This window comes from Chionomys nivalis, chromosome 10, assembly GCF_950005125.1.
Source record: "Chionomys nivalis chromosome 10, mChiNiv1.1, whole genome shotgun sequence".
Lineage (NCBI taxonomy): Eukaryota > Metazoa > Chordata > Mammalia > Rodentia > Cricetidae > Chionomys > Chionomys nivalis.
In genome coordinates, this window is record NC_080095.1 from 40,028,145 (window position 1) to 40,164,378 (window position 136,234).

At 49.2% G+C, this 136,234-nt stretch overlaps 3 protein-coding genes across 3 annotated transcripts; 2 read left to right on the top strand and 1 right to left on the bottom strand.

Moving 5' to 3' along the window:
* Positions 1 to 3,033: 3,033 nt before the first annotated feature.
* On the top strand, positions 3,034 to 88,944 carry Ltbp2 (latent transforming growth factor beta binding protein 2). The gene is given in 36 exon segments (XM_057782605.1): positions 3,034 to 3,750; positions 10,828 to 10,898; positions 25,768 to 26,014; positions 44,256 to 44,446; positions 45,376 to 45,546; positions 45,981 to 46,187; positions 46,855 to 47,141; positions 47,685 to 47,787; positions 57,863 to 57,937; positions 60,650 to 60,772; positions 63,590 to 63,754; positions 64,016 to 64,231; positions 64,944 to 64,963; positions 66,118 to 66,157; positions 66,881 to 66,994; positions 68,835 to 68,963; positions 69,678 to 69,803; positions 73,963 to 74,082; positions 77,213 to 77,332; positions 78,310 to 78,432; positions 78,653 to 78,778; positions 79,311 to 79,436; positions 80,563 to 80,685; positions 80,785 to 80,910; positions 81,147 to 81,269; positions 81,881 to 82,012; positions 82,358 to 82,483; positions 83,015 to 83,158; positions 83,809 to 84,000; positions 84,260 to 84,343; positions 85,141 to 85,269; positions 85,513 to 85,650; positions 85,730 to 85,897; positions 86,142 to 86,423; positions 87,217 to 87,366; positions 87,699 to 88,944. Coding segments are annotated over 36 exon segments (5,451 nt in total). The 5' UTR covers positions 3,034 to 3,268; the 3' UTR covers positions 87,851 to 88,944.
* Positions 88,945 to 99,025: 10,081 nt separating this feature from the next.
* On the bottom strand, positions 99,026 to 101,213 carry Isca2 (iron-sulfur cluster assembly 2). The gene is made up of 4 exons (XM_057783434.1): positions 101,110 to 101,213; positions 100,813 to 100,915; positions 100,582 to 100,697; positions 99,026 to 100,170 (listed from the first exon to the last, which is right to left on the bottom strand). Exons 1-4 carry the CDS (start codon positions 101,178 to 101,180, stop codon positions 99,996 to 99,998), a joined length of 465 nt encoding a protein of 154 aa, XP_057639417.1. The 5' UTR covers positions 101,181 to 101,213; the 3' UTR covers positions 99,026 to 99,995.
* A 342-nt stretch (positions 101,214 to 101,555) lies between these two features.
* Positions 101,556 to 119,451, top strand: Npc2 (NPC intracellular cholesterol transporter 2). Its single transcript, XM_057782749.1, has 4 exons — positions 101,556 to 101,712; positions 108,877 to 108,984; positions 115,111 to 115,283; positions 118,716 to 119,451. The coding sequence occupies exons 1-4, from the start codon at positions 101,631 to 101,633 to the stop codon at positions 118,800 to 118,802; spliced, it is 450 nt and encodes a 149-aa protein (XP_057638732.1). The 5' UTR covers positions 101,556 to 101,630; the 3' UTR covers positions 118,803 to 119,451.
* Positions 119,452 to 136,234: the final 16,783 nt, after the last annotated feature.

The following is a 136,234-nucleotide window of genomic DNA, read 5'->3' on the forward strand; positions in this document are numbered from 1 at the left end:
GAGAGAGAGAGAGAGAGAGAGAGAGAGAGAGAGAGAGAGAGAGAGAGAGAAAATGCCCGCATAGAACAGGGCATTCTAAAGAGAAGTACAGGATACCTTTAAGTAGAGCAGGTTTGTACAAACTACCTTGACTCTTGTCTATCGAGCAAAGGGTACAGTTAGTCCCTGGGGAGAGAACACACTGGCTACCTTTGTAGACAGGGTTGAGGTTTCCCTGAGGACACCCTAATGGAAACTGAGCGAAGGGAGGCATCACCTGCCAGAAGAGGAGACCACTGTAACTCCTCCCAGCTGTCCTTCCTCTGGGACCTGGACAATCGCTGGCGGTTACAGGCACTTCCCTGTGCCAAGGCACAGCACAAAGTTCTTGGGAGACCCCAGCATCCATCTTTAGTATCTGAGCAAGTACATATATGACGAGACTCTTGTGAAGTTGCCGATGAAGAATCGTGGCTGTGAGGCTAGGGTGGTCTCCATGGTGGGGAAGTAAGTGGCCTCCTTACCACTGCTTGGCCTGGCAGGCACTGGAGTGTCTCTTGGGCAAGGGATCCAGCATCTTCAGGAGGTTGGTTAGAGACTAATGGCCTATGACAGTGCAGGGTGGAAGCCCCGCCCACCACCACATGTATGTAAAGAGCTGACCAATGCTTGAGCACCTACCGAACATGACTCTTGCTCTTCCTCTGACACTTCCTGTGGAAGCTTGACCCAGCAGAACCAGTGGAAAACAGATCCCGCCCCATCTCCCCACCTCTGACTCCCCGCTATAGGGCCTGCAGGTGGAGAAGCAGAGAGAGGAAGAGGATTAAATTGGATATGATATTGATTAAATCGAATGAGCCTTTGACCTGAACAAGAGCAGGCTCTTTAGTGTCTAAAAGTTGATCTCAGTGACAGACTGTTCTTGTATCCTATAGGAATGGGCAAAGCCAAGGACCGTGTGTCAGAGGTGTGTCAGGACCAGAGAAGCATGGGCTGAAGAGGTCACTCAGAGATGAAGAGCACTTGCTGCTCTTCCAGAGGACCAGAGTTCAGTTCCCAGAGCCGCATCAGGTGGCTCCAGCTCCAGGGAACCCCATACTCCAGGCCTTCAATGGCCTCTGTACACATGTGCACACGCTCATATGTAGACACACACAGCTACATATCTTATGTGGTGAGAGGCAGAGGTATGGCTGACCGTCCTCCAAAGAACCAGCTGCGCAAGTCACCAGAGAGTAAGATAATTTCAGCTCGGTAGAGCTATGCTGATCGAGCAGGGTGATGTGAGTGAGGCAGTGGGGACTTGGGGGTGCAAGGGCTGTTCTAGACTAGGGGTTCAGGGATGTTACAGTTTGGTATTCACGTTTCTCCCCAGAGGAGATGTGTCCATGGCTTGATGACTAGTTTGTAACACTGTTGGGAGGGGAGTGACCTTGGAGAGGCGGAGAGCAGGGGAAGGAAGTTAGATCATTGGGGACATGCTTTCCAAGGGACAGCGGGGACCTTGGCCCCCTGTTTCTCTCTTTGCTTCCAGGCTGCCATGAGGTTCCCCTCTTCCTTTGCCTTCCTTCAGCACCGGCCCGAAAGCAATAGAATCAATGAGCTGAGGGCAGAAAACATGAGCAGAAAGAAACAATTTCTCTTTGTAAGGGGCGAACCTTGGGGGAAGCTGAGTGGCACACAGGGCCACTCTAGCGGGTGATATTTGCACCAGGAGGTGAAATGAAGATCCTATCCTGACCTCTGGGAGGTGAACACTCGAGGGGAGGGAAGTGGGCACCATGGTGGACTGTGGAGAAGGCCAGTGCAGAGGCTGTGGACCGTATACTGAGCAAGAATAAGCTCACCTAGGCCAGAGAGCCAGCCAGGCATGGAGAGTTCTGTAGGCCGATGTCAAGTACTGAGGCTTTCTTCTCCAACGAAGTATTCCTCGGCTTTTGGAAGGGAAAGGCTGGTATGGGAAGTTGTCAGGGGTGCGCCCCACCCGCGCACTTTTACTCTGCCTCCCTAAGAGATAGTAGGCTGTGAAAACATTTCCAGGAAAGCCTTATTTGCCCCAGCCAAAGGCCTTCAGGCTTTGGGGCAGGAGACATGGGTGAGAAAGATGGCCGATTTGAAAAGGTGCTCAAATGGGAGGCAACCGACATCCCTGTACCCTTCAATACAAGATGTAAGAACCAGGCCTGTCAGGGACCAATCAGAGGTTCATCTAGTCTCCGTAGGGGAATCGCCCCCCCCCCCCCCCGAATGAGGGGCTGTGACAGGAGTCCAGGGAGTGGGCCATGAGCCCACAGGCCATAGGCCTGCTTATTTCCCTCTTTGGCAATGCCCTTCTTTGGTGACCTTATTCAGGAGTCTCCATGTCTAAATACCTCTTCCAGCGGCAGCCATCCTCACCACAGGTCCAGGCCAAGCCTTGACGCTCCAGGAAGCTGATTAAGATCAAGGAGCTGAAGCCGCTGGCAGAGCGTGCCCGACTGCTAAGCGTGCGGCTAGCTCCACTAGGGGGCGCGCACCCCTAGTTGACCTTCCCCATAGGTGTCCGGCTCCTGGCTGCTGCCCCAGGGACACCTGCATTCTCGCCTAGCGCCCCCAGCGGCCAGGGGCGGAAGCGACGGGACCAGGCGCGCATGCCTCAGACTCTGTCCCCATTACTCCGGTCTGGGTACCTTCCCAGCCTTCTTCAGGCCTGAAAAGCAGCCTTGTTCCAAATCTGAGTCCGTGAGGTCAGGAGCAGGAAATACATTCAGGACAGGTGGACAATTTGAGCTTGCTCAAGACAGGAGATCAGCGGCTCAGGTGCACTTGTCCAGGCAGACATACATGGTCCTTCCAGTCCCCGGGTCTGCCCTGCGTCACCCGCAGCTCCTCACGGGTTAATCCCCTCGCCGCCCGCTCGCTTCTCGGTGCCAAAGTGGGTGTTGCTGGAATTCCTGTCTCCCGTAATAAGGGGGCCGAGCTGTCCCTCCAAGGAGGGGGCATGGCGTGGATAAAAGAGACGAAAAAGCAGAGGGCGGTTTCCAAAAATAAAACCCTCCGGTTCCCCTTCAGACGGCTGCAGTGCGGGGAGCGGGCGTGGAGGTGCAGTGGACTCAGGTTCAGTGCGCAGCCCAGGCAGCTCACGCCATACAGTCCTTGTCGGGGAACTCCCTGGCCCCCAGTCGGCTCCTTCAGAGCCCCCCTAGACGGGTGGGGCAAGCCGCCAGGCAAGTCCACGGAGCGAACGATAGAGAGCATCTCCCCGCGAGGTCTCCGGTGCCCGCAGCTCCGCAGCCTCTCTGGCGCCATGAGGGCTCCGATCACCGCCCGCTGCTCCGGACGCATCCTGAGGATGCGTTGGAGGAGCTTTTTGCCATTTGTTCTGGCTCTCTTGATGGGGACAGGTCATGCCCAAAGGGATTCCGTGGGGAGATACGAACCAGCTAGCAGGGATGTGAATCGGTTGTGGCGCCCCGTGGGCAGCCACCCCGTAGCGGCTGCAGCCAAGGTGTACAGTCTATTTCGGGAGCCTGATGCTCCGGTGTCTGGCTTGTCGCCCTCGGAGTGGAACCAGCCGGGCCAGCGGGGCCCCAGGAGGCCCGCTGAGGCGGAGGCCGAGGCCAGGAGGCCATCCCGTGCCCAACAGCTGCGTCGAGTCCAGCCACCTGTCCAGACCCGAAGAAGCAGTCTCCGGGGCCAGCCGCATCCAGCAGCCCGGGCTGCGCCTTCTGTCGCGCGCCCGGTGACCCCGCAGCGACCCGCGGCTGCACGGCAAGGGCGGCTCACCGGGTGAGCACTGGAGAGGGGATGGGGGGGGGGAGTAAGGGATGCGTGCGGCAGGAAGGGGGGGATGTCGGACGGTCATGCCACCACTGGCGTTAGAAAACTGTGCCCCTTTGTCCTCAGTACTGTAGAGAAACCGCTCCGAGGTTCCAAAGCCGGGGCTCGGAACCAGCTTTCAAAAAGTTTTGGGGAAAAAAAATAAATCTACTATCCTTTCCCTTGGACACCAGCTCGTCCGGAACCCCGACGTTAAATTCTTGTGCGTTTCTAGCTCATTCTGTGCTGGGCTAATCAGCTCCGTGACAGGCAACATTGCCAAGATCGGCCGTTGGGGAGCAAGCAGTTGGGTGGGCGCTCTGGGTTCTGGAGGCCCAGAGAAGGTTAAACTGGCTCAGGGAGCCCAGTAGGTGGAGGATTTGGGCGGGGAAATGGGGACACCAGGGCGCGAAGACAGATGCTTCTCCAGGAAGGGGCTGACAGAGAGCCGGCGCGCCAAGACAAGTGTATGGTCCGGGCTCAGGGGCTGCTGGGACTCGCAGAGGGCTTAGGCATGGGCTTAGGCGTTCTTTGGAGGGAAAGGCCGCCCCGACGCTGTGTGAGGGACTGGGTCTATGTGCCAGTGAGTCTCTGTGTCAGCACTATTTGTACACTTTTTAATGTACAAGTCTCTCTCCAACTCTTCAAATAATTATTTTGTACCACCCACTTGCCGCGGATCTTGGACTCTATTACCACAGAAGGAGGCTCCCCCCTCCTCCGCCCCAACAACACCCTGCCCAGAATTACAATGGTCGGGGATCTTACCTGAGGATCCAGGTGTTTCTGGAATGAAGGCACCGGTAGCCTGGCAGTGCCGGACTGGGCAGGGTGTCATTGGTAAGGCTAGGAGGGGCTTTGGCAGCCATTGGCTTGAGCCTGATTTACCTGTTGGTTTTAGTCCCAGGTAGCAAGCAGTCCGGATGCTTGGGCCCCTAGTTCCACTCCGGGGAGTTTCTGCTTCCTGGACCTTGCACACACTGTTCTCCTTGGATGCAGCGCTCTTTCTCTATACTTCTGCAGAATTCACCGGGTCTCGTCCCTTCTCTGCCCTCACCTACGCTTCCTTAGAGCCCCCATTTATACATTTCTATTTCTGCGTATGTGTTCACTTCTACGGGTTCTATAAAAGCAGGGTTGTGTTCCCAGCAGATCAGCGCCTGCACATAGCTGGCCTTCCCTGAGTGTAAATGGACTGACTCCCTTGCTGCCTTTCGGAGGCCTAGCCCAAAGTCTGCAGGGCACAGATCTGCATGCTGCCAAGTGGCTCCCTTCAAGGAGAGTTAATGGGACATCTGCCCTGTTTCCGCTTTCTCCACTCTCCTGACTTGTGCCAGCAACTGCCTGATTACATATTGCTGAGCCTGGGAAAGGAGGCGGGGACCCACAGAATCCAACGCCGAGATACTTAAAATCATGAACAGTACGTGCTGGTGAGCGCCTTTCTAAAAGCACTGGAAGGGTTTGCTAAGTGCAATGGAGCAGTACAATGTAGTGGAGAGGCTCAGAGAAGAGACACTGTGACCTGGGACCCCTGGGGGTCAGTAGAAAACATGAGGAAGGAGATGGCCAGAGTGACACCTGTAGATGGCATGTCAGACTGGCTTAACACTGCCTTAGAAGAAGGCTTTTCACCGTTAGCATTTGCTCAGGGTATAGGAAACTCAGGGGCTTAGGCTAGGGATGACATTTGGGCTGTCATAGGGAAGTTTTTACTGTAGGCATTATGGGTGAGTGTGTTTGTGTGTGTGTGTGGGGTGCGTGTGTGTTGGAAAGTTGCTGTTAGAAGTCATAAAGTTAAGCAAAGCAGATTGTCACCAAGACAAAGCTGGTGGATGGGCACAGGTATGTAAGCAGCTAGGTGCCACCTACAGGCACCTGCTGTATCCACAGACACACACCTGTGCTGGAGTTGGCTCCTCAGTTTTGTCTCCTGCACATTTAGTAGATAATGAGTTCTTTTGGAATACCATTCAACCCCTGGGGAGGGGCTGAATGACAAAATTATTTCTTAACTTCCTCAATCCATGTCCGTTCTGGCCATTGTGTAAAAGTCAGAGCAGGAACCAAGTGCCATCTACTGGTGGAATGTAGAACTGCACACCATCGCTCCTTGAGACTTTTTTTTTTTAACTCCTTCAATATGCTCTATGCTGGACCCTGGGGGTATAACAGTGGACAAGACAGATAAACCCTGTCCTTATGGAATTTTTGATGTAGTGGGTATTTTTTAAAAAATGTGTTATAATCCAACAAAAAATGGAGTACAGACCTAAACAGAGAACGCTCAACAGAGGAATCTAAAATGGCTGAAAGACACTTAAGGAAATGTTCAACATCCTTAGTCATCAGAGAAATGCAAATCAAAACAGCTCTGAGATTCCATCTTATACCTGTAAGAATGGCCAAAATCAAAAACACTGATGACAACTTATGCTGGAGAGGTGTAACATGAGGGCATGCTTGTTGCCCTGGCCACCCAGATAGCTTAGCACCGAAATAATCACACAGAAACTGTATTCATTAAAACACTGCTTGGCCCAATAGCTCAGGCTTCTTATTAACTCTTATAACTTATATTAGTCCATTATTCTAGTATATGTTAGCCACATGGCTCAGTACCTTTTTCAGCGGGGCAGGTCACATCCTGCTTCTTCAGTGTCTGGGTAGGACTCGGGGGAAATGGGCTTCCTCCTTCCCAGAATACTTCTGTTCTCATTGCCCCACCTCTACTTCCTGTCTGGTTGTCCTGCCTATACTTCCTGCCTGGCTACTGGCCAATCAATGTTTATTTAAAACATAATTGTCAGAATACAGAATTGTCCCACACCAGAGAGGTTGTGAGGAAAAGGGAACACTCCTGCATTGCTGGTGGGAATGCAAGCTGGTATAGGCCCTTTGGATGTCAGTGTGGCAATTTCTCAGAAAATTAAGAAACAACCTTCCTCAGGACCCAGTAATACCACTTTTGGGTATATATCCAAAGGATGCTCAATTGTGCCACAAGGACATGTGCTCAACTATGTTTATAGCAGCTTTGTTTGTCATAGCCAGAACCTAGAAACAACCTAAATGCCCCTCGACCGAAGAATGGATAAGAAAAATGTGGTACATTTACACAATGGAGTACTACACAGCAGAAAAAAATAAAGACAGCTTGAATTTTACAGGAAAATGGATGGAGCTAGAAAACATTATTTTGAGTGAGGTAACCCAGACACAGAAAGACAATTATCACATGTACTCACTCATAGGTGGTTTTCAAACATAAAGCAAAGAAAGCCAGCCTACAAACCACAATCCCAGAGAACTTAGACAACAATGCGGACACTAAGAGAGACTTACATAGATCTAATCTACATGGGAAGTAGAAAGTAGAAAAAGACAAGATCTCCTGAGTAAATTGGGAGCATGGGGACCTTGGGGAAGTATTGAAGGGGAGAGGGGAGAGGCAGGGAGGGGAGCAAAGAAAAATGTAGAGCTCAATAAATATCAATAAAAATATGTGCTAGACACTGTGCTAAATGTCTGCGGTACAGTGGTGAGCAGTCTACAGGAGACTCACTAAGCCGTTGTTTCCCAGTGCTCAGTGCTTTTTGGACCAGCCTCATAGTAGATCATCTTTGTATTTCCTCCATATTCTCTTATTTTATCTTCTTCCACCAAGTGGGTTCCAGGGCTTGAACTCAGGTTGTCAGGCTTGACAGCAAGTGCTTCGACCCAGTGAGCCATCTTGCCAGCTTTTTATTCCTCAATATATTATTAAAGTAACAGAATTCCATGTTATATATTTTGAAGTAAATTATGAAGTTTTAGATGAATACTAAAAGACATTAAAATAACAGAACTCACAAGTTATTTTATTTTTAGTTTTTTAACTTAAATTTCCTCTATAAATTTGCCTCCCTCTTTCTGCAGTTAAATTTGGATTTAAATAGTTCCAGTGTGTGCTTCATACGATTACAGCCGATGTAACTATCCATAAAATACACAGTATTTAAACTTAGATAAATGATAGCATATTGTATTCTCCTACAATGTTTTTCCTTCCTCATTAGCCTTTTGAGACCTAACTATGATAATATACAGCTCAAGTTTATTCATTTTAACTGTTGTATATTGTTCCTTTGTCTAAATATACCACAGTTTATTTATCTATCCTCCTGTTTCTGGATGTTTAGATGAATTACATTTTTTTGCCATTACAAACAGAGCCTGACTCATTTTTCTGCATAAATAAATCCATAATTAAAAGAAAACTTTATATCATTATTGCAAGTTAAAAACAGTACTATTTGCAAAAAGAGAAAATAAATGTAGGAAAATTTGAAATAAAAAAAAGAAGCTTTCCAGTTTTGGTCAGGCACCAGCTGTTGTTCTGGAAGCTGAATCCCGAGGCTTCTGCTCTCTACGGAGAAGTGGACTGGCTGTGTCTAGGGACAGGATCCAGCTTGAGGACCTAGATGGAGACCTGCTCCCTGCCTAAGTAGGTTAGGAAAATCATGGAACAGGAAATCACTTCCTTGCCGTGGGAGTCAGTAATGCTAAGTTTCCTGGTCATAGAAACCTAACATCCTCTTTCCTACCCTTGGCATTGCTCAGGCCACTTCCGAGGGAGCTCTGGACCGGGTGACTGTGACTAAAAGAAGTATTTAATGTATACCATGTGTTAGGCACTGTGTCAGCCTGCAGAGGAAAGAACCTTTGAGAACAGAGGTGGACCCTAGTGGCATGAGCCACCGCTACTAAATGATGACAGTGAGAGCCAGACACTTGTCAGAGGAGCCTCATACAGGGGGATAATCACCTCCAAACGGCTCTCCTGGTTGGACCTGTGAGATTCTCGCAGATGTCCAGTGAGTATCTGAACCTCCTTTCAGTACCCTCCCAGGGCCATCCCGTTCCTGCTGCTGACGGCCTTTGATTCCGACCAGTCTCTCCTTTGGTTCTGACATCCCTCTGCTCCTCTGTAGGCTGGCAAGGCAGACCTGACTGCTGACCTCCTACTCTTAGCTGTGAAGCCATCCTGAGAGCATCTGGGGTGATGCGTGGCTCAGGGGGCCTCTTGGCAGGATTTGTTCCCAGCCAAGTAGACTCCTTGGTTTGTCCTGGGTTCCCACAGGCGCTGGTTTTTTAGAAAACTCCCAGGGCACACAGCCTGTTTTCTCTCAAAGACCTCCCAGGCCGCAAAGATGCTTGTCACTACTTCCAAATAAGTGGACTGTTTTCCGCTTCTACCTGGGTCTATACCGGAAAGCCCTAGGTCTGGGAGCGGGGTAGGGGGCGGGGCAACTCTCCTTGGGGCCCAGAGGCTTCGGCCTTGATTGGGAGGAGAGCCTTGTGGAACCAGGACCGTTCTGGAAGAGGTAGCCAGCACGACAATGCTCTTGGCCAGCGGGACATTCTGAAAGCTCCCTGGGAGGCCGTGCCCCACAACATTGGGCCCAAGGGCCAGGAATGGGCTCAGCCTTTGCAGTCTTTAGGAATTTATTTTGAATTCTTTGTATTACTCTCACAACCGCACAAGCTTTGGGGTCCACTCAAATGTCAAACAATTTCCTAAGCAGCACCAGATGCTTGTCATCTTGGCCCCAAGGATCCCAGGAATGACCACCCACTCCAGCCTTTGGCGCCCCAGCCTCTCCCTCCCACTCAACCCTGGCTTATTTCTGCTCCTTATACTGGGCCCAGGGAGTCAGAGTCAGCTTCACCTGTCCTGTCCAAAGAAATCTTCCCTGGGGCACTCCCTCTTGGGGGCGTTTCCCTTGTCTGGGGGCACTCCCTCTTGGGGGCGTTTCCCTTGTCTGGGGCACTCCCTCTTGGGGGCGTTTCCCTTGTCTGGGGGCACTCCCTCTTGGGGGCGTTTCCCTTGTCTGGGGGCACTCCCTCTTGGGGGCGTTTCCCTTGTCTGGGGGCACTCCCTCTTGGGGGCGTTTCCCTTGTCTGGGGGCACTCCCTCTTGGGGGCGTTTCCCTTGTGTGGTTATGGCGGATCTGCAGATGGAGATCTTGGGCTGGAGAATCTTCTGGTACTGGTGGCTCTCACCAGACTCCTGATGCCAACGTTTGCACAAGTGGAGTGAGTGTCCCACCAGGACCCAAAGTTAAGGTCTCATGAAGGTTTCAGGGCCAGGTGTATCCCCCATACACTACGTTCCATTGTCGTTCCTGAGTGAAAACTGCTGGTTGGACAGAGGTGGCTTCATTACGTCCCTTCTCCTACCAGCTATCACGCTGGGAGTCTTTCTTAAACAGTGACTCAAGAGCGCTGTTTCTTTAGTCTCCCTCTTAGCCGTCAGTCTGATCGCATATGGAGCTGCCCAGGTCTCTACTCCTCCTGGTTTGGATTCGTGGGACGGTGACAAGCATCCATAACCTCAAGACTGTTGATATACGACTTCCTTGTCAGCACTGGCAGGCACAGAGCACAGTGTGTGGCTTTTGGTGAGAAGCATTGCCGACTTGGAGCCTGGTTTAGAATTCGACCAACTCAGAGGTTTTGGTTTTGGTGTTCTGGATAGAACCCAGGGCCTCCAACCCGACTAGGCAAGCTCTCTCTCGAACCGAGTTACCCACTAGCCTGCCAGGCTAGATTTGAACTGGGCTCTGGTACTTGACGATCACATGGCTTTGGCAAATGATTGAATCTCTCTGGACTTGTTTAACTTGTCCTTGTTACTGTGTGTGTGCGTGTGTGTGTTGATTGTTTGAGATGAGGTGTTGCCCAGTCCTGTCAGGGTACCACCATGCCCTGCTCTGTATTGACTTCTGGGTACTGGGTTCTAGACACCTCTTCTCACCCATCAGTCACTCAGCAAGGCAGGTATTTTCTCCATTGCGCAGATGGAGAGACTGAGGCTTCCCAGAGGTATACAGGGAATGGCAGGGGCAAGATGCAACTTTGGTCTTTGGCACGCCATAGTGGTCGTGGAATGGGGACAGTCTTCCCAGCCTCTAACTACTCCTCCAAGTCCTGCCTAAAGGGGGCTGTGTGAAAAGTCCCGGCTCTGAGCATCCTTGTGTTAACTTTGCTCTGGCGACTCCACAGGAGAAATGTCTGCGGGGGACAGTGCTGCCCAGGATGGACGACATCAAACAGCACCAACCACTGTATCAAACGTGAGTATCTCCTGTCCCATCCACCTGTCTTGCTCTTGAGGTGGAGCTGGATGAGAACTCCAGGACATGGAGCAGACAGGTCTTCCTTGGCTTCCTTTTGAGGATGCAGCGGGTCTTCAGAGTGGAGGCGGTGTGTAGTAGAAGGGAGACTTAGAGTTTCCAGACGGAAACTTGCTCAAAGCAGATTCCCACTCACGTTTTAAACTTCCTACATTTCCTTCTTCTGGCCCCCATGTTTGTGGTCTGCAGAAAATACCTCTGTCGGGAGAGGGGCACCATTCTCAGTGTGGGCTGTGGGAAGCCACCTCTGCCCTGACCCCTGGCCCACAATCCTGGCCTATCAGGCAGATCTGGTACTAGGATGATCAAAAAAGGTTCTGAGTTGGTTTTCAGAACAGCCTTCTCTCAGATTACTCTGAAACCTGCCAAGCTGTCTTAAATGTTGAGAAAGAAAGAAATCCTCTTAGTTATGTGGAGACCAAGGATGGAGGCAGGAAGAGTCAGAACTTCTAGGCCGACCCTTCACTCAAGGGTGGGAGAGCCATGACCCATGCCGCCATTAATGTCAGAGGCAGTGGCAAGAGCCAATACTTTTACAGCATCCATTTTACACAAACTGTGCTGAACCTTCCCCCTTGGTAGATGAGGAAACAAGTCAGGCGGTGGCAGAAGTAGAATGGAGCTCGGATAACTCCTGACTCCAGGGAGCGACTTATGCCCTGCTGCCAGGTACCTGCCCTGGGCCTCCCTCTGCATCAGAGCGCAGGGGAGGATAGTGTAGTCCCTGGGGACTCTGGGCGATGTCTGAAGTTCAAGGTGGGAGAAGGAGATTGATACGTTCCAGAGAGCTCAGTCTATGCAGGCAGCCTTTGGCTGGTAGTTTGAGGCTCGGGTTGACTGGAACAGGCAGCCTCATGGGGAGTGAGCTTCTGCCCAGATGCCTGAGGGGTCTGGGCCTGGTCGCACTCAAACCCTGCAGACCTACAGGCTGTTTCTAACTCACTTGTGATTTTCCAGTATTTTTCTTTGCCAAACTATAGTTTCAACACTGGGAACTTGAGGTTGGGTGAGTGCAGAGTGTCTAGGACCAAGCGTGTGTGCACTCTCGTGTCTCAGAGGGTGTTGCTGGAGGATGTGTAGGGACCCGTACCCCCATTATTTCTCCATCCAGCTTGGTTAGGCCACACACACACTCCCAAACCTGTCCTCTAACTCTCGGACCAGGCTATAGGCTGGCAGCTCTTCCCGACTTGAAGAGGGCTTCCCGCTGAAGAGCTGTGTGGTAATTAGTTGGTCCCTATGTTGTTTGCTTGTTGCTATTTTGCTGCTAATGAGCCTAATAAAAACCACGTGAGCGACGGGGTGTTGGCCCTGGACAACCGGGCCCAGGGCTGTGTAGAATGTAGCGCTCTTAACTCCCAACCCTGACAGCTGGCTCTGTACTTCCCCAGGAGCTCCTTATTGCCCCCTCCCATCTATGCAGCTGCCCTTAGGGATGGGGAGAGGCCATGCCAGAGAATGTTCAAGATTCTGTACTAGCAATTTCGTCCACATGGGGTGACTTCCAGGCAGGTGAGAGATGAGAGAAGAAAAGAAGGAGTGTCTGACATAACCCCATTTCAGTTTTGGACCCCAAACCATGTGGAGAACTTGGATTCTTTTCTGGCTCCCCAGATATATTATATATAGATATAGATATATAGATATAGATATAATGTATCAAGAACTCAATTTATTCTCTGTGTTTAGAAGTGCTGGTCCTGGCTCAACTGCCACCTCTTCCTGGCCCCTCTCTTCACTCACAGAAGCAATCCTAAGTCCTAACACACTATGCCACCACTCCGGCTAGTCTGTTCCCTTCTCCCAGAGTCATTGGAATCTCGGGGCTGCTGTGTCTCTGGCTACCACATTGCTGCGTCCCCAGTTCCTCTCTCTACCTTGGTGGGGTCTGGAATTGGGCCACCGTTTCCTCCCTTGGTTTTGGTATCTGCCTTTTTTCTGTGGCCTTGCCAGTTTTGCATGATTCATGTGTTTACGTGTCTGTGGAGGCAGCTGGCTGAGGGCAAAGGCAGCAGGATGTGAGGTGACTGTCCTGTTTACCGCTGCTGGTTTGAGGAGAGTCTTTGGTTTTCTCACACTAGCTCATCTCTGTCTACACACAACTGGGGAAGAGGCTCAGAGCCTGCCCCAGCTTTCCTATCTTGACTTGAATACACAGGGTCTGGGGCTGCTCTGGGGAGGACCCTACAGTGACTGAAGAGGGGCCCATCTCTAGACCCCAACTCTTGTAATAAGGTTCAAGGTTAAGAGTCTATGCTTTAGATTCTGGTATCAGGTCTAAGGAGATGGATGTTCAAACCCTAGTGTTAGATCCTTGGGTAAGTCACCAGGTTCCTTTCTAGTTGAGTCTTAGTCACACAGTGTATGACAACTTACACAGGCTTGTCTTTGGCATTAACAGCAATACAATCTATAATTCTCACAGTATGCCAGGTCACCATAAGTCCTTTATATTCCCAGGGTTGTTTTTTTTTTTTGTGTGTGTGTGTGTGTGTGTTAATTTTATTTGTTTATTATGTACACAGTGTATCCCTGCAGCCAGAAGAGGGCACCAAATCTCATTGCAAATGGTTGTGAGCCTCCATGTGGTTGCTGGGAATTGAACTCAGGACCTTTGGAAGAGCAGGCAGAGCTCTTAACCACTGAGCCATCTTATTCCTGGTTTTTCATTTGTTTGTTGAGACAGAGTTTCTCTGTGTAGCCTTAGCTGTCCTTGGCTGTCCTGGAACTCTCTCTATAGACCAGGCAGGTTTCAAACTCACAGAGATTTGTATAAGCCTGCATTTTATTTTATTTTATTTTTTTGGTTTTTCGAGACAGGGTTTCTCTGTGGCTTTGGAGCCTGTCCTGGAACTAGCTCTTGTAGACCAGGCTGGTCTCGAACTCACAGAGATCCGCCTACCTCTGCCTCCCAAGTGCTGGGATTAAAGGCATGCGCCGCCACCACCGCCCGGCTAAGCCTGCATTTTAATACAATGACTCTTGAGGCTGGCTTGGATCCCCACCCCCGCGTATGCAGATGAACCTGGACAGTTGTCCAAACCAGGGAGTGGGGGTTCAGCAGTCTCCAGCTCTTACCCCCATTCTTTCTGCTAAGTGAGCAGCTGTGCAGACAGCCCAGCGCATGGCTAGACATATGGTGTTTGGAACAGTCAGCAGAGCCTATGCTAGAGACCCGCTTGGTGGGTGTGTGACTCTGGACAAGCTGCTCAGACTGTGTCTCAGTGTCCTCTTCTGAGCTCTGCGACAAACAATAACTGCTCCCTTCCAGAGTTGTAAGGAACAAATGAAGTAACTTAGGTCAAACATTTCATTCATGGTCTGTTGTATTCTCTAGGTTCTTGACACGGAGCTGTCATTTTGGCTTTGATTTCTGAGGACAGGGGTTATCTCGCTGTCCCCAGCATGGTGTACCTCTGTGTGGCACAATGCCTTTCCCGGGCTAAGGTGACACATCCCTTTCTGTTTTCAAACTTCTGTCCGCTCTCCCAGACACTCTCCCTGCTGCTCAGGGGACCTGGCGCTGGAGGTCTGGTGTGCATTTGCTCCCAACTTCTTGGTCTGAAGCCTCTGCATTGTGTGATAGGCACTGGGACACTATTCCTTCTGGTTCTTATTCCAGTTCTACAAGGATCCTCTTTCTCTTTTTCTGGGTTCTACTTGGCTTCCCTCAGGGTGCTCGTCTGATTCCACCCATCTCACACCTGCAGAAGACTCACACGTGAGGACAGCTACACAGAAGTCGTTAGGGACTGGTGGAGAGGAAGATGGGAGGAGACAAAAGATATCATGGGAACTCAGTGGAGACCCAAGTAGGAAGAAATACACAGCCCCCGGATGATGTCATGTAGGGTACTTTACTCTTCGTGGCGAGTATGTATTTCCCGTGAGGCTTTTTGTATTATGAGATGTCCTCAGCCAGGAGCTTCCCGAAGTCAGGCGCTGGCTCCCTCTGCACCCACTATTGTCCTCCGCATGCACGCCGCTGACTGCAGCTTCTGTACCTGCTACTAAATGACAGGTTTGCCAGGACTTTTCCAGCCCTCCTCTTTTCTTTCTGGCTGCACTGCCCCCTGGAGCGGTCTGCTTTCTCATAGATGTAGACAATGTCTTGGTGCCACTAGCCCATGTGTATAGACACTCCCAGCCAGACTTCTCTCTTGGTCCCAGGCTCCTGAGTCTGCTGCCTATTCAGTGTCTGTCGTGGTTGCCTCCCTGACATCCCAACCCCGCTTTGTGCAAATGAGCTCATGCATTCTCTCCCCCGAGTCAGTTTTTGCTCCCGTTTGAAATGGCATCCCAGACAGCTAGGGGCACATGGGCCACTTTCTTGCTCTTGCTCGTCATCATTCCTTGCCACACCCTGCTTGTCTTCACTTCTCAAGTCCTGTGTGGACTGTGCATGCCTCACTACGATGCCTTCCAGGTCTTGGGTGTCCGCGGTGATCCACTCTGGATGTCTGCAGAAGTCTGCTGGCTGCTCCTTCCGTTATCCCTGAATGCATCAGCTGGCCTTCTGCTCTGGGGGTCCCTAAGCCAGAGTCCCTTCCAGCCTGGCTCTTAGCCCTTACCCTGTCTCGCTCACAGCATCTAGCCTGGCTGCTGGGACCGTGCCTCCTCTCCTCCAGAGCAAATGCTGCTCTCTGCCTGTGTGCCTGGCCTCTGGTCACCAGACTCCGCACCATGCTCCCCTCCTCAGAGGGGCTCACTGCCTGTGTGCCTGGCCTTGGGCCTCACCAGACTCTGCACCATGCTCCCCTCCTCAGAGGGGCAGCCTCCAGCCACCCTGCTCAGACTCGCTCCTCATCAGTCTTGGTTTTCTCTGGACCTTGGCCCCTTAACTGTTGCCTCCATGTCTTCACATCCTGGTTTCCGGTCTTCCATCCCTTTGTTATGTGTTTTCTGATACCCTTCTGGTAAATGTGGAGGTTCCATGAAGGAACGGACAGAGTTTATCTTCTTCATCACTCTGTGCAGCCATAAATATTGGATGCACAGATGCAGAGCCACACTCTAGATAAGGACACAGTCTGCCAGCGGGAGTGGCTCCTGCCTTCATGTGGTTAGGATTCAGACAGTCCATGATGGCAAGGTGGCACTTTCCTCTATGCTCTGCCCTGGGCTGGGGGTACGAAGGGTGGATGGCTACATGTCAGCCATAGCGCTGTCTTCTATGCCCTTGATACTGCCCTCCAGGAAGAGGCGCATCACAGGCTTGCCCCTGATAGTGCCTGTCCTGTTCCTCCTTGCTGGGGACCCCTGCTGGAACTAGAACCACCAAAACCCTGGCCTCTCACAACCAAGTCAAAGTTGCAGGGTGGATATGCCATGAAGTCTCCTTCCTTGTGCCTGCCGTGGCTGGTGGGAATTGGGGCTGCTTTCTGCCCCAGTCCCTGATCCTCAGCCTCCAAGTGGCCTAACATCTCAGCATTTGTTAAAGCAATTAACAGGGCAGTCTAGGCCTAGAGGCTGGGGCCAAAGTCTGACTCACACCTTCCCTTCCTCCCCTCAGACCGCCAAACAGTAGAGGCCCACTTGGCCTGCCAGACAGCGTCTGCAGAGAGTGTGCAAAGGGCCAAAAATGGCATCTTTCTCTCATTAGAGACTTTTATGTGAATACAACTGCTATTTTGGAGCCGGGCGCTTGGCGGGTCTGAGCCCCAGTGCTGTTTGCCGCAGTTCGGAGAGCAGTGAGCAGTGGCCCCGCACAGCTGTGGTGGGATTGGGGCAAGGCCATGGGTTCTGGGGCCCTGACTTCTCCATAGCCTGGAGGCCCAGGCCCAAGGTTCTGACAGGTAATGCCCTCCTCATGGGGCTTCGGTGGAAAGAATGAGTCCACAGAGGGTTCTGAGGGTCTCTGCCTTTAGGGCCAAAGTGTTGCCCTTATAAACACATCCTAAAGGGGAGGCACCCATGGAGGGTCTGGGACAAGTGGTGTGCGTAGTTGGAAACAGTCAGATCTGTAAAGGGTTAGGCCGAGAAAGAGTCACAGAGTAGGGGACAGGTTGTTAGGTCCCTGCAGGCAGAATATAGGACAATCAGGGAGCTTGGTAGGGGTGGGGTATCTTAAAGCCAACGCCTCACCTCACAGACTGTAGAGAGAAAAGGACGGTGTCTTTGGGACCCAGAAGAAAGAAATAGTGGCAAAAACTTAAAGAAGGGCCGGGCGGTGGTGGCGCACGCCTTTAATCCCAGCACTCGGGAGGCAGAGACAGGCGGATCTCTGTGAGTTCGAGACCAGCCTGGTCTACAAGAGCTAGTTCCAGGACAGACTCCAAAACCACAGAGAAACCCTGTCTCAAAAAACCAAAAAAAAAACAAAAAAAAAAAAACAAAAAAAAAAAAAACAAAAAAAAAAACTTAAAGAAGGGGCCGTCTGTCTGTACTGCGGTACTTCCTTCTGCACACTCGCCTAGGCCTGGCTGACGGGAACGGGGCATGGCTAAGAAATTCAAAAGCCATCCGGCCCCTACCAATTGCTGTTTTTTAGCTTTGTGGGTTGACTACTAGAATTTTGGGCGTGATGGAACTGTTCTATATTTTGCTGTCCAATATGGTCACCACAAGCCACATGTGACTAGTAAACACTTGAATGTGGCAAATGAGAATGAGGAATTGAGTTTTAAATTTTATGACATCTCCATCTAACCCATTTACACTTAAATAACCACAAACAACTTTCTGCTGCCGTGTTGGAGGGCAGTTCTAGAAAGCGCAGCTGGTGTCCTCTGCCAGGATCTGTAGAGAGCAGATCAGCAGCTTGCTTCCGGAGCAAGACTAAGCACGGAACTAAGCGTCTCAGAGAGACGAGAAGTGCCACAGCCACACAGCCGGGGTGGCTGAGCTGGCTCAGACCATATCCTTCTAGCCCGGGCCCCCTACCTCCTGACCGGTCTACTAACAAGCAGATGATCTTCATGGATCTGAAACAGGGAGGGTAGCATCTGTTTACACAGTGGACGCTATTTCTAGAACCTTCTTCCCCAAGGCCTTCCCATTCTGACTTTGGTCTCCTCTCAAAAGCATGTTTTGTGTGGAAAGTCGGAGTATACCTTTTGCTCAACTTTTGGAGCTGAGTGAAGGTAGTCGGGGTGCACCCAAAGAGGTGAGGGTGTCTGGGAATAGTGTTTTCATCCGTTTCTTGCTTTCAGAGCAGTTTCGGGAGTTTTTGTTTCTTTCTATCTTTTGACATCCTGCTGACTGTGTACGGCTGAACTCTCCACATACCTAATGTTCAGTGAAGAAGAGTGCCAGGGGAGGGTGGAGAAGGCAGGGTTCCAGAAGAGTCCAAATTATGAATGGATGGAGAACAGCATAGCCTCTGGCTACACAGGGGTGCTGTCCTCCAATAAGGAGAGGCTAGCTGTGCCCAGAGGACTGACAGAGACTCTACAGTGCTGTGCTATAATTTTCCAGCAATAATCAACCAAAGATCCGTTAGAGCCTAAAACACCCACTGAGTTAATTTCTTAAACGCAAAGTGTAATCTCTCTTCAATAAGAAAAATAGGATGTTTAAGCTGGGTATAAAAGTTCACCTCTAGACAGTGGTGGCGCACGCCTTTAATTCCAGCACTCGGGAGGCAGACTCAGGCAGATCTCTGTGAGTTTGAGGCCAGCCTGGTCTAGAGAGTGAGTTCCAGGACAGCCAGAGCTACACAGAGAAACCCTGTCTGGGGAAGAAAAAGTCCACCAAGCTTGGAGTTTCTCTCTTCAGATGGCACAGCCTGTTGGAGCTGTCCTTCCTCCAGTGCCTTGTTTTGGTACCTTAGAAAGTCCCTGCTATGAGCAATTCTGAGATGGCCAGTTTGCTTTTGTTACATTTTTAATTGTTTTTATTAAGCTATATATTTTTCTTTGCTTCCCTCACTTCCTTCCCCCCTCTTCTCCTTCCCTTTTTCATGATCCACATGCTCCCAATTTACTCAGGAGATCTTGTCCTTTTCTACTTCCTATGTAGATTAGATCTATATATGTCTCTCTTAGGACCCTCTTTATTGTCTAGGTTCTCTGGGGTTGTGAATTGTGGGATGGTTTTTCTTTGCTTTATGTCTAAAAGCCAGCTTATGAGTGAGTACATATGATATCTGTCTTTCTGAGTCTGTTTATGTTTATGAGTATGTTTACTGTGTAGTATTCCATTGTGTAAATGTGCCACATTTTCCTTATCTATTCTTTGGTCAAGGGGCATTTAGGTTGTTTCCAGGTTCTGGCTATGACAAACAATGCTGCTATGACCATAGTTGAGCACATGTCCTTGTGGTACAATTGAGACTCCTTTGGTTATATACCCAAAAGTGGTATTGCTGGGTCTTGAGGAAGGTTGTTTCCTAATTTGCCGAGAAAGCTTTTGATACATTTTGAGATCTGTGCTCATTTGTTTCCATGGGTCTCCTTTAAACACAGTCATTCTTGCTCCTTCTCACACTGTCACTAGATTTCATGCAGCACTACAATATCAAGAAACAAAACAAAACAAAAGAAACAAACCACCTGCACGATGGTTTCGCTAGTAAAGGCACCTGCCGCATGGGCCTAATGGCCTGATTGACACCAGAACCCAAATAAAGGTAGAGGAGTAAACTGGCCCTGCAGAGTTGCCCTTTGACCTCCATGCTTGCACCCCTTCTGTACCACAGATACACACACATGAACATAAATAAAAGCAAGAGAGCCCGTGTACAGAGACCAGCTTTTCAGGGTTCCCAAGTGGAGGGAACTGAGCGAATTTAAAAACAACGGCCATATGCAGCCAAACACCATTTTAGGGGCTGGAGCAATGACTTGAGGACAATAAAATGTGTAACACGAGGACCAGAGTTCAGTCCTCAGCACCCACACAAATGCAGGATGGCCATGACAACCTGTATGTAGTCCCGTGAGTCAGGCACATGGGAAGAAACTGGCTAGCTAGCCTAGCCAAATGGTGAACTCTAGGTTTGAGTGGAAAACCCTGCTTCAGTCTCAGGTGGACGCTTCCTAGCATCTAGCTTCACTCTAACCAGCTGAGCTATAGGCTCTGGCCAGCATAGCACTTGCCCCATGGACCTGTGTGACCTTTCTGTAAAGTGTACTTGAGACTTTTTCTACCACATCCCAGACCCCGTGAGTGCTCTGAGAATACTCATCAGCGCAGAAGCATGAGCTGGCACACATCTCCCCTTATAATTTGAAACGGACCATGTGGCTTTAGAAGGGTCAAGGAAGACACCCATTGCCCACCTCTGGCCTCCATGCACACACATGTACATAGTACCAGTACACACTTGTGCACCCACCCACATGTTAACACATGTATACACACCAAAAGAAAGTTTAAAAGGGCATTTAACACAAGGAAAAAAAAAGAGAAAAAACTTTCAGAATTTTCTTTTTCTTAGGCAATTGGAGCCACCATTGTGAGCCTTTTAGGGGTGCCTTTGTAGGGAAGAAAAGAGGATAGCATGATCCAGTCCTATAAGGACTGGCTCAGAACAAACCAGTAATGGAAACCATACAAGCCAGGCCTCTAGGAAGCCAGTGAGAGCTGGTTCAAACCTCAGACCCTCCCAACAGGGAAGGAAAGTTGCCTCAGCAAACTGGGCAAGGTCACTTTCCCATGAGGGTGTTTATCTATCAACACAGCTGGCTGGTCTGGAAGTCTTAAGACTTTTATTTATGATGATACAATAGACAGAGAAAATGATAGATCCAGTTTTTCTCCTGACCACTCACTCATTCCCTGTGAGCTGTTCATTAGACCAACTGAAGTCCTCCCTGAGAATGGGATTCCTGGTTGAGAAAAGACCTGAAAGTGTCAGGACCCCACTTCGGAGGGGTGGAGAGATGTGAAGCTACCTTTGGGGGGCTAGACAGATGGCTCAGCTCTTAAGAGCACTGAGTGCTCTTCCAGAGGATCCAGGCTCAATTCCCAGCATCCACATGGCAGTTCACCGCTGTCTGTAACTCCAGTTCCAAGGGATCTGATGCCCTTACCCAAACATAAAGACAAAACACCAATGCACATAAAATAAAAAAAGAACAATTTTTTTTAAGCTGCCTTTGAGGCAAGCATCACTTGCTCAGAGGTGGGAGTTGCATGTCCCTCCTCTCATGCACGCCACGTTTGGGGTCTCTGCTGGGTGAGAGGTGTGAGTTCATGTGATCTCTCCAATCCTAAAAGAAAACCAGGCTCTGTATGTGCCCAGGGCACATCTGCCTTCCTCAGTGTTTGCCTGCTAAGCTGTTCTCAGGAGACAGTGTCTGTGGCCGAGGTGGTGGTGACAGGGGCCCGGGCAGGAGGTCAGGTGGGTAGCTAGTTATATCTGGGCAGACAAAATTATGTCTAGGCATTGGCTAAAATCTTGGGGTGGTAGTTTGTGTCTTGGAAATGGACACAAAGTCTCTGGAATTATCTGCTCAATGGGGACCAGGGACCTGTTAGAGAGGGACATGAGGGCACCGAGGAAGACACCATGGCCTTTGGGTCTAGTTCATGGTTAGACTCCTTCAGCTGTCTTCTTGCTCCCCCCCTTACCACCTACAGACTGGGTAGCCTGGCCCTTGAATATCCCTGCTGGCAGACTTTCCCATGTTCTCATCTTTAGAATGGCTGGTCAGCATCTCTTACTCCAGGAAACTTTCCTGTCCTGGGACTTTTTACTCTTTTGGCTTTTTGAGGGGCACACCACTCAGCTCCCAAATAAATCACACATGGAGGCTTATTCTTAATTAGAAATGCCCAGTCTTAGCTTGCCTTATTTCTTGCCAGCTTTTCGTAAATTATTCCATCTACCTTTTGCCTCTGGGCTTTTTACCTTTTCTTACTTCTGTGTATCTGACTTTCACTCTTACTCCATGGCTGGCTGGCTGGCTGGCTGAGTGGCTGGGTGGCTGGCCCAGGATGTCCTCCTCCTCTTTTTCTCTCTTTGTGCCTTTTGAGCCTTGTTTTGCCTTCTATTTATACTCTTTGCCTGCCAGCCCCGCCTATCCTTGCTCCTGCCTCTCTATTGGCCTTTCAGCTCTTTCTTAGACCATTAGGTGTTTTAGACAGGCACAGTAACACAGCTTCACAGAGTTGAACAAAAGTCACACACCTGAAAATAACATCCCCAAACATTTTCCTTAACTATCACTCCAACCAGCCTGAGTTAGAGCTCTGGCCAACCCAACACTGGCCCCATGGACCTGTGTGTCCTTTCTCTATAATTGTCCTCAAGACTTTTTAAATCACAGCTTAGACCCTGTGAGTGCCCTAAGAATATTCATCAAAACAGATGAATGAGCTGCCACACATCTTCCCTCATAATTAGAAATTTACCATGTGGCCTTCTTTAGAAGGGCAAATGGGCCTAAAGCCTCCATTGTGTATCAGGGCCAACCTGGGATGGGCAGCTTCCCTGGGACTGGGCTTACAATGGCCCCTTTGGTGCATAATTTAAAGCCAACACATTCTTTTTGTCTCATCATCAGCTCTAAGCCAGGGCTCAGAGGTTGTAGGAGAAAAAGATCTACATAAGTCATTCTGGGAGTTGGCAGGCAAGAGTAAAGATGGGCTATTTAGTCAAAGATTCGAATACTGGCTCCATTATCTGCTAGCTGACCCTAGGCGAGTCTCTTAACCCCTTTGACTTTCATGGGCATTATGGGTAAAGTAGGACTCATAATCATACCTGCTGCAGAGGGTTGTAGAGAGGATTAAATGAGATTCTATATGCATGGTATATTGTCAGCACCCACTGGGGAGTGACTGCCAGCGTGAAGAAGACGGCTGTGCTATTGTATGCTAGGAGCTGAAGATGACTGCACTCCTAAGGGCTAACTGTATAGGTGGGGATACTGAGACACAACACAAAAACCATCATTGTTTGGGCTCAGTCAGGGCCATGCCGAGGAAGCGCTTTTGCTTTTTCTTCAAAAGAGGAGGCAGCCGCTGGAAGATGTATCCTCAGGGATGGGGAGGTGACTTTAAGGGAATAGTAGCTCTTGGGCAAGTGGCCAAGTTAGGAAGCCAGAAAGCAAGCTCAGCTGGTGTGGGTTGACTTAGAGTCTTGAAGGCGGGAGTTAGGAGGTCATCAATGCTAGTGTGTATCTGTACGTTAAAGAAACATAAGGTTCCCAAAGGGGAGATGGCCTGGGCTAGAATTTTGGAGAGTCTGTTAGCCAGAGTTCTCTAGAAGAGCAGAACCAATAGAATGAATATGTATTAAAAGGACTTGTTAAATTAGCTTGTATGAGACTGTCTGGGTAGGCTAACAAGAGCTGCTTTCACACTGGAAAGACTGACAGCCCAGCAGCTGCTCAGTCCACAAGGCTGAGTGCCTCAGTGGTCTCCATTCAGTGGTGATGGTCTGGAGGATTCTGGAGAATCTCTGGTCTTCAGTCCGCACCAGGCTCTGATTCTCTTGAAGAATGGAAGCAGCATCTCAAGACAAAACAGGGTAGATGAACCTACAAGTAAGACAACAGGAATGCAAGCAGGCAAAAGGCAAAGCTTCCCCCTTGGCCTCCTTAGAGCTAGCTGCCATTGGATGATGCCACCCACATTTCAGGTCTTCTCACTTCAGATAACTCGAGCCAGAAAATGTCTCACAAATGTGCTCAGTAGCTTATCTCCCTCCGACCCAGGAGGAGACTTACGTAGCTGGTAGCAGCAGATCCAGTCAAGATGACACCCAAAACTTACCACTTCAGAGTTGCCTCTAAACTGGTCTGTTTTGTTGGAATGTGGAATTCCTTTCAGAGAGATTTCTTGTGAACCCCTCCCCTGAGGCATGTGGTCTGAGTAGTGCATGGTACATCTGATGGTTCCCAAAAATGTACTTAACATAACTGAGGCGACAAGGTCTCTGTTTCCTCCGTAACCTTGAATGACCTTGCTTACTCGCTTTTCCCCACCAGCCAGTAGCCTCCATGGGTCCTTGGTGCCTTCCCCAACATGCTCCGTTCTTTCTAGCCTCCAGGACTTTGTGCTTGCCTCTGGAAGTCTGCTCAAATCTTTCCAGTCCACTCCCTACTGCTCCCTCTTCGGTGACGTGTGGGATGACCTCTCCCGGATGGCCTGGAACACTGTGTCACCCTTCTGTCTGCCTGACGCTGCCACGCTGTTCTTCTTTAGCTTCCTGCTTCTCCCTCACTGGATTACAAACCCCACGTGAAAGATGACTTTAGTTTTCACGGTGGAGCCCTTAGCAGAGCTCAGCAACTGCTTCCTGAGTGAATGAAGGCAGGCAGAGGAGACCTTGTTTTAGAATACTCAGAATGACCTGGACCATGGAGTCACACCTGTCCTCCAGGGAGGTCGTGGGAGAGAGAGGCCTGGCTTTCCATCCCAATGTGAACCTCTGCAGAGGATTCCGGGTAGCTGCAGATCGTTGGCTTTGTCTCTGGCCTTTGTAAGGAGGGAAAGGCCAGACTTAGCATAGTGGCTCTCGACCTTCCTAATGCTGCAAGCCTTTACGCTGTGGTGACCCCCAACTATAAAATTGGTTTCTTTGCTACTTCATAACTATAATTTTGCTGCTGTTGTGAGTCATAATGTAAAGATCTGACATGCAGGGTGCTCTTAGGTCGCTCCTGTGAAAGGGTCGTTTGACCCACAGGTTGAGAACCAGTTTACAGGACGACACCCAGTTTCAGCCTCCCTCCTGTCTCCAGGCTGGATTAGGACTCACTGGGCCGAATCATCCCAGTGCCCCAAACAGGTTTCTACCTCACTAAGTCACAGATTGAGGGCAGGGCTCACAGAGGATACAGACAGGTTGGGAGTGGTGTCTTAGAGGCCCTTAGATTCTCCCGGCCTCTACAGCCCACCCTCGTGATTCACCAGAAAACAGGCTCAGTGAGTTCAGATTACATAGCTCATACGTGACAGCCAGGAGGCAAGCAAACAGCAATCAACTGGCTCTTAGGCTAATGCCTGACTTTTCCCATAAAGACATTCATTCATTCATTCATAATATTTATTGATAATCTACTCAGTAACAAGCTCCCAAGGTCCAGTTGAAGAGCAGAAGGAGGGAGAATATATCCAAGGAAGTCAGGACCACGAGGGGTTGATCCATCAGTGTGCCTGAGCTAATGGGAGCTCACCAAAGCCAGCTGGACTGGGAATGAACGAGCATGGGATCAAACTGGGCCCTCTGAATGTGGCAGATGATTGAGGCAGACTGAGAAACCATTGATAAAGGCACTGGGACTTGTTTCTACTGCATGTACTGACTTTTTGGGATCCTAGTCTATTTGGATGCATACCTTCCTAAGCCTGGATGGAGGGGGGAGGGCCTTGAACTTCCCACAGGACAGGGTATCCTGCCCTCTCTTAGGACTGGAGGGGAAGGAGGGAGGGTAAGTGGGGGAGCAGGAGGGAAGTTAGAGGAGGGGAGGAAGTGGAAATTTTGATTCCTATTATTTATAAAGTAATAATAATAAAAATATCTACTCAGTAACAATATTTATTTTTAAGTTCTGAAGCTACCTGAAGACAAGAAATAAAATGTCTGTATTAGGTGTTTTTGTAGCCCAATAGAATTGACTATCTAAGCATAAATAGGGTGCCAGGTGGTCTTTTTCCCTTCATGGCATCCTTGCGGTGGTGTGGTGAGAGCCCACTTCACAACTCTTGTCCAAAACTCAAAGCCATACTCATCTTGGAGACCTGTGGGTAGCAGGGTTAGAAGTGGTTCCAGAAGCTTCCTAAAGGCTTCCCATGTCTGCAAGGGGCCCAGCAAGGTCCTTTCCCTGGGGCAGAAGCCTCTAGAATGTAAGATTGGTGACTGGCCAGCCTTCCAGTACCTGGCCCTTCTGTCATCATTTTCTTCCTGTCTCCTCAGCTGTGTGCCAGCCTCCCTGTCAGAACCGGGGCTCCTGCAGCAGGCCCCAGCTCTGTGTCTGCCGCTCTGGCTTCCGTGGGGCACGCTGTGAAGAGGTCATCCCTGAGGAGGAATTTGACCCCCAGAACGCCAAGCCCGTGCCAAGACGTTCAGTGGAGGGGGCGCCCAGCCCTCAGAGGAGCAGTGAGGCCAGAGGAAGCCTTGTGACCAGAATACAGCCGCTGGCACCACCACTACTACCAGCCAGGTAAGTCTCCTTCTGGGGGTGGGGGTCGGGGCCAGTGGGACAGTTGCTCATCAGTAAGGAGGCAACAGTGCTAACAATTATGTCAAAGGTTTGTGGGATTGAATTAGCGTGCTTGGACAGCACTGAGTGCACGTGTTCTTTCCAAATCCCTCCCCGCTTTATCCTTACCCCATCACCTCCTCCATCTCCTCCATCTCCTCGCCCCGCACAGTGATATCTCTATGGTGATATATTCCTTCATCTAAAATAAAGAGACCCCGTTCTGCTCACTCCACCAAACTTCTCCCCTTGGAGGCGGAGGTACATGTGGGGGAATGCGTAGACTTGGAGGAGGGGGGGAGTTGATGGGTGGCATCCCTGCCCTACTTGCCCTCTCCCCTACTCCGCTTAGGACTAGAAATCTTAACTTTGTAAACCGGTCCCTTTCTAGGATACTGTTTGCTTTGAGCTTTTTGGGTTGGTTTTTCCATTCGCATCCACTTAGGGAGTTCTTTCTGAAATGCTGTAACCGACCTTGTCTTGCTGAACCAAGGGGAAAATAGATTTGCGGTCTCAGAGCCGAGAGAACCAAGGGGAGGGAAGATGGATGTTGCGGTCAGGTCCTTAGCAGCCAGGTTGAGAGAGATCTGCCGAGTGGCAGGAAGAGGAGGAAGGACAGGCCGGAGCTATGAAGTAACTCTGAGAGCAGGAGGCACAGGCAGGCTACTCTGAGGTAGCAAGGTGCAGGGTAGGCGTGGGGAGTCTGAGTGCCCAGACATGTGCTTTCCAAGGACCGCCAGAAACAGGAAGAAAGAGTAGGTGAGCTCAGGTTGAGGCTTAGGGAGCTCCAAGATCAAAACACAGTAGTCATCTACGGCCATTGCCTGCAAATGTTAGGGCAGAACCAAGGATCTCGGTGCTCAACACAAAGGGCCTGGGATTGGTTATGAGCTGGTGGGCGGGGCCTGGCCCTTGCACTGATTGTTATAGGTTGTGAACCCACAGATGACCTGGGGTTAGCTATAAGCTGGTGGGCAGGGCCTAGCCCTTGCCCTGATTGCTATAGATATATAACATAGTATATGATATATATACTTATATATACATATACTCACATACATATATATACACATACATATACACATACATATATATACATACACATGTATATATATACTATATATATAGTGAGCCCCAGGCAAACAGGCCTATGTCAAGGCACATGCCAGATGCCAGCTTGAGGCCATGTTTCCCTCTATAGCGCTTTCACACTCCTCCAGACAGGCCATTCATTACTCTTGTTCCTGCTTGTCCCTGACATCTAACACGTTGCCTGACCTGGTATAGGTGCTCAACCCATTTGTAGAAGAATGACTGCAAGGTGAGAAGTCTAGGTTGTGCGTGTTTCGTATCCTAGGGATATTGTCCTAAGGTCTGAGAGAAGTCTTTGGCCCACAGTAGGGCCATGCTCGACTTCCACGGGCTTTCAGGCCAGAGGCTACCGTGGTGTCCCTAAGGAACTGCAGCCTCCAGGTCAGCCCCATCCCTTTCTGCCCTGAGACTTCCTAGCATGAAATCCGGGCAAGTCTAAGTGCCCCACTGTCGGCTGCTGTCCACCCAGCTGTGTTTTGCTTTGTGAGGCCAAAGCCCGCATGCCTGGTCGTGCTAAACATTTCCTGTGAGCCGAGCCAGGTTTCCCAAGCAGCTGCTGGCCTCTGTCCTGAGAGCAGTTTGGACAGGCCATGCCTGTCCAGACAAAGGAGAGACATGACACAGAGGACAGTCTAGGAGTGGGAACGAGGGTGAGATGTCTGGGAGGGGCAGCCCTGCAAGAAGTGTGATGGCCAAAGCCCTTTCAGAAGAGTACTAGGTAGAGGCTAGGGCCTGTGCACCATTTCCATGTACATTTAAAGGTAGATGAGAGAGGGGGTCCTGGAAAGTCACAGCAGCAGGCAGGATGCCCATGGAGGCCAAGGTACCTTGTTGTCCCTGGCTGGGCAGAGGGCCTGCCCACCTATGAAACAACTGAGAAATAGCTTTGGGAGATGGGGCTGGTTCCAGGAGACAAGTGGGCCATGGGAAACTGTTTTAGACCAGGGTCTAACCTTGAAGCTGATTTCTGGGAAATTGTCAACACACAGCTTTTGATTCCACGGTCTGGAGTAAGCAAGCATCTCTGATGTGGTCCCAGGGGTGTTAGCCAAGGCACTGGTCTGTAGACCACATTTCAGGTTAGCGCGTGGGTCTGGGGTTCAGATAAGCCTTGGCCCTTGTTCAGAGTTTGCACTCACCATCTGTGTGACATTAGGCACACACCCTAATCTCTCAGAGGCAACAGTCTCCATCTGATAGGATCACGGGGAGGGTGAAATGACACCAGCTGAATAGGGCGCTTTGCACGGCATCTGGCTCTAGTGTTTTCGTATGGTAGCCATCAGTGGGCAGGTTCTTTCTGCCACGAAGACTTGAGAACAGAAAAACGTGTGTGTGTGTGTGTGTGTGTGAGAGAGAGAGAGAGAGAGAGAGAGAGAGAGAGAGAGAGAGAGATGAAGAAGAAGAAGAGAAGGAGGAGGAGGTGGAGAGAGAGAGAGAGAGAGAGAGAGAGAGAGAGAGCGCTTGTGTAGACTTGTTCTGGAACAAAGGAAGGGCTCAGATTCAGCTCACAGTGGGGAGGTACGACAAACAGATCCACTAGGGGTAGCTTTAGCTGACTTGGGGTATAATGATTACACCAGGATCATTGTCACTACCTGCATGAGAGAATACAAATCAGTGGGAAAGTTCTAAACCAGGCACAAGTACTTACTGCTCTGGACAAGGTCTCTCTCTCTCTTTCCTTCCCTCTCTCCCTCCATCTCTCCCTCCCTCCCTCCCCCACCCCATCCCTCTTTTTCTCTCTCTTAAATCTCAGCTGAGAACTTCCTTTACCTCCTCCATCCCCTTCCTTGCTGTTAGCAGAGGCAATTGTACAGTGTGGAGAGGCCACCTGGAGGTTTACCAGTGTCCTTTGACTCCCCACTGCTGCCCAACAGCAGAGCCCAGAATGACCGGGTGGCTGCAAACACTGTTCTCACCCAGCCTGTGGCCCAGTGCAACTGATAAGTGATTTCAGTCTTGGCTTCCTCCCAGGAGAGGTGAGAGGGGGGCTGTTGTCTCCCACTTCCCACAAAGCTGCTTCAAGCTAGTCTTCTCCAGCTGGGCTTGACCACCGAGTTTCTCTCTATACTCCCTGAAAGGTGGAAGGATCTCCGGGCCTTTGTAATGTTAGCATCTGCCCAACCAACAGACACATCTGAAACTTAGAGAGTCAGGCCTTAGGCAAGACAGGGCTGGCCTTGGGGTGCACTTGTGTAAATATAAAAAGACTGGACTTGTCAGGTGGGGCACACCATTGATCACTGTGCTCGGGAGGTAGAGGCAGGTGGGTGTCTGTGAAGTCTGGGCCAGCCTGGTCTATAGAAAGAGTTCAGATCATCCAGAACTACATAGTAAAGCCCAGATGCAGCCCAGGGCGTGTGATTCAGCTTTGACCCTAGGGATAGGGGTTCAGGGAGCAGTGCTGAGGAGGGTGGAGGCCTTCTCAAATGTGGCAGGGCCAGGGAATCTCCTCCTGCTATGCTTGGCCCAAAGCAGACATGTCTAGGTTGCTGAAGCAAGCCTCATCTTGCTCAGGGGAACAGGGACCAGGAGTCTTTCAGAATCCATCTGCTACTGTCAGGGATCAGACAGTCTTCAAATCCCAAAATCCCCTCTTCCTTTCCCCCACCTGTAAGTCTGAGTGAGGCTATCTGGTCCAAAGAGACCTCCACCAAACTCTGATGAAATCTGAGTATTTCTCCTTTCTAAAATCCTCTCAGAGCCGAGGACTGTCAGGCCACTGCCATGGCTTTGGTTTTAGAACAGAATTGTATTAGCATTCCATGCATGTAACAAAATACCTGAATGTTTGACTTATAAGAAGGAACGGTTTGTTTTTGACTCAGTTTTGTAAGTTCTAGTCCAAGATTGAGCAGACCCATTGCTTCAGATCTCTGGTGGCCAAGCCAGAGAGAGGGTGTGGTAAAACAAGACGCTCATTTCATGGCTAGGAAGCAAGAGATGACCAGGAAGATGCTGGGGTCCCAAGTCCCCCTTGATGCTATGTCCCTCCTCACCAGCGGCTGAAGGACCTCTGGCTAGTCCTTCACCCCACCCACATCTCCCTAAAAAGCCTACCAACTTCAAATAGCACCACCCTGGGGATCAAGCCTCTCACACACAGTCTAGTTGCAAACTATTACAAGGATTCTTCAAGGCCCGGCCCCAGCTCTTTACAAATGCTGAGAGTTAAGCTACTGGTCTCCTACTGGCCCACAACCTGCAGGTCAGATTACCACCACCACCGCCGCATTGATGATTCCCCCACATCCCTACTGTTGACCCTCCTTGAGATCCCTGCATGAAAGTCTCCAGCTTAGAGTTAAGTAGGAAGTGGATGCTGTTAATCATTGTCCTTGAAGTATGAATGGGGACAGGGCAGGCAGCTCCTAGGAGCAGAGTAGAGGGGATCCCTAGAGTTCCTTGCTCTTTAATGGTGGGTCTAGATTTCCAGCTATTGTGGTGGATGTTCAGGTTGACATTGGGGGAACTGGTGCTGTGGTTAGGGTGATATTATTTCGGTTGAACCATGGTGTGGTGGTTAGGGTGAGACTGGCAATTTGCCTTTAGTGCGGCGTGAGGAGAAGGCTGAACCGTAGGGCTGCGGTAATGCAGAGCTTAGACTGTCGGTCTTTTGAATGGAGTATGGTTGTTGTTTTAATCTAACCTCCGCAGGAGTCTTAATGAGGAAACTGGGGTGCTTTATGGGTTCCTCCTAACCCAAAACTGGGGACGAGAAGGTGCAGGGATTGAGAGTGTGGCTCCTAAGCCCCACAGACCACAGTTTCACATGATTCTGCTCGCCAGCTGTGGGGTGTGGCGGGTCCTTTTTCACTTCTGGGAGGCTCAGTGTATAGGGCTCCTGCTAATGCTTGACCACCCACAGCACGCTTGACCGCACACGGCTATGGGTTGAATGATGACAGGCCTAGGAGAAAGTGCTGAGTCACCCAGTTCAGGGTGCCGTACCCCACGGTGGGGAGTGTTTCTTGTTTGGATCTGAGTTCCAGCAGGAAAGCTGAGGGCCTCTGGGGGAACAATTTAATAAAAGGTCTGTTTAACAGGGTGCGGGCAGGGGAGAAGAAAACGAGGGCCCGTGGAACTTGCTAGCAATCATCAAATCTCCTTTTAAGGGACAAGAGGCGGTTGCTAGGATCCAAAGCAGCACAGCCGCAGGACCAGGCTGCCTCTGGGGCCAGCCTACCGTGCTTGTCTAGAGGCTAAGGATGGGACCTCCGTTCATTTTCCTCCTCCCTCTGATCTCTTCCTGGAATTCCCCACTGAGGTAGTATCCAGGGTGACGAAGCCTCCTGGGGCCTAGTGTGACCTGAGAGGGTTGTCAGGGGCCCTCCAGGCGGGTAGAAGGGCCTCCAGCACCTGAGCACCCTCAGAGTGTCCTGAGCACCCTCAGAGTGTCCTGAGCACCCTCACAGTGTCCTGAGCACCCTCACAGTGTCCTGAGCACCCTCACAGTGTCCTGAGCACCCTCACAGTGTCCTGAGCACCCTCACAGTGTCCTGAGCACCCTCACAGTGTCCTGAGCACCCTCACAGTGTCCTGTGAGAGGCTTTTCTGTCACGGTCACTCTGCAGTGAGGACACCGAGGACAACCTGTGTCAACCCGAAACACCCTTGCACTTGGTGGACTTAGGCCTCTAGGATTCTCATTTGGAAGGAAGAGAGGTTAAGGATCAAAGATACAAGAGGAGAGAAAAGGCGGGCAAAGCCCTGGGGGTGTGAACAAGGCCTGGATGAAGAGCAACAGGGAGTTGGTGCCCCCATAGTCCCGGCGGAGGTTTCCCAGGCTCCAAGAACCTTTCGAGCTGAAGGCTTTCACAGCTATATCAGGTTTCACCCTTTGCCAGGCATGTGGAGGAAGTTTCTGATTTATGGGCCCAGTAGTTTTTCCAGTTACTCAATCTGTAAATCTGCCATCAGTTAGTTCACTGGGCACTGCCAGAAAAGCCAGTGAGTGCTTCCCAGGTGAAAACTGCTTCAGCAAAGTCCAGTAGTGTTAGGATAACTGAGAGAGAGAGAGAGAGAGAGAGAGAGAGAGAGAGAGAGAGAGAGAGAGAGAGATTTTTAAAATATACACTCATCTCTATGTGTGGCATTCATGGGGTCAGCACACACACACACACACACACACACACACACACACACTCCCTTGGGGTGGCCTAAGGGAGAGAGGGAGAGACCTAAGTTAAGCCAGGCAGTTTTCTAGAAATGGGTTAGAAGGAGAGAATGGGAGGTATGCAAACCCAGGACTCCCTGCCTTCCAGACGCAGAGGGATGTCTGTGTCTGCGTGTCCACCTGTCTGTCTGCAGATGACACTGACGGTTGCTAAATGCTTCCCAGTAATGAACTGTGAAAACGCCTAGTTCCCCTGTGAGCCCCAGAGCTGTGGTTTTGGGCTTCTGATTCATGGTGGAAGTGAGTAGCCGCGGCAGGCATTTGGGGGCGGCTTTTCTTCTCATTTCTCCTAAAACAATATTTGTGGAAGGTCTAAAATTCAAGGAAGCTGAGTGTTTCTTGAAGGGAAAAATCCCCGAGTCTTGCAAAACAAAGATTATAAATCAAAACCTCTAGCGCTCCCAGCCGATTGCCCACACAGCGCTTTCTTCCTGGAGCCTCAGCTCTGACCACGGCCTCGCTTGTCCACCCATGTGTGCTGGGTTACATCAGAGCTACTTGTCGGAATCTGGATCCAAGTCGCCAGTGAGACGGCACCCTTCCAGGGCTCCTTCCTTGGAGAAAGATGGCTATGCCCTTTGCAGTCTGAGAGGTGATGGCAAAAATGGGGCAAATATTTTTTCCCTCTTTGTAATCCTGTGGATAGATGCCTTGTAGATCCTAGCAACTTCAGCAAAGACCTTTTAATTCTCATTAAACCAAGAGTGTTCACGGTTCACTCAGTGGCACCTATGGCTTCCCCGTTATATTTTTCTGTATGTGTGTGTCTACGGGTATGTGTACACATATGTGCTTGGGTTTGTGGAAGCCGGAGGGCAACCTTGAGTGCCGCATCTCAGGAGTCATCCCCCTTGTGTTTTGAGACAGTCTCTGCCTAGCACACAGAGCTCACCCATATGACCTTTGACCACTGGGTTCAGCATTCCCACGAGTCTGCCCTACAACAACCCATCTTAAGAGAGAGTTGCTGTGTAATTAGCTTCCACAGCCTCATCTCCCAAAGGAGAGTCCAAACTAAATAAGCCCTGGAATGAGGGTTCAGTCTCTATTCACCCCTTTGCCATGGTTATGTGTGTCCCAAGTGGATTTTCAGGCCAGTTGGAGGAGATATTTGAAAGGGGATGGGCTTTGAGCAGACACTGGCAGGGTTTTGTCCATGCACAGCCTACTTGCCTGTCTGCCTTCTGCCCTTCCCTTCATCCTTCTGTCTTTCCTCCCGTTTTTCCTTCCTTCCTTCCTTCCTTCCTTCCTTCCTTCCTTCCTTCCTTCCTTCCTTCCTTCCTTCCTTCCTTCTTGGCTTCCTCCGTCCCTCCTTTCCTTCTCTCTCTCTCTCTCTCTCTCTCTCTCTCTCTCTCTCTCTCTCTCTCTCTCCTTCTTTCTTTGCAGGAATAAGGAATGCTGGGATGGCTTGGCCTCATGCCTTTCTCCTAAGAGCTCCCAGCAATCTGGAAGAGCAGTCAGTGGGAAAGAGAAGGGAGGGAGCATCTCTGGGGAGTGTGGTCAATAGAGAAAGCTAAGGGACCAATCTTCCTATTAGTTTCTGGGGGGTGGGGTGGGGGGGTGTCACAACACCTCTTCAAGGTTTCTCTTTAATGCTGAGTTCTATAAGATGAGGTCCAAACCAGGTCTTCTTTAGCTCGGATGCAAAGTAGAGTCACACAGCATTACCCGGCAGTGTTTACCTGTCCCTGTTTCTCATTGGCTGTGCAACCTTAGACAACTGGCCTAGCTTCTCATGCTGTATCTGTGAACGAGGCAGAAGATCTGTGTCCTAACTTTAATGATTATTAAATGAACGAATGGGAAATGCTCAGCACAGTCTGGCAGAGCCCAGAAGGAGGCCAGGTTTTTCTAGGAGAGGACAGCCTTCTAGTTAGCTATTTGCACAATCCATCCTGTTTCCCCTTGACTGGGTAGTCCTTGTTCCCCACTGGGCATCAGCACCGGCACATTCTGTATCTGTCTCTTTGTGGTTAGTGTTTTCTCTGCCCTTCCCACTCCCTATTCCAGCTCACATTCCACATCTCTAGAAAACTCCAGCCTCAGGACCACACTTGCTTAGGAGTCCTGGAGTACTTGGGTTGGACAACTTACTTGGCCATGACTTTCCTGACCCCTGTAACATCCTGCTTTTCTTCTCTTGGGTTCTTCTGACATGCTCACATGCAGGACCTAGTTCCTGGGCCGCTGGGTGAGGACGTTTGTGTTGGTCACTGCACCAAACGTAACAGGATAAACAGGGCTAAAGTCTAGCCTGTATTCTGGTCATTCTACCTTAGTACTGTGTTGCAGCCTCCTGAAGGAAGTAGGGTGTAAACAGAGGTAGAGCTTTTTTTGTCCTGACCACTTAGTACCAAATAATCACTCAGAGGCTTATATTAATTGTAAATACTTGGCTAATAGCTCAGGCTCATTACTAACTAGCTCTTACATTTTAAGTTAACCCATATTCCTTATTTATGCTCTGCCACATGACAGTACCTTTATTAACATGGCACATTCCTCTCCTTCTCCCTCTGCATCCACCTGAAAACTCCTGACTCCACCCTTCTCCTTCCCATCATCCTTAGTTTGGTCACCCCACCTATACTTCCTGCCTTGCTACTAGTCAGTGTTTTATTAAAGCAATTTGAGTGACAAATCTTCACAGTAGACAAGAGGATTAGTTCACAGTAGTGAGGTGACTTCAGTTGTGGCTATGGGTTTACTAGGTCTGCTGCCTCCCCGTCTCAGAGGGCAAGGTGCCCTTCCCATAGTGCCCAGTGGGGTTGCACACCTTCCAAGGGCATCGAAAGCACACCTTAGCCAGGTTGAACTACGAATTCATGAAATCAAGATTCCCTGTGAGCTGAGAAGTCTTCCAGATGACACTGACCCAGTCTTGGAAACAAAGTCTTTCCAGGGATGGGTACATGACTCCAACAGAGAGAGAGCTAGGGAAATCATGAAGAAGTTTAAAGTGCAATGTAATCCATATTTGGGGCAACAACTGGGTTCCCAGTAATGTTCTGAGTCTCTGTACGATATAGAGGGTAAGACTCAGTCCCTTCTCTTCTGGAGAGTTGGTGTCCCTGGCTCAGATCCAGGATGGTCCTACTGGGCCCAGAAGGAGGCTGGCTGAAAACTCTTGGAGGAGAATGGAATGCCCATTGCCTGAAAAGTTTGTCACCTGAGCATGCTGGGTAGAAAGTGGAGGGCTTTTCCTGGGCACTGGGACAGCGCCCTCCAGCTACCTTTTCTTGCTACCTCTATGCTGAGGCACCCCGGGGGTAAGCCTGGTTTCCAGGCAGCAGAAGAGAGTAAAGGTGATCGACATGTTGAGGGCCTGGCCTACAAGATAGACTGCTGACTTTAAAAAATGCCCTGCAGCTAACGGAGGAGAGGGACAAGGGTCTTCCGCATTTCTGGAGTCTCCTCTGAAACCGAGACAGCACCTGCTTCGGGGTTGTCCTGGAGGTAGGGATGTGGCCTCAGTGAGGAGCTGGACATCCCCTTCTCCAGCATTCCCTAGGACACACAGAACTGCTACCTCCCTTTGGCACTGATGGACCTTTCTGGAAATGTGTTCTCCGCCGACTGCCGGGGAAGCCAAGCAGGAGTGGTTCTGGCTAGGAAAGACTGTCCTGCTTGGTGCACCTCTAACCCAAGTCTTGGCAGGGGCATCCCATGGGGTCTGTGAGCCAGACCTGTCGTCCTCTCAGACCCGGGTGTGACCATGGAAAGAACTAGGGGCCCAGAGCATCAGAGCAGGGAGTGTGACTCACAGGCAGCCAAGTTGGGCTGAGTCGGGTTGACCAGAGGGGCTGAAGGCTTGGGTGAATGGGCACACCATGCAGCCAGGAAGACACATCTGGAGGAGGGGCTCTCAGTCTTTCAGGATCGGCGATAGCAATGACAGCGCCAGTGTAGCTGTTGCCATGTTGGTCCCCACCTAAGAGCTGCCCACTGAGAAAACCGCCCCTGAGTGTCTATCATAAGTCCCTGGAGGCATGGCAAGGGGCCATCTGATCCTGGTGCGGGTGTGAGGCCTGCCTGGCCATCAAGTAGGGAACTGGATAACAATCTACCAGACTTGCCCTTTGGGCCTTTTGAGGTTCCAGATTCTCTGGAAGCAGGAGCTAGTGGGGAGGATCCAGGGATTCTGACCTGCAAAGAACTGTGCCTGCAGTCGGGAAGCAGAATATTGTGACCATCTCCTCTCTGTCGCTTTCTCTTGACCCCTCCTCTGGCATCACCAGCGGTGTAGCCTCTTCTGATTTGCCTCTAAGCTAGGCCGTGTTCCCTGCCCCCCCCCCCATGCCTTTCTGTATTCTCTCCTCACTCTTACATTTCTCAACATGTTTAGGTGTCAGAACATGTGGGAGTCAAGGAATACCGCGAGCTACCAGGGCAGTTAATCCCGTGATGGTAATTAGCTAAAAACAGGTTTATTAGCAGAAGCTAAGATGATTGCCTGTGTGTCTATGAAAAAGAAAAAGCCCACATACCAAAAAAACAAAAGGCCCGAACCCACCCAGCTTTAGGCACACACACACACACACACACACACACACACACACACACGCCCATGGAAAGAGTGAACTGGACTACTGAGTGAAGCGTGACACTCTGTTGCCGCATTTTTCCGTTGATATTAATTTATTGCATGTTCATTTGTTCAACCGTGCACTAGCGGACAAGTGGCAGCAGGCGCCGGAGGCTGGAGGATTTATGGAATGCAACTTAAAACTGAGGCCATGCTGCTCATTAGCAGATTTTCCCCCTTCAGTCAGGAGGTGTTTGCAGAGTTGGGCCTGAGCTCAGCAGGGGTCCCTGAGAGATCAGTTCCCCTCCCCGCCCTCCCCGCCCCTCCCCGCCACTGTGGCTGCAGCACTGACTGGCCTCTTGGGTTTCTGCCAACTTGAGGCATTAATCACACTTCACCCTACAAAACCAGAGCCCTGCTACCAATTTCTTTTGGGTTGCAACCTGGGCTCTTAACCTGCAACCCCAGCATTTGAGAACTGGAGACCGGAGAATCAGAAGTTCAAGATCATCCTCAGCAGCATAACAAGTTCAAGTTAAGCCTAGACAGCGAGTCTCTGCTTCCAAAAACAGAGCACGTTCCCATCCCAGACGCTGACGTGCAAGCCTCTGTTAGGGATTTTCTCCATCTCTACTTCTGAAATAGCTCTAGAACCCATACCTTCTTCTCGGTCCCATCTTTGGTCACTCACAGCCCAGACCACAGTCAAAGCCTTCTATCTGGCCTCCAGCCCTCGCCTCTCTACCACTGCCGTTAGTGCCTTGAGACTAATCTTGGCTCTCCTCATCTTTGCTGGGTGCTAGTCACTTGGCCCAGTGTCCAGTGGATCCAAGAGGAAAGAAAGTGTTTGCCATCCTTGGGACCCATGATAGGCAGGTATAAATGTTTAAAAAAAGCCGGTTGGTGGCACATGCCTTTAATTGCAGCATTCGGGAGGCAGAGGCAGGCAGATCTCCATCGTGAGTTTGAGGCCAGCTTGGTCTACAAGAGTTAGTTTCCAGGACAGGCTCCAAAGCTACAGAGGAAACCCTGTCTCAAAAAACACAAACAAAAACAAACAAACAAAAAAAGATTTACTTGATTTCTGTGCATGCGCGTGTGCACGTACCCACACACGCACACACACATATGCAGGTGCCTGAGGAGACCAGAAGACTGTGTGGAATTCCCTGGAGCTGGAGTTACATATGGTCATGAGTCACCTGGTGTGATGTTAGGACAGAGCTCAAGTCCTCTGAAAGAGAGCCGGAATGCATTTTTGACCACTGAGCCATCTCTCCAGCCCTGTAAGTGCTTCCTGAATGCCTAAAGGGGGATGTTATAGGCCCCCAAAATATGAATCCACACCTGTTCTATATCTCTCAAAGCCTCAGTGTCCTCATCTGTAAAATGGAAATAATCAGCAAAGGAGAGGGGATTCAGGAAGAAGTGAGCCTGGTTTAGTAACCTGGCTTCTGTGCATCGTGAATTCTGCAACCTTCCGCAGTCACGAACCTTCCATACATCCCCGTTTGTTTGTCTTGTTTGTTCGTAGGGATTGTGTGTATACACTGGGGACCAGGTTATAGAGAGGCCCACGTGAGAGGGTGCAGATGACGGATATCACTGGTACAGAGAGTAAAAGTGGTCATTAAATCTTCATATCAGGGGGCTGGAGAGATGTCTCAGGGGTTAAGAGCACTGGCTCCTCTTCCAGAGAACCCAGCTTCATTCCCAGCACCCATATGGCAGCTCACAACTGTCTGTAACTCTAGTTCCAGAGGATTTGACACCCTCACACCAATGCACATAAAATAAATTAAAATAAAACAAAACAAAAAGTCTTCATACCAGGTGACCTGAGTTTCCATTTCCTGCTCCTCCCACATAAGCAGCCACTATTATTAATTCTCCAGGTTTCCTTCTAAGATTACTTTATGTATATGCACAACATGCATCCATATTTTCAGTGTTTTTTTTTACAACTTTGCGTGCCCCTTATACCAGAAGTCAGCAAACTTCTTCCATAAAAGGCCACATGGTAAATATTTTCAGCTTCCTGTGACATATGGCTTCTGCAGCTACCCAGTCGGGCTGCTGAGAAGCAAGAGCAGCCGTAGACAGTGAGTGGCCGCGCTCCAGGGACGCTTTATTTATGGAAACTTACATTTGAATTTTATATCACTTTCTCATGTCAAGAAACAGTCTTTTAACCGTTTTTCCAGCTGTTTAAAAATGTAAAGACCATTGTTAGGTCACAGCCTGTACAAAACAGCCAGGAGGTTGGATATGGGCTGTTTTGTTTCCACATTTCAATATGTCTTGGAGAGTGTTCCTTCCTGATATGAAAGAGCTGTTAAGACACCTGGCTCCGTGCTGCGGCCATCTCTGCTTTAACCGCTCCTCTACTGGAGGCCACTCAGTTGTTTCTATTCCGTACAAAACATATTTATTGCTAATTCAAAACAATGCTGCTCTGGAAGGCGTATGTTTGCGTCATTCCAGACATGAACACATGTTTTGGGACTGGTCCTTTAGAGTGAAGAAGTGGTCCAAGGAGAGAGGCAAGCAGGACAGTAAAGACAGCCAAGCAGGGACAGGAGTCCCCAGGAAATCAAGCTTTGTTTGAGGATGCAGTGTTCAGAATTGTTCTACCTTGAGAGAAAGGGCCTGTGGCCTCCTGTTGGGCGCAATCATCAGCTGTGTACTCACAGTGAAGAGATCCTCTCAGGTAGTTCCCATTGGCCAAAAACGGGACCAGCAAATCACAGTTGTTTAAGTGATTGGCCACCACCCTTACAGTTCAGGGGAAGCAGCAGCCTCCACAGGGGCAGGAAAACAGCAGCACTGCGAAGCAGGTTCATCTGCACCCCAGCCTCAGAGGTGGACCGTAGGACTCAAAGTCTTCGCGCATTGTGCCAAAAGAGCCGGCACCATCAGGCTGTTCTCTGAGAGCCCTCTCAGCTCAGGTCCTGCCAGCAACAGCTGAGAGTGCCTGTTTCTGTCTCAACAACACGCATGTTATTAAACTTTGGGAGTTTGGCTAGTCTGGTAGATTAAAACATGCTGTGGCGGGGTCGTTTTTCATTTGTCCATCTCCTAAGCAGAAAGGCTGAGAGCTTTCACATCACTGAAACCTTAGTGTGGGGAGCAGGGTCTGAAGACTCCCTGCACATTTCACTGAATGGCCTCATTATATGCCTGCAGGTCCCAACCATCTGATGTGGGAACACTTTTCTCATTAAGCTTGTTGAAAGATTTCCAGCATTAGAAGTCAGAAGGTTCTCTTGGCAGATTCAGGGCACCCCCGGTACCAGCCTGTGGCAGACTTTCCATTGTCTGTGAAATGATAAAGAAAATAAAGTAGCCGGGCGGTGGTGGCGCACACCTTTAATCCCAGCACTCGGGAGGCAGAGGCAGGTGGATCTCTGTGAGTTCGAGGCCAGCCTGGTCTACAAAGGGAGTTCCAGGACAGGCTCCAAAGCTACAGAGAAACCCTGTCTCGAAAAACCAAAAAAAAAAAAAAAAAAAAGAAAAGAAAATAAAGTATTAGTAGTGAGATTTTCATGAAGTTAAGCCTATGCAAATAATGGTGTTTAGTACTGAAAGTCTTTTCCTTATGAAGTTATGGTGGTGATGATCAGTATGCATTCCTGCGTGTGTTAGCATCATATCCATCCATGCTGGTTGATTTTGTTGTTGTTGTTCAAAATACCTGACAGAGGCAACACATAGGAGGAATTATTTATTTTGGCTCACAGTTTCAGAGAGCTCATCCTCAGTCCCTGGTCTTGGTGTTTCTGGGCTTGTTGGTTGTTGGGCAGAATGCTCCTGTGCCCTAGTTCACGCACTTTGAAAATCCCGTCATGTTTTCCCTCTTATGAGCGCTCACTTGGCTTAGTAAAGCAATTGCATGGCCTTCCTAGTCTCTCAGCCTTCTTCACAGCTTGGTGAAGTAGATAGTCTAACCCTGCTGCTGCTGAGGATGATGGGCTCAGAGGAGCTAAGCAATGCGCTAAAGTTACCCTGCCGTGAGAGGCCATATTCGTTCTTCTGTTCCAAACCCCTTCCTCTCTCCTCTGAGCATCCAGATTCTCTCTATGACTAGGGGAGTCAGGCTTGCTTGCCCAGTGTTCTTCTCTGAGAAGTAATTTAGCTGGCCCTGAAGATCTTTGATAGAGATCTCTTGGACAATCTCTCGGAAGCACTGGAAGGACTTTGCTTTTGATGTAGCAGGTGGTGCTGATCATCTCCTGAGAGGAGTGGGCATGAGATTTAGGTCTCAATTCCGGACCATTTTCACTCTTAGAACTTCTGCATGGCTAACAGGGCCTCCCCTACTCCAACCCCCAATCTCTGGAAACAGGAAGAGGATTTGCGCGGAGGTTTCTAGAGGGAGCAGCAGTGAGGTTCTCGGGAGCCTGTGCCATGAGGCCTGGGGTAGATGAGGTAACCAGCTCTGTTACTGTCCAAGTCTAGTTTCTGTCTGCAGAGTGCCCATGGCTTGAGCATGTGGAAGCAACCACTCTGGAGTAGAAGGGGGCAAGGGCCCCAGACTGTATCCTATTAGGACACAGAATCCAGCGGGGAGAAAGGGGGTAGGATCTGACAGGTGCAGACCAGGCTGGCTTCCACTGGCGTCTGGGCTGACACAGAACACGGGCTCTGGAGTCAGGGTGGCCCTTCTGGAATCCCAGTGTCTTGGTTTAGCGATTATATCATGTTGGGTGAGTCTTTAGCCCCTCTCAGCTTCCCTGTTCACATGGCCTCACACCCACCATGGTCCAGATGTTGTGTATACAGTGGCTCATGCCACTGTCAAAATGCTAGAGTATTTACAATAGAGGCCGTCCAATAACAAACACGCAGAAGAGCTGCTCAAGTTTATGAGACAAACAATTCAGACGGTTGTCAAAGAACAAGCAACAAATAGATCCATGAGCAACATATTTCAATGTCAGAAGTATTTTTTTTTTTTTAAGAAGGGAGGGCTGGAGAAATGGCTCAGCTGTTAAGAGCACAGACTGTTCTTACAGAGGGCACAAGTTCAGTTCCCAACACCACAGCTGCCAGTCACCTGTAACTTCAGCCCCAGGGGATATTCACCTGGATGTACCCATACAGAGCCACACACTTATACACACAAAAACAATGTTTTGTTGTTGGTTTTCGAGACAGGGTTTCTTTGTGAAGCCCTGGCTGTCCTGGAAATAGCTTTGTAGACCAGGCTGGCCTTGAGCTCACAGAGATCCACCTGCCTCTGCCTCCCGAGTGATGGAATTAAAGGCATGTGCCACCACCACCTGACACAAGAATAATTTTTTTAATTAAATTTTTAAAAGGAGAGAAAAGCAACATCGAAGTGCCATTATTATGCTTATTCAATTAATGTATTGCAAAATTTAACAATAAAGCTGGGAGTAATAGGCAGTGCATGCCTGTAATCCCAGTTCTCAAAAGGAAAAATATAATTATGAGGCTAGCCTGAGCTGCACAACAAACTCTCAATAATGATGATGACAACAATAATTACTGTTATAGGCTATGCTAGCGAGTGTGTGCTCTGTGTGGTACACTTATGGGCTTTATTAAGTTTTAAACCCATTTTTAAATCTTAGCTGATACATAAGACTCATAAAATTATGTATATGAGTGGGGTTCTATGTAAGGTTTGATACATGTATACACTGTGACACTTACATGTTTTGATGTGACCCCTTCAGAAAACAAGGCACCGAAATATATTAAAGCTGAAGATGTTTGTAATCTTTGATAGTCTTGGTAGCCCGAGGAACTGAGTCTATCCTAACGTCATAACTGTTCTCAAAATGTTTATTATTAAAAGCTTTTCAAACACATAAATTACAATGGCTAAATAAAAGTTGTTATTAAAAACTTCAAGGGCTGGGGAAATAGTTCAGTGGCTGAAGGGCTTACTAACACAAGCGAGAGAAGCTGAGTCCAATCCCAAGCATCTTGCAGGAACAAGGCCAGGTATGGGCTCACACGCCTGCAGTTTCAGCCCTAGGGATGTGGAGACGGAGCTCCCGGTTCTGATCATCATCGTCATTACCATCTACACGTGTGCGTTTGCTCTGCCTGGTACACTGGGCTCCCTGGACCCACGCTAGCCCGCCTGGTGAGCTCTAGATTCAGTGAGAGGACCTATCTCAAAGGAGTGGGGCGTAAAGTAATTGAGGAAGCCGCCCAGTGTCAAACTCCAACTGCCGCACACATTTGCACACGTGTGCATACGCACCTGCACACAATATTTATTTGCTTGTGTTGGGGCATGGTGTGCACGTGGAGACCAGAGGACAACTTGCAGCGGTCTGTTCTCCCACCACGTGCGTTGCAGGAATTGCACTTAGGTTGGCAGGTGCCTTTGCCCACGGAGCCATCTCCCGGCCCTAGAGGACTATTTTAACAGGAGAAAAATATATCACACGTGGGAGATTTCCCACAGTGAAAATCAGGCATCTGAAAATGCAATGGGAGTATGTCTCTCAAGCTGTGATTCAAATCAACCACCACAGGCCAGGGAAAATGATAAATAAGGGGGAGATGTGTGATTTTATAAAATAGGGCATAATGGTAAGTAAAAATATTGTATCTACAGCTGACGATAATCTTATAAAATCATATATGTGAGCAAAGGTTGGAAAAATAGGCAGAAGTATCTGCTGTGTTAGGATGGAAGATGATGAATTCTTTTTTCTCTTTGAATATGGTTGTTCCATTGTTTTTATATTAATTAATTAATTGGGAGATTATCCTAGGCTCTGCCCCTGAATGACCTATGCATGTGTATTTGATGCACCAATTCCACTGGTAATTTACATAGAGGGTTATCGAGGAAAGTGGCCGGGCCGGGTGTGGGGAGGCACCTGTCATCCCAGCACTGGGGAGGCAAGAGGACAGTGAACTTGAGGCTGGCCCTGGACAAGCTTCAAAGGAAAACTTTTTAAATAGGGCTAGACATGTAACAGTGATAGAGTGCTTGCCTAGCATGCGCATGTTCCTGGGATTTATCTTCCGCACTGCGGATAAAAATAGCAGGGTTTTGGCACACACCATGGTTTCAGTGCTGGCCTGACCCTTGAGTGGCCAAAGACTCCCAGAATGCCAGAGTTACACAGGACAGTCTGATGCTTCATGTTGTAGTCAAAGGTCCCGAGGCCCAGAGAGGCTGGGTTTCCTAAATATGTCAATAGGGGTAGGTCCTCCCCCTTAGAAGCCTGGCCACCCTTGGGTTTTTATCTGGGCACTTATACATCCAGGAGTCAGCCGTGTATGCGTGGGGGGAAGGCATCTTAATGGAGAGCATTCTTCTCATGTAAGTGCTGGGCTGAGGGCGGTCAGATGATGGAGGGCCTAGACATGCTGCTCCTGGAATGCAAACCCCCAGGCCATGGTCATCTCCACAGGACCCTGAATGGCCTTAGCCAGACCCGGCCCTTGCAGCAGCATACAGGACTGTCCAGGACTGTCCGGCGTTATCCAGCCACCGGGGCCAACGGCCAGCTGACTTCCAACGCTTTGCCTTCGGGACCAGGACTGGAGCTGAGAGATGGCATCCAACCGGGATCTCACGTGAACCACCTCTCACCCTCTTGGGGTAAGGTCGCCCTGTGTCTGGACCTAGGAGAACAGAGCATCTAAATCTGACCCATTCTTCCCCCACCGCTGCTCACCCTCAAAGGACAGCGCTGTCACTTTGCCCTTCGCTTTTTTCAGCCGACCGACAAACAGCGTTGGTGCACTTGCTTTGTGCCAAGTTCCAGAGAGTCAAACTAATCCGTCTGAACCCTAGGACTTTGACGGCCGTCTGCTGTCTCCTGCTCTGTCATCTCTGCCTGCCTTTGTTTCCTCTCCATCCGGCTGGGGGCCTCAATTCCCTGACTCATGCATTTCCACATTATCCTTTCTGCAAACGCCAGTCCTGGACCAGCACAGCCAGCTGCTTCTTCCAGGAAACCCCCAGCGTTTCTGACACAAACCACCACACACACTGCCATCGTCTGCAGCCCTCACTTCCTCCTTGATGTTTTACTGGCATCCTCACCCCCTGCTAATGAAGCTCGTAACCGAATCTCCCAAACCTGATTCTAGCCACTCCTCAGGCCTTATCTGCCTCTATGTCCCCTAGGGAACCCCTTCTTTGTCCATCGAAGCTATGTTCCCCTCTCCGTCCTTGTGCTCAAGGCTTCGGTCTGCACTTTTTGACTGTGTAATGAGGGTGCCTGGATATCGCTCCACCTCGGCCCAACTGTGAAATGAAATATCCAGTAGACATGTGAGAATTGCCCTGCAGTTTTGAGCGGCTCCTCTCGTTGCAGTACATATCAGCGTGCACACAGCACGAGCTTCGGGGGGGAATCTTTTTCTGGGCACTTTTTGACACCCTCGCCCTACCGTGACTGCAGGCCTGTTGTCTGGGTCTTAGGTGCTGTAGGATGCACTCTCACTCGAAGGGCCCTTTGCACCAGGCTTGGAGATCAGGGTTATGCTCTGGCTCTGTCCAGGACCCAAGCCCTCTCTCTGCAGGGCTGAACCTCACCGAGAAAATCAAGAAGATCAAGGTCGTCTTCACTCCCACCATCTGCAAGCAGACCTGTGCCCGCGGGCGCTGTGCCAACAGCTGTGAGAAGGGCGACACCACCACCCTGTACAGCCAGGGTGGCCATGGGCATGACCCCAAGTCTGGCTTCCGTATCTGTGAGTCCCCTTCCCACAGATGGTCTTGGCGTGGTGGGGGTGGGGGGGCGGGGCTGCCTCTTGGGGACTCCTTGGTGTGGAACCTCTTGTCCTGTAGCTCTGTTGGTTGTTATCACGGCAGTGGGTGAATGTTATCCCAGCTCTGTCCCAGCCTGGCTGTGTGACTCCAGGCCAAGTCACACAACCTCTCTGAGTCCAAATTGCTTTGATAGGGAAGAACCAAGCCCCTGCCTGTGCTCTAGGTTACTTTAACCGGCAGGAGAGACACGAGGAGGCTTCTCTGAAAGACTAGTTATTAGTTGTTTACTTTTACTCCAGGGCTTCAAGGAAAGGCCCCACATTTCAAGGGGTTCTACACCCTCCAAGCCCCCACCTCCCTGCTTACTTGTCACCAACTGGAGGTCAGCTGTCAATCACCTGGAGTGTCGTTGTAGATTTCTGCCAGATCCCCTGCCTGAATGGAGGACGCTGCATTGGCCGGGACGAGTGCTGGTGTCCAGCCAACTCCACGGGGAAGTTCTGCCATCTGCCTGCCCCACAGCCTGACAGGGAGCGTCCAGGGAGAGGCTCCCACCACAGAGCCCTGCTGGAAGGGCCCTTGAAGCAATCCACCTTCATGCTGCCCCTCTCCAACCAGCTCGGTGAGTGCCAGCAGGGTGGGGGCAGTCAGCCTGTGAGGCGCACCAGGTAGAGCGTGTGCTGTCACCGTCGCTACGCTGGGTGGGTACCAGTCTCCACGGCATCCCCTACACGTCTACCTTCCATCAAAGTTCCTCCGTGGGTGTGCCCTGCGCTGGGGAAGACAACGCAGCTTATAACCAGCCTGGGCAATAGAGGGGGAAGGGGGTCAGGGTAGAATTCTACATGTATTTCATTTCCCTGCCTTCCGTTAATAGGTGACAAATTCAAGGTACAAACATACACAGGATTCTATAGGAGTTGGGAAGGGCCCTGACCCCAGAGTGCCTATGAAGGCTGTGTGTTGGGATGACCCCCAGGAATTCACTGACCGTGGCTTGTCTGTGGTCCGATGGTACTCTGGGCTGCACACAGCCACAGCGGAGGTATCAGAAAGAACCGTGTAGCTTTCATTGCAGAGCCTTCCACGGAGGAGTTACCACTTCCTCCCTTCTGGGGCAGGGCATTGTTCCTGTTCCACAAGACAGGCAAAGAAATGGAAGGGGGCTTTTGGAGACTCACACAGTCTGGAGTGTGACTGCCCAACCTAGGGTGGTGAGCGCTCTTTATAGGGCAGAAAAATGAGGTAGTGGCCTGCTTCTTGGCTCTGACCCCAGCCCTTCTGCCTAGCCTCTGTGAACCCCTCGTTGGTGAAGGTGCATATTCAACACCCGCCCGAGGCCTCTGTGCAGATCCACCAGGTGGCACGGGTCCGGGGTGAGGTGGATCCTGTGCTGAGAGAGAACAGTGTGGAGACCAGAGCCTCTCATCGGTCCCCTGCCAGTCCAAGCCACAGCCACTGGGCCAGCAACAGCATACCCGCTCAGGCTGGAGAGGCCCCTCGGCCACCGCCCCCACTGCTATCCAGACATCAGGGACTTCTAGGCCGGTGTTACCTGAGCACTGTGAACGGACAGGTGAGGACAAAGCTTCCATCTCAGCTCTTCAGGCGTCCAGGACGGCTATGGCTCCCCAGTCTATAGTTTTCTCTTTCTTCTTCGTTCCATTTCCCATGTGGGTGAAGGCACAGCACAGAAGTACCTGAGTAGGTTGGGGATGCAGTTCAGTCAGTAGAGTGCTGGTCTCATATGCGGAAGGCCCACAGTTTGATCCCTAGCAGCACATAAACCAGGCCTAGTGGTGCATGCCTGTAATCCCAGGACTTAGGAGTCAGAGGAGGAAGTATCAAAAGCTCAAGGTAATCCTGGGCTCCATAGTGAATTCAAGGCCAGCCTAAGCTACTGAGTCTCTGTCTAAAAGGGGGAGGGTGGTCTCCTCCCTGAGCCACCACGGAAGGGGGCCACAGGAGTCCCTTGTAGAGGAGCTGTCACTGGTACCTGCCGTCTAAGGCTACCTAGAGTTTGGACTCAGAAAAATACTGGCTTTCTGTGAGCTGAGGCTAGGACCCTTGGCTCACAGACGGCAGCTGTCGCAGGTGGCGTCTATGGTCTCTCTTCCAGTGTGCTAACCCTCTGGTGGAGCTGACTTCTCAGGAGGACTGCTGTGGCAGTGTGGGGACCTTCTGGGGGGTGACCTCATGTACTCCATGCCCACCCAGACCAGGTGAGTACTGGTGCCAAGGTGGAGGGCTAGGGGGAAGCGCTCTGTCCCCACACCTCAGCAAGGCCAGGCTGTTTCCAGATGTACCTCAAGGAGCCACTCAGCCCCTCTGCCCAGCAGCTGGGTCTGTGCTCAACCGGACAGTCTCTGTGGGGATCCCACTTTTACAGTAGGTTATATAGGGATCCAGACAGTGATGGGCCCCTCCACCCTGTCACATATACCCACACCTAGGCCCCAGGAACCTAGAATGTCTCCCTCCTTTCTCTGAGGGCCTTAGGCCTCCTCCGCCCTTCCTGGACCAAAGTTGAGTGCCTGCCTGAAAATGCCCTTGACCTTAGGGTGTGAGAGCCCCAGTTCCTTGTCCCTTTTTGGATGATTGATTAAAATTCGACACACTCATTCATTCATTTGTTCATTCAGCAGATATGGGCTGGATGCCTGTTTGTTTGTTTGTTTGTTACGACAGGGTTTCTCTGTGTAGCCCTGGCTGTCCTGCAACTCACTTTGTAGACCAGGCTGGCCTCGAACTCAGAGATTCACCTGCCTCTGTTTCCCCAGAGCTGGGATTAAAGATGTGTGCCACCATGCCAGGCTTAGCTGGATATCTCTTACGTGCCAGGCACTGAGGATTCAGTCAGCAAAAAGTCACTGACACTGCTCCTAGAGGTCTTATTCTGTCGTCTGGAGGGGTGATCAGGTGCCTGTACCTAGGTATGGCTTCTGCCTACTCAACCTGTCTCCCTACCCCCACCCCAGGCCTCATTCCTGGGCCTGGGTCTGGCGTGTGTTCTTCTTACCTGTCAGCAGTCAGCTCTGTGAGCTGGTTTTGTGGGGGGCCTGGAGTACAGCCCAAAGGTGGGAGGAGCAGGGTTGTCCCCAGCTTCAGACGCAACAGTGCCACGGTGACTACATCTTCCACACTAAACGTGACTGCAGATGGTTTCACAGTACGGTGTGTTTCTGGGAAACCGCGAAGGGTGATATTCAGCTCAGACTTCAGCATTCAACACACGTCACGAGCAAGTCCCTGCCCTGTTTGCTCGTCTCTCTCTACCTTGGTCCCCTCCCTTGTGAAGTCTGGCCCTGAAGGGTAATAGTGTCAGCCTTACAGGGTTGCTTTGGTTATTACATGAGAGGGACTCCATGGTATATGTTATAGATGGCACCCCATAGCTACAATTCTGTAACTGCAGACTCAACCAATTTCAGGTCGTCAAAAATATTTGAAAGACAGGGCGGTGAGATGGCTTAGCAGGTAAAGGCACCTGCCACTAAGTCTGACAACTTGTATTCAATCCTTCACGGTGGAGTCCACATGGTGGAAGAGCCGACTTCACCCATTGTCCTGTGACCTCCACACGCCCAGTGTGATGTTCACACACTCACGTGTATACACATGCCCATACGCAAAAATAAATAAAAATGTAATGAATTTAAAAAAATATTTAAAGGACCATCCAAGTTCCGAGAAGTAAAACTTGAATTTGCCTCTCGCGGAGTCCGATGCTGAACCCACACGAAGTGAAGCGCTTGCTATGTGATCATGTACTTTCGTAGCCTCCCCCGACTCTGTAATCCTGTGTCTATAGCAGTCACGTGAGCTCCATTCTCCTCACACCTCATTTGCTGTATAGTCGGGTCTCTACTGAACACACAAGACTTTTTCTTGTCATAGTCCCAAAAACTACACAGTGCTAATTTGCACATAATTTACATTGCATAAAATATTATAATCACTCTAGAAGTGGCTTAAAGTTATGTGAGAGGATTCCCATAGGTTCTATACTAGGGCTTTTATTGTTGTTGTTGTTGTTTTGTTTTTTGAGACAGGGTTTCTCTGTAGTTTTGGACCCTGTCCTGGAACTAGCTCTTGTAGACCAGGATGGCCTCGAACTCACGGAGATCCGACTGCTTCTGCCTCCTGAGTGCTGGGGTTAAAGCCGTGTGCCAGCTCAGCCTGCCTCTTCTCTTCAATGTCATATCTACCGGTCATGGGATTTAAGCAGGAGCAGAGGGCAGGATGCAGAGATGCAGGCTGTAGGGATTGCTGTCAGCAGTGAGAAATCCTTGGCCTGCTCCTCTTAGTAGGGGCTAGAGTGCACAGTGACCGTAATACCAGTTCTGAAAGACATCCTCACTTGGAAGGTGGGAATGAGTGAGAAAGCCAACGTTTGTGCTTCGGGGGCTGTTTGCCTACCTGTCTGCCCCACTCAAGGTCTGGGCTGTATGCCAGACTTGTGAGTTTAGCCCACTGGTTGACCGAGGACCCTGATCCTAGCGGAGCTGGCCATCTTTGACCAGTCAGAGCCTGGACTTCAGCCCCTGTGGAGATGGGAGAAGATCTCTGGAGCAGCTACACTACATGTATGTGGCGGTGCAAAGCTCAGGCCGAACCTCCATATGCACACTTAAAGCTCAGCTCTTTCCCTCCATCCCTCAGGTGGTGCCCCAACCTTCTCCCACCCTCCCCAGTGTTTGGCACAGCTCAGCAAGCTGGGCAGCAGGGTGCAGACCCTGGAATGGCAAGCATTCCAGCATACTGAGCAAGAAATAACAAAGACCAGGGCAACGTAAACATTTCCAACACATGAAACTGCAGCAGCGCCCTGCTTGGGGAAGGGGCAGAACATTAAGGAACCTTCTTCGTGCTGACATTTTGCCAAGACATCTAGCGCCACACCTTGCCCCCAGGGCTGGCAGGGCTGTCCCTTTGAGTGGCACAACAAGCAAGCTACTGCGCAAGCACCGGAGAACAAAAGAAGCTGCTGAAGGAGTTTGGGGCAATGCTTGGCCAGAAAAGCAGAGCTTCTGGATTCGAGAACATTCTCATCCTTCGCAGCTTTACTTTTATTTCTCCTCTGATAAAATGGGACTTTGTCTCTGAGGGGAAACTTTGTCTTCCCCAGCAGAGTCAAGTCATGATGGCAGCAACAGAATGGGAAGCCTGGACCCACATGACTCCGTGACTTTCCCCAGGTCATACCGGTCTTCAAGGCTCCACGCCCAACTGCGGAAGATAGCCACTGAGGAATGCTACTATTTCTTTTTCTTTAAGATTGATTTTTTTTATTATGTATACAGTGTTCTGTCTTCACATATGCCAGCAGGCCAGAAAGGGGCACCAGATCTCATTATAGATGGTAGAGAGCCACCATGTGGTTGCTGGGAATTGAACTCAGGAATTGAACTCTGGAAGAGAAGCCAGTGCTCTTAACCACTGAGCCATCTCTCCAGCCTCCAATGCTACTATTTCTAACATACAAAAGGACTGCCTTGAAGTCACAATTCCAACAGCACAGACAATTCCCTTTTCTTCCCAAGGAATTTCAGAGCCCTATTCCTCAGGGAGATGGCTCCAGGAGTCAGCCTAGACCCACTGTGAGCCCCTACTTTCGCCTCCTTCTGAGTGACTGATACAGCATGTCCCCCTGTGACCTCTGGGATTTAGCTCCAATCCTGCCTTTCTGACCCCTTGGGAGTTAGTTCAAGGTCCCAGCCCAGAGTCTCTTCGGTGTCCTGCCAAAGTCTGGGAACACACCGCTCTCAAGAGGCACTTTGATTGAGGCCATATTTTTGACTTTCCATATAAGACAGACATCTGGGTTAACTGGAAAGTTGGCAGCTGCCTCATCAGGCTTGGCACTGGCTATGTCAACCCCAAGGCCCCTTTGCTGGAACAGGCAGGGCTGGCACCACTTGCAGTGGTGGGCTCCAGCTGTTTGCCACGAAAATGTCTTTCCATCTGCCTGGCCTGGGATGCATTTACCTCAGAACCCAGGCCCCCTCTCTGGTTCTCAGGGGACCAAGGACTCTGTCCCTCTGTCCTCCCGGAAAGACAGCATCTTGTGAACATTAATGTCGGCCACTTGCTGAACTGCCATCTTACCTGATTGTCTCATTTAATTGGCACAAGCACAAGCTGGGGATCTTGAAGCCCATGTAACAGATGGGGAAATGCAGCCCCGAGAAGGCTGAAGAACTCATCTACGATTGCAGAGAGTGAGGGCGCTTAAAGCACCGTGTGTCTGGTCCTTCTCATCCTGAGAAGACCTGGACCTGCTTGCGAGAAACACAACCTAAGGGACTAGACTGGGAAGGAGCATGCGCGTCAGCCTCGTAGTCCATGAGTGACTTGTGCGTGAAGGATCTTGCCCATCAAAATTGGCAGGCAGGCCAGTTGGCAGTGTGTAACCCAGGCCTAAGTGTTAATAGAGGTATGCTCAAATAATTGCTCTAGACAGAAGGAGGGAGGCTGTTTCTGAGGGGTTCCAAGGAGAAAAAAGTAAAAGGGTAGCTGTTTCTGGAAAGCAGAGCTCAGCTGGAAACTGAGAAAAGTGCATCTTACTAGAAACTGCAAATGCCCGGCAATAAAATGCCCTGTGCCTGGAGGTACCAAGATCCTTCCTGCAAGTGGTCCACCTATCGAGAACAGGTGTTTCAGAGGGGGAAGTAGCTTGCCTTGAGAGGACGAGGGTCTACGTGAGTGGCTGAAGGTTCATCGCCAACTAACTGAACAAAAGCTCTGTCCCATAAGGAGTGTGATGGGGGTAGTTCTGTGACGTCAGTCCTGGGGAAAGTTGCGTCTGTGAGGATTTGCGGAGGTTTGGGGCAGAGAGCCTTAGGACAAGTTACAGCAGCAATGACAGTATTGTCGGCGTCACCCTTAGCAGCTGTTTGTTTAGAGCATTTGGAAGGACTTTGCATTCCAGTGAATCCATATGATGCTTGCAGGTGTCATGGAATACCGTATCCATCGTTCAGAAGGACGTGACGCCTAAGGCCATCTTTTCCTGCTTCTAGTGCTTTGTAATTCACTGTCTGTACGTGAATTTCTGGAGATCTGGCTTAGGTATTTAAAAGTTGGAGACCTCAGCTTGGAGAATAGCTGTAATGGGGTAGGGTTTTTCTATTCTCTGGGACCTAGGTTGAGACACTAGTCCCCTGTCCTAGAGAAATGGGATGTAAATTCCAGTCATGCTGAGGAATTATTATCTCTGGTTGGGTAGTGTTCTGAGAGCTTCTTCCAAAGGATTGGAAGCCGCCTGGGCATTGTGTCCCAGGCTTAGCTAGCTCCCGCCCTGCTTTGCAGGGAAGGGAATGTGATATGTGGCGTCTCTGACCTACTGTAGGAAGGGCTGTACCATGGGTGACTAGGTAGACTGGATAGTACTCTCCTCCTTGCTATTTGTAGTGGTGATGACCCTCGGGCCTCTCCGAGGAAACAGATGGGGACCATCTTTGAGGGAAATGTCTATTCTCATTGAGGGGGCCATGGCAATGGACCAAAGAGAAAGTCCGCATCGTGGACAGTGTGATCATTACTAGGATGTAGTGGCTGCTGTGTTCAGGGACTCACAGGCTTAGAGTTTGCTTTAATTCCACAAGAAAGAGCTTGGTATCTTCCATATCAGCCGCTTCCTGTTGCTGTAATAAAACACCGTGATCAAGAGCAGCTTAAGGGGAAAGGAAGGAAGAAGAGAAGGGAGGGAGAGAAGTTGGGAAGGATGGAGGGAGGGAAAGAGGGAAGGAGGAAAGAAAGAAGGGCATGGCAGGGGAAGGAAGGGGGAACTAACTCCTGGGATTGAGCCAACTTTGAATATCTTTCCAACAGTCATTGTTTCAGCAAAGCGAGTCTCCGCGGCATCCCTACAAACTAATTCCCACCCCCTCTTCTACAGCTGAGCTACAGGCCAAAAGAGAGGAGGAACAGTGCTCCGAATCGGAGCCGATCCAGGAACTCATTGTGTGTCTGGCTCTCACACCATTTCTCCCAGAGGAGTGGAGTTGCCCTCCAGCATACCCAGGTGCCTGAGATGTGCAAACCCCGGGCAAGCCTCCAGCCAGCTCAGAAGCCCAAGGTTGGCCTTCCAGGCCAAATATGAGTCTGTTCTTTGGGGGAAGCGATGCGCCAGACACCCTCCATAGTTCCCTGCTGTGGGCACCTGGCATCACAGGCCAACACTGGCATAGTGTAGATAGCCCTGTGGCCAGACATGTCTTCACTGTCTCCTCCCAGCTCTGCTGGGGAATCAGGGCCAAAAGTGTCTCTGCAATTAGTTTGTCTTTGTGGAGGACTCCTTGGGGGGTCCCAGGAGCTGAGGGATGGAATGAGTAGGGTAAGACAGACTACAGTCGTGGGTGCTCTGTTCTTCTGCCCCATCTGTGAGTAGCAGGAAGAGCGGGGGATGGGGAAATGCAAGGGCAGTGACCAGAAATGCCCAGAGCCGCGTGGCCGTTTTCTTTATCTGAGCAGTTACCCATATCTGCCCTACATGGGTCAGATGTTTAGAGTTCAGGTTGATCCTGACTGGGCCCTTCAGAGAGACTTCGGTTTTGTCAGGTGTTAGAATACCGACTGTGAGAACACTGAAGGCCCCGTGTCCTTGGCATGTTCACCCGAGTCACATCGTAGCCACCTTCTGTGTTTACTTATTTTATACATCTGTGTGTTTTATCTGCTTGTATGTCTGTGCATGTCTGTGCACCGCCTACATGCAGTAAGTACCTAGGGAGGCCAGAAGGAGGTGTTGAATCCCTAGGGCTAGAGTTACAAATGGTTGTAAGGCCTCCCTGTCAGTGCTGGAAATCAGAGCTGGGTCTTCTCCAAGAGCAGCAGATGCTTTTAACCTCTGAGCCACCTCTCCGGCCACCTTCTCTTTCTAGATCTCCTAATCACAAAGCCTCTTCTCCTCTGACCTGGGGCGGTTTTTCACATTTCCCTCCTCTCCTCGCAGCCTCCTCCTCTCCTTCCTTTCCTCTTCTTTCTCTCTCTGTCTCTCTGTGTGTCTCTGTGTCTCTGTCTCTGTCTCCCTCTGGCTTTTGTGGCAGAAGTCTGCTTTCAACCCTGACTCAGCTCTTGCCAGTCTTCTTACCTCCCTGAGCTGTGCTTTCCTGCTCTGAAAAGTGGGGGTAAAACCCCTTCCTGACTGTTGAGATAGACAGAGAGGACGGCATGGCCCAGTGTCCTCGCTGCTCAGCCATCACGCAAACGCTAACTTGGCGTTACTCCTCAGCCCTGGCAGCCACTCTGAATTATTCTTTCCCAGCTCCTGCTCTTCGCAATGTCTGTTGCTGGCATCCAATCTGCCAGTCTTCTGACTTCTCCTGACAATGTCCTTTCATTTGCCTCTCCCTTCTGTCCTCAGCACATACCATCAGGCCCAGGCTTCAGTCCCATTGTTCTGTCTCACTCTGTGTGTCAGAATCCACGCTTAGTCAGAGTGGTGTCCTAGTCCAGAGTTTCAGCCTTATGCGAAACTTCAGAGAAGATGGGTCAAGTCAATGAAATATTAGAACCTCAACTTATATTTTTTTTAGTAGTAAAGAAAGCATTAAACTTTCCTGGTTAGTGTATATCCGCACTTGATCTGTCCACATGTCACACTGACATGTGTCTTGCTTGGCACGCAACATGTCCTGGGGTGGGGTTTCCAGGCAACTGGTACTTAATGTGTCTGAGTTTGTCATGTTACAATTACTGTGGTTCCGATTGCTCTGCTTCCTGGACTTGCATATTGCCTGGCATTAACTTCATCAGTCTTGCCTGGAAGTATGTCTGTATGCAGGAGTCAGATCCCCTGGAACTGGAGTTTAAGACAGCTGTGAGCCATCATGTGGGGTGCTGGGAATTGAACCCAGGTCCTCTGGAAGGGCAGTCAGTGCTTTTAACCTCTGGGCCATCTCTCCAGCCCCCTAAATCGGTCTTGACAGAGCAGAGGAATGATTCTAGAAAACGCCTGCTAAGAACCTGTGGTCCCAAGAAACTACTAGTGACACAATCACATGCAGTCCTGAGAAGCACAGCTGACACTCTGTGTAATGACATGTTATCAGTCAGAGCACAGGGTGAGAGTCATGGCCTATCATATATGATGTCATGAATAGCGAAAGCTAACTGGCTAAGAAGACTATGTAAGATGTAAAACTGTTTCGGCTCCCATTGATAACAAACCTCACCCTAAGTACCGTGAGAAGTGGCTAATAAGTAAAAGCTGTTCACTCGGAAAAACATTTTCCGGCCAGGCACGCACGGTAGCACACACGCAGATTCCTAGAGCTGGGAGACTGAAGCATGTGGGGACAGAGAGTTTGAATCTGCACTACACGATGACACCCTGTCTTAAAAAAAATCAAAGGAACGGGGCAAGAGGAGTTGGGACTTTAGTGGTAAGTACAAGGCCCTAAGTTCTGTCTCCTCAAACTTGGCTGTACAATTGAATGAAAGTGTCAATCCTGCTTCTTCTTCTTCTTGAGAGAGGATCTTGCTGTGTAGACTGGAGTGGCCTTGAACTCACAGAGATCTGCCTGCCTCTGCCTCCTAATTACGGTGTGAACCACCATGCCCAGCAAAACTGCATTATTTTTAAAAATTATGTTTAGTTACGCCTTTGTGTGTCTATGTGCTGGTATATGCACCCGAGTGGATTGGAGAGGCGGTAGAGGGTGCTGGATGCCCTGGAGCCAGAGAATCAGTTCTCTGCTTCATGTGGCTCCTCAGGACTGAACTCAGGTTACAGGTTGTGTGGCAAGTGTGTTGAGCCACTGAGCCATCTCCTTGTCTCTCTTCTTAGCTCAGGAATTATGAGCTCAAGTTCTCCCTCCCTCCACCTCTCTCTCTCATCAGTGCTGGGGATCAAACCCAAGAGGTGGCCACACTCACTGGGCTGTCACTTTAAAACAATGTTTTTCCTTTTGTTATTTAGTATCAAGAGGGGCTTTTTGTCTCTGTGATGTAAGAGGGATGTTGTGAAATCAAAGCAGGATGTGTGTTAGCATCAAAATACTGATACCATTTCCTTGTTGGCCAATCTGCATTCAGATGCCTCCTGTGTATCTATAATGGTTTCCAAATAAAAAGTTAATAACACAAAAAAGCATGTTTGACCATACCTTATATTGCAAAATGTGAATGTGGTAGAGTGTATTCTGCATATAATATTGTAGCTATATATGTGGTATAAACTCGGACAAGATTTTTTTTAGTATTTAAAAAAACAAATTATTTTTTTGTTATGTGAGATGGGGTCTTGTGCTCTGTCTCAGGCTGGCTTAGAACTTGAACTTCAGTCTCCTGGGTGTTGGGATTATGGGTATAAAGCATCCCTTCAGTTTCTAAAAATATTTTCTTACTGAAATATATATGTATATACTGTATACAATATGATATTTTGAAATGAGAATACATTGTACATTAGATAGCCTCAAAAAAATAAGGTGGAAAGCAATCAAAGAAGACAGTCAACATTGACTTCCGTCCTGTGCATGTGCCTACACGGACATTCACCGCCATGCATCACACCCACATGAACATGTACATATGCCCCACATACATATGCACAGACACAAAATATGTGCATTGCTTTGCATTGATATATGTGCTAATAGACTCAATTGTTTTTTTGTTTATTTGGGGGAAGGGTGAGACTGCTTAAAATCTCCTAGTGATCCTCAAGTGTGTAAATACCTTGTTATTAGTTAGACAGTATTTCTCCCTTCTGAAATCATAACTCTAATTCCTTTATTTGTTTGTTTTGTATGCATTCATACTCATGCATGATGTGTCTGTGTGGTGTGTTCCTGCCACGGCATGCAGATGTGGAAGTCAGAGGGCCACTGTGGGAGTTGCTTCTCTTGGGCCAACCTGTGGGTTCCGGGACTTGAACTCAGGTTGTCAGACTTGGCAGCGAGCACTTTTACCTGCTGAATCATCTTACCTGTCTTGAAATTCACACCCTTAGACTCCCAGCTCCCAAACCACTTCCGTGGTTTTCCCCCACTGCCCCCCAGCTCCCAATACCTGTCATTTCCCTCTTTGAGTCTGTAGGTTTGTGTTTTTCAGATTCCACATTAATAATGTAATCAGGCTGGGTTTGTCTTTGTGTGCCTGGTACATTTCACTCAATATTGTCTTCAAAAAAAAAAAAAATCAAGATGGGCCAGGAGGATCTTGGTGAAAACAAAGTGGAACAGCTGCCCAGGGAGATGCTTGGAGAGACCCTGGATCATCCAGACTGTGACCACTGGGTAGACGAGTTCCAAGGCCCTCCCATGAGACCTGTCTATCTTCATTCCTCAGCCTCCCCAGTGATAGAAAATGGTCAGCTGGAGTGTCCCCAGGGGTACAAGAGACTGAACCTCAGCCACTGCCAAGGTAAGATGACCCCAGAGCTGGGTGAGGTGGGAGGGTGGGGGTGCGATTCTGCCTGCTAATGGTGGGGCGATATGCACCCCAGGAAGGATGAGAACCTGTCACTACCTAGGAAGCCTCTACTGGTCAGGGAACTGTGGAAGCAACTGGTCCTGGGGATCTCAGACCATTAGGTCTTACTTGAGGGTGCTGAGAGATCCAGGGTGCTGGGGTCACCCATCCTTACCCACTTCTGTTTGACCCCTAGCCGGAAACCCTACACATACCCTCTCAGTTTCCCAGGACATTTCCACCACCAGGAAACCACAATGAATTGGTGGGACCTCTGTAGGCTCCTCCCGTCAGAGCACAGCTAGGTGGTTGGGCCTCCTTCCCAGCTGCCTCAGCCTATAGCCAGGGACTGGGGTGGTAGGGAGGCACAGGCGGCAGGGCTAGGTGGACCATGAAGCCTATTCCTGCCCCCATCTTGATGGCCTCACGGATGTATCTATGGGCCAACTGAGGCAGGGATGGTCTGCATTAGAGCCCACAGAGGGACCAGAGACTGGGATAGAGGGAGGCCCTGAGTGAAGACTCTGTTGATTTTGGAGCTGTATTGACCACTGACCTCCTGTGGTGAGTGTCTCTAGGACTGGCAGGGTCAGTGGGAATTGGGGCCACTTCCCTTCAGAGGACTTCCAGCGATAGGGCTTGAGGTAAAACAAACAGCTTGGTTTGGAGGTAATATTGTTGCGAATGCCCCTAAGGCCCCTCTCAGAAGTTTTCTCCCCGAGAGAGGGACCTGCAGAAGCCTTAGTGGCTGTCCACCTGTGGGGTACCAGGCCACAGAAGGGAATTTTGACTCAAGGATGAGAAAAGGTGCTTGGTCCAACCCAAGTGCAGACTGCTAGCCCTGCCTAACCCAGGATTAAAACCGAGGGTACAGTGGACCCAGAGTCTTTGTGGGCGTGAGGAGAATTATTTTCGCCTTTTATTCTTAGAATTTCAGTGAGTTCCCTCCCTGCCTGTCGTTTGCAAAGCTTCTGGGAAGGTTCCCAAGCTCCAGTCCCAGAGTGCCCTGCCCCTACTTCTTCACCCCCGTGCACCATCTCTCTGTCTCTGAAGTAATGGAGAACAAGAGGATGGGGCCAGGGTAGGTGCCACATCCAGTCTGTGCCAGTTGCTAGGTACACAGCGATGGGGAAGACCCACTCCATGACCAGGAGAACGCAGACGCCTGGTTAAACACACCTAGTTAAACACACCTAGTTAAACACGCCTAGTTAAACACACCTAGTTAAACACGCCTAGCTAAGTACAACCAGAGCAGGTTTTTGATGGATCGCATGGGATCCCCTGGTAGAACCCAATCCAGGCTGGGAAAACCAAGGAAGGCTTCCTGGAAGAGGTAATACTAGGCCAGTGAACATAAATCTCCCAGCTGCAGATCCCGTAAGCAGAAAGAGAAGCCAAGGGATAGTTTGGGCTGGCTGAAGCATCTGAGGGACACTGGGCAAACAGCCTATTATGCACACAGGAGGTGACAGTGTCTCTTGAGAATGACCTGCTCACCACGGGCTTTGGGAGGGCCTTGGATACTCCCTGAAGGAGGAGGAGCCCTGAAGCTTTTGAAGCACAGGGAGGCAAATCAGGCTTGCATTTAGATGTGACTGGTCCCAGTCTGAAGGGATATGGGTCAGCTTCCTTCCCAGCTCTCAGGGTCATCACTTAGTGCCACTGCTGCCGTGGGGCATCCTATGAAGGATGTTCTCTCGGTGGCCATCTTTTGCAGCCTCATCTGTGCCAATTTCCTCAAGGCCTGAGGTTGAGCAGGTAGTTCTGACGGTACTGAGCTACCTAAATTACATCCTGCTCCGGAAGCTCTTCACAGGTGCTTCCCATTCAGCATCAAGTGGCAATTACGGTCACCAACAGAGGAACCGTCACCAAGATGCCCCCAATTTGGAGCTCAGACTATGAGGGTCTGAGTTCCCATTTTACAGCAACAGAAGTTTAGACACCAGGACTAAGCTATTGTCCTTTCTTACCTGAGGGTGAATAAGAGCCTCTGATGGGCTCGGGGTTCATGTAGCCTTTTTGGGGCAGGGGTTACCAGACAAATACTTTCCTACCCTCCTGCTGACCCCTGCCCCTTCTTCACCAGCCCCTCAGCACTGTCCCCCACAGCCTCCTGCTTCCAGCTTCTTAGAGACCTACGCTGCAGAACTGCTCAGGAGCTCTTGAAGAGAGCTAACTAGAAGGGGCTTGTTTGCCCGTCAGGCACCCTCCAGTCCAGACAGTATTGTCTACCTGTTTCCTCAATCCCCGTGCCACTTGCCAGAGTCACCAAGAGTTGAGTCACTCTGGGCAAGTTAGTCCTGGAGCTTTTCTTCACCTATAAAACAAGGACATAAGAACCAGACAAAATGGTCTATAAGGTTAAATGGAGGTGTCATATTCAAAGATCAAAAGAGTCTGAAGCGTACATAGTCATTCCACAAATGTTAGCTTTCCAACTAAGGTGGCTACTGTGTACCAGTTAGTGAAGCAGTTTACAATTTTCCTATTGAATTATTCTATCAGCGTGGTCGGGTGGTTACTATTAGGATTTATGTTTGGCAAGTGAGAAGACCAAGGCCCACAGAGAGATCCCACCCTGTCTGTGGGGATGGCAGCTCCCTCCCAGCCCCCTGGCTTCGGCTGAATGGGTATTCCGGCATTCCTCCACCCCTGCAGATATCAATGAGTGCCTGACCTTGGGGCTGTGCAAGGACTCGGAATGCGTGAACACCAGGGGCAGCTACCTGTGCACCTGCAGGCCTGGCCTCATGTTGGACCCATCGAGGAGCCGCTGTGTATGTGAGTGATGGTGGGGCCGAGGGCGAGAGATGCCCTCCAGGGGAACAGTCCAGACCAAGACCTCATGGCCTCGTGCCCAGAGCTCATATGGGGCTTTTCTTGGGAAGGAAGGCCTGAGCAGAGCACAATAAAAACCGCCCCTAAAGGCCACCTCTAGCTCACAGGGCTCTCTGGCTGGCAGCAAAGTGCCCGCTATGGGGTCTGGGAAGGCCATGGGAGAAACAAAACTCTGCTGCCACCCAGAGGTAGTGGCCTGTAGAAAGGATGGCTGGACCTGACATCTCTAGGGACAGGAGACAGTGAGAGTCCAGAGAGGAAGAGAACCAGGATGGGAGAACTGGTCAGTCAGCTTGTGGTGCAATAATAGCTAATCAAGGCCCCAAGGACCTTATAGTCTTTCCTTTTCCAGGTCCCTTAAAGTTTTATCAAGCTGGGCATGGTGGTGCACGCCTTAACCCCAGAATTCTGGAGGCAGAGGTCAACCTGGTCTATGAAGTGATATCCAGGCTAGCCAAGGTCCCATAGCAAAACCCTGTCTCAAAACAACACCAACAACAAGCAAAACAAAACAAAACAAAGCTTTCTTTATCAGGTGCTTAGCACTCAACATGTCTGAATGCCAGGAAGACACCCCAATACAACAATATGGAGAAGCAGGGGCCCCGCTGTCTTTGTTTTCTCTCCCTCCCCAAGGCTCCTCCCGCCAGCTTCCTCCAAGGATTCACTATGTTCCCCTACCCCCATTGGAGAAGGCAAGCTGGTGACTTCCTGCCACCTGACTAGGGCATAAAGCCATCTCTGGAGGCTGATCCGGCTTCCTTATATCCCTTGGGATGCAAAGGGATGAATATGCGTGTCCCCACAGTAACCCAAGGGAAGCGACCACCGAAGGCAGAGATTGCCCCTGAGGATGTAGGGCTCAGGAGCTGATGGATATGCATGTGGTATCTGAGCTTTGTGAGGGTGCGCATGTGTGCCTTGCTGTGTTTCATCTCTGTGACCCTGTGAAGAAGGCTTCTTCAGTCAGGAGTCACAGAAACCCAACTCCCACCGCTTTAAGCACAAGTAGGAAGTGAGAGGGGGTAAATGTGACCTTGTTGGTTGGATTCAGCTCTCCACAATGCCCAGGAGTTTTGTCTTGCTGTTTCCCAGCTTGGTTTCCCAGCTCCTTCAGAGGTGGCCTCTGTAACTGGAGGTTTGCCCACTGGTTCCCAAATAACCATTTTGAGGCTTAATAGTAATTACATACTGCTTGACCTATTAGCTTAGGCTTATTATTATCTAGCTCTTACAACTTAAATTAACCCATTTCTATTATTCTGTATTTCACCATGAGTCTCATGGCTTGTTACCTAACATCTTGCTTCTCAGGCAACGGCTGGCCTTTCCCCTACTCTGTCCTTTTTCTCCCTGTATCTCTGTTTGGATTTCCTGCCTGGCTCTATTCTACCTGGGTATTGGCCAAGTCAGCTTCTTTACTAACCAATGGTAATAAAAAATATTCACAGGACAGGCAGTGGTGGTGCATGCCTTTAATCCCAGCACTCGGGAGGCAGATGCAGGCTGATCTCTGTGAGTTCAAGGCCAGCCTGGTCTACAGAACTAGTACCAGGGCAGGCTCCAAAGCTACACAGACAAACCCTGTCTCAAAAAAACAAAATGAAAAAAGAAAAAGATGTATTCACAGCATACAGAAAGACATCCCACATTAGCTTCCACATACCCTAGGCTCTCAGTCTGGACATGGTCACCTGTTTTCTAATAATCCAAGAAAAGTCGCCAAGCTGAGCAGTAGGGGGCTTACTTTCTCAAGTGCCTCTCCCTGTCCCAATCACTGTGACCAGCGATATGAACTTCAGTCTTACAATCAGGAAGTGGCCCAAAGGGGTGGGCCACAACTCTGAGGCATTGGCATACATGCCAGATCAGCCCGAGTGCCCGCAGCCCTTGGCATCATTACTCCACACATAAAGAAGCTGCGGCCCAGGGCGTTGTGTGTAGCCCAGCAGGTAGCAGTTATTCGAACTGACCAGGGCTCCTCAGAATCTTTAATTCTCAACTGTGGCTGTTGCTCTTGTCACCTCTCTGTCCTCTGACAGTCTGGTCTGTCCTCTAAAGAGTTAAGTCTCTTTCCAACCTGTTGGTCATACATTTTCCTACTGAGAGAATAAGCAAGAGACTCTTTTTTGATATTCACTTGCTTTTAGCTCCAAAGGATTTATGGTTTCAGTGGTTTTTTAAATTATTTTTGTCTTGTGTTTATGTGTGCATGTGTAGGGCTTAGCTGTGCTCGGCAAGGGCTCCACCACTGAGCTACACACCTGGATTCAGTCCTGGTTGTTTAGTTAAGTGAGCCATCCATGATCGATTCAACATATACCCCAGACACGTGGATGGCCCTGAGTGACAAGGATGACCCAGACAAGATCCCTGTCCTCTAAGCTCTCTGACAATCCTCCAGTTCTCATCTCATCTTCCCAGAGAGGTTTTCTGTGGCCCTCAGGGCACACTGCTCCCTGCTCATCCTGAAGTGCACATGGAGCCTTTAGGAAACACTCAAGGGCAACAGGTGGAGGCAACACCTGTATTCCCAGGTCCTGCCCTCACATGAGGGTGGCAGGGCCTCATCAGGTGGACACTGTGAGGAAATGCGGGGGCATTCCTCCCAAAGCTCTCATGAGCATCCGAACTTCCAGAATGGTACATGAGCCGGGCTAGTCTCGGTGCCAATGACTGACCCCATCTCTGTCCGCTGCCTTCCATGCTTTCTCCTCCCACGGGCTCCCTGCCCGGTCCCACATGCTCTGTCTGTTGCAGCGGACAAGGCTGTCTCCATGCAACAGGGACTATGCTACCGGTCGCTGGGAGCTGGCACCTGCACCCTGCCTTTGATACACCGGATCACCAAGCAGATCTGCTGCTGCAGTCGCGTGGGCAAAGCCTGGGGCAGCAAGTGTGAAAAGTGCCCCTTGCCTGGCACAGGTAACCCCATCCTCACCCCAGCTCTGGCCATCAGGATACTTGCCCAAAGCCAATGGCTACTTCCCCAGCTTGGATAGACAACCCCCCCCTCCCCGCCCCGCCGCCCCTCACTTCAAGCCAGAAGGCTCAGTCTACACTTCCATGTTCCAGACCTGGGACTCCGCTTGCAGCCACAATCGTCTCGTCCCCTAGAGGGAAGGAAGGTGGGGAACAAGGCAGAAGTGGCATGGCTCCTCCGTTCATCCTCTGTCATTTTTTTAGAGGCCTTCAGGGAGATCTGCCCTGCCGGCCATGGTTACACCTACTCGAGCTCAGACATCCGCCTGTCCATGAGGAAAGCGGAGGAGGAGGAACTGGCTAGCCCCTTCAGGGAACAGATCCAGAGGGTCAGTGGACCTCTGCCTGGGGCAGCCGAGAGGCAACCACTCCGGGCAGTCACCGACACCTGGATTGAGGCTGAAACCGTCCCTGACAAAGGTATCTGAGCTGGGGGAGACACCTAAGGACCCCCCCTTTTCCATAATGTTCCCTGCCCAGGTCTTAGGTTTAGGACGGTAACTGCAGCACCGTTTCCTGGGGCTCAGGACGTGTGGGCCAGGAAGAGCTTATGCTTGAGTTCTCCAGCTGGTGCTCTGGAAAACAGCCCGGTCAGGCCCAAGTCACCCAGTCTAGGAGGCCGGGAGCTCTTAGGATCAAGTAAACTAGGAGGTTGCCAGAATTACTCCAAGAATCTGGGACAGAGAAGCGAGGAAAGAACTCAGTGGCCATAGATGCGGGCAATGCATTTCCTTCCTGGAAGTCCTCCCTTAGTCCACGGCCAGAGCAGGGAGGATGGAGAGTAACTCATTTGATCAGGGCCACAGGAGAGAGATCTGTTATAGGTCTAATGAGGCTGGCTGATGGGAACTTCTGTCCCTGGATACTTGGTAGGAATGCAGGGTACTTTCTCCAGCTGACAGGTGAACTGGGCTACCTGTATGCTCTGTTAGAGCCTTGGATTTCTGGGGTGGTGGGTCCCCAAAGGGAGCTGACAGGCTGAGGTGACTAAAAAGAGTTGCATTCTGTGTGTTGCTCATCTTGCTGGGAATGCAGGGGGGAGTGTAGACAGTGAGGCAGCCAGGCTGGGAGCGAAGAGCAGAAGGTCACTGCCTCCCCTCCTGGAGCTTATGATGTCATCTTCCTTCCCCAGGTGACTCCCAGGCTATTCAGGTGAGTGAGGCTTCCTGCCAGGGAGCCTGATTAGGGTGAGACGCAGAATGACATAGACCCCAGGCATAGTCTCAGGAGAGCAGGAAAAAAGGATGGAGCATATGCCGGATTTTACTTGGAGAAATCACAAAGTGGAGTCAAGGAACCATGTGTCTGTGTACTTAGTCCTGGCTGCCATTCAAGCTTGGTGGCTGTGCATGAAGCCTAGAGCTGGTCCTGAATCTGGCATGTTTTCTGAGCTTGTTTAACACATACCCTCTGTGAGGAGCTCATGGGAAAGCAGAAGCATGGCTAAGAACACCTCCAGCAATTTCACTGAGGAGAGAGCATCTGCCCTCCTTCCCTGGGCCCAGGTCCCCCTGTGCAGCCAGGACTTAGCATCTCTAAGCATCTCCTCCATAGGAGTGAATCTGCTTTATCCTCCTCCAGGCCTTGACCAGTCTGCTGGTTCCTGCTCATCTCCTGATGGTGATGAGCTAACCTGTCTCCATGTACTGCTTCTCCAGCAGCCTTGATTTCCTGCTTAAGAACCATGTGAAGCCAGGCAGGGTGGTGCACACTTTTAACCCCAGCACTTGGGAGGCAGAGGCCAGCCTGGGCTATAGGTAGAATTCCAGGACATCCAGGCTACACAGAGAGACCCTGTCTAAAAACAAAACAACCACGTTCTGTCCTCTCAGGCCAAAACTTTCCCTCCATGTTCTCATAGTCCCGGCAATGCCCCAGTGCCTTTCTGTCCTCTGCTGGTCTTCTTTGCTTCCCTGTCCCCAGCTGTCTCTGTCCATAACTGTGGTGAGGGACACCGAGTATGGCTGTGACTCCTGGCTTTGCCACACTGGCCTTGTGGCCCTGGATGGTCTAATTAATTTCTGTTACGTCATCTATGACATGAAGATCGCAGCTTTGATAAGTGCTAATATTCTGCTGTGCATCCAACACTGAGTTGGTAGTGGGCACGCATTTAACTGCTACAATTTAGAAGGAAGTGAAGCTGGTCAGTTAAGGATAGAAAACACCTAGAGAATACATGCCAGCAGTAAAAACTCACTACCAGAGAGAGCTGGACAAAAAGGAGCTGGGGTAAGAGCAGAAAGAAACGTATCCTAGGAGTAACAGATGAGCCCCCCCCCCAAATAACCTTCATTTCTGTGCAGATCACAACCAGTGTTCCCCACCTACCTGCCTGGGTACCAGGTGAGTTCCTCCTCCTAGAAGCTCCCAGAAGAAACCTAATTTTAGTAATGGAATGAGTACCTGTGAACTGGCCCGTGGGTTCCAATCAGAGGTAGCGTGTGATACGGCGTGTGAGCACCCTTTCCGGGAACACTGAGTCCCTCAGGGGCTGTCCAGTTAGCAAGTGATCCCATGATGCTTTGCAAATATTTCCCTACCTACTGAACTCTTAATCTCATGACGCCACTCAACACATAAGACAATCAGGTCAAAGAGGAGGTACTAGCTGAAGGAGCAGCTTGATGGAGCTCCAGAACCCTCTCCTCCAGTGGCTTATCTTACCTCCTGATCCTGAGCTGACCTCTCCCCAGAGCTGGGCTCAGAGTCAAGGATGTTGAGATTTCCCTGCTGTGATGTGGACATGACACCTGCTGCTTCCCATGGCAACTGGGTGCTTGTGCTTGCAGCACCATTTTGTGAGCTGCAAGATGCATTACAAGTGAAAGCAGAATGTTAAACTGGGTATGGGGGCAGCAGTTCTTCCTCCAGCAAGCTGGCAGGCCTTAGACAAGTAGCCATTTCTATAGTCCCTGGTTTTACTACAAGGGGAGGAGACCAGATATGCTAAAAGATGGTGGGAGCCCTAGGGAGCTATTTTTGGTTCTTAGGATTCTGAACATCAGAGAACACAGAAGGGCCACTGCCAGCCCAAGGACCCTACTTCCTCCCCTCTGTCCTCTCCAGGGGACGCCACCGGAAGACCGACACCACCATTGCCTGGCCAGGGCATTCCAGAAAGCCCAGAGGAAGAGAAAGTGATTCCCTCCAGTAATGTCCTGGCGACACAGAGTCCCCCAGGTAGCTGCAGAAGTTCTTGGAGGCTCTTTACCCCCACCTCTGGGAGATGTGGTTGCCCAAAAGCAAACTCCAGGGCAAGGCTGTGAATGGAGCTTCTCTCTCTTGCTTCTTCAATCACATGAATACTCTCCAGCAACTCTGATCTTGCTGTGGTCCAGGTCTGATCCTCCAAAGGTCACAAAGCCTACCTAGAAAAGGCAGGAGCCGTGCCTGGGCACTAACACTCTTTGGAGGGATGGTCCTACTCAGAGGGCTTCAGGGAAGCCATGGATCTTCCTGGAGCATGGGGGTGGGGGCCTCTTGAAGAATAGAAACTCATAGAGTAGGAGGCAAGGTGAGAGGGGGCTGAGTCAGTGAGGGCCCTGGCAGTGGCTGTCACCTGCCCATGGAAGGTTTTGGAGAAGGGACAGAATTATATTGCACAGAAAGTGTCCAGAACTGGCTCCCTATGGTCTACCATAGTGATGAGGGGTGGTATGAGGGAGGTCCCTGGAAAGCCCACCTGGCTGTGGAATGTGCCTTTCACAAAGGCTCTTTGTCTGGGGACTTCATTCAAGAGAAGCAAGGTTACCATTGTAGTAGTGTTGTGTAGAAGTTACAAGGTTACCATTGTAGTAGTGTTGTGTAGAAGTTACAAGGTTACCATTGTAGCAGTGTCGCCTGTGTTCTCTGCACACGTGTGCCCTCTTGTAGCTTTGCTCTTAGCTAGGGGGTCACCTTGAGTAGGAGCTGAGGGTGGCTCTAGTTCTGAGTTCTGGATTTCCTGCGTTAAAAGAATGCCTGCAGCCTGGTGCAGAGAAAGTCGCAGGTGGGATGGGGCTTGGCTTTCCTGAGCATTTTCAGCGGACCTCTCCCAGGATTCAGAGGAAGTCTCCCGGGACTCCAGGAAGCATCTCCTTCTAAGGAGGCAGGAAGGGCTGAGTGTGTGGGGCTCCACTGGGGAGTACTGAGACTGACAACTGAAATATTCCTGGAGAAAAGACCATGGTGCAGAGAAGCCAGGCTGGGCCCAGTGGTGGCCCTCAACCATGCGGGTGGCAGAGCCACCAGCAGCAGTTTCAATCCAGCTGCTGCCCTGCTGTCTTCCAACCTCACCTTCTGAGTGGACATTTAGATTCTGGCTGGGGACTGCTAATACAGACTTGGAACCAAGCTAGAGAAAAGATGACCTTGCTCCATAGGCCACTGTAGGCATTCAGTTCAGGGCACATTAGCAATGCCATGAAGCCTCTCTGTGTTCCAACTTGGACCCCTTCTTACCCACTCTGGTGGGGCTTCTGGCTTCTGTCAGAGTGGTGGAGCAGGGAAGGGACCCCTAGGTATGTGGGATATAGGATAAGGCAACAGGGTGGGCACAGGTGAAAGCAGTGCTCCTCTATTGTTTATTGGTTCATCATTCATTCATTCATTCATTCATTCATCATAAGTGTCAGGTACTTTTCTAATATTAGAGATACAAGAAAAAATAAGCTAGTTTCTTCAGTCTCTGTAACCTATTCACTAGACCTGTCAGTCTATGCGAAGATATGTAAGAGTTTCTGGGGGTGACTAGCACTGGCTCTTTGGGTAAGAGCTATGCCCACATTTAGGATGAGGGTGAGAGTCATTTGTAGGGAATATGGGTTACTAGAAGCCATTAGGTCTCTGTCAAGTGACTCAGAGCCCAGGCACAGGTCCCATTGGTCTTCTGAGACCGTGCTATACAGTGGCGTGAGAGGGTGTGCTAAAGGTAGGTAGACTTCCAGCAGTCTTCTGAGACCCCTGGACCTGCCCCTGCTGTCTCCCCACCCCGTTCGAGTCCCTCACTCAGCCGTTATCTCTGCTTGCCCCATCTCTGCAGGCTTTGATCCATGTTTCGCTGGGGCCTCCAACATCTGTGGCCCTGGAACCTGCGTGACCCTTCCAGATGGATACAGATGTCTCTGCAACCCTGGCTACCGGCTCCACCCCAGCCAGGCCTACTGCACCGGTATTTACAGGGTGTTCTGTGGCTGCTGAGTGGTGGGGGCAAATAGGAATAGGGTGTGGGGTCTGAGTCAAGAAGTCAGGCTGTGTAAGATCTAAGTAAGGTGCCATGATTGATGAGCTTAGGAGAGCAGTTCCTGCAGACACATCTAACTAGACCTTAAGTCAGGCTATGACCAGACTGTGAGGGCCACCAGACTCAAGGAGAAAGGGTCCCAAGCCAGAACTAGCATTCCCCCGCCTCAAAGTGGCCATGTTTCTGCTTACAGAGCAGATAAGGCCTCACCAGGGCTGTCCCTTGGGGACATGTTTGAAGCAGATCAAGGCCTCATTAGGGCTGCCCCTTGGAGACATGTTTGAAGCCAAGAAAGATCATCAGATGCACCATTCCCCCTGACCAGTACTTTGCGTGAAGGAGAAACATTCACTGTGGGCTTGAAGGAGAAAGGAAATGATTGTGGGGTCACTGAAGGATGGGGACAATGGGCAGGGAGGAGGCACTGACCATCACCCAAGGATTCCTAGGGCCTAAGAGGCCCCAGCAGGCTGACCTGTGGCTTTGTCCTTGGAGACTTTCATCTCCGCCTCTGCCTCCTCTGCTTCCTCACCCCTTCCATGTCACATAGCACCATCCTCTAGTGTGGGCAAGTTGCTGGCAGATGCCCAGAGAAAGGCACACTGGCCTCCATGACCTTCTTCCCTGCCTCCTTCTCGTTAGATGACGAGTGTTTGAGGAACCCCTGTGTGGGAAGAGGGCGCTGTGTCAACAGTGTGGGCTCCTTCTCCTGCCTCTGCTATCCCGGCTACTCACTAGCCACCCTGGGAGACACACAGGAGTGCCAAGGTAAGTCGGACCCGCCATAGGCCTGGGATGGCACAGCAGAACACCTTGTGGCTAGGCCCTGCAGTGGGGGTGGAAGAAGAGGCAGGCATGCAGAGTTTTTACCACTGGGGAGTACCAGAGCCGTGGGAAAGGAGACAGCACTCTGACCTTCATCTGAGAGGAAGCTGAGCTTATGCTGGGATCACAGGGGAGAAGAGGAACCCAGAAAATGGCAATGTTTGCAAAGACCTCAAGGAATTGTGTGGTTCAAGCCAAGAGGAAATCAGAGACTTGGCTGGTGATGGGGACCAAAAGCCAGGACTCAAGTGACAAGGAGACTTTCCTTTTGGGGAGTGAGGGTGACCCATGAGGATAGGAGCGTGGACTCTCAGCAGACCAGGGGACATTTGTACATTTGGGAGAGGAGTTCTGGTCCCCAGCAGAGGGGATAGCTGCAGGCTTTGACCGTCTTCCAAGAAGGCCTGGCCACAGTTAGGCAACTCTTGGTAAGCAGGCTTCCTGTATGGCTTAGTTATGGTTACCATTGCTGTGACACCATGACCAAAAGCATCTTGGGGAGGGAAATGTTTATTTGGTTTCCATAACCTGAATCACAATCCATTGAGGGAAGCCAAGGCAGGAACTCACACAGGGCAGGTACCCGGAAGCAGGAGATAATGCGAAGGCCAAGGAGGGTTTCTCACTGGCTTTCTCAGGGCTTGCACAGCTACCTTTCTTAGAGAACCCAGAACCACCAGTCCAGGGCAGCCCCAGCCACGATGGGCTGTGTGCTCCTACATCAATCAGTTAAGAAAATGCCTTTACAAGCTTGCCTATAGTCTGATCTTAGGGAGGCATTTTCTCAACTACGGCTCCCTCCTCTCTGATGACTCTAGCTTATGTCAGGTTGACGTAAAACAAGCCAGCACCCCGTGCAAACCCTTTTATAACATAGAACGCTCCTGTACATTTTTTAAATGAATAAGTTCACAAAGAAATAAGTAAGTCTCTTCCACACAGTGCCTGGAGACCCAGAAGTAATTGGGAAACTTGCACCTTGAGAACGGCCCTACCTGTTCTGGGGGCTCACATCTCTGGCACTAGTCAGGGGCTTGGCTGTGATCACTTGTTCCCCGGCGTGGCCCTGGAGCAATGAATCCTTCCATTGGCAGAGTCTCCTCGGCGTCTGGTTCCAAGGATCTGGCCCTCAGAATCCAAAGCCATCCAAATCCTCTCACTTCATTATGTTAGGAAGAGAGGCAGAGAAGCCCTGCATAATAGGGGCATGAGGGAGCCAGGTCAGTGCTCAGCAAGGACTCCAGCTCTGAGAGGCCAGGTACCAGGCCCTGGGCTGAAGGTCTGAAAACTACCAAATGCTTGAGCAGGAATAATGGTGCTGTCGAGTTAGATGAGCAAGCGACTGACTAGAGCAGAGAATCTGGGAAGGTTTCCCTGAGGGGGTCCTTGAACTGGGGTAGAGTAATAGCAGGTCCCATTAACGAGCACGTATACCAAGAGCCACCCTGAGCCACCCTGAGCACTTTATATATAAAGCCCGCCATTCCAACCCTTGCAGTCCTCAGTTCCACACTTCATGCTTTAGCAGAGGAAGCCCTGAGAGGTGAGCTGAAACACCCACGGACACTGCACCTTGTTATAGCAGCCACTGGACATAGATTCAAAATCACGCCGTCTCCAAAGCATGGTTTGCATTCTATGAGCCCCTCCTTTATATGCGCAGTACCAGGTACCCGAGGAGCAGTAGCAGGAGTGGACAGGGTCACTAGTCCAGCGAAAGCCAACCGTTTCTGCACAGGCGAGCGTGTGGGCAGGCCTGGCATGCCCTGGGAATTAGGATGAAGTCAGGGTGACTGGAGTGTGGGCTTGTTAGCAGAAGTGGCGGGGCTGAGGCCAATCCGTGATGTGACTCCGGGGCCAAGCTGAAGTTCTTGGCCATTGTCCTATGGGCAGTGGCTGCCAGGAGGGTTTGTTAAGGGTAGATGGCTCTGTCGTCTGGCTGTTAGGAAGGCAGTGACGCAGATGGCAGTGTGCAGAGCCAGGGGAAAGGCAGGGGACAGGGGATTTCCAAGCTTCAAGCAGCCTGGGTGGGTACTGTGGTGAGAGGCCTTTCTCTCTGAAGGTCCAGTCTGGGAGCTGGCCATAGGCAAGTTATGGCTACAGAGATTAGTATTGTAAGGACTGACCCAGACAAGAGGCTCTGTCCTGTGCCAGTCTGGTGTCTAGATGTCTCTGCCAGCTGTAGGAACAGAGGAACCTGAGGTCAGCTGAAGAGCTTCCACTACTGGGGCTTGGCTGCCACTTTGAAGGCCCTAATCCAATTTAGCATCTACTTTCTAAATTTTGCCAGTCTCACAAAACAGTGTTTCGTTATTTTAATCTAGCATTGATTCGTATGTATAAGTTAATCATTCTAAACCATTACAAGTTTTATGATCATTTAAATAGAAATAAATGTAAATTATTTCAACATTAAGGATTTATCTAAGAGCTTGCATATAACCTTCCTTGGAATAAGTACATCTCCGCACTCTGGCCTTTGGATTTCCTCATTTGTGAGCTGCTTTCCTCAGCCTGTAAACAGGATCTGTGATCCCATCTTTTGCTTGTTTTCCAAGTGCGGTTGTCGCTTTTTCTCATAACTTTTTGGGTATAGTTTGTGTACTCTGCTACATCTTATTTGTTTTATGTGTGTGGAGGTCAGAGGACGGCTTTGAGGAGTTGGTTCTCTCCTCCATCTTTCTGTGGGTCCTGGGGTTGAACTCAGGTTGCCAGGCTTGGGTGACAAACTCTTGCCCACTGAGCATGACTGGCCCCTTTTTGCATTATTTTTAATGCGTGGTGGTTTTGTTATGTTACAAAGACATTGTGCACTTTATTTACCCTTTCCAGGATGCTTTCTCCAACTGGGGTCCGCCTTTGCATGGCTCTTAGGAACCCCCCTTTTTCATTTCCATTTTTCTCTGTAACCAGTTTTCCCAGCACCATCTGTTTATTACGGAGTGGTTCTGGCTTCACCCAGTTTTTTCCACCAGGTTTCCACTGTTCACTCTGTCTTCGAGAGCCTTCCCTTTCCTTTTGCATTGGCAGTAGAGCTTCTGAGAGTTCAGACAGCTGTTTCTCAATTCCCTGGAGAGTTGTTGCCAGGAAGGTTCTTGGGTCTGCCCTATACTGAAGGCCAGGATCTCCATGGGGAGTGAGTGGGGTGCGTGTGACGGCTCTGCTGGAGGCTCCACTGTGAACGGGATGATAGGAAGGATGCCTGTGGTAGAAGCACGCTGGGTTTATGCCTGATCGAGGCCAGCAAGTGTTCGTCCATGTTTACTGCCAGCCAGGCACTCCCCTAAGGGGGGAAAGATGAGGCCTGGAGGGGTTTGCTGGTGGACTCAGGGAATGATCACAGGGCAGAGCTGGTACACTGAGCCACTGTCTGAGATGAGACTAGGAATCTGTTGGTCACCAGGAGAGGAGAGACACTCCCAGCAGAGGCATGCGTGTGAACAGAGATTTGGAGACTGAACTCATGGGAATCTGCCATAGCTAGGATTATAACAGCGAGGGCGGGCAGATGAGCAAATACAGCAGAGCTGGGGCCGGGTTTGGGAGCCAAACTGCAAGTAGGACTGGGGTAGCAAGGAGCTGGGGAACTGAGTCAGGGGAGTGGCCTGACCAAGTTTGGGCTTTAGGGTCAATCAGGTTTTCCCATCAGACTTCCGCCTTTTGCTCTGCCTATGAGATCCTTCCCTCTTCTCCTCTGTTGGCAGTGGAGAGTCTCAGAGGGGGGTGTCGGTGCACCCTACAGACCCTCGGCTGCCCTCAGTGCTCTCTGTCCTTCTGAGAAGGTCCATCCTTGAGGAGCATCCTAGTGGTAGACTCCGTGTCTACTGTACTAACGCTGGGGCAGGGAGAACACTATACAGACTGATACCTGACCTCAAGATCAGGCCTTCCATCAGGAGGATAAAAGGGCTCCCATGGGCCCTAGAAGTAGCTACACCTGGGAGAAAAGAACTCAAGGGACCACAGTCTCAGAGCTGACCTAAGAATCCCTTCAAACAATCCTCCCTTAGCTAGCAGCCTTGTTCACGGCCTCTGGGAAGGATGCCCCAGGACCCCCCGTCCAGGGATGGCTTTGACTCGGGACCACCCTGTGTGTTTGCAGATATAGATGAGTGTGAGCAGCCCGGGGTGTGCAGCGGTGGGCGATGCAGCAACACTGAGGGCTCATACCACTGTGAATGCGATCGGGGTTACGTCATGGTCAGGAAAGGATAATGGGCCGGCCTGACGCCCCACACACTACAAACCACCAGCTCCCCTTCTAGCTGTCCTCCACCGAGTCCCTTGTCACTAAGCCAGTTCCCACTGGCAGAGACATGTCTAGGAATCCCTGAGCCCTCCTGCCTTGTGGGTGGTACGTCGGCATCCTGTCTTCCCCAGTAGCAGGGAAATACAAATCTATGTGACACCACAGGAATGCACATCTTTGCACACTTTTGTCCCCATCACCTTGGAAAATGTGTTCTCTCTGTTTACAGCACTTTTAGTCTTCTTACTGAAGTGTGTTAATATATAAACTCCCAGAGGGTGGACCATGTCTCTAGTTAGCATGTGCATAGGCACCCAGCAAATGCTGGTTGATGAACAAATGAATTAACAAATAGATCTCCCCTCCCCCACAGGCAGCTAAAAGATGGGCTAGGACATTGCTAACCCGTCTCCTTGTAGACAGGGTTGGACCTGCCACTAACCTATCTGGAACCAAGTAAGACAGGATAACGTCTGATCTGTCCTACCTGGTTCCAGAGAGTCCTGGAAGTAAAGGTGAACTCGTGGACCTTGTGAAGGGGAGACCTTTCCCCAGTCCACTGCCAGGAAAACAAGGCCCCAGGAGATCTAAGCAGAGGGGTAACATCTACAGGTATAGAACAAACTGTCTTCACCCCAGGGCATCGCCTTCTCTCAGGGATCCCCTCTTAGTGCCCCTCCACCTAAAACTCAGGCCTAGGCATGATCCAAGCTGGAACCCATCCCCTTGTCCTGATTAGATCAATAGAAACAAGACAGCCTGGCAGCTCCTGATAGGTACCCTGCTAAGTGCCAGCTGGCCGCACTAAGAGAGCCTCATTGGGCATCACAGTGCTATGCATTTAACCTCAGGACTTACAAAAAAAGAAGAGGAGAAGGAGGAGGAGGAGGAGGAGGAGGAGGAGGAGGAGGAGGAGGAGGAGGAAATGAACCAGGGAATGCCAGAACACTGAAAAGATCAAATTTATACTAACCGTCTGCATTAAGGGCACAAGCTCCAGAGCAGACAGGTCTGGGTTGTATTAATGTTTCATGTTTGGAAATGGAAATTGCCACACTCCTCTCAGAGGACTAATCGGCTACCATACACAAGATGTGCAGAGCCACCTCAAGCACACTGTGAGGCCCCCTCTCTATCATGTCCCAACTCCCCCATGTCCTACTCTGGATGGCTCTGACCCATCAGGAGGAAAGCTTCTAGACAGATACCTCATCTGGGAGGTCAGGCTGAGTTCTTGGCCCTGGGCAGACACTCTGGGGCTGTTGAAAGAATGATGTAGTTTGTAAGCTTCTCCGGGTTTCCATCAGTAACCACAGATCCTGCCCATCACCCCGGGAGCCCAGGCAATTTCCTCTCCCTTTCTTCTGTCTCCAACGAAGGAACTACTCTCTCCATGGAAACCCGAAGTCTCTGGTGAGAGACTGTGAGGTTTGGATAGTGGCCCATGCAACAGTCTCAATGACATTTCCATCATACCCAGGACTCTGGGTTCCCAGGGACAGAGAGTATAATTCTCCTTTACACTGTCAGGACCTTGGCTGTCCCCCACTCTCACCCAAGGTCCCCTGAACTCTGGCTCCTGCCCATCACTCCCACTTCGTACTCTCACCAGGAACACAGGTGGGTCCCCTCTCAGTTCCCCACACAGAGACTGGTCCCTGGAAAGATGCCACAGTGTCCTCCCAGAGTATGGGTGGCAGACTCTCAGATTAGTCCTGTGCGACCTTTCCTTGGATCCCTCTAGCGGTCTCTTTAGCAGCCTTACACTAAGAGGATAATGTGTATTATTTTGGGCACATTATTTCTTCTTCTGGTCTGCAAATACATGTTGGATGCCAGCTGTGTGTTAGCCGTGGGCTGGGAATACAGCGATAATTAGTTCCCGAAACAAACCAGAATATTGGAATCTACCAAGGCGTTCCATAACTTTAGGTTAAAGTTTAAACCCTTGACTAGGCAGAAGGATCTCTACCTGGTGACAAGCCCCACTTTAGCTACTGTGAGTTCCATGGAATAGCCTCAGGTTGTCTGGGGATGGAGTCCACTCCATCCAGAATTTTCCTTGGCCTCCTTTTATAAGCTTATCTAATGGCGCAATTCTAGCCACTCCCCATTCAGGAGAGGCTTCCCTGGCTCCGGGGATGGGGAGACTAAGGGCTGTTCTGGTCTCCTGACCTCTCTCTTTCCCTCCCTGACAGTCTTCTTACACGTTAACAGCACTGTTATTCCCCGGGGCTCTGCTCTAAGAAGAAATCTGGGCGGAGCATAGCAGCTCGCGTTAGGTTCTGCTTCACTAACAACCAACCTCCAAATCAGCTATAGAGCACACAGTCAATCTTATATCTCACCAGCGTCTTGTGTCCATCAAGAATCAGTTGAGAACTCTGACCCAGGCTTCCTTACTCTGGTACTAGACAGAAAGAATAGCCAACGTTTGGACTGTGCCCAGTCACCAGGAAAGGAAGAAGACACTCCAGGGTTGCGTGTGATGAAATGCTTTGGTTCCCAAGTTACCTACGTCATATCCATGCGTACCTCATTGGCTATCACTAATCTTTTGATGTCACCCAACCACAAGGGACCCAGAAACAAAAACATACTGTGACCCAAAAATGAAGATGTAAGGTACTTTTTGAAGATGAGTGAGTTTCACATCTCCTAAATGCCCGACATCCAGGGCTACACACACCTTCCGCAAATGCACCCGACACACGGCAGGTAGGGCAGACTCAGGGTCCTTTCCTCTTGACCAATGCAATCTTCCTACCTTGCCTGATGTCACCAAGGGTGATATGAGGGACCGTCCCAAACGATCCAGTCCAAAACATGCAGTTCTCTGACTTCCTACAGCTAACAGTACCCACAGCCCACTGCAGCGACCTGGGCCGTCTTTCCATTTTTAAGTCCTTTGGTTTATCTTTGCTCTAGGACTGTGTGTGGGAGGTGAATTGGGAACACAGGGAAACTCATTTTTTCCTGGTGTTCAGATATGGAAATTGACATCCATTTCGCCATACAGGGCAGGGCCAAAGATTTGCAGACATGAAATACCCATGGGTTGTGGTTCTCGGAGATGACCAAGGGAGGGGCTCTTGTTTTCTAGATATCGATGAATGCCGTCTCCCTGGTAGCTGCCCTGATGGAAGATGCGTCAACTCCCCTGGCTCCTACACATGTGTAGCCTGTGAGGAGGGCTACATAGGCCAAAGCGGGAGCTGTGTAGGTAAGGGCTGGTTACCAAGGCACTGAGAGGGCTGTTTTGCCTTCAGATGGCTGGTTGAGCTCACAGACAGGGAGGGGATGAGGTGGGCAGACAGCAGTGGCCTAGAGGACATTGTCCCCCATCATCCGGTTGGGTTCTCAGACAACACTGAGCACAACGTGGGTGTGCTTCGATTATGGGACTCTGCCCTCTGAATCAGCTAGGGTGGGCCCCTCTGCTGGCCCTTAGCCACATCCGTTCTGAAGCTCTATCCCAAAGTTCCAGAAGCTTCTGTGGTTGGCCTCTGTGGACCGGGGTGAGAAGCTGAGTGGTGACAAGAGCCAGCCACCAGGCCCTCTGCTTTCTTACACTGAAGTTCTACAAAAGAACACTGAATAGCAGTGGTGCTTCTTGTACCCAAACAGCTCCGTGTCAGTGGGAAGAGGAGTGTTCTTTCCCCTCAGCCCCCGCAGGGAACAAGGCCCAAGGCTCTGATGCCAGGAGGGGCCATGCTTTGAATAGACGCTTTGAAGCTCATGAGAGGGCAGACGGTTCCCAGGCCCTCAGGACAGCCACAGCCACCCAGGCATGGCCTGGCTTCTCTCCACACTGCCCACCCATGTACTGAAACTGTTTGCTGGGTGTAAAACATTGGGGTTTTTTAGTGGCAGGTGAGAGACTAATGAGGACTAGACTCACGATGGAGTGAATCAGGGTCTTGGATGCCTTATTTCTAGCGTTCTAGGTGGCTTCATTTTCCAGGGCTAAGCAGAGTGTTCTGTATGACTATGGGGAGCTGAGGAGCACTAAGGAGGGTATGACCCTGCTCTGCCTAGACGAAATAAAGGGGCAGGGCTGTGAAGTTTCCCGAGGCTGGCCAGCATTCCCTCTGAAGGCTGCTTCCATGGACTCATACTTGAGATGATCTAGGCTTGCTAGAGCGGCAGACAGTGCAAGGAAGAGAGGAGGCAGTGCCCCACCTTGGACTTTATCCACAGATGTGAACGAGTGCCTGACCCCTGGGATCTGTGCCCATGGGAGTTGTATCAACGTGGAAGGCTCCTTTAGATGCTCCTGTGAGCCGGGCTATGAGGTCACCCAGGACAAGAAGGGCTGCCAAGGTACAAAGATGTAGCACCAATTCTTCCACAGACAAATCGAACCCGCAACATCTTCCCCTCTGACTGCCAGCCCCTGAAGCCACCCCTGAACTAGCCCTCCAGGCCTGAGGCCTCTCCTGCCCTTGCCACAACCTGACCTTTTAACCCTCCCTGCCCACCTATGAGTCTCTGGCGTGTCTGCTCTGCAGAATCCCATACAGAACTCAATGACCTGTTTCAGATGTGGATGAGTGTGTCAGCCGAGCCTCATGCCCCACGGGCCTCTGCCTCAACACCGAAGGCTCTTACACCTGTTCAGTCTGTCAGAGTGGGTACTGGGTGAACGAAGCCGGCACTGCCTGTGAAGGTAACACAAGACAGAGGGACAGATTATAGGCCTTCCTCCCTCTTAAAGAACATCTGTTTGTCCTCCAGCCTCGGGCTGATACCGGGGGTTAATCCTCCAGGTTAGGTTAGAGAGAACTCTGGGAGACATAGCCCCAAGAGAGCTTCTATTGCTATAACTTGCAAATTCAGAGAGGAGACAAATGGTCCCAGAGACAGGAGGGAATCTAAAGCGACGTACAATAGTGTCTGCCTAGGATCCCAGCCCTTGGGGTGGAAACAAAAGGATCAGGAGTTCAGCCTTAGCTACACAGTGGGCAGCCTGAGCTCTGTGACACCTTGTCTCAAAAGAGATAAGCTGGGGGTGGGGTTACCATGGAGCTTTCTAGGAAGGAAGTGGGGGGGTGTATTATAGAATATGGCCTGGGTTTGCCCTTGTCTAGAGGTCCAGAGTGTTCTTCCAACCCAGAGATAGGCAAGAGGTGTTGTGGTGAGGGGAAGCTGTGGTAGGACTGCGCTCCTGGTTCCACGGCCATGGTTGTCTGTCTGCCTAGACCTGGACGAATGTGCCTTCCCTGGAGTCTGCCCCGCAGGAGTCTGCACGAACACTGTGGGCTCCTTCTCCTGCAGTGACTGTGAGCAGGGCTACCGGCCCAGTGCCCTGGGCAACACCTGTGAAGGTAGGAGACCCTCCCCCGCTAGGAAAGTACAGACGGAACACAGTAGACCAACCTAGCCTTTATGAAAAGGAACAAGAGCTCCTCATTAAACCTAGGATGCGGGCTGAGGACTCGTATTCCTACCCGCTCCCCGAAAGCAGTCAGGAAAGTGGCTAGACACCCGGGTCTCACCGCCATGAAGGCACTGGTGCACGGGCTGCGGGGTCTCAGCAGCACTGAGGGACAAGAGACAGAGACACATTGCGTTTCTTGGGCCTTGGCCTAGACTCTTGAGACTCTGTTATGACAAGACTCTAGAATAGTGGTGCTCAAATTGGGGGTCAAACGACCTGTTCACAAGAGTCACCTAAGAACGGCAGAAAACACAGATATTTACATTACGATTCGTAACAGTAGCAAAATTATGGTTATGAAGTGGCAATGAAAAGAATTTTAAGGTTGGGGTAGCACACCGTGGGGAACTGTATTAAAGGGTTGCAGCATTAGGAAGGGTGAGAACCACTGCTCTAGAGTGGCCATTGGTGCTTTGTAATAGGGTTAATAATGCCTATAATCCCAATACTTGGGAAACTTCGTCAGGAAGACAAAAAGTCTAAGGCCAAAAAAGCTATAGAGGGAGAGAGGGGTAGGGTGGGTGAAGGGCGGGTCAGGTGTGATGACCCAGGCTTATAGTTCTAGGACTTAGGAGGAGAGTCGGAGCTCATCTTTGGCTATCTAGCCAGTGAGAGGCAAGGCCAGAGCTAGCTACACGAGATCCTATCTCAAACCAAATTCACGAACAAGCAGAAGGGTGTTTCTGTTACCTTCTCGGGTTCTCTTCATCTGTTTCCTTGGTTTCTTGCCCATTGCTCCTCAGCCAAGACAGAGGAGGGAGGCTTTGGTTTCCCTAGGCCAGGACTACGGGGCATGAAGGAGCCCAGCCAGATCTGGGCCAAATGGGAAGATCTGCTGCTGTCCTTCTCCCCGTGGCTCTCTCCTTAGCTTCTCCCAGGTACCTGGGAGAAGGGAGATAAACAGCAGGCTCTGTCCCCTCAGGCAGGTGATAGGGCCTCTAGCAATGTTTCCCTTGGAACCTGTCCTTGGAAGGTGCCACCATCAGCTGCCTCCTCCCTGTGTGACCCTACAGATGTGGATGAGTGTGAAGGTCCCCAGAACAGCTGCCTCGGAGGCCAGTGCAAGAACACAGAAGGTTCCTACCAATGCCTCTGTCCCCAGGGCTTCCAGCTGGTCAATGGCACCATGTGTGAAGGTGAGCACCCCAAGACTCCCCATCGGGAGCTGGGGACAGTGAGGATCTGCAGAGGTGAGGGCACCCTGGAGTCACCCCCGTCTCATCTTGCCTCTGCAGACATGGACGAGTGTTCTGAGGAGGAGCATTGTGCTCCTCACGGCAAGTGCCTCAACAGCCAGGGGTCCTTTTTTTGCCTCTGTGCACCTGGTTTTGTCAGCGCTGAGGGGGGAACCAGATGCCAGGGTAAGACATCAGTGTGGTCGTGTCTAAGGTCCACCAGCATAGGAGTTAGAGGCTGTGTCTAGAGTCTTATCTGAACACCATTGCTGAAGTGAATTGTTTGCTCACGGCCTACCAGGGGAAGAGAAAATGGGAAGGACTCCGATGGGCTTCTTGAGGTCCAAAGGAAGCGGCTCGGGGCTCAAACAAGCTCTAAAGAGACCCACGCTTGCATCTGCTGACTGGTGTCTCTCTCCTAGATGTTGACGAGTGCGCAGCCACAGACCCATGTCTGGGAGGGCGTTGTGTCAACACAGAGGGCTCCTTCAACTGTCTGTGTGAGACCGGCTTCCAGCCCTCCCCAGACAGCGGAGAGTGCGTGGGTAAGGACTCTGGATTGGATGGGACCCTGCCTCACTTCTGCCCACCGCTGTCCCTCTGTGGTCCTTAGCTCCCTGGAACAAGGAACATAGCTTCCCAGGAAATACAGCATTTTCTACGGGATCCAAAGGATAATGCATTTATTGAGCTTCTGATGATGCAAGGACTGGCTTAACAAAGACAGAATCTTTGTGCCTGCAGAGGACACAAAGTAGTTTTAAAAGCCAAAAACATTAAGCAGATATTAAACACCTGCTATGTTCAATGTCTTTTGGTAAGACAGATGATTACAGATGATCTTGAAATTGAATAAGGGAGATAAATATTGAAGAAAACTCCCTGAACTCCATTGTGGTGAAAATGGCAGAGTGTTCTGTTGGGGATCAGAGGGGAGGAGGCTTCCCAAATGGTGTCTAGTTCTCTTCCTAAATGCTCAGCCCTGCTGGGTCAGGGGAATCCCCCCCCCCCCGAGTTAATCTCCTGGGGTGAGCTGAGCATGCTGATCTGAAGCGGACCTCAGAAGCTGTGGGCTCTGAGCTTGTCAGGTCAGCAAAGTGGGGCCAGAATGGTGACCTAGCCACACATCTGCCCCGTCTCATGGCTCTGGGGACAGATATTGATGAGTGTGAGGACGAGGAAGAGCCAGTGTGTGGAGCCTGGAGGTGTGAGAACAGCCCTGGTTCCTACCGCTGCGTCCTGGGCTGCCAGCCTGGCTTCTACATGGCCCCAACCGGAGACTGCATCGGTGAGTAGAACCGGGCGGTGGGGTGGGGTGAGGGGTGGGGGTGGGGAGGGTAAAGGAAGGAGGAAGGCTGAGGACATCTGGTTTTCCATGCATCCAACTAGAAACAGTTTCTCCCGCGGGTACCGTTTGAGCAGTTGTTTGTATATTTTCCATACAGCGAAGCTGACCCAAAAATTGAAGAATGTTAGCCAAAGCTTTCTTGTGCTGGGCCCGGGACTGAGGGGGGGGTGGTTTGTTTGTTTTGTTTTGTTTGCAAATCTTAGTGTTAACAGACCAGATACATCAGTATCCCCAGCACACAGGCGAGCGTGAATGCCCTCTACCCTAGTCTCCATCACCCCACAGACATAGACGAATGTGCCAATGACACCGTGTGTGGGAACCATGGCTTCTGTGACAACACGGACGGCTCCTTCCGCTGCCTGTGTGACCAGGGCTTTGAGACCTCACCCTCAGGCTGGGAATGTGTTGGTGAGAAGCCTGCGGGCTACCCAAGGTCTGGGCTAGGAAAGGCCCTTGGGTCCTTCTCATTTCTACCAATTTCTTTCTTTCTTGAAAGGAAGTGATAGGGCCCTCTTCCAAACCACTCATGTTTACTCGGCTCCATGACAGGACCCCAAAGGGTGGGCAAGGCAACCTCAAGGGAGGGAGAATCCCCTCCAGCTAGCACTGCTGCTGGCCACATAAGGAGCAAGCACAAGAAGGAAGAGACCTCCTGCCCCACTCAATTCCCTGGAGAACTTGGGGGCTCAAGAGGTGCCCAGAGGAGGGCACTCTCTTAGTTCATGGTTAAAGTCACTTTCAGTAACTCTGCCCCACTATCCTTCCCATGCTCTCTGCCCACCTGTGCCCTCCCTGCTAATTCATACCTACCATTGCTTCTTCCGAGCATGGTTCTCCCGAAGGGGGGGGGGGGCGGTGGGATGAGAACCTGCTGGAATTGGGGGCAGGGTGCATTAGCTACCTCTTCTCTGTACACGAGGCTGTCCTTGTGCCTGGCAGACGTGAATGAGTGTGAACTCATGCTGGCAGTGTGCGGGGCTGCACTCTGTGAGAACGTGGAAGGCTCCTTCCTGTGCCTTTGCGCCAGCGACCTTGAGGAATACGATGCCCAAGAAGGACGCTGTCGTCCTCGGGTGGCTGGAGGTGAGACCCCGGAGACTCAGGCCCCTTCACTTCCAGACAACATTTCCCTGAGGGTCTAGGATGACCTAGGGAAATTAGGGGTACTATGGTACTTACAGTAGCCCCCAAGGACCTCAGGTTGAGTTTAGTAGAGACCTAGAATCCACCCAATCCTTGGATGAGTCTTTTGGATTAAGGAGACCTTGAAACTGAGCTCAGATGGACCCTCCCCTTTGCCACTCTACCTCAGGCTGGACCAGGACTCAGCTGGCTTCAATGACTTGGGAAAAAAATCAAGGGGAATTTTGTAAGGGAAAATGGGGGTAGGGGAGAAGGGCTTGGGGTCCCTGAGGAGCAGAAGGTATGCTATGCCAGAGATGGATATTGTCCATGGGGGTTGTGGGCAAATAGTACACTAGAAACATCAGGTGTTTGGGCATCAGAGCCCCATTTCACTCCATAATAACTTCTTAAATGTAACTTCTTAGGTGCAGTGTCTTTGTAGCAGGGGATGAAAACACTAGGCAGTCCTAGGGATGCTGGGGTACTACATGAGATCATGTACACCATAAGGCTCTGTACAAACATCATATTTCACAGACCAACTTGATAGCAGGGATACCTCAGAGGGTCATGAACAGACACTAATAAGGGGCTTCTGTCACACACAGCTCAGAGAATCCCAGAGGTCCCAACAGGGGACCCAACTCCAGGCCTCATCCGCATGGAATGCTACTCTGAGAGTAATGGTGGTCCTTCCTGCTCTAGCATCCTGGGATGGAACTCTACAAAGGCCGAGTGCTGCTGTACTCAGGGTGCCAGATGGGGAAAAGCCTGTGACGCTTGCCCATCTGAGGGCTCAGGTAAGGCTTCAAGGGCTTCAAAGACCCTTTGGGTCAGTTTGCAGGGTGACGCCTAACAGGGGAAAGGAGCCAGGGGTGATGACACATGCTTGTAACTCCGGCACTCAGGTGGCTGGAACAGAAAGATGATGAGTCTGAGGCAAGTCTGAGCTACATAGCAAAGTTCCAGGCCAGCCTCTATTATATAATTAGACCCGTAAAAAGTTTGGGTGGGGAGACATACCATTCCCTCTCTGAGCTTGGATGCCTTCCTACACAGTTGAATTCAGTGAGCTCTGCCCCAGTGGTCAAGGCTATATCCCTGTGGAAGGAACCTGGACATTTGGACACACCATGTACACAGGTAATCAGTCTCCACACCCTCCTCCCCAGATTCCACTTGCTCCAGTAAACCCTGGCCTGGTTCTCTGTAAGGTCCCAGGAAATCTACACCCAGCCCTGGCTTCCAGGTAGTTTCTTTCTTTTGGGCTCTGGGACACTTCTATCCCCGATATGTTTAACTGGAAAGTTTTAACTAAGCTCCTCCCGGAGTGTTCACATGACCCTAAGCTCAGTTTCCCTGTGCCCTCAAGTCTAGAGGGTGCACTGTGGTGTCTAACCTCACCTCTCCCATACCTGGACAGAGGGACAGAGTGAGGGTACTGCACTGACACACAGGTTCCCCCCACCAAAACAGACACTTTGGGGAGCTCACTCTGATTGGAGAGTTTCAGGTACTGGGCCCCTTGCCTCCTTATTCAGAAAGCTAGTCCTTAGAAGGAGATAATGGAAACAGAAAGTGTGTGTTTGTGTGTGTGTGTGCATGGGTGTGTGTGTATGTGTGTGTGCACGCATGTGTGCGTGTTGCTGGGAATAAAACCAACGGCTTCATGTATGCAAGGCAGACACTGTACCACTGAACGCCCCAGTCAAAAAAAGCAGCTTTCCTCAAGTGCTTGCTATATACCGAGAACTACTTAAAGTGCTGTATGGGTATTAACATTTCTTAATCCTCATTACAAGAGGTTAAACAGTATTTTAGGGAAGCTAAGTCAAGAAGAACACAAACAACTTGCCCAACTCACTCTAACAGCTGGATGTAGGCTCTAAGCTTCCCTTCCTGTCATGTCTTCCCTTCTGCCTCACCCTGCCCTCCATCAGATGCCGACGAGTGTGCCCTGTTCGGGTCTGCTCTCTGCCACAATGGCCGGTGCCTCAACACAGTGCCTGGCTACATGTGCCTGTGTAACCCTGGCTACCACTACGATGCCTCCAGCAGGAAGTGCCAGGGTGAGGACTCACAAGGGCCTGCTAACCCCAAGTCCCACTCTTGCTGGGAGTCCCCCCTCCTGGGAAAGATGCCCACTGCAGCAGGCGGGTCTGAGGTGAGGGGAGCTCTACGCTGTCAGATATTGTCTCTAGAGAGAGCCCTTCCGGGATGGGCATCTTCATGGGCCTCCCAAGGCAAATCCTTCCCTGAGCATTGCCTGTTCAAAGGTCACTTACCCACTGCACCTTTCCCTGACATCACAGATCACAATGAATGCCAGGACGTGGTCTGTGAGAACGGGGAGTGCATGAACACAGAAGGCTCCTTCCATTGTTTCTGCAGTCCTCCCCTCATCCTGGACCTTAGTGGCCAACGCTGTGTCAACAGTACCAGCAGCACAGGTGACTGGATGGGGGCGTGGGCACCGGGTGGCACAGGCCTGATCTGGGACTCACTTGCTTATGGGGTCTGTGCCACCAGAGGACTTCCCTGACCATGACATCCACATGGACATCTGCTGGAAGAAAGTCACCAATGACGTGTGCAGCCAACCCTTGCGTGGGCACCGTACTACCTACACAGAATGCTGCTGCCAGGATGGCGAGGCCTGGAGCCAGCAGTGTGCCCTGTGCCCCCCCAGGAGCTCTGGTAAGAAGGTGCCTGCGGGTCTTGGTGTGCCTCTGGGAAGGGGTGCTATCACCTTGGAAGGAGGAGGAGAGCAATTTGAGCAGTGGCTTCATCCTTCATCTCAGTTGTTCAGGACAGAGAGAGGCGCAAGCGTGGTCAGGAATCCCCACATGTTCTCGTCTTGGGCAAGAGCCCAATGAACCAATTCGCTAAGCTTTAGCTAGCTGAGCTAAAGTCCAGCTCCCTTTCTCCTTCCCCCCAACAGAAGTCTATGCTCAACTGTGCAATGTGGCTCGGATTGAGGCAGAGCGGGAAGCAGGGATTCACTTCCGGCCAGGCTATGAGTATGGCCCTGGCCCAGACGATCTGCCCTACAATCTCTATGGCCCAGATGGAGCCCCTTTCTACAACTACCTGGGCCCAGAGGACACTGTTCCCGAGCCTCCCTTCTCCAACATAGCCAGTGAGCTAGGAGACAACACGCCGGTCCTGGAGCCTCCTTTGCAGCCCTCTGAACTCCAGCCTCACTATGTGGCCAGTCATCCAGGTACGTGTAGCAAAACTGGAGAAGAGATGGGCACTACCATTCCTTCCTCCCGTCCATCTACCTGCCAGCCATATTACTGCTGGGGTGAAGACTGGGAAAGGGAAGGACACTGGTCATGGTCAGTCAAGACTTCACATTAAAAGGCTTGGGTCCAACACGGCCACAAGTGGCTATCACTCTAAACCTTCAGGACAGTATGGCTTTCGGTTTCAGTGTCTTTCTTTAGGCCTCTTAAGATCCATCAACATGAGGGCTGGAGAAATGGCTCAGTGATTAAGATCACTGGCTGCTCTTTCCGGGGTCCTGAGTTCAATTCTCAGCAACCACATGGTGGCTCACAACCATCTATAGTGGGATCCGATGCCCTCTTCTGGCATAAAGTTGTACATGCAGATAGAACACTTATATACATAAAATAAATAAATCTTTAAAAAGAAAGAAAAGACTAACTTTAAAAATGGGGGTGGTGGTGGAGAGATGACTCAGAGGTTAAGAGCACTGGCTGCTCTTCCAAAGGTCCTGAGTTCAATTCCCAGCAACCATACGGTGACTCACAATCATCTATAATGAGATCTCGTGCCCTCTGCTGGTGTGCAGGCATACGTGCAGGCAGAACATAATAAGTAAATCTGAAAGAGAGAGAGAGAGAGAGAGAGAGAGAGAGAGATCCACCAACACAACCCCACCCTTGGCACTAAACAGTGAAAACCTTTGTTCTAGAGGGTGCAGGTCCTAGTGAGAGACTGGGGTCTAAGCACAGGCCTCAGCATTATTCTTTCTGACCCTGTCTCAGAACCACTGGCCTCCTTCGAAGGACTTCAGGCTGAGGAATGTGGCATCCTGAATGGCTGTGAGAATGGCCGCTGTGTGCGCGTGCGGGAGGGCTACACTTGTGACTGCTTTGAAGGCTTCCAGCTGGATGCAGCCCATATGGCCTGTGTGGGTAAGTTTGAAACTGTGAGAATGACATGTTGGTTAGGACTGAGCTTAGGAAAGCTTGGAAATACGCTGCTGCCCCCTAGTGGGCATGTGTCAAGGTAGTGATTGCAAAAGCACCAAGGAGGGTTTAATGCTTCCTGGGAAAATCATTGGATGGATGGTCCCCAACAGAGAAGTAGGGAAAGAAGTCATGGTCCTGGGTATGCTAAGACATGGCTGCTTCTTGGTTTTTGTCCCTGAGTTGTCTGGTTTGGGCATCATATCCAGGGTAGGGAGTAGGGGCTGGTGGCTAGATGGCCAGAGAGCCCCCTACAGCTTTCTTTGTTGCTTCCATAGACGTGAATGAGTGTGAAGACTTGAACGGACCTGCAGCACTCTGTGCACATGGCCACTGTGAGAACACAGAGGGTTCCTATCGCTGCCACTGCTCCCCAGGTTATGTGGCAGAGCCAGGCCCCCCACACTGTGCGGCCAAGGAGGAGAAGTGAGGAATCGCTGGTGGCAGCTATCTGCAAATGGCTTCACACATAGGCTGGGAACTTAAGATGGCGTCCCTAGCTGGGAAAACATCGCGGCTGGGAAGACAAGGTGATGTTATCAGGCCAGGGCTCTGTAGCCAAGTTCTGCCAGCCTTGCCTGCTTTTTTTCAAACTCTCTTCCAGCTTAGTTCTGGTTGTGAGCTTCCGCCACTGCCTCTATGCCATTGCTTGGCTCAGTCACCACAAGTATTTTAATGCTTCAGCCACTGGCCATGAGACACAGCCTACCACCTGTCCTTGGGGCCTCGCTGGAGGACGCGCGTCAGAAGAGTCCTCACCCACTCCCCTAGGCTGTGCAAAAGCTGCAGGCACTCTTTCCAGCTGTGATCCACACATCATCCTGATGGTTCCATAACTGGGACAGTGGCTACATCTGCCCTGGGAGGGCCCTTCACAATCTGTGGAGCAAGACAGGGTTTGGAAAAGTTTGGGGGACAGCTCCAGCGCCACCTCTCTGAACTACAACCACCCAGTCAAGCTGGTGTGGCCTCTTTTTGCCACATCTCCACCCTCTAACAGTCTGTGGCCCCAGAAAGGGACCCGTTTCCCTCGTCTCAAGGATGGAGACTAATTCTAACTTGCTGAGTGCAAGAAACACAAACGAAGAGGAATGAGCTGAGAAAGCAGCAAGAGAGGGCTTAAAACATGGGGAGCTGCTATGGAAGGAGAAGCCAGGATTATACAAATCTACAAACACCAAGTAGCTTTGGGGAAATAAGTACTCGGAGCCACCTTAGAGCTGCTATGCACCAGCAGCGAGGGCTGCCACAAGATACAGTGCCCATCTCCAAAGACCTTTGTTAGATACATAAGCTCCCTTCAGAAACCAAATCTCTTCTGGGCTTTTGTGATTGATGGACTAACAACACAAGGTCTCTCTTTTAGTTGGTCTTGACTGAGGAAGCCAGATTTTCAATGTTGCTTATCCCCTCTACTCAGAAAGTCTTGCCTTTGTTCCCTTCAGGAAAAAATGAATGTCTGGAATCCCTCTGTAGATGCACTTCCATACAAGCTAGCTGGGAGTTCAGGAGCATGGTGGAATAAAGAAATGTTCATCTGGACTTTCATGTTCCTGTGTTTATTTCCTATTATACCAACTTTACCATGTTGGTTAGGTCTGAAGATTAGGTTAAAAATGACCTGCAGGTGCTCCATGTCCAGTTCCCCCAGCCCCCGGGGACTGGGCTCCAGTGTGGGAGGCTCAATACTGTCATAAGACAAGGCAGACTTGCTGCATTTCCTAGATTGGCAGGGATGTAACAAGGATGCATGTGACAGAAGCCACGGAGAAGATTGCTACTTCTTAAATCCGCCTTGTCCTGCCTGCTGCTCTGGTCGTCAGCTGCCATGTAACTTCAAACTGAATGCCTGCTGTATCTGAGTGTTGTAATGAGGGTTGCGCATAAAGTTCATCTAATCATAAACAACCTCATTTACTACCTTATTCCTGTTTACAGGCAAGAAAACTGAGACACAGGAAGCTTAAATAATTTTCTTTAGGCCATTATCCCAGTTCAAATGTCCTCAGCAGACAAAAAAAAAAAAAAAAAATCAATGAAAATATTCTTTGTTCCTAACAGAAATGCTATTTAGTTGGGGATTTAGCTCAGTTGATAAGAGTGTTCACCTGGGGTACGTAAGATTCCGGGGTTCCCTTTCTAATGCATCAGGAGACGGGGAAGAATAGTGAAGACACTTTTTTTTTTTTTTTTTTTTTTTTTTGGTTTTTCGAGACAGGGTTTCTCTGTAGCTTTGGTGCCTGTCCTGGAACTAGCTCTTGTAGAACAGGCTGGCCTCTGGCCTCGAACTCCCAGAGATCCGCCTGCCTCTGCCTCCCTAGTGCTGGGATTAAAGGCGTGCGCCACCACCGCCCGGCTGTGAAGACACTTTTTAGAGATGGACTAAGGTGGAAGTTTGCTCAGACTGCTGGTGGCAAGCCTCTGGTGAAGCAGGCACACTCGCGGCAACGGGGAGGCGGATGCTCCGCGGCACCTGGAGAACACGTTGTGGCTGGCTTGCGCAGGCACAAAGCTAGCTCTCTGACCCAGAAATCCCACTCCCAGGACTGTAGCCTTCAGACAGATATACTCTCCCCAAAGATGCCATCACGCAGTGTTTCTAAGAGCAGAAGATCAGAAACGACTGCTACAGTGTGCTCAAAAACAGATGGCGGGCTAAACACCCTGTCAAGAGAGATGTCCTGACCAGATGGGGGAGCAGGCTGTAGAATGGGGTGGAAGGTGAGCTGCTGTCTGTCTAAAGAGGGGAGTGGACCTCTCGTAACCTCATCCTCACCACTCCACCTTACACCCATCCTTTGCCCAAGCATGCCCTGCTGGCCCTGTGCACTTGCCCTCAGAGCCCTCTGCCCCTTGTGTCCCTGTTCAGCCTCCAGCCACGCTGCATGCACATACACATAGTGTCTTTATTAAAAACAGAAATAATATAGTGTGCAATCTGTTCTGCTCTGCACAGTGCCTCTCTCTCTCTCTCTCTCTCTCTCGACGGGATTTTACCAAGTAGGCCCGACTAGCCTAGAACCAACAACCCTCTTCCTCCTTTGTACTGGAACTCCAGGTATGGCCCACCACATCCAACTACATTCTTGTTCTTCTATACTTGCTCCTAAAGAATTATCTCATGTGGCCTAGTGTTGGGGCGCTCACCCATCAAACCTACATTTGGAAGGCTGAGGCAAGAGGATCGTTAGAGCTAGGGCTGCCTGAACTACAAAACGAGATGAAATAATAAACAATGGTCTCATTCTATTTTATAGCTGTATACTATTCTGTGGAACGGATAAACCAGAACTTTCTCAACCAGTCCAATTCCATTGCCTACCTTTGCTCACGATGCTGTGCCGAGTACTCCTGTACATGTGTTATTAAATGTTATATTTATGAGATTAAACTCTGAAAACAATATGGTGTATGGGGGGAGTGACAGGGGGATAAAGGAAATACTGAGTTGTTTTTTTTTTTTTACTGTATTGCCTGCCTTTAAATTTGTAGATGTATTACCTACTCAAGAAAAATAAAATATTTTTAAATACAGCTGCTGGCTAACCATTGCTTCAATGCCTTCTCCTTTTATATATTTATCTATATTTTAATTAAAGTAATCATTTTGAAATCTCTTTAGCAAATTTCTATCAAACAGATCTATAGTGCTTTTATAGGGTGTGGGAGCCCACAGAAGTGGATCCATTCCACCCTGACCAAAGGTCAGAGAATTCAAGCCTATTCCTGCTCATTCAAGGGTATGACAGGAGGTTTGACCCAGGGAGTGACTGCCTACAGGATGCTCCGTCTAAGGTATTGTTGTTGCATGTCCTGCCTGAACAACAGAATGCTTAATTCAGGATATAGTGGCTTGATGTTTCTGGTATTGAAGGAGGTAATTGCTCTGTTCTTCTTTTTATTTTTAAAGATTTATTTATTTATTATGTATACAACATTCCTTCCATGTATGTTTGTATGCCAGAAGAGGGCACCAGATCTCATTACAGATGGTTGTGAGCCACCATGTGGTTGCTGGGAATTGAACTCAGGACCTTTGGAAGAGCAGTCAGTGCTATTAACCTCTGAGCCATCTCTCCAGCCCCTTGTTCTTTGTATCATGTTAAAGCAATCTTTTGCCTTCTTGCCCCCTGCTTTTGGATTGGGGTGTACGCAAGCATATGGGAAATAAACGCAGGTGAATTCAGTATTTACTGGATTACCCTTGGGTCTATTCTGCATCTCTGTTCCTTTTCCTCCGTATCTCCGTTCCTCCTACCTAATGTTTCTAATGCACACGACCCTTCCCTGGAATGTGCAAACCCATTGAGGCTGGACCCTGACATCAAGGGAAGAACTCCAAGAGAGCAACTACAGACTGCAATCCTAGAGGGGGAAAAAAAAACCAAAGGAAATCTCTGCCTTTCACCAAACACACAAACTGTGACTCACTGGGCAATATTAGGCCCTCCTGAAGGCCAGATCTGTACCATCAGCTCGAAGGAGACACAGGGAGGCCTAGCTTACTCCTTCTCTCTGGTTGTGCCTGCTAAATGTCAGCCCTCCTCTGAGGCACTGCAACAAAAGACCAAAGAACAGAACTCAGTTCTCAGAATTACAGCAAACATCACCCAAACACCTTTTCACCCTTTCTCCCCATCCCCCATCAAAAAGCAACTTTAATGAACTACAAAGCTCATATATGGAAATACATATGATTACTAAAGAAAACTGTACTTGACATCACCTAACATGACTCTCCAATCTTGGTCCCTTGCAAACAGATACTTAGGTAAGAAATACACCGTCCTGTCTTCCCAGCACAGCCGGCTTACAGGGATGCTTGCTTTCCTCGCATACAATCCTTTCAGCTAGTTGGGTGTGTTTCCTTAGTCTTGACATAGACCCCAGAAAAGCCACACGTGAAAAGCTCTCCTGCATCACCTCCCTGCACAGGGCCTTCTGATCAATCATGCTTAGTGCAGCACGTGGCCACATCTTCAAGTCATTGACTTCCAAGGCTCGGCTGTTGGCAGTCAGCTATGGTCATCAAATCTTTTCCTCTTGTCATACACAAAGGCAGAGAATTCTGTACAAGGGTTCCAAACAGCAAGTGGAAGATGACACCACACAGCAATCGTCCCCAAACAAACTCTCAAGCATGAGCAGTCCTTGCTCATCTCTTCCTCCTAATCTCTTAAAATCAGCGGTCCCATCACACAGGTGAATACATACAGTTTACACATACCTGTCACTATCATCATATAACTGCAAAGTATAATAGCACAATAGGATTGACCAGGAGGCCCCCTCTTCAAAATATCAACCTAAAGTAGGCTCAGAGATCCTTTGTCTTCTTTGTTCATTGCATTAATATGATTTGACTAAACATGAAATACACTATAGCCTGTCCTGGATAGTTTTATGTCATCTGAGAGAAGGGAACCTCAATTAAGAAAATGCCTCCACAAGATGAGCCATAGCCAAACCTGTAGTGGTATTTTTTAATTGGTGATTGATGGAGAAGAGCCCCAACTATTGTGGGTGGTGCCATTCCTGAGTTGGTGGTTCTGAGTTCTATAAGAAAGCAGACTAAAGCAGGGCGGTGGTGACACACACCTTGAATCCCAGCACTCAAGAGGCAGAGGCAGACGGATCTCTGAGTTTGAGGCCAGCCTGGTCTACAGAGTGAGTTCCAGGACAGGCTCCAAAGCTATACAGAGAAACCCTGTCCTGAAAAAACAAAAAACAAAACAAAACAGAACGGAACAGGACAAACAACAACAAAAAAAGAAAGCAGACTGAACAAATCATGGGGAATAGCTAGTAAATAGCATCCCTCCATGGCCTCTGCATCAGCTCCTGTCACCAGGCTCCTGCCCAGTTTGACTTCCTTTGATGATGGACTATGATCTGGAAGTGTGAGCCAAATAAACCCTCTCCTCCTAACTTGCTTTTTGGTCATAGTGTTTCATCACAGCAACAGAAAGCCTAAGCCATACTGTCTGGCCTCTATGAGTCCCTTGCTCAACACTCCCTCCCCAACAGAGAAAAAGAAAAAGGAGAGGGGGCTCACACATAGATTAGCATAGAAACCAACTCTGCAACAACTAAGGCCTTGACAAATGCTCTTCAAAATAACAGGGAGGGCAGGATATGGGAACACATGCCTGTAATTCTCAGCACCCAGAAGGCTGTGGTAGGAGGAGCAAGAATTTGAGGCCAGTGTGAACTGACATGGTGTAACAAGATCAGCCTGGGCCACACATTAAAACTCTTGCCTCAAAAAGGCCAAAAGGGGGGGCTGGAGAGATGACTCAGAGGTTAAGAGCATTACCTCCTCTTCCAAAGGTCCTGAGTTCAATTCCCAGCAACCACATGGTGGCTTACAACCATCTGTAATGGGGTCCGGTGCCTTCTTCTGGTCTGCAGGCATACACACAGACAGAATATTGTATACATAAATAAATAAATAAATATTTTTTAAAAAAGGCCAAAAAGAATAACGAGGGCTCTAGTGGGACTGGAATGATGGTTCAGTAGTTAAGATGCGTTCCTGCTCTTCCAGAGAACTGGAGTCTGGTTCCCAGCACCCATGTTGGTTAGTTCTACAAATGCCTATAACCCCAGCTCCAAGAGATCCAACATACTATGCTGGCCTCTACAGGCACCCTTATATACACGACATACATTGACACAGATACACATTCATATACACAAGTAATAAAAGTCTTTTTATAAAAGTTCTGGTAAACTGGGCTTGGTGGTACACAGCTGTAATCCTACCTACTCTTAAAAGGAGTGCAAAATCAAGGCTTGCTGAAACTATAGAATGAGTTCAAGGTCAGCCTGGGTGACCAAGCAGGACCCTGGCTCAAGAAATGAAAGGAAAAAAAAAAAAAAGGCCCCGGGGCAAAAGGTGAATGAAAAATCTTTCCATTGATACATATTAGCAGTGAGTAAAACTTGCAATGTTTGTCTGCCAGCCTTTATGGCTTGCAGGAAGACGGTATTTGGTCAGAAAGGGCTTGTAGAGAACTCTATCGCTGTCTGTTAGTGCAGGCAAATAGCCCAGTGTCCCTTGTTCCTATCATGCCATGGGTGGAACTCACTCCTCTGAGACTTCTGACACTTTAGCTTCATGAAGTGTCCCTGCCGCCTGGATTAAGTCCTCTGAAAGACATTCTTCCATAAATAAGAAAGAATGACTACTTTGCACTTCCCCAACCTGCCTTTTTCTAAATACAGAATTCTTCCATTACCAGAAGGCAAGTGAGATAGGCTCTGACATTCTAAGGGACCTTGTTTCTGCCTACTTGGTCACTGCAATTTAGTGGAGAATATTTAGCAACAATAGCTTCTCTGCTTGTGCTTGGGAATTTTAAAACTACTATATCAATTACCTATAAAAATATTCTTGAAGAGTAGGCTCTTAGGGGCTGGAGAGAAGCTCAGGGGCTGAAGAGATGCTGTGGGCTGGAGAGGTGGTCGGGGACTGGAGAGATGGTCGGGGGCTGAGAGATGGTCGGGGACTGGAGAGATGCTGGGGGACTGGAGAGATGCTGGGGGCTGGAGAGATGCTGGGGGCTGGAGAGACACTGGGGGCTGAGAGATGGTCGGGGGCTGAGAGATGGTCAGGGACTGCAGAGATGTTGGGGACTGGAGAGATGCTCAATGGTTAAGAGCACTATTTGTTGCTCTTCCATAGGATGGGGATTTGATTCCCAGAGGCCCAATGGTGGCACACAGCTGTTTTTAACTTCAGTCTCAGGGCATGATATCCTCTTCTGGTTCACTGGCACTACACACATGTGGAACAGACATATACAAAAACTCTACACATAGTTTTAAAAAATTATTTATTTGGTTTTTTGGAACAGGGTTTTTCCGTGTAGCCCTGTCTGTCCTGGTGTGGAGGCCCAAAAATGTGGGCCCATTTCCACCTTGTCTGATGGTCAAAGTTTGGAGGTTGCTCAAATGATAGACTAGCATAGTTGCACGTCCCAACTCAGGACGTGATTGCTTGTTTTGTTTTGTTTACATTAAAATAGCTCATTTAAGTAGATCCATGCCATCCTGACAGGTGGTAAGGATAGGCAAATGTACTTCTGCTCCTTCTTTTGTAACTATGAGGTCACCTGGAGAGGGGCAGCCTTCAGGATATGTGACCTAGAGCAGCTTCGCTACCTAGACAACAGAATGCTAATGATTTGATGTCTCAGAGAGTTAATGCAATTGACTATTTGAGTTATCCTTTGTATCATGTTGATAAAATCTTTTGTTATCCCCCCCATTTACATTGGGTATAAAAACTGGAAAAATAAACGCAGGTATTTCAGTCCCTGGGATGCCCTCCCAATACTTTCTATGGCTTCTGTCCTGTTGTTTTTCTTTTTTTTATGTCTTCATATTCTTTACTTATATTTCTAAATTCCCACGCCCCTACCCTGGTAAGAAGTATTTTTGTCAAGGCCCGTCCTTGACATCCTGGAACTCACTCTGTAGACCAGGCTGGCCTCAAACTCAGAGACCCCCTTGCCTCTGTCCTCTGAGTGCTGGAACTAAAGGTGTGCCCCATCACCACCTGGCAACAATAATAGGTCGTAATCTTTAAAATGTGGTAAAATCTATTTTAATAATGAAAAGGCTGTTAGCAGTCTGAACTGAAAATCTCAGGCCCAGCTGTTGCCGCTGACTTTCGGTCTTAGTAACACACACACACACACACACACACACACACACACAAAGTGCTTCCACACGGCGAGCTGCTCCGAAGCAGGTGAAGAATCTGTTCACTTCCCAGAATTCCCTTCTGCCCTCTATGCCTCTGATCTGCTTACTACTTCCAAGATTTTCACACACTGAAAATGTCAGTTTCTGATTGCAAACCTGATTTCCATTTTCTTTGGCAAACTGTCTTACTAGATGATGTTAATTCCTATCTAGTACCTAAATAAATGTTTCGTTGTAACAAGCTTTTTTGGTTGGTTTGCAACAGTCTTACTCTATAACCTTGGCTGGTCTGGAATTTGCTGTGTAGACCAGGCTGGCCTTGAACTAGTAGAGATCCTCTGCCTTCTGAGTGTTTGTATTAAAGATGTGTGCCACCATACCCGCCCGACTAAACTGCTTTTAATTATGGGGGGGGGGGATATGCACATGAGTGCAATGTGACCTTGGAGTCCAGAAAGGTCCCCTGAAGGTGGAGGTAAAGGAGGTTATGAGTCTCCTCACACGGGGCTAAGAACAAAATTTAGGTCCTCATAGCCGGGCGGTGGTGGCACACGCCTTTAATCCTAGCACTGGGGAGGCAGAGACAGGGGGATCTCTGTGAGTTCGAGGCCAGCCTAGTCTACAAGAGCTAGTTCCAGGACAGGAACCAAAAGCTACGGAGAAACCCTGTTTCGGAAAAAAAAAAAAAAAAAAAAATTTAGGTCCTCTCTTCTCTACAACAAACTCTTAGGATATGGAGAAAAGATACATTTGGCCAGTAACTCTTCCAGAGTCCAGATGTCTATGGTTTTCCACAGTATTAATAGTTATCTGTTGTGACATGGTGTGGAATCTTTTTCTAATACCCTTCTAAACAGTTCTGGGCTCCACAGCACTCAAGACAGTTGTTTCAAGTTCTGTAGTCCACTTAAGTGTCACACCTAAGTACCTTAAAAAGTATTAGAATTTGTGTTTTACAAAGCTTTTCTTAGGTGGAGTGGGGCTCATGGCATCTGAGTACAAGACTGAGTTATCCAAAAGTCTACAGTGCGTGAAGTTCATGCAGAGGGCACTGGGCTTGAACCCAGGAAACAAGAAATGTCACTGGGGAAGAGCACTGGTGCTCGGGTTTCCAGAACTGGAAGCGAGCGCGCTTCATTACAGAGCAGGACTCCTTTTCTATGGACAAACGCGTTTAGGGACTTAATCCTGAGACTAAGAAGTTAACGTTTCAGATGAGTCTTACAAACGAAGCAGAAGATTATCAAGATGCCACAGTGGAACTTGAAAATGAAGAAACAGATGAAGAAATGTCTAGAAAATACGAGACTTTGCTGGGAATAACTGGAAGCTTGCAAGATGGACTGTGCCAATTATGAAGATGAAAACGGAAATAGAAAACCAATTAAAGCAAAGATGTTCTTAGAGCCCCGAGACTAAAATGGAAGACTTAAAATAACCCGGGATGCCCAGGAGCACAGCATAATTTGGAGCATATATAACTGGAACTCCTCTTGACAGTTTCCATAGTTACTGCTACGCTAATGCCGACTCGTAAAGAAGCACAGTTGTGAAAACACGCTGCTCTTGAGCCCCGTGTGATGAAGGTGACATGTCCCTTTTCTCGTGGTATTTTTAGGTTTTAAAGCTTTATTTCTATTTTGTGTATATGGATGTTTGTCTGCATATGTGCCAAGTATATGCCTGTGCCAGAGACCAGAAGAAGGTATCAAACCCATCCCCTGGGACTGGAGCTACAGACAGTTGTGAGCTGCCATGTGGGTTCTGGGACTCAAACCCAGATCATCTGGAAGAACAGCAAGTGCTCTTAACTGCTGAGCCATCCATCTCTCAAGCCCCCATATGGTTACTTTTTGATGTTCTATAAAAGAAAACTTTTCTTTTGGCTGGAGGTGGTGGCGCATACCTGTAATCCCAGCACTTGGGAGGCAGAGGCAGCAGGATCTCTGTGAATTCAAGGCCAGCCTGGTCTACACAGTGAGTTCCAGGATGGCCAGGACTATATAGAGAAACCCTGATTCAGAAAAAAACAAAAACAGCTTTCATGCTAATGATCAATGGCTTGCAACAGAAGGTTTAGCAAATGTACGTCAAACAGACCTATAAGTATGATACATATTAAGGATTATATAACACAAAATTACTTATACATCTGAAATCCAAATTTTACTGTTCATCTTATATTTAATGTGCTCTTGAAAAAGTCCTTTCTATTATCTACAAATAATGAAGGAACCACTTCCCCTAATCATAAAACCAAAGATATTATATATAATAAGGTAGGTGAAGCAAAATATTCTACATAAATTCAATTACTAAATGGTCACAGAATCTTGAAGCACCTCTATGGGCATGGAATAGATAGAAATTTTGCAGGTAATTGAGATATCAACAGAGGTCTGGCCAAATTTGTTTTTCAGTGGGCTGGGGGACTCTCTTGGTTTTATAAAACCTAGCAGACTCATGAGTGTGACAACGGAATGTATTTTCCCTATAAGTGGAGAATGGGCTTCATAGGACACGAGAAACCCCTAACACGTTCAAAGACTGCAATACAGTGGTGGTGGTACAGGCCTGACACCCAGCTAACTGGGACACTAAGACCAGGGCACTGAAAGTCCATGGCCTGCCAGACTAGAGGGAATTCACGGCCAGCCGGGGAAATTCTGAGAGACCTAGCTTCAGATAAAAAATAAAGCCGTCGGGGCTGGAGAGATGGCTCAGAGGTTAAGAGCACTGGCTGCTCTCTCAGAGGTCCTGAGTTCAATTCCCAGCAACCACATGGTGGCTCACAACCACCTGTAATGAAATCTGGCGCTCTCTTCTGGTGTGTGGGCATACATGGAGACAGAATGTTGTATGCATAATAAATAAATAAATCTTTAAAAAAAAAAAAAAAAAAAAAAAAAAAAAAATAAAGCCGTCTAGGCTCATAATTCAAGTGCTGGAGCAGGGCTTCTCACCCTTCCTGAGGCTGCGATTCTTCAACACAGCTCCTCAGGCTGTGGTGGCACACCAACCATACAATTATTTTCTTTGCTACTTCATAACTAATTTTGCTACTATTATGAATCATAACGTAAATATTTGATGATCAGGATATCTGATATGCGACACCCAATGGGACTGATAGGAGAACACTGTGCTGGAGGGTTTGCCCGGCAGGCAAGTGCCTGGGTCCAATGGGGGGAGAGGGTGTGACCACACACATACCAAAAAAATTTTTTTCAAAATAAAAACTTAAAAAAAGAAGAAAGAAAGAAAAGAAAAAGGAATGAACCAGTCCAGTAGTAACATGGCTGAGACAGGAAAACTGAGAGTTCAGAATCAGGGTTACCTATAAGACTGTTCAAAGAAGGAAGGAAGGAAGGAAGGAAGGAAGGAAGGAAGGAAGGAAGGAAGGAAGAAAAAAGAATATTTCGTCTGCCTTTCTAATTGATTCTGGTTACTGGTGTTCAAGCTGCCCAAACAGTGACCCTGATTGAAACATAAGGAATAGTTTAAGAAGATGCTTTATATACATCTATACACATATATACAAACAAGTCTGAAGGTAGAGACATTAACTCCAAATTCTGGAGTCTTGGAGGGCTACAGATTATACTGGGTTCCAATCAGTGCTTAAAGTTGAGGTAACAACACTTGGGCGTGGCCTTAACATTGTGCTGGGGAAGGGGAGAGTATTGTGGCCAAGAGTAAAAGCTTCATGTTCCATAATTAATAGTGGTAAAATAAAACCTGGGTTAAATTAAATACAATGACAGTGGGACATGATAAGAAAGAAACTTCTAGGGCTCTACTATTCCCAAGTTTTTCCACACTGGTACAATCTGATGGCAATCCCAAGGTCACCTGTCACGGTGTCAGATTTTGATAGAGAAGGATGACCCACAGGAGCAGCCTTGCTGGGCCTGAGGATTATTCAGCACTTGGAATGAGCTTCGGATCAGTTCTTGGCTGAAGTCCACCTGAGCCCCTTTCACGAAGGCCAAGCTATCACTGTCAACCACCACTCTTGCCCCACCCTGTTCAAATACCCTGAAAAGACAAGAGGAAAGCATTAATGACGAATATAACCAACGCCAAGAACCCAACACCCTGAGGCCATAGGTGCACGTCCTGTTCTCCAACCCATGAAATAAATATTGCTTAGGGCTTCTATCAGGTGCTGACTTTATCTGAAACGAAAAAGTTCAACGCAATGAACAGGAGAAACATTTAGGGACTTGGCCTGAATCTACTTCAGCCTCTCTCAAATGACCCTAAGTAAGCCAACGTCCTTCCTTATTCTGAAATAATTGGACAAATCTTTGCTGATCTTCACCGTATGGGGAGAGTGGTGGTGCTGAGCATACTTAAACGCTTTTAAGTTTAGAATAAAGGTGTGTCTTAAACTGGGGTCACTTGTATTCCTCTGATAGCCTCTAGCGACCCATCCGTCCTCCTTGCCTGTCGTCGGGGTTAATAACTGTATCCAGTGAAAATTTGTATTGGAATCCGGAGCATCCACCTCCCTCCACTTGCAGCCTGAGGAATTCTGACCCTTCGGTGATTTCCAGAAGCCTCTGAAATGGAAGAAAGAGGATCAAGAAAGCCAAGCAAGCGGTGATAAAGGAGTGAATGAAAGGGAGCTCTTCTAGAGCGCTCCTGGGCACCGCCGCCCCGCGCCCGGCCTCCTACCTGGACGCAGCTGTCTGTGAGGCGGATCTGTCCCTCGCCAGCCTCTGGAATGGAGGACGTCGCTTCCCACCGGGTCAAGAGCCCAGGAGAGGGCGCGAGGAGCCTGCGATGAGGAGGAGGATAAGTCCGGGGACCGAAGTGGCACCTGATGCCCACTACGGCCGCCTCGCACCCAAACCTGGTGACACCTTTATCTGAACTGCCAAACTTTCACCTCCCCCGGGAGCTTTAGTCTCACATCTATCCTGGAGGCGCAGAACTCAACACCCTTCCTAAGTAACTGTTCACTCTTGGTACCTGCCCTGGCGCCAGGGAATGACTGCCCTGATCGCCGTGGCCGTTAGGGACAAGGGCCTAGTGGCCGCCATCTTGCTCCGCAAGCTCCGCCCCTAGCATTGGTCCAAATCCCCGCCTTGGCCAGGGCTTCGGGAGGCGGGGGAGATAGGGCAGGGGCGGGGTTGTGCGGAGGCCCCGCCCCCAAATGTGCCTATTGGATAAAGATATAAGAGGACTTTGATTGGCTGAAAACACTTCCAATTGCCGACGCGGGGCGGTACCAATAGAGTGGGACGACCGCAAAGAAGAGCGGGATCTCCGCAGGCCCTGCCTGGGAGGGGAAGAGATGGGCGGAGATAAAGGGCAAGCTGTGCGCCTGGCGCCCTGGAGCCCCGGGCGGGGCGCGGGCGGACCTTCGCTGGTGACTGGTCACAAGTGGCCTGACCCGGCTCCTCCCTCGGTCCGCCGTGACAAGTTTATCTTGTGACTGCCCTGCCGCAGCTGCATTTTCCTTCCTAGATTGCGGAGCGTTCTTATCCACGATGCGTTTCCTGGGCTGCACGATCCTTCTGCTGGCGCTCGCCGCCGCCACCCGGGCCGAGCCCCTGCGCTTCAAGGACTGCGGTGAGCACTGAGCCCACTCAAGGAGACCCGCGGGCTGGATTGAGCGGGTTACTAGAACGTGGGGACTCAGCCTCAGACCTAGGGTGGAACGGGCTGGGTTGGGTCTGAAGGTACCACCAGCCTTGATTGAAACTTAACCCTCCGTACAACTTAGACTGTCCTTGCCACGCGTGTTTTGGGGTAATCTCTACACTCTCAAGGCGAACCTTGGGCTGAAGTTCTCTAAAGTTTGTTGGGTGGACATCAATCAAGCCGGCACGTAGTCGCAGCACTCGACGGTGGAGACAGGAGGGTTGCTAATTCAAGGCTAGCCTAGGCTATGTAGTGATACCTGCCTGAAAAAATAAATAAATAAAAGCAAAAATAAAACAATAGGGTAGACAGCGAGCCTGCATCCGACACGAATTGAGGGGATGGGCGGAGAATTTCTTTTGATTTATTCCTTGCATCTTCACTAGCCTTTCTCCTTTGTTCGTTTGAAGTTTTCTCCTTGGTTGGGGTGGGAGTGGGTGAGTAGGAGGCAGTCTCACTTTGTAGCCCAGTTTGGCTTTCAGAGCCCCCCCACACACACACACTTTTCTCTTGCTGACAAGACAAAAGCCAGTTCTTCTCGTAATTAATTCTTTGACAGAGTTTCCTTTGGGCTAACGAATTTCATGATCGTGTCTCCTGTAAAACTCCTACTTCTAGTGATGCCTTGTGAAACCGAAGTCCCACCCAATGCTGCCGCTGGACTCTTTCTATTGGAAAATATAAGAGAGGGTAGAAACCCTGCGTTCATCCAGTCAGGCTATACAAGTAATTGCTGGGGCAAAGCTGGAGCAGTGGAGGGGGGGGGAGGTTTGAGGTGGAAAGGAGCAGTGATAAACGAAAGACAAAAACTGATTTTGTAAAACATGTGAGCAGGAGGAAAAACTGGAGACCACAGTGAATCATTGAATTAAAGAGTTATTAGGTGGGTTGGAGAGACGGCTCAGTGGTTCAGAGTGCCCTCTCTTCCAGAAGACTAGAGTTCAGTTCCCCGCATCCACATCAGGTGGCCCACAACTGTCTGTATCTCCAACTTCAGGGAGTCCAGTGTCTCTGGCCTCCTCAGGTACAGCACTCAAAGGCACACAGGTAACTCTAATTGAAGAGGTGGGGTAGCTTAAGTAAGCCTTCCTAAAGTCACACAACTGAATGGGGAACCAAGTTAAGTATGCTTCTTTGTAGCCAGTATCCAGGTAATATTAACTACTCAGTAAATACTTACTAAAAAGGTAGATGAGGGAATTAATACTGTTTCTAATGTGTTATCAAAACTCCTGTAAGGAGGGCTGGAGAGATGGCTCAGCGGTTAAGAGCAGTGACTGTTCTTCCGGAGGACCTGAGTTCAATTCCCAGCAACCACATGGTGGCTCACAACCATCTGTAATGAGATCTGGAGTCCTCTGGCCTGCAGGCATCCATGGAGGCAGAATGTTGTATACATAATAAATAAAAAAAAAAAAAAAAAAAACTCCTGTAAGGAAAAGCAAGGTGGCCCTGTGGTCCTGTGGAACTAGACGGATCACTAAGGACCACTGCCTTCACTGATGCTAATCTAGAAGACTAGCTAAAAGTGGCTGCTCCTTTAAAGTGCTGCTTTTCCCTTTGTTAAACTGCTTAAATTTTGCCAGGTGGTGGTGCACGCCTTTAATCCCAACACTTGGGAGGCAGAGGCAGACTGATCTGTGTGAGTTCAAGGCCAGCCTGGTCTACAGCGCTAGTTCCAAGACAGGCTCCAAAGTCACACAGAGAAACCTTGTCTCGAAAAAAAAAAAAAAGCTGCTTAAATTTTTATTCTATTTTTAATGTGTGTGTGTTCATGTGTACTCAAGCATGTGGTAGCCAGAGTACAGTCCCTCAGGTGTCTCAGGTGACATCCTCAAGAACACCATCTACTCGTTTTGAGACGTGCTCATCCGCTTTTGAGACGTGGTCTCTCATTGGCCTGGGGCTCACCATTAGTCTAGATTGGTTAGTCAAGGATCCCTGTGGTCCTCCTGTCCACCTGTCCCAGGTCAGGATTACATGTTTGTGCCACCATGAGTGTTTTTTTTTGTTTGTCTGAGAGAGGGTTTCTCTGTGTAGCTCCGGCTGTCCTGGAACTCGCTCTGTAGACCAGGCTTACTCTGCCTCCCTGAGTGCTGGGATTAAAGGCATGTGCCACTATTACCTGACATTTTTATGTGGGTCCTGGGAATTGAACTCTGGTCTTCTGCTTGCAAGACAAACACTCTGTTCACAGAGCTATTTCCTCTCACCCCTTCTTTGTGAGCTTAGGACCAGCACTTGGATGAAGGCACCGACTTAATGTTACAAACTCATTCTTCACCATCTGTCACAGGAAGGCAATCCAAGCACATGGACTAACTTGTCTAAAATCCTGCAGCTGGGGAGCAGGAGGCTGATAAATCTCTGTAACCCCCTTTGGACTTTTGTTGTTGTTAGTGGTTTTTGTTTGTTTGAGACAGCTTTGTGGACCAGCCTGAACTCACAAAGATCTACCTGCCTCTACATTAAGAAGTGCTGGGATCAAAGTCATGTGCCATCATGCTTACATTTTTTTTTAAAGCAGGTATATATACCTCTGGGAAGAACTTGTCTTTCCTGTTTTATTTATTTGTTTATTTGTGTGTATGTATGTAGGAGGGCCCGCACATGAGGACAACTTGCAGGGATCTCCCCCTTCCTCTGTTTGGGTTCCAGGAATTGAAACTCCCTTGCCTTGGTAGCAATACTTTTACCTGCTGAGCCCTAGAGAACTTACAAGAAAGGGGTGTTCCTGTGACAGATTTTGAATTAGGAAATACAAAGTGAAAATTTCAGGGTCCAGATGAGAAGCTTTTGTATTCCATTCTGTGCCCGCCTTCTCCTGGGGTGGAATTTCCTCACGGGATACGTGGAAGCCAGTGAGCTACTTGTGCAATATTTGCAGTGGGAACTGAGGGGTTTGTTCTATTGACATTTGAAGTCCGGGAACCTCTTGTCAGGGGACAGGAAGGAAAAAAACTGCATAAAAGGACTGTAAGTACCCTTTCCTTTGATCCCGTGAGATCATGTGACCCAACTTTGAAGAAGCAGGTAGAGCTGGCCACTGAAACCTGGACACAAGCACCAATTTTCAACTTTCCTGGCCACCTATCATGAGATGGAGTGGGAGGGTGCTTCTCGTACTGCAGAGTACGTGCAGCATGGGAGCAAGCTAGGAGATAGGGACTGCAGAGTGTCATTTACGGACCCCCAGGGCCTGCAATAATGGATCGGTATGATAAAAGAGGGACTTTGAAGAGACTCTTCCAGCCTGAGGGCGAGCCCAGGGAGAGAGGATTAAGTGCACGCGCTGTCATTTCGTGTTCTGCATGGACAGTTCTAACTAAGCTAGCCTGGTAACTACATAGCTGACCCATGAAGTATATTTAAGGCAAGAAGCTTAGCGTTCGTGCCGGAGGGGCTTCGCTTACTCACGCAGGAGCAGCTGTTGTAGTTCCTGGACCGAATCAGAAGTAATGGTAATCACAGTCAGCAACTTCAGTGGTGCCACTGTGTTCCGGATCTGCCGCTCTGTTGACTCGCTGCCCTCAGGGCAGCCCCAGATGTTGAGTGTCTTGTCTGTGGGCTGCACAGTAAGAAGCTGGGCTGGTAAGAAGTCAGACTCAGGTGATAGGCTTAAGTCTGCCCCTCTCAGTTCCAGGAGCTGAGGAGTATCGTTGAAAAGCATTGCTAACCTCCCCCTGTCACGGGCACTATTGCCAGGCTGTTTCCTCATTCTCTCCCATTCTGCTGGCCAGTGTCAGGGGCTTGGATTACCTTTGTGTTTCTGACTATTGTTTTTTAAACATAAGTAGTAATTACAAGTATATTATTTCCAGCGACTGTGCAGCCCTTAGCCTGGTAATTTTACTGGCGAGGAAAAGAAATCTAGGATGTAGTACTCATGACTGCTACTGTACTGGAGTGTGTAGGCTGAAAGCCTGGGCCCTGGCTGGCCGTCTCAAATGCCAGTTAAAGAGACAAGTAAAGGGGGCCTGAGGAATGGCTCAGTGGTTTAGGGCACTTGCTGCTCTTCCAGAGGATTCAGGTTCGGTTCCCAGTACCCTCATGGTGGTTCATAAGCATCCATAACTCCAGTTCTAGGGAATCCAATGCCCTCTTCTGACCTCCATGGGTACCATGTATATATACATATGTGTAGGCAGCATATTCTCACCCAAGAAAATGAATAAACCTAGCACAATTAATCCCAGCCCTCAGGAAGCAGAGGCAGGTGGATCTCTCTGAGTTCGAGGCTAGTCTGATCTACAGAGTAAGCTCCAGGACAACCAAAGCTACACAGATAAACCCTGTCTTGAATGAATAAATAAATAAATAAATAAATAAATAAATAAATAAATAAATAGACCTTAAAAATGTTTTTTTGAAAAGAGCAAGTAATATTGAAAAGCTGAGAATGGAGCTTTTTCAGTGTGGCAGTATTGGAAAGAAGAACATAACAAAGGAACCACCAGTCAGTTTTGGGGGGTACTAAGAGGTTCGTATTTAAATTGAGGGTAAGAGGTATGAATAATAAGGTAGTCAGCTCTGGTCTATCCTACAAGGTGGTCTGACCTGTTGTCAGAACTGAAATCTCTCCTGCGAAACAGGTTTCTCATCTGGTTGGCACCAGCATGTCACCCCCCCACACACACACACACACCACCACCACCACCATTGGGGTCCATTGTTTCAGGAGTCTTGATAACACAGTATCTTTTTTTTTTTTTTTTTAGATTTTATTTATTTGCTATGTATACTATGTTCTGTCTGCATGTATATTTGTATGCCTGAAGAGGGCTTACAGATGATTGTGAACCAACATGTGGTTGCTGGGAATTGAACTTAGGACGTCCGGAAGAGCAGTCAGTGCTCTTAACCTCTAAGCCATTTCTCCAGCCCCCCAGTATCTCTTTCAAATACCTTCTCTTCTGCTAGAACAGTTACTGTACCAGTTAGTGAAGCTGGTCTTGACTGAGTGAATCAGCCCTGCTTGGGCCCTAAGTTTGTTTTTTGTTTTTTTGTTTTTTTTGTTTTTTTGTTTTTTTTGTTTTTTTTTTTCGAGACAGCGTTTCTCTGTGGTTTTGGAGCCTGTCCTGAAACTAGCTCTTGTAGACCAGGATGGTCTCGAACTCACAGAGATCCGCCTGCCTCTGCCTCCCAAGTGCTGGGATTAAAGGCCTGAGCCACCACCGCCTGGCTCTAAGTTTGTTTTTCGTTTGTTCGTTTGTTTGTTTGTTTGTTTGTTTGAAACAAGGCTGGCCTCAAACTGTGCTCCTCCTGCCTCAACTGTCCAAGAGCTGTAGGTACTGAACAAATTGGTACCTCGCCCAGCTGGGGCCCTGAGTGTTTTTTAGAACTATAAAGATCTTGACCTCTGTCTTCCTCCGTTTCGTTCTGGGAAAAGTCATAGTTTAATGGCTTAGTCAAGATTTGAGATCCTGCCTGTGAGAGTTAGAGTACTCATGACTCCCTGAGCGAGCCTCTTAGCGGCTGCCGGAGAACGTGACTGATCGAAAAGCAGAAGTACTGTGGGGAACTTTCAGCTTTAAGGAGGGAACTGTTTCTTCTTTTCAGGGCCATTCCTCTGTTGAGGATTGAGATGGTGGTTCCTCTTAAATTCCACACACCACTCTCTCACAAGACAGTGGGGTTCGGGCGCCACTGGTTTAAAAAACCAAGTTTGACTTACTAACCTAGACTACTAATGTTAGTCTTTATTTCCTTTTTTTTCTTTCTTTCTTTTTTGTTTTTTTATTTTGTTTTTCAAGATGGGTTTTTTTGTTTGTTTGTTTTTGTTTTGTTTTTTCGAGACAGGGTTTCTCTGTAGCTTTGGAGCCTGTCCTGGAACAAGCTCTTGTAGACCAGGCTGGCCTTGAACTCGAACTCACAGAGATCTGCCTGCCCCTGCCTCCCGAGTGCTAGGATTAAAGGCCTGTGTCACCACTGCCCAGCTAAGACTGGCTTTCTTTTTGTAGCCTTGGTTGTCCTGGAACTCGCTCTGTAGACCAGGCTGGCCTTAAACTCAGAGATCTGCCTACCTCTGCCTCCCAAGTGCTAGAGTTAAAGGTGTGCACCTCCACTGCCCAGGTGAGAACCAGCTCTTAAAAGTTGTCCTCTGACCTTCACATATGCACTGTGGAACATAGGCATGTACGCCCACAATAAATTAATTTTTTTTAAAAAAAAAAAAAGGAATTCAAGATATAAAGATCCCCAAGTTCATCCCCAAGTACCCCCACAAGAAAGTGGGAGATAACAAGAAAAAGCAAGACAAGAATCTGGGAGCATTTAGGTTTTTTTGTTTTTATTTTTTGGTTTTTTGACACAGGTTTTCACTATGTATCTCTGGTTGTCTTGGTAGACCAGGCTGGCCTGGAACTCAGGGAGATCTACCTACCTCTGCCTCCCAAGTGCTGGGATTAAAGGTGTGTGCCATCATGCCTGGCTTTTTTTTAAAATACAGTCCTTTTTAATATAGTGTTGTCTAAACATGGTCTCACTATATTTCTTAATTTGATAAATATTAGTAATTTGCTTGCCAAGAAATCAACTTGCTTTTCATTCAATTTATAGGTTTGATTTTTAGTAGTGCCAAGATTCTCGACTTTTGTGTTAAGTGTTTGTGTGTGTGTGTGTGAGTGAACGAGGGGGGGGGAAGAAGGGGAGAGGGAGGGAGGTGTCGGTGTAGGTGTGCCCATCTAGGGACATGTAGGGACCAGAGGAAGTCTCAGATGCGGGTCCTTGCTTTCTGCCTTGTTTGAAATGGGTCTCTTTGCTGCTATGCTGGCAGCAACCTGCAGGCTGGCTGGCTGGCAGGCTTTCAGGATTCCCCTTTCTCTACCTCCATCTCTCTGTAAGAACGCTGGGATTGCAAATGCCCCCTGCCGCAGCCAGCTTTAGGTAGGTTCTGGGGATTCAAACTGGGTCCTCATACTGTGCAGCAAGTGCTTTGTTTACCTTTCGAGCCATCTACCCCAGCCCCAAATCTAACTGTACTTTGTCCTAAGGACTTCATTTTAGGGAGAAGAAACTCACTTGGCCATGAAGCACCTGCAACCTCAGCACAGTCTTTTCCTCCTATTCAAATCTTTTTTTTTTTTTTTTCAGGTTCTAAGGTCGGAGTTATAAAGGAGGTGAATGTGAGCCCATGCCCCACCCAGCCCTGTGAGCTGCACAAAGGCCAGTCTTACAGTGTCAATGTCACCTTCACTAGTGGTGAGTAAATGTGACTCTTCCCTTCACGCTGAACCGTGATATAGCGGGGGTGGGGGTGGGGGGGGTGGGACGACACGGGGGGGGGGGGGGGGGGGGACACGACCATGGCCTGGTTGGCAGGGATTTGTCGACGTCCTTTCTGACCTGCACAAAACTAGAATTCACTTTGTTGCTGGACAGGACCGAATCTGGCTCTGTAGCTACTACTTTTCGCGTTCTAAAAGGAAACCTGGGGGGCTGGATTGATAAAAGGAGCGCTTTTAAGTTACAGCTCTGACTAGAAGTGGGTAGGGGAGAATCCTGTAGCAGTTTCACAACCTGTAAGAGGATGACGCAAAACCCAGGAGCCGTGCAGACTGCGCTGTGAGTCAGAGCTGTGTGAGAGCTCTCTGCTGCGGGCTGGCTGTGTGATGTCTCTCAGTAGGAAACGCTCAGGGCCACAGCTGTGTCCTCAGACACCTTCTCATGCTGGGTTCTGCTGTGTCCAGCGCAGCCTGGTCCTGGAAACCTGACTGAGACAGCAAGGGGGTGAAGAAAGGAGAGAAACAAATCTTTAACATTCTGCATAATGTTCCTTCAAGCCAGGCCGCGGTGGAAGAACCATGAGCCCAAAAGGACCCTCATTATAGAAAATTCCAGGCTAGCCACAGCTACAGAGAGAGATCTTATCTCAGTGGTTCTCCGCCTTCCTAATGCTGCGACCCTTTAATACAGTTCCTCATGTTGTGGTGACCTACAACCATAAAATTATTTTTGTTGCTACTTCATAACTGTAATTTTGCTGTTATGAATTGTAATGTACATGTGTGATATTCAGGATATCTGATATGCAACCCCTGTGAAAAGGTTGTTCATCCCCAAAAGGGGTCGAGACCCACAGGTTGAGAACTGATGGTTTATCTCAAAGGAGAAAAGGTATGTGTAAAGTGACTCTGTGGGTAAAGGCACTTGTCACCAGGCTGGGTGACTTAAGTTCAGTCCCTAGAAGCCACATAGTCAAAGGAGAGAACTGATTCCTACAAGTGCATTGTGTCACACACGCGCGCACACACACATTTTAAAGACAGCAGTTGCACCAGAGAAAGATGACTCAGTAGTTAAGAGAGCTTGCTGTTCTTGAAGAAGACCTGAGCTGGGCTGTGGTGGTGCACGCCTTTAATCCTAGCACTTGAGAAGCAGAGGCAGGCGGATCTCTGTGAGTTCAAGGCCAACCTGGTCTATAGAGTAAGTTCCAGGAGAGACTCCAAAGCTACACAGAGAAACCCTGTCCCAAACAAACAAGAAGACCTGAGTTGGATTCCCAGCACCCACATGGAACTTCCAACCACCTGTAACTCCAGCTCCAGGGCATCCAGTGCCCCTCCTCTGGCTTGCTCAGGCACCCGCACATAGTGTGTGCATACACACACATAAGCATAAATGAAATTAAAATTTTTTAAAAATGTAAAGAATCTAGACAAGTACAGAATGCTTATTTCTGGACAGAGCAGCTGTCTGGACTCCTTCCCTCATTTGCTCTCCCATGAACTCTCTAGAACTCAGAGTTCTTAGCGTTGCTCACTTCTCTGCTCAGAGAATGAGCGCCCTACTTTCTTTCTTGATCCACCCTCTCCCCTTAGCTTGTTTGTTTAAAAAAAAAACAAAACAAACTAAAGGCTGGGGAGATGACTCAGTTGGGAAAAAGCACTTATTGCCCAAACATGAGGACCTGAGTTCAGATCCCAGCCCTGACATAAAAAGGTAGGTGTGCCACACACATGCCTGTAAGTCCAGTACTGTGAGTGCAAAGGCTGGAGGGTGGGGACCTGCTGGCCACAGCCTAGCTCCAGTTCAGTGTCTTAGTTAGGGCTTCTTTTGCTGAAATGAAACACTATGACCAAAAGGCAAGTTGGAGAGAAAAGGGTTCTTTCAACTTATACTTCCATATCACTGTTCATTACTGAAGGAAGTCAGGGCAGGGACCTGGAGGCCAACCTGGTCTATAGAGGCAGGAGCTGATGCAGAGACCATGGAGGGGCGCTGCTTACTGGCTTACTTGCTCAGCTTGCTTTCCTACAGAACCCAAGACTGCCAGCCAGAAGATGCCCCACAATGGGCTGAGCCCTCCCACATCAATCACGAATTAAGAAAATGCCTTACAGCCCGATGTTATGGACGTTCTCTCCTCTCAGATGACTCTAGTTTGCCGTGTCAGGTTGACTTTAAGACTAGCCAGGACATGAGAGCCTCTGTCTCAGAGTATTCCTTGGAGACTCAGAGCAATGGGGCAGAGCTCAGGATGTCTTCCTCTGGCCTCTGCGTATGCACCTGTGAACGCACACACAGCATTCTAGGTAGAAGCCATGCGCCCCACACAGAAAGAATGAAAAGCCGCGTGTTGTAGGTGATGCCTGTAATCACAACACTGGACTAAATAGCGATATCCTTCTGTGAGTTCGAGGCCAGCCTAGTCTGCAAAGTGCAATCAAGACAGCCAGGGCTACGCAAAGAAACCCTGTTTTGTTTTTTTTTTTCGTTTTGTTTTTTTAAAGACGGGGGGCAGTGGTAGCACTTGCCTTTAATCCCAGCACTCAGGAAGCAGAGACAGGTGATCTCAGTAAGTTCAAGGCCAGCCTGGTCTACAGAGTGAGTTTCAGGATAGCCAAAGCTGTTACACAGAGAAACATTGTCTTTTTTTTTTTTTTCTTAAATTTATTTATTTATTATGTATACAATATTCTGTCTGTGTGTCTGCCTGCAGGCCAGAAGAGGGCACCAGACCCCATTACAGATGGTTGTGAGCCACCATGTGGTTGCTGGGAATTGAACTCAGGACCTCTGGAAGAGCAGGCAGTGCTCTTAACCACTGAGCCATCTCTCCAGCCCCGAGAAACATTGTCTTGAAAACCCAACACAAAACCAAAAACATGAGGACCTCAATTTGATTTCCAGAATCCATGTAAAAAACCAGGAATGGTCATCCTGGAAATAGACTTTTGGCCCCAGCACTGGGGAGGTAGAAATAGGCAGATCCCAAGGCTCACTGGCAGCCAGCCTGGCCGAGTCAGTAAGTCCTGGGCCAGGAAGAAGACTCTCAAAAAAACAAGGTGCATGGTTTCTTGAGGCTGACCTCAGACTAGTGTTCACACACAAACACTCACACAGTTCTTATACAAAATATATAAAGGCCCCTTTCTGTCTGTCAACAAGCCTGAGGAAACATTGCTGGAGGCTGTCACCTCCCTGACAGCGTGTCTTAGAAAGGGCCTTCTAAGTCAGAGTGCTGCGCAGCCCTAATCCCAACACTCGGGAGGCAGAGACAAGAGAACCTCCAGATGCCAGCCTGGCTACAGAGTGAGTTCCAGGACAGCCAGAGTATGTAAAGAAACCCTATCTCAAAAATAATAATAATAAAAAAATACAAAGTCTCCTGAGGCGCCCAACAGCTACAGAAGCTCTGTTTTCTAGTTCTGAATTTCAGTACGGTTGACGAGAGTGTGAGGAGCCATTTGAGCAAAAGAGAACACTCCCCCAAACACCAACACTCTAGGTCTTTGAATTTATCACTACACGGTTGTGGAGGAGGTGGGCGTAGCCATGACTACAGGGTCACATACGGTGTCTGGAAGAGTCATGGAGCCAAAGGAGAAGATCCTCAAAGACCAGGTCCCACTCGCCCGTGAGAAAGATCTTTGTCAGTATCGAAGAGGACACTGAAGAGCATCACCTCTGAGATCAGAGTGGTTGAAATCATGAGTGACAGGCAGGGAGGAAAAGAGGAACTTAGTTTTGTTACCTTTAACAACCAAGACCCTTTGGATAAGACTGCCATTCAAAAACACCATCCTGCGTATACCCACAGCTATGAAGACCCACCCTGTGGAAGCAAGAAATAGCTAGTCCTTCATCCAGCCAAAAAATCAGAGCAGTTCTGGAAACTCTGGTAGTTTTAGGTGTGGAGGGAACTTTAGTGGTCATGGTGACTTCGGTGTGGCGGTATATATGATGGCAGTGGGGATAGCTATAATGGATTTGGTAATGATGGAAGCCATTTGGAGGCAGTGGACGCTGTGGTGATTTTGGCAGCTACAACAATTTGTCTGCAAATATTGGCCCTCTGACTGGAAGAGACTTTGCAGGCAGGAGCTCTCTGGCCCCTGTGGGGTAAGAGTATGTAGCTGAACCACAGAACTAAGCTGTCGATGCAGCTCCACGGCAGCTGTCTGTAGCAGAAGGGTCTAGCTGCTGCCAGGAAACGAAACGCGGCAGGAGAGGCGAGCCGTGCAAGTGACCAGGAAGCCACAGGTCAACAGCTGTGACCTCAGCAAAGCAGGGCCCACTCCGAAGAAGACATGGTTTAGACATCTCTTGTGTGTCTGGGCAGTGTCTGTGACTAACTGTAGAGCAGGTTATTTTAATTTCTGTGTGGAAGGTGGATAGCATTCCAGAGGTGGGGGTTGTGTTTTGTTCTGTTTTATAATTGTTTTGTCTTTGGTGTTTAGTTTTTGTTTAGGTTTATGCGTATAAGGTTTCTGCCAGCATGTATGTATGTGCGCATGTGTGTGCCTGGTGCTCACAGAGGTCAGGAGAATGTGACGGATCCCCTGGAGCTGGAGTTATGGGTGCGAGGAACCACTATGTGGGTGCTAAGAATTGAACCTGGGTCTTCCAGAAGAGCAGCTGGTACTCTCCAGCGCCCTCTCCCCAGGGAAAGGTTTTAATGGATACTTTTCTTCGGCTGTTTTGTTGAGCATAAAAAGAAAGAGTCTAATTATGATGCTGACTAAACGTGTTTTTATAAAAATAAAATTAATGATGACTCAGTGTTAAGAGCACTGGCTGCTCTTGCAGAGGACCCAGGTTCAAATCCCACCACCCACATGGCAGCTCATAGCTGTCTATAAATCCATTCCCAGAGGATCTGGCATCTTCATTCAGATATTTTTTTTTTTAAGATTTATTACAACATTCTGCCTCCATGTATGCCTGCACGCCAGAGGAGGGCGCCAGATCTCAGTACAGATGGTTGTGAGCCACCATGTGGTTGCTGAGAATTGAACTCAGGACCTCTGGAAGAGCAGCCAGTGCTCTTAACCTCTGAGCCATCTCTCCAGCCCTCTTTATTCAGATATTAATGCAGGCAAAACACCAATGCACATGAAGTAAAAATAAATAAATTTTAAAAATTAAAATGAAGAGCTTGTGAGATGACTTACAGCTAAAGGTGAACCCCAGAATCTGCATAGTGGAAGGAGAAAGCAGACTCCCGGATGTTGTCCTCTGACCTACGCGTCTGCTGTGCCGTGTTCACACCCCTCCCCACTAACTAAATTGAGTATAGGCTTTTTTTAATTATTATTAAAAATTAAAAGACTGAAACACAGCCAGTACCCTGGATCTCCAAAATATCGTTAACAGCACGTAACATTACTAAAGGTTTGGGGGTACAGGTCTGGGCCCTGGCAGCCTGACAAGGGAGGCCCAGCCTCATCCTCGATATGCTCAGCTCCTGGCCTGTCTCCAGGTTGTCATTACCCTTCCTGCATCGCAAGGGCAAGTTCCTTCTTGTCCTGACACCTTGGGCTCCATCTTTTCTCTTCCAGGGCTGGAGGGGGTGTGATTTCATTTCTTTGGGGCACATTGTCTCAATAGCCTGATGGTCAGAGGGAGGAGCACAGCAGTCTCTTGAGAACCTCTTCAGTCCTGCCTGAGAACTGCAGTGGGTAGTTGCCCTAATCTGATAATACTTTACCCCTCCTGCCTATCTTCAGTGGGGAGGCTGGAGGGGACCAAGAGATTAACAGCTCTTTTAATCTTACAAAGTATCTAAAGGATTGTCTGTCTCTGCCGGCATTTAAAACCCACGGAACACTCTGGCAGAAACCAGTGGTCCTTAGAGTGGTAGATAAGGTTATTTGTCTAAGTAGCCTGATTCCCTTGATGGGGGGAGCAAGGAAAGAAACCAGCTCCTTTATCACGTGGACCAGGGCTGGCTGTTAACGGTGACCCATGAAGACAGAGATGCTGGAAGGAAGAGGCCTCTGGTCTGCTGCTATAGCCCTTCTAGCATTTGAGAGTGAATTTGATGACTTGCCTTAGAATTTACAAATACAGTCGCCTTCACCGCCTGACTCTCTGTCTTCCTAGGCACTCAGTCGGAGAACAGCTCTGCCACAGTGTACGGCATCCTGGCAGGACTCCCTGTCTTCTTCCCCATCCCTGAGCCCGACGGTTGTAAGTCTGGAATCAACTGCCCCATCCAGAAAGACAAGACCTACAGCTACCTGAATAAACTCCCCGTGAAGAGTGAATACCCCTCTGTAAGTGACGCCCTGGGGCTGGGTCAGATGCGGAGGCTGGGAATGAGAAACAGGGACTGGGGCAAAGGGCCTCTCATTTCTGGTGAAGCTGGAAAGGCCTGTGCGGAAGGAGATAAGTTTGAGGGACCCAAGGATGCCATTTTTATAGACCAGTTCCTCACTCAGAGTCTCCCTGTGCAGTGGTGATATTATTTCTGACTTTAAGTGAAGAATTCTAAGCCTCTGATTTCATGTACTACAGACAGAGTCCAAATCTGCTTTACCAAGAAGTCCTGGTGCTTAGATTTAGAGACAGGTCTCTAAGTCCAAAACCTGTGCAGGGTTAAAACATTTTAGCCACCCAGGCGGTGGTGGCTACCAGTCCTAGTGGCTCATTAAATCTTTTTTTTTTTTTTTTTTTTTTGATTTTTCGAGACAGGGTTTCTCTGTAGCTTTTTTGGTTCCTGTCCTGGAACTAGCTCTTGTAGACCAGGCTGGCCTCAAACTCACAGAGATCCGCTTGCCTCTCCCTTCCGAGTGCTGAGATTAAAGGCGTGTGCCACCACCGCCCAGCTTCATTAAATCTTTAAAAAAAGAAAAGTCATGTTAGTGCACATCTTTAACCCCAGAACTCAGCAGGCAGAGACAGGAGGATCTCTGAGTTCAAGCCTAGCCGGGGCTACATAGTGAGACCTACCTAAAGAAATTACAAAATCAGATAGGACAATAGCTCACACTTCCAACACTTAGAAGGCTTAGGCAGGAGGATTGCTATAGGTTGAAGGCCAGCCTAGACTGTTTTTTGGTTTTGTTTTGGTTTTTTTTTCTTCTCTCTTTTAGGGGGCCTGCCACCCAACTCCCAAATAAATCATTCAGAGGCTTATTCTTGCTTATGAATGCCTGGCCTTTGCTAGGCTTATTTCTAGCCAGCTTTTCTTAAGTAATCACATCTACCTTTTGTCTCTGGGCTTTTACCTTTTTCTAGTTCTTAACCATTGAGCCATCTCTCCAGTCTGAACTTTTTCTATATCTGTATAACTTTTCTTTCCTTCCTACTCCATGGCAGGCTGTGTGGCTGGGTAGCTAGTCCCTAGTGTCCTCTCTCCTTTTTCTTTTCTTCCTACTCCATGGTGGGCTGTGTGGCTGGGTAGCTGGTCCCTAGTGTCCTCTCTCCTTTTTCTTTTCTTCCTCCTCCATGGCGGGCTGTGTGGCTGGGTAGCTAGTCCCTAGTGTCCTCTCTCCTTTTTCTTTTCTTGCTCCTCGATCCCAGGTCAATTTTATTGAATCAAACAAATACAACACATCTTTTCATTGTTAACAAAAGCAGCAGAAAAAAATGCAACACACCTTTACATGGTTAAAATAATATCCTCCAACACTAGACTATCTAGGGAATTCCAGAGTTCCAGGCTGCCTGCGATGCAGAAGTGAGACTGTGTCTCCAGAAACAAATAACAGTGACCACATAGCTCATAGTTTGACTGTACCAAGTCAAAGTTGAGATCTTTGAGATCATCAAATGAGATAATGGACAGAAATCAGTTTAAGATAACAGCGGTGTGTGCTCCTGTAATCCTAGCACTTGAAAAGCTGAGGCCACATTGATGTGCATTCAAAACAGTGAGTTCCAGGTCAGTCTGGGAGAGGAGAGGCCAATGGGGTGGGGGTGGGGGAAGTTAACTTAAACTCTGTCGCTATACAGGGTAGTTGTCCTGGAAATGATCAGTTCCACATGGCTGTGGACCAGTGGTTCTCAACTTTGCCAATGCTGCAACCCATTAACATAATTCCTCTTGTTGTGGTGACCACAACCATACAATTATTTTTATTGCTACTTCATGACTGTAATTTTGCTACCATAATGTAAATATCAGTTTTCTGATGGTCATAGGTGACCCCGTGAAAGGGTCACTTGACCCCCCACCCAAAGGGGTCACGACCCTCAGGCTGAGACCACTGCTTTGGCCCATCCTTTGTGCTTTGGCATTTCCATTCCTAGCTGACAAGAAAGTTTCTTTACACTGAAGGACCTAAGAGTGAAAAGGGCTGTAGAAGTTTGCCAATTAAGTGAGAAGCTATTTAAATTTAAAATTATTATATTTGTAAGGCTGTATTTACATGCCTCTGACCTAAGAGTGAAACTCAGTAATGCACACCTGTAGTCTCAGTGCTCGGGAGGCAGAATAGGAGGACCAGAAGTTCGAGGCCAGCCTGAGTTAAATAGCATGTTCCGGGTCAGTAAAGCTGTGTAACAAATGGAGGGAGGGAAGAAGAAAGGAAAGAGAAGTGAAAGATTTTAGAATTACATTTGATAGATGTGCTCGTCCACCTGCAATCCAAGAATTCAGGGGGCTGAAGTAGAAGGATAGCCACAAATTTAAGGCCGTACTACATAGTAAATTTAAAGCTAATCTGGATTAGCTATGAAGATGTGTCTTTTTTTATTTATTTATTTATTTTTAATTAATTTATTTATTTATTTATTTTTGGTTTTTCGAGACAGGGTTTCTCTGTGGCTTTGGAGCCTGTCCTGGAACTAGCTCTGTAGACCAGGCTGGTCTCGAACTCACAGAGATCCGCCTGCCTCTGCCTCCCGAGTGCTGGGATTAAAGGCGTGCGCCACCACTGCCCGGCTGAAGATGTGTCTTTAAAAAAGAAAAAGAGCCGGGCGATGGTGGCGCACGCCTTTAATCCCAGCACTCGGGAGGCAGAGGCAGGCGGATCTCTGTGAGTTCGAGACCAGCCTGGTCTACAGAGCTAGTTCCAGGACAGGCTCCAAAGCCACAGAGAAACCCTGTCTCGAAAAACCAAAAAAAAAAAGAAAAAAAAAGAAAAAGAAAGGGGCTGGAGAGATGGCTCAGCAGTGAAGAGCACTGGCTGTCCTTCCAGAGGACCTGAGTTCAATTCCCAGCACCCACATGGTGGCCGCCACTGTCTGTAACTCCAGCTCCAGGGGATTCAATACCCTCACACAAACATATGCATTAAAAATAAATTATTTAAAGGAAAAAGAAAGCAGAAAAGAGGAGCTAGAGAGATGCTCAGTGGTCAAGAGCACTGGCTGCTCTGCAGAGGACCCAGGTTCAGTTCCCAGCACCAAGAAGCAACTCACAACCATTTGTAACTCCAGTATCGGGGATACAAGTGGTGCACATATATACATTCAGGCAAACTTCGTTCATATAAAATAAAATTTAGAAAAACTAAACAGAAAAGAAGAGGAAGAGAGAGGAAAGAAATATTACACTTGAAAAATTACATTGATAAATTGGACTAGATTAAATGATATCATTGGTATAACTTGGCTCACTCTTTGGATTAAGGTCATATCCTAATCAGACTACAAGATGATATGACTTAAAAAGAATTAGGATTGAAGGTATATACTGAAGCCAGTTATAGATCAAAAATCAGGTTCTGGCTTCATTTTTCCAATTCCTTTTCTTTTTCCAGATAAAGCTGGTGGTGAAATGGGAGCTTCAAGATGACAAAAAGCAAAACCTCTTCTGCTGGGAGATTCCAGTGGAGATCAAAGGTTAAACTCTTTGGCTCCCTGTGTCTGTGTGGGGTGAGAGGCCATGGCTGGAGGGAAGGGAAGAAATAGAAATCAAACCTGAAATTAAACCAGTGCCGTAAGATGAACAGAATTTCAAGACTGCTATCTTATGTCTCTCAACCTCCAAAAAAGTATCTGTGACCCTACTCTGGAGAGCTCAGAACTCTAGCCCCCTTGATAGCCTTTGTTGAGGCCGCAGAGTGGGAGAGGGAGACTGGAGTTGAGTTGTCTCCATGGCTGTTTGCTTTTGGATTAAGGTCGGCAGGACCCACCAGACAGGACAGGAGGAGGTTGCTTAGGGATGTCAGATCATTTGACCCAGGGCTATCAATCCGCTGTGAAGGATGGCTTTCAAGAGACTCCCCTGTAGCTGAGGGTATTACCTCTACAGGTTCCTTGTCTCTTAAGTGCTTCCTGAGTGTCGTGCCCCTGGGTAATAAGTCTACTACTGAGTCTTGATAGTCCCCTCAGCCCCGATGCTTCAACAATAGTGAGCAGCTCTCCAGCCAGCATCCAGAGACTGACTGAGAGGTGCAGCAGAAAGTTGGTTCTGAATGCTTTCCGCTCTTCTTTGTGGTCAGCTCTTGTTTCTTGTTCTTCAGAGGCTTTCATTAAAGATGATACTTGGTTGCAGGTGCTTGTTTTGTTTTTTTTTTAAACAGTATTAACATGTATCCTCCCTCTGCACAGGAGATTGAACCTTCTGATAAATAAATACTAGCTTGCCTTTCTTTCATTTGTGTTCAGGGCCAGAGCAAGCAGGCACTCAGGGGAAACTGCCCTTTTCCTCATTTTCTTTTTTATGAGCAGGACCTTATCCATAGAAAGTGACATTGTCGAGGTGGTGGTGGTGCATGCCTTTAATCCCAGTACTTGGGAAACAGAGACAGGCGGATCTCTGTGAGTTTGAGGCCAGCCTGGTCTACAGAGGGAGTTTCAGGACAAGTGCCAAAGCTACAGAGAAACCCTGTCTTGAAAAAAGAGAGAAAAAGAGAGAGACATTGTTTTGCTTCACTGCACACAATCTCATACCGCCAAGCATGCTTGGAGCAGCAAACACTACCTAATGAATAGCGACACCTGAAGAGTAGTGAAGGAGTGTGGTGACTGGGACATCACCTGCCATAATCCGGAAGCCTAGAAACAAAAGTAAAAGATTAGCGGCTCTGAGGAGGCAGGAGGGTTGTGAGTTTCAAGCCAGTCTGAGTAACATACTGAGATCCTGTTCAAATAAATAAATAGGCCCTGCCCACAAGAGGCAGGAGGATCGTGAGCTCCAGGTGTGCCTGAACTCATCATCCTCCAGCCACACACATAATCTCAGCACTGAAAGGCAGAGGCAGGAGGATTGCTGCAAAGTTTTGAGACCAACCTTATCTATATAATGAGTTCAAGGCCACCCTGGGCTAAATGAGACCCAATCTGGGGTGCGGAGGGGCGGACATTAAAACAGATAATAGTCTGTTGATTAAATCTTGAAGTGAGAAGTATGGTCATGGGTCTCAGTTTGCTGTATGAAATCCGTGTCCGTTTTTAAATTTTTGTAACAAGGTCTGGTGTAGCACAGACTGGTCTTGAACTTATAATGTATCAGAGAACCTTGACTTCCTGATCTTCCTGCTTCTGCCTCCTAAATGCGGGAATGCAGGTGTTGTGCCCCATACATAGCCTAGATCCTTAGCTTTCCCCACCTGTGAGTTTCCCAGGCCGACCACCAGGGGACAGCAGCGGGTCAGTAATGAAGTTACCAACAGCAAGCGGCCCACCCACTGCATGGTATCTGCTGTGTGTTCTTTCATGCTTAGCCCACCCTGGTTTTCCTACGTGGATGCTCTGTGAGTCAGAGTCACGTGAACTCCAAAAGAGCTACCTGCTGAGGTCATTGCTTCCAACTGCCCGTGGGTACATTTTGGCTCCGCCAGTCAATCAGCTGTGAATGTGAACTTTAAATGATTTCATTCCTCCGTGTTCAGTTGGATTTTCCTACTGTACAGGGACAATGACAGTGCAGTTAAATACAAGGGAAATGGGGCTACGTGGAAGACTTACGTGAGTCCGGCCGTGTGGTCTACATTCTTGTCAGTGGGAGCTGCTGGGCTAGGCTGCTTCTTGTCTAGAAATAGGAAAATCGGGAGGTTCAGTCTGATGTGTGGTGATGTGTCTCCTCAGAAAAATAAAGCTATCATCTTTGTGTGGAAACTTGCTGAGGGGCCAGGAGAAAGAGAAAACTCAGTTCTCTGTCTCCCTGTTCCCAAAATATTCTTACCTTTTTAGCTCCATAGACACTAACAGCTCCCAACCCCGAATTTTATACTCCTCTGCCCTCGTGTGAACAAAATTAGAAAAACAAAAAGCTCCGTTAGCCTATGTCCTTGTTTCCTTACAATCAGAGTGGGAGAGGATCCAGCAGCTTAGAACTGTTGGCCTACCAGCCATTGGGAGACTCGGTGGAGCCTGCAGTTATGAGATGGGTAGGGCTCCCACAGGAGGATTAGTCTGAAAGGTCAGCTCTACAGAAAGTTCACAGTCATTAACACAAAGGCATTGACTCCTAGGTATTCAAAGGGTTCCTCACTTTCCAATGCCAGCCTCCAGCTTTCTGAGCAATTTTTTTTACATCAGTGGTTCTCAACCTTCCGAATGCTGTGACCCTTTATTTAATACAGTCAAGTTGTGGTGACCCCAACCATAAAATTATTTTTGTTGACACTGTTACGAATTGTAATGTAAATCTGATATGCAGAATACCGATATGTGACGCCCCTCCCGAAGGGTTTGAGACCCGCAGGCTGAGAACCATTGCCTCACATGAGTCCAAGGCAGGTAGATCTCAAGACTCCAGTTATTCATGCTGATAAAACAACAACAACAAAAATAGAACAATTTGAAGTCCTGTGTGCTTGATTTTGAAATCATTTGTGTGTGTGTGTGTGTGTGTGTGTGTGTATGTGTGTGTGTGTTAAGACACAGTGAGGACTGGGGATGCCAAACAAGTATGACGACCTCACCTTCCATCCCCAGACCCCACTGATAAAGCTCAGTGTGGGGCTGGAGAGATGACTCTGGCTAATGCACTAATGCTGTTCTTCCAGAAGACTGGGGTTCACTTTCCAGGACTCACATGGCAGCTCACAGCTCTCTGTAATTCCAGTTCCAGGAGATCCAACACCCTCTTCAGGCATTGCACACATAGTGCTTAACATATAGGCAGAACACCAGGTACACCTAAAATAAAATTGGGGAAAAAAACTTTGCAAAAATGCTGGCTATAATACCAGCCTGCCTATACCAGCTAGCCTGCTGTATGCAGTGGCAAACAACATCCGTCTCAAAATTGTACTGACGGCGCACGCCTTTAATCCCAGCACTCAGGAGGCAGAGGCAGGCGGATCTCTGTGAGTTCGAGGCCAGCCTGGTCTACAAGACCTAGTTCTAGGACAGGAACCAAAAGCTACGGAGAAACCCTGTCTCGGGAAAAAAAAAAAAAAAAAGGGCTGGAGAGATGGCTCAGTGGTTAAGAGCACTGATTGCTCTTCCAGAGGACCCGGGTTCAATTCCCAGCACCCACATGGCAGCTCACAACTGTCTGAAGATCCAGTTGCAGGGGATCTGACACCTTCACACCAATGCACATAAAATAAAGTTAAATAAACCATAAAAAATATTTTAAAAAAAGAAAATTAAAAAAAAAACAATCAAAATTGGACTGACATCCAAGGACAATGGAGGTACTGATGTCCTTACCAAATACAAACAATAATAAGTAATAATCTAAGCATGGCACATGCTCAGAGTCCTGGCATAGGCAGTAGAGGCTAGAGGTTAAGTTTAAGGTCATCCTTGGCTACATAGCAAGTTCAAGGCCAGCCTGGGCAACGTGAGATCCTGTCTCAGGAAGGAAGGAGGAAGGAAAGAAGGAGGAAATATGATGATTCACAGAGATTGATAAGGGGAGTGGTCTCTGGGAATGCCCCAGGCATAGGAAAGGACTTGAAGTGGATGAGGTCAACTAAGACAAGATGATCTTGGATTACCATTTTCTTACTGTGTTTAGAGGATCCAAGAGCAGTGCTCCCACAGGGGGTTGGTTTGGCGACAAAGGTGTGGTACCCAGGAACAACACTGACATGGAGCAGAGTGTCGAAAAGTCAGTGGGATGAGCATCATTTGAAATTCATGCTACGCTGCCCCCAGTAGCCCTCTGAGCAGAGACAGAGCCGGGTATAGACTAGCGTGTGCCATGGTGAAAGGCCCAAGATGCTCAGCTGTGTGTGTTGGGAATGTGGATAGAGCTATGCGATCCAGGGTAGAAAGTGGCTGTGTTTTCCCTAAGTGTTGTCTAAAAGTCTTGAGGAGTTGAGTTATTTTAGGGTGGTCATAGCTTTTCCTCTCCAGAGGATCCCAGGGCCTAGCCCTCAGCTTGTGTAAACTCAATCCGATTCACTTACAGCTGTCAGTTGACTAGCAACTAGATGGTCTGAGTGTTGGTTGCCATGGAAACAGCTAAAAGGCCCATTGCCATAGGAACCTACCATGCTCTCCAGACCAGGGGTTTGGTTGCTGAAAGGACCCCGAGAAACTGAGGCTTTGCGTTGTGTGAGTGAGGGTCCCACCAGAGGATGGGTTATATGCATGAGAGCCTGGCCAGCTCCTCCAGAGTCCCACACCGTGGTCACAGAGCACAGGGGCCTGTCCCTGTGGACAGTAAGGAAGGGCACAGCTTCCGGAGCAGTCTCGTCATGCCAGCGCTACCACCCTCCCCTCCAGGAGCTCTGAGAAGGTAAATCTTGCTCTCTCTGGTGGGTCCCTCTCCACAAACCGTATGTCCCGGATAAACAGCCAGAAGGGATGCTCTTAACTCTTGGCTGCCAGCAGGTCAGACCACTGAGGAACTCAGCAGGCAATATGGATGGCTGCTGGCCTTGAACGTGGCAGACACTGGATGTGCTGGATCAAAAAGAAGGGCGGGCCAGCGGCAGCAGCCTGCTCTCAGCGTGAGAGGAATGCGTGAGAGGAATGCCTCGCTCTGTTCCCCGCACCCCGTGCACCCGCGTGCCTCTGCCAGGTGGATCAAAGTATAAAAACCCATGATATGGCAGGGCTGCTCAGTGTATCGGAGTGATGTCACAAGAGTCTTGTGTTGCACAATCAAGGGAAGCGACTCTTACGTCACTATTTTGTGGCCAGGGAGAGCAAAGAGGAAGCTTCTTAGTGGCTGTGCCATTAGCCACCGTTGCTATAAAGGTAGAGACTGAAGGAATTCAGCTAGGACACCTCCAGGCCTCAGCACGAACCACCTTGGTTCACTGGGATCCTAAGGTAACATCTGAGCATGATGGACAGACTGACAGCTCGTTTACCTGTGAGGGTGAGGAAAACCTTAGGAATCCAGAGAGTCTTGGGACCGAGACTAAGGCCTAGAAGGCATTTGACTGACAGGCCGCCTCCCTGATGCTTGGCTTAGGGAACTTTCATCTCATTCTTCAGGACTCTGAGATGTGTGGTGTCTTTTCTCCTAACCTGGCCCTCCCAAGGGGCTTTACAGCCTAGAAGCTTGGCACCAGAGAGACAGATGCCACCAGCATCTCCGGGAAAGGACTTCACTTTGGGAGGCAGCCATTGCTTACAGATCGAATTTAGCTGGGTTTGCATCTCCCCGCCAACTCTTTCCAGTTGATTGACTTTGGGTACCTCCTAGGGCCTCAGTTTCCCCAGCCGTAACATTCTCAATCCCCACCACCTTTCTCAGGAGTTCTACTGATGTTAGTATCATTACTGTTCTTGATGAGGAAGGTTGCAGCCACAAAAGCGGTTCAGAGGCCTGGAATCATAAGCACGTGATTGCATTTGGCTCCCAGATTAACTCCAGGCCCCTTTCAAGCCCCATGTCCTCCCAGGAGCCTGCTCTGTTTTGCCTCCAAACTGTAACATCCTTTTTGAGGTACAATGTTTGTGTGAGCGCTTACCTTCCTATTAGATTATAAACAGTTTGAGAACGGGGACTGCCCTTTGGTCTTTGACTAAATGGCTAGAACTCAGAGCTCAGCAATTTTTTGTTCTATTTATTTTTTGAGACTGCATCTTACATAGTTCTGTCTGTCCTTGGACTCTGTGTAATTGAGGTTGATCCAGAACTTGTAATCTTCCTGTCTCCGCCTACCGGGTTCTGGGATTACAGGTATGTACCACCATGCCCGGCACTCAGAGTTATTTATATAATTGTCTCTATGGAAGACAAGTGCCATTTTCTCTGGGGTTTGAATGGGACCATTTAATTCTATAGCAGCCTGGTCTCCAAGAGTGAGGGAAAGAGTATCAGCTGGCTTGGTTTCATTCTTGTGAAGGACACCAAAGTACCCTGTCCCAGGGAGGCAAATTCGGGGTCATATCCTCTGGAAGCCAACCGTCATCAGCATCTGTGACTCACTGCCAACACAGCCTCATCTCCAGCTGGCTTAACGGTTCCCTGGCTCCAGCTTCCCTCCCGTCTGGCTACCATCTTCAGTACACAAAGCCTCCCCTCCCTTTGGCTTCCAGATAGGACGCTGTGATGTTTCCAGCTCGGTAGCTGTAAGTCATACTGTGTCTCCGAGAGGGTGAGAGGAAGCACATCTGGCTCATGCAGCTGTCTCCCTGCGGTATAGTGAATGCCTGCAGCCTCTGATGGGCCCCTGCAACTTCCCACCATTGCCAATGCGTGGTTTAGTGGGAACAAAGCCCAAAGAGCTCAGGAGCATCTGCTAGACCAGTGGTTCTCAACCTTCCTAACGCCGTGGCCCTTTAATACAGTTCCTCATGTTGTGGTGACCCCCAACCATTAAATTATTTTCATTGCTACTTTGTAACTGTAATTTTTGCCACTGTTATGGATTGCAATTTAAATATCGGATATGCAGGATATCTGATATGTGACCATGTGAAAAGATCGCTCAGCCTCCAGGTTGAGAACTGCTGGCCTGGACTGTTGAAGCTCAGAACTGTGCCCTTTCTAGGTGGCTGATGGGGAAAGCCTGGGGTTAGGGAATACAGAGGAGGAGGACAAAAGGAAAGGCTCTGGGTCTGGCCCATTTCCTGCATGATCTTGCGCAAATCATTTAACCTTTTAGCTAAACACCTAACAGAAGTATCATTTGTTTGGTTTAGTTTTTTTGAGATAAGGTTTCTCTGTGTAGCCTTGGCTGTCCTGGAACTCACTCTGAAGACCAGACCACGCTAGCCTTGAACTGACAGAGATCCACAGGCTGGGATTGAAGGTATGTGCCGCCACCAGAAGTACGGTATAGACAAAACAAAGGATACTTGTGTACGCATGCTTGGAAACAAGAGTCCTGAGGACTCAGTCCCTTGGTTTTTCCGACTTGGGTCTTGTTGGTTAGAGGATCCAGCTGAGCACACCCACAGAAATCTGAAAAATACGCTAGAAAAACAATGACCTGGATTCAATCACCTCACAGATACAGAGATGTTGGAGGGTTGCAGACTTGGTGACTAAGAGTGTGTACTGCTCTTAAAGAGGATCATACCAGAGCTGATCCTGCACCTCTCCCCTCTGAGAGCGCCAGCTTTCGCATGCACACCCTACACAGAGACACACACATACAGAGACACACAGACACACACATACATCGCGAAATGTTTAAAACGATTTTTATTCGGCAGTGATGAGGACTGAATGCAGGACCTTGGACATGCTGGGCAAGTATTCTATCAGTGAGTTACATCCTCTTCTAGCTAGGACCAGGGTCTTGCCGAGTTGCCCAGGCTGCCCTAGAACCTGCTGTGTGACCAGGCTGTGAGCGTACGATCTTCTACCTCAGCCTACCCAGTGGAAATTACAATCTTGGGCCACCAAGACCGGCTAGACACTGTTGTAAAGCAAACCCTCTTGAAATAATTTTTTTTAGGATATAAAAGTCATGGACAATTGTATCCTTCACCCATCCTGATTGTCATGCAGTCTAGTTAAATTTGTTTGGCAGGTCAGGGCGAGGTTTTTCAAACCAATTTTTACTGGGCACCTTTGACTCGTCGTGTTAAGTATTGGAGATTTTTACAAAATCTTAAAGAAGCCCCTGTCTTCAAGGAGATCAGAGTCCAGGGAAGAGAGGTCAGCAGCAAGCCATCGCTAACACAATGGGACAGTGGCTTGACAGCCAAATGGACAGAACGCCATGGCAACGAGAACAAAGAGAACTGTGGGTGATTTGCTCTGAGAAAGGAGCCAGGCTGGGCCTCTGCTTGCAGCGTGGCTGGGAAATAGGACACGAAATACTGAACCTAATCTTCATCCATTTATCATCTAGCCGCTCCTTCACTCAATAAATCTGCTCCTCGCTCTTTTTTTTTTTTTTTTAAAGATTTACTTATTTTAGTCGAGCAGTGATGGTGCACGCCTTTAATCCCAGCACTTGGGAGGCAGAGGCAGGTAGATCTCTGTGAGTTTGAAGCTCAGCCTGGTCTACAAAGTGAGTTCCAGGACAGGCTCCAAAGCTACACAGGAAAATCTTGTCTCGAAAAACAAACAGAAAAAGATTAATTAATTATGTACACAATGTTCTGCCTGCATGTGTGCCTGCATGGCAGAAGAGGGCACCAGATCTCATTATAGATGGTTGTGAACCACCATGTGGGTGCTGGGAATTGAGTTCAGGTCCTCTGGAAGAGCAGCCAATGCTCTTAACCTCTGATCCATCTTTCCAGTTCATGTTCCTACTTCCTGTCCTCTAAAATTTTTTTGTGGTGTGTATGGGGGGTAATACATGTGCATCTTTATGCACATACATGTGGAAGTCAGAAGTCAACATTGGATGCCTGTGCAGGGCCAGCCATGATAAGCTAAGTATGGGCAGGTCACCCAAAGGAAGTTCTTTATTTCCAACCATTATCACCTGCCAGAGTAGAACTCAGCCCTCGATAAATTTAATAAGAGGTCTGAGTCTCAGTAGTTACCCTGAGGCAATACCTGGCTGCAGGAGGAACCACAGCCAGGCACTGCCTGACCCCCCACCCAAGAGCAGACCATTCAAAGGAAATACCTGGCGTTCCAAGTGCTGTAGATAGAAACACCTGCCAGCACCTCACCAGGACACCCCTAGACAAATGTCAGCCAATCAGGGGCCCTGAACCTCGGAAACCCCTCACCCCCACATTTACTACTATAAAAGCCTAATTCTAATTGAGCTCGGGGCTCTTCAGTTATTCCAATACATTGGACCCACGGAGAGACCGAGTTTGCAAACTTGATTAAAATAAAGGCTCTTTGCTTTTCCATATGGGACTCTTGGTTTCCTGGTTGGCTTGTGTGGGGACTTCACAGATTTGGGCATAACACCTTCCTGAACCACCCCCCCTTTTTTTTATGGCACTAAGATCTCTCACCAAACCTAAAATCTTGGCCAGTGAGCTTCAGGGATCCATCTGTCTCCCTGATCCCCAGCCCTGGGGTTACAGATACTTTGTTGTTGTTGTTTGTTTTTGTTTTATTTAAATGCTGAGATCCCCCTGCCTCCGCCTCCCAAATGCTGGACTTAGGCATGCACCACCACTGCCCAGCACACATCCTCTTTATGTAGATGCTGGGGATCCAGACTCAGGCCTCACACGCATGGTGGGCGTTTCCCCAGCCCCAGCTGCTCTGTTTGTTGAGACAAAGTCTATCTAGGTAACCCAGTCTAGTCTCAAACTTTTGGCAATCCTCCTATCTCAGCCCCTTGAGCACTGGTATTACGGGCATTTGTCGTCACTCCTGGCTAGAGTATTTATAAGAATGAGTTTACCTCCTACTGAGCTCCTAGTCTTGGCTAATTTATTTTTACTTAAAGTCGCTCCTACTTAATTTACTCTGGAACAAGTTGGCCTGTTTGGTTCTCTGCTGGCTAGGCATCTAAGCTGATACATACAGTTACGATCCAGTCTTACTCTGCTTCTCCTTCATCTGTCTGGGCTCCAACCACACTGGTCTTTCAGTTTCTCATGTTGGCTCTTCTCTTTTTTCCAGCCTTTAGGCTCACACACAGGTATCTGCTGTGCCAGAGGGTTCCTGCCCTCAGTCTTGCCTTTTTTCTTTTTGCTAACCCCTGCTGTGTTCTGCTGAAATGTTTCTCTTCCTCAGGAATGCCTTTCCTGACCAGGCCAAACACTGGCTGTAATTCTCAGAGCACTGTATCCTCTCAGCTTCGTGGTACAGTTCAGAACTATACAGTGCCGTGAGGATCTTCCCCAGCAACTCACAAACATCACTGGGATACAAAATGGTTTGTTTCTGTTGGTTGTGTGTGTGTGTGTGAGATACAGACTGACTATGTAGCTGAGGCTGACCTTGAACTCCTGATTCTCCAGTTTCTGCTTCCCAAGTGCAGGAAAGAATTGCATGCAGCACCACGCTTGGCAAAACAAGGGAAACATTTCCATTTTGCCTTCACATTGCTCCTAGTGTCCAGCACAGCTTGAAATCAAAGGAGCAGGTGACCAATAAAAACCTTAGAAACCTAGGTTTCGATCCTAATACATGAACTGGCTTTGTGGGAGCTTAGCCTGTTTGGATGCTCACCTTCCTGGGCCTGGATGGAAGTGGGAGGACCTTGGTCTTCCTGTAGGGCTGGGAATTTGGACTGCTCTTCAGTATCGAGAGGGAGGGGGAATGGACTGGGGGGAGGAGAAGAGGAGTGGGGATGGGGGAGGGGAGTGGGGGGAGAGGGCAATATGTGGGAGGAGGGGGAGGGAAATGGGAAACGGGGAGCAGTTGGAAATTTTAATTAAAAAAGAATAAAATAAATAAATAAATAAAAAAACCTTAGAAACAAGGTGGCGCCCACATCCACTCACGTACACTCGAACACACAGATGCTTGCGTGCATGTGCCACACACACACATCAAACACACACCCAAAAGGTAATTTCCAGAAGTGTAAATGAGATCACTAGTGCCTTCTTATTCTACCACTGTTTGCCTTGGTCTCAATGGTTCTGTGTCCCCAGCCCCAGAACATTACCAAACACACAAACCAGAGCCAGAACCACACAGGGAGCCTGTCTAAGGAAGGCCCAGAAAGAAGGGAAGTTGAGAGAGGGATTCTCAGACTAGGAGGCTTGAGAGGATGGGAGATCCTGGTAGAAAAAGGTTAGAAATGGCAGGAAAAGTTAGGGCTAGCAGGTGCCTGAGGAGAGAGGAGGATGAGGACCTCAAGACACTTGTGTCCCTTGGGTATAATGTATCAAGAAGACCAGGTAAAAAGAGGGAGGGAGAGAGAAAGAGAGAGAGCATGAGCTGGGCAGTGGTGGTACACACCTTTAATCCCAGCACTCAGGAGGCAGAGGCAGGCAGATCTCTGAGTTCAAGGCCAGCCTGGTCTACAGAGTGAGTTCTAGGACAGCCAGGACTACACAGAGAACCCCTGTCTTGGAAACACCAAAAGAAGAAAGAAAGGAAAAGGAGAGGGAGGGAAAGAGGGAGGAGAGAAGGTGGTAGGAGGGAGGAAGGGAGGGAGGAAGGAAGGAAGAAACAAAGAAAGAAAGAAAGCTTGAACCCACTTTCCCGCTTTTCTGTGTTATAGCTGCACTTTGGGGAGGGGCTAGTGAAGGGGAGGCTCATTTACATTAAAACCTATAGTTCCCTCTACATGTGTGTGACAGTTGTCTAGCTCAGTCTACTTGTGGGACTCCTAGTGGTGGGACCTGTCCCTACCGCTTTGGCTGGCTTCCAGGAACCTATTCCTCATGCTGGGTTGCCTTGACGAGCCTTAGCACAGAGGAGGAACTTGGTCCCACTTCAACTTGATACTTTGTTGACACTCATGGGAGGACTGCCCTTTCTGAAAGGAGGCAGAGGAGGAGTGGATAGGGGGGCAGGGACAGGAGGTGGGGTGGGGGGTGGGGGGGTGATTGGGGAATAGGGAAGGGGAACTGCTGTTGGGTTGTAAAATAAATGAGTACATTTAATTCATTAAAGAAAACTTATATTTCTTTAGAATAGAATATAAATTTCTTATGATGATCAAAACTCAGATGGGGGCCTGGAGAGATGGCTCAGTGGTTAAGAGCACTGACTGCTCTTCCAGAGGTCTTGAGTTCAGTTCTCAGCACCCACATGGTGGCTCATAACTACCTGTGATGAGATCTGGTGCCTTCTTCTGGCCTGCAGGGACATATGCAGACAGAACATTGTATACATGATAAATATAAATAATAAATAAATAAATAGCTAAGATAGATAGATAGATAGATAGATAGATAGATAGATAGATAGATAGAACTCTGATGAGGGCCATGTGTACAGACGGGATCAAGAGTTCGAGTCCAGCTTGATCTACATATCTATTTCAGGGCCACCCTGGCTTACAGGAAACCCCAACCCAGAAAGTTCAGGTGAGATTTTCGCCGACATTAATGCCATGACTCCAGCAGGTGATTTCGGGTTGCACCCATCTTCTGGGTGTATGTATGGTGCACGCATGTGGCATGTGCATGCAGGCATCTGTGTGTGCTAGTGCGTGTGTGAGCAGGTGTGGGCGTCAATCCTCACTGCCCATCTTGTTTCTCTTAGCACCTCAAAGCTCTATACTCCAAAGAACTCCGAGCAGCCTGAAGTTTCAGAGCTCAAGCAATGCCAGAAATGCATAGAGAATGGGTACTTTGGAGCCAGAGCTGTTCTTGCTCATTTTGTGCCGCTCACTGCTCCCACCAAACCCCAGCACAGCGCCTGGTGTGCATGGTGGTTGTGCGTTCACAACAGAGCCCACAGCAAGCAGCACAATCAGCCTAGCCTGTAAATTGTTAATTAGATCTCATCTAGATTTCTCTCTCTGCTTAGACACTCCAGAGACACTTGAGGCCACTTCTTTGTCTCTCTGGGAATGATCTAGATAAAGAGGCACCATGAGGTGTTGTGTCCAAACTATTCCAGGATAAATAGAAGGGGGGAGTGTGGGGGGAGGGGAGCATAGGAACGGTAGGAGTGAGAAGAAAGCAGAAGACAGAGAATGAAATTTCCTGAGCCGTCTATAAGGAAATTATTCTCTTCGTGTTTCAAGTGTTATCTGTGTTTTCCTTACCCCAGGAACAACCATGAGCCCCTTGAAGCCCTCACTCTGTGTTAACACTAGGCACCTTAAAAACACACACAAGGCTGGCTGGCTGGCCCCAGGAATTCCTGGGATCTACAGAGATAAAATACCTGTAGATAAAATCCTGCCAGAGACACCCAAACGCCAAAGCCGTCCGGAGCAGGCAGAGAAGGCAAGGAGTTGGAGAGGTGTGTGAGGACTGGGGGAGGGGCCTTTTTGTCCTCTCTTAATCCACCCACCAACTAGGGACCTAAGCCCAAGAGGCTCCCAGAGGCAGGAGTGTGATCCCAGAGCCTGGCTCCCAGCAGGGACTGGGAGGAAGGGGACGGTGTTCTCTGCTCTCAACTCCCCCACGTCGTTTTCCGTGGTCCCTGGCTGGTGCCACCCCTGCCGCCCTCCCTCCCGGCCCCGCACTTTGTGCGCTGTCTACCTGAGCACAACCGTGCCAACTTTCAGCAGTTCTGCATGACAGATTGCACAGCCGTGCCTCCTGTTCCAAAGAGTGGTCTCCGTTCCTTCCCAGTGTCCTGGAAAAGAGTGACCCCTCAACCTAGGTGCCATTTCTAGCTTGTGTCTTAGGTGAAAGGACCAGACCCATCCGAAAAATGTAGCAAGCCAACAATCCTGGATGACAAAGGCCTGCAAAGTGCCAATAGGCAAAACAAACAAATAAAAAGAAATTTAAAAGAAAGATTTGGGTGTGGTGGGTTATGCCTGTAACACCAGTACTAGGGAGGTAAAATCAGGAGGGTCAGGAATTGAAAAGTCATCTTTGGCTACATAGCAAGTATGGGACCAGCCTGGGCTACATGAGACTCAGTCTCAAAAAACAAAAGGCGGGAGAGATGGCCCCAAAAGCTAAGATTATTTGTCACTTTTTAAAAAAAATATTTATTTATTTGTTATGTATACAACATTCCTTCCATGTATGCTTGCATGTCAGAAGAGGGCATCAGATCTCATTACAGATGGTTGTGAGCCACCATGTGGTTGCTGGGAATTGAACTCAGGACCTCTGGAAGAGTAGGCAGTGCTCTTAACCTATGAGCCATCTCTCCAGCCCCTATTTGTCACTTTTATAGAGGATTTGAGTTCTGTGTCCAGCACCCACATCATGCCCATACCACTGCCTGTAACTTCATCTCCAGGGAGTCCAGCACCCTCTACTCTTTACTGGTCTCCTCAAGCATGCACACATGCTTAGTATGGTGCTTTGAATGTAATTGGCCCCCATAATCTCAAGGAGTGGCACTATTAGGAGGTGTGGCTTTGTTGGAGTGGGTGTGGCCTTGTTGGAGGAAGTGTGTCACTATTGGGGCAGGCTTTGAGGTTTCCTCTGCCCAGTGTCTCAGCTGATTTCCTGTTGCCTGCAAGATGTAGGAGTCTTCGGCTACCATCTTGCTGCATACTGCTATGTTCCCACCACTGATGACAATGAACAGAACCTCTGAAACTGCAAGCAAGCCACCCCAATTAAATGTTTTCCTTTATAGGAGTTGCCATGGTCAAGGTGTCTCTTCACAGCAATAGAAACCCTAACCAGGACACTTGGCATACACTCACACAAATGCATACGCATACAAAGAAATAACAGTAAGTCCTATCTGAAACAATAAAAAAGGGATCTCTGCCTTCTTCTTGTGATCAAATGTAAGCACTGAGCTGTTGCTCCAGCACCATGCCTCTGCCTGCTGTCATGCTCCCAGCCATGATGGTCACGGATTTACCCTCTGAAATGATAAGTGTAGGCTTCATCCCCCACCAAGGAAACTTCTCTTTGCAATAGATGGAGGTCATTACAGAAAACCACAGCCAATCAAAATGTAGAGTTGTGGACCCCAGTCCTAATGGATACATCTGCAAAATGCTCCCACTCCTAAGACTCGGGGAACATTGCGGAAGAGGAGGCAGAAAGATTCTAAGAACAAGAGATCAGGGAGTTTATCTCCTAGTAATATCAGACACGACGACACCCAAATGTGCGCTGACCAAGGCTTGCCAAAGTGGAAGGGGGCAGAGGGAAGCCCACAAGGGCAGTAACTAAGGGGTGCTGAGAATGGGAGAAATAGTCTTCCCCGGGGAAGAGCAGACCAGATGGTCAGCCCTGAAGACCTACATACGAGTAACATACAGACTGAACAGACTATACTGGGAGCGTATATGTATATCCATCTATGCATGCATTGATAAGAAATGACACCATGAATTTAAAAGAGCAAGGAGAAGTAGGTGGAAGTGCTTGGAGGGAGAAAAGGGATGAAAGAAATGTTCTAATTGCATTATAATCGCAAGAATTAAATAAGTAAATAAATACACTCAGAAAAGGGGGAGAGCTGGAATGATGGCTCGGTCTTTAAGAGTACTTTCTGCTTTTGCAGATGGCTTGGGTTCCGTTCCAGTGCCCACAGGCAGTTCACAATCCTCTATAGCTGTAGTTCCAGCAGATCTGATGCACTCTTCAGGCCTCCACGGGCATCAGATCCTCACATGCTGCATAGACACATGCAGGCAAAACACCCACACTTTATTTTGGAGTTTCACTGTGTAGCCCTAGTGTCCTAGAACTCACTCTGTAGACCAGGCAGGCCTCAAACTCACAGAGATCCATCTGCCTTTGCCCAACAAGTGTTGGGATGAAAGGCGTGAGCCACCACCACCTGGCTGTTTTGTTGTTGTTGTTGTTGTTTTTTTTTTTTTTTTTTTTTTTTGATTTTTCGTCGAGACAGGGTTTCTCTGTAGCTTTTTGGTTCCTGTCCTGGAACTAGCTCTTGTAGACCAGGCTGGCCTCGAACTCACAGAGATCCGCCTGCCTCTGCCTCCCGAGTGCTGGGATTAAAGGCGTGCGCCACCACCGCCCGGCTGTTGTTTTTTTTTTTATATATATTTATTTATTTATTATGTATACAATATTCTGTGTGTGTATGTCTGCAGGCCAGAAGAGGGCGCCAGACATCATTACAGATGGTTGTGAGCCACCTTTTGGTTACAGGGAATTGAACTCAGGACCTTTGGAAGAGCAGGCAATGCTCTTAACCACTGAGCCATCTCTCCAGCCCCCTGTTGTTATTTTTAATAAAGTAAAAAAGAAAAAGAAAAAGGAAAGAATAGAAGGGAGGGAGGGACAAAAAGAGGAAGGCACACAGGCAGGCAATATACTAGTCCAAAATTTGTTAAGGTGGGTTTGGTGGCCCATGCTTGCAATCTTAGCACTAAAGATCTTAGTCAGGAGGATTGCCATGAGTTGGAGACCAGCCTGGACAACAAAGTGAACTCTAGTCGAGTTTGAACTATGGAGTGAAACCTTGTCTCAAAAAATAAATAATGAGGGGGCTGGGGAAATGGCTTGGGGGTTAAAGGGCACTCTTTATAGAAACCAAGTTCTATTCCCAGCACACTCATACAACACCTCACAGCCATCTGTGAGTCCTGTCCTAGGGAGTCTGACACCCTCTCCTGGCCTCTGTGGGTGCTGCACACACAGCGTGCACAGCCATACACATTAAATAAAAATTTAAAAGTAATAATAAACGAACAAAAATTAGAATAAATTAAATTAAAAAATAGTAAACAAACCACGGGGCACTGGTGTGGTTGGAAGCAGAGCCAGGCTGTGCCGCTTCAGGAGAGAGCTGAAAACAAACCAAATACAACAGGGGGAAAACAAGGATTGCTTGCTGTGGCTAAAAGGAAAGCATCGAGCCGAGGACGGAGAAGTCAAGGATGAATCAGGAACTCCCGGGAAACTCTTCTCTCCACTCCCTCTTGACTGAGTTTTCTTCATTCCTGTGTAGTCACCTGCGAGTTACAAGCCCTCTGGCTGCACCCACTTGAAACGGCAATCTGGCAGCCCTAAGATTGGCATGCAGGGACTGTCTTTGTCACGAGAAAGCAGAAATCTTGTTTATTTTGGTAGATTAGTTGCTGGCAGGGAGAAATCTTCATTTTCCAACTAGAACCATAAGCAAAGCAATTGCTGGGCCAGGAGGCGCCTAAAGGTTACTTCAGGCCTGATGGCCGGACTGAGCAGCAAGCGTGCTTCGAGCTTGGCGTCTCCAAATGTAAAACCACGTAACAGTCCAGGACTATGTGCTGAGCCAAACGTGGACACTGGAATAGCCCAGCCTCATCCTTCCGCAGTGCAGAGAGCCTGGGCGCTCCAAGCTGCCCTGGGGATGACAGTGACCGGGTCTGCAGTTCGTCTACAAGCCCTGCGTGTGAGGGCGAGGTTCTGTGGAGGAGGGTCAGAAGGGCCCTGCTTCCATAGAAAGGTCATGCTTCCAGTCACCCTGCATAAGGTCACAGCAGCCGCCACACCTGACGCTGTCCCGGCTTCCTATATGCCAAGCCTGATCTAG

Coding starts and splice junctions, on each gene's coding strand:
- Isca2 (XM_057783434.1), bottom strand. CDS start 101,180: ATGGCGGCCACTAGGCCCTTGTCCCTAACGGCCACGGCGATCAGGGCA. Junction 100,698..100,812: donor TCACAGACAGCTGCGTCCAG/GTAGGAGGCCGG, acceptor CTTCCATTTCAG/AGGCTTCTGGAAATCACCGA. Junction 100,171..100,581: donor GTTATTAACCCCGACGACAG/GCAAGGAGGACG, acceptor TTGTCTTTTCAG/GGTATTTGAACAGGGTGGGG.
- Npc2 (XM_057782749.1), top strand. CDS start 101,631: ATGCGTTTCCTGGGCTGCACGATCCTTCTGCTGGCGCTCGCCGCCGCC. Junction 108,985..115,110: donor CAATGTCACCTTCACTAGTG/GTGAGTAAATGT, acceptor CTGTCTTCCTAG/GCACTCAGTCGGAGAACAGC. Junction 115,284..118,715: donor TGAAGAGTGAATACCCCTCT/GTAAGTGACGCC, acceptor TTCTTTTTCCAG/ATAAAGCTGGTGGTGAAATG.